Source organism: Barbus barbus (assembly GCF_936440315.1).
Source record: "Barbus barbus genome assembly, chromosome: 25".
In the NCBI taxonomy this organism is placed as follows: domain Eukaryota; kingdom Metazoa; phylum Chordata; class Actinopteri; order Cypriniformes; family Cyprinidae; genus Barbus; species Barbus barbus.
In genome coordinates, this window is record NC_136753.1 from 10,001,046 (window position 1) to 10,145,224 (window position 144,179).

The 144,179-nt window shown below is 37.0% G+C and overlaps 6 protein-coding genes across 10 annotated transcripts in view; 2 read left to right on the forward strand and 4 right to left on the reverse strand.

Annotated features, from left to right (window-relative positions):
* Window positions 1–10,535: 10,535 nt before the first annotated feature.
* On the reverse strand, window positions 10,536–50,692 carry LOC306845194 (histone-lysine N-methyltransferase SETD5-like). 2 transcript variants are annotated; one of them, XM_079377845.1, is made up of 25 exons: window positions 50,617–50,689; window positions 50,251–50,504; window positions 32,876–33,111; window positions 29,671–29,773; window positions 28,770–29,023; window positions 28,214–28,272; window positions 27,152–27,339; window positions 26,915–26,953; window positions 26,516–26,761; window positions 25,632–25,780; window positions 25,341–25,458; window positions 25,108–25,217; window positions 24,766–25,006; window positions 24,568–24,648; window positions 23,813–24,028; window positions 23,379–23,714; window positions 18,420–18,665; window positions 18,061–18,184; window positions 17,708–17,970; window positions 17,523–17,579; window positions 16,367–16,858; window positions 14,684–14,943; window positions 13,804–13,949; window positions 13,638–13,720; window positions 10,536–13,142 (listed from the first exon to the last, which is right to left on the reverse strand). In XM_079377845.1, the coding sequence occupies exons 3-25, from the start codon at window positions 32,944–32,946 to the stop codon at window positions 12,603–12,605; spliced, it is 4,422 nt and encodes a 1,473-aa protein (XP_079233971.1). In that variant the 5' UTR covers window positions 32,947–33,111; window positions 50,251–50,504; window positions 50,617–50,689; the 3' UTR covers window positions 10,536–12,602. The 2 variants fall into 2 exon arrangements, with proteins under 2 accessions (XP_079233971.1, XP_079233972.1); XM_079377846.1 differs by having other exon boundaries at window positions 10,542–13,139; window positions 50,251–50,692.
* A 3,919-nt stretch (window positions 50,693–54,611) lies between these two features.
* On the reverse strand, window positions 54,612–60,759 carry LOC306845198 (putative peptidyl-tRNA hydrolase 2). 3 transcript variants are annotated; one of them, XM_079377852.1, is made up of 8 exons: window positions 60,523–60,759; window positions 60,026–60,108; window positions 59,697–59,768; window positions 59,198–59,272; window positions 56,872–56,969; window positions 56,604–56,718; window positions 55,995–56,123; window positions 54,612–55,018 (listed from the first exon to the last, which is right to left on the reverse strand). In XM_079377852.1, the coding sequence occupies exons 2-7, from the start codon at window positions 60,104–60,106 to the stop codon at window positions 56,037–56,039; spliced, it is 528 nt and encodes a 175-aa protein (XP_079233978.1). In that variant the 5' UTR covers window positions 60,107–60,108; window positions 60,523–60,759; the 3' UTR covers window positions 54,612–55,018; window positions 55,995–56,036. The 3 variants fall into 3 exon arrangements, with proteins under 3 accessions (XP_079233978.1, XP_079233979.1, XP_079233980.1); XM_079377853.1 differs by having other exon boundaries at window positions 55,999–56,123; window positions 60,523–60,756; XM_079377854.1 differs by having other exon boundaries at window positions 54,612–56,123; window positions 56,872–56,957; window positions 60,523–60,756.
* Window positions 60,760–63,020: 2,261 nt separating this feature from the next.
* On the reverse strand, window positions 63,021–120,045 carry LOC306845193 (plexin-B1-like). The gene is made up of 38 exons (XM_079377844.1): window positions 119,722–120,045; window positions 102,482–102,551; window positions 101,075–102,221; window positions 99,512–99,694; window positions 98,161–98,289; window positions 96,804–96,904; window positions 96,590–96,725; window positions 96,178–96,334; window positions 90,603–90,711; window positions 90,308–90,416; window positions 88,565–89,461; window positions 88,139–88,273; window positions 87,929–88,051; window positions 86,585–86,675; window positions 86,291–86,448; window positions 85,566–85,717; window positions 85,200–85,305; window positions 84,165–84,301; window positions 83,886–84,062; window positions 83,553–83,688; window positions 82,673–82,915; window positions 82,237–82,419; window positions 81,926–82,074; window positions 81,514–81,614; window positions 80,881–81,098; window positions 77,372–77,550; window positions 77,216–77,282; window positions 76,735–76,881; window positions 72,076–72,241; window positions 71,826–71,929; window positions 71,362–71,446; window positions 70,165–70,331; window positions 69,331–69,491; window positions 68,722–68,869; window positions 68,565–68,629; window positions 68,403–68,478; window positions 68,169–68,243; window positions 63,021–64,552 (listed from the first exon to the last, which is right to left on the reverse strand). Exons 3-38 carry the CDS (start codon window positions 102,209–102,211, stop codon window positions 64,448–64,450), a joined length of 6,612 nt encoding a protein of 2,203 aa, XP_079233970.1. The 5' UTR covers window positions 102,212–102,221; window positions 102,482–102,551; window positions 119,722–120,045; the 3' UTR covers window positions 63,021–64,447.
* A 2,695-nt stretch (window positions 120,046–122,740) lies between these two features.
* LOC306845196 (tRNA (guanine(6)-N(2))-methyltransferase THUMP3-like) lies at window positions 122,741–131,473 on the forward strand. Of its 2 annotated transcripts, none has more exons than XM_079377850.1 (10): window positions 122,741–122,772; window positions 123,022–123,200; window positions 124,657–124,734; window positions 124,879–125,319; window positions 127,130–127,260; window positions 128,484–128,553; window positions 128,640–128,755; window positions 130,551–130,655; window positions 130,795–130,918; window positions 131,139–131,473. In XM_079377850.1, the coding sequence occupies exons 2-10, from the start codon at window positions 123,039–123,041 to the stop codon at window positions 131,325–131,327; spliced, it is 1,416 nt and encodes a 471-aa protein (XP_079233976.1). In that variant the 5' UTR covers window positions 122,741–122,772; window positions 123,022–123,038; the 3' UTR covers window positions 131,328–131,473. The 2 variants fall into 2 exon arrangements, with proteins under 2 accessions (XP_079233976.1, XP_079233975.1); XM_079377849.1 differs by lacking the exon at window positions 122,741–122,772 and adding an exon at window positions 122,776–122,905.
* A 1,393-nt stretch (window positions 131,474–132,866) lies between these two features.
* On the forward strand, window positions 132,867–140,831 carry LOC306845437 (zinc finger protein ZXDC-like). The gene is made up of 9 exons (XM_079378237.1): window positions 132,867–134,730; window positions 134,836–134,988; window positions 135,069–135,147; window positions 135,337–135,467; window positions 136,722–136,892; window positions 137,319–138,184; window positions 138,320–138,574; window positions 138,655–138,756; window positions 140,104–140,831. Exons 1-9 carry the CDS (start codon window positions 132,873–132,875, stop codon window positions 140,188–140,190), a joined length of 3,702 nt encoding a protein of 1,233 aa, XP_079234363.1. The 5' UTR covers window positions 132,867–132,872; the 3' UTR covers window positions 140,191–140,831.
* A 189-nt stretch (window positions 140,832–141,020) lies between these two features.
* LOC306844788 (cilia- and flagella-associated protein 100-like) overlaps window positions 141,021–144,179 on the reverse strand; it is a gene marked incomplete at both ends in the record, with an annotated part of 5,571 nt that continues 2,412 nt past the window's right edge. Inside the window, 3 exon segments of the mRNA XM_079377166.1 lie at window positions 141,021–141,134; window positions 142,622–142,715; window positions 143,398–143,510. Of these exon segments, the coding sequence (XP_079233292.1) occupies window positions 141,021–141,134; window positions 142,622–142,715; window positions 143,398–143,510 (321 nt within the window).

Consider the following 144,179-nt stretch of genomic DNA (forward strand, 5'->3'; position numbering starts at 1 on the left):
TGTACAGTTCATTAAAGCTTCTAGCTGAGCAGCAGTGAGGTGTCTGTTCCTCAAACTAGAGACGGGTTGTGCATCTGGGCTGTCCTCTTCTCTCCGTGTGGTAGTTACATCCAGTTTACCTTCTTGAAAAACAGACTGATGTTTCTTAAAAAAAAAAAGTATGTGTGTTTTTTTAAACCTGGTAATTACCTGCAGTGTCAAAATTATTTGTGCTAATAATAAAAAGGTTTCTTGAGTACAAAACATGTGCATTCAAAGGAAGACTGTATAACAAAAGGTTTTTTAATAGACTGGAGCAATAGCTTCTGAAAATAGCACTTTGTCATCACTGCTAAAATTTCATTTTAAATTGTACAAAAATAGAAACCAGTTTTTTCAAACAGTAATAATAATTTCATTTTGTTTTGATTAATTAAATGCTTAATGCATATGCATATGCTTAATGCAACATAAAAATGTCTTGGTTTTGCCAAACTTGGTAGTGTATTTCTGTATCTATCATTCATCATTCACATTTCATACTGTACAGTACATCATACATTTAAAGAAATTCATAGCCCGTAAAACTACGAACAAAAATGTATTTAATAGTAATTTCAAGCTGGGTGCACTGTGCTGGTCAGCCTTTATTTGACAGGAAAAACACAAAGCATTACACAAAGAGTACCCCCAATGGCAACTAGTTATTTCTGAAAATTTGGCCACCTCAGGGGCAGTGTATTTCTGCAGTACTGAATATAATTTCTTCTCAAAGCTGTTTAAATTATTTTTCCAAATGCCTGTAGCCTGCACTGAGCAATTGTTACGGCATAGCAACTTTAATTTATTTGAAATAATATGTTGCAATTCCAGACCATCCACCTTGCACTATATATGATGGGTTGTTAAAATCCATCAAACATTGCCATAACCATTGCCCAGATGTTTTTTAAAAATGAACTGATTAACATTTTCATCTTGACACAGTGTAGATGTAGAAAGAAACTTTTGAGAGAAATGTACTGGACTGCCAGTACAGTATTCGGATCATAGTGTAAAACTAATTTGATATTTACGTGTTGGTCTTAGCTGTTATCTTCATTACCACACAACATCCATCCAGTTAATCTCATGTGAAACAACACTGTCATCCAACATCCAGTCATTAACATTTCAATTTAAAAACAAGCCTTGATAGGCCCATGTTGCTGAAGGCTTAGTAGTGTTTATTTTTAAATGTTATTTTCTCTTCTATCTTGCAACTTTTTTTATTGATCTACCATTTAAAAATTGTAGATCTTGTTTAAAAATATAAATTAAAAAAAGAAAAACGTGCCAAAATTAAAGAACGAGACTACTGTGGAAAGATATGACATGGTTGATTTCTGAAGTTCACATTGTCTTTTCTTGTGCTTCACGTGTTTAATGCCTCTCTTTTGAAGATTATTGCTTTTTGCTCTAGTTGTAAATGTTTTTCCCCCCTCTGATCTTTCTGGAATGCTGTAATCTCTAAATTAAACAAACATGTATACAAATATTTCTGCAAGTCTTAGGGGAGTGCAACATAACTGACATCTTCACCATCACTGAAACATTGTTGGTGTTGTTGTTTAAAATATTAAAAAAACAAAAAATATCGAGTACCATGTTATGGGTTTATTTTGGGGGAAGGCACAAATTTTACTCAGGTATACAAAAACTTAATAAAAAAAAATGGTGCCAAGCAAAGTAGACAAGCATGATATGCATGCTTTTGGAAACTGGAAATATTCCTGATCAGTGCTTCTGAGCAGAAAAAGAAAAAAGAATATCGTTATCTCAAATTCATGCCTGAACAACATAACATACAACCTCCCAAAAATATTTTGTGGGTAAAATGGTCATCTAAAATCCACACAAATAATAACACAGTAACGTCCCATTCAAGAAAAAAAAAAATGAAATGCTCACACACCTCATTTAATTGTTTTGATTCAGTTTGAATTTGAGTGTGTGTTGTGTGCTATATTTAGCTGTATCTGAGCAAGAAAAATATGCTGTAAGCCTGCTTGCACATTACATAACAATTATGAAAAAAAAAAATAGTCTGTGTGTCCAGTCTGGCAATTGTCGGCAGAAAGCCATTTCCTGTAGCGCTGGTTAACAGCACCAGGAGAATGAAGGGCTAGATCAAAAGAGCGAGGATGATGAAAGAAAAAGGCTGGGCACTGGCCAACACAGACAGGATGGGCCATGGCCAGAATAGGTGCCAACATATCAGCAGGCATTAAACGGCATCTTTGCTACTGCCAGGTGCAGCAAGCTGTGCTACAGAAAGAAACACCTCCACCCTGGGAGTAATTACAAGTTGGCTGCACCGGAAATCCAAAAATGTGATGCTGGGTCACAAAATGATACATATTGTGTTCCTGTATACCAAGTATTGCTATATGTTTCCTGTGTTTGCTATTTTTAATTTGTCATACATTAAACAATTTGTCATACATCAATTGCAAATTGTATAATTCACATGAAGCTATTTACAAAAACATATTTTGATCAAAATAATTTAATGAAATATAAACCAAAATGAAACTGCTACTTTAACTTTTTTTTTTTTCTAAATTCCACTAACTAAACTCATAAGACTCATTACTGATGTGAAATATGTCAAAACTAGGTTTTACTCATAATAAATATAATGGGCCTAATGCTAATTGTTTATTATAAATGTTCAATATTGTGATGAAAGAATTTTGAAACAATACACTGTGATATTCTTGTTCTAACTTTGACAATTGTGGCTGTTGTAAATTAAAATGCTATTACTAATATAAGAAAGCAAGCAATTAATTAAAAGCTCAACCACAGAGTGGAGGGGGTGGTCATCAAACCAACAAGATTTTTGTCAATTCTGATGTCACATGTTAATTAGAAAAACACTGGTTCTTTACAAGTTCTCCACTCATATTAATAGAACCATATCCTTCTCCTTTTCTGTTGAAATGGTTCTTGTTCTGTTTGTGTGTGGTTTTTTTTGTGTGTTTGTTTGGTTTTTGTTTTGTTTTTTCAAGGGGGGGGGTCTTTCAAAGCCACCTCACACTTGACTCCTGGCAGCTCAGCCATCCTGTCAACAAACTCTTCACAAGACAGGTAGCTACACTTGATAGTCTTATTTTATGCCTTTACATTTTTTAATTGTCATTCATTTAATTTAGAATAATAATTTTAAATAATACCAGGGTTCATCTTGTACCAATATTCTTATTTTTATAGCACAATTAAAGTTGTAAAGCACTTTCAAAGCATTGTTCTTGATGGAACTTGTAAAAAGCATTCTATACCAGCATAAAGTGTTGCTGTTCTTCCTATGGCTATTTACTAGAAATACCCTGAGAGTTTAGGTAATATTAATCTTCGAAATGAATAAAATTTTACATGTCTGCCTGCAACATATTTCTGTTGTTATTTTTGTTTTTACATTAAGTGAACCGCAACAATGTGCACAGTAACATAGGCCTATTCTCTATCCTGAGCTGTGATGACAGACGGAAATATGTGTCCATTTTAAGCCAATCTGTCACTGGAAAAACACATTACATCTATAGTATAATGAAGTATATAGTGATAAATATGTGGCTTGCAAAAAAAAAAAAACCTCGGAATGCATGCCTACTTTCAAAAATCATGACTCAATTTCAATTTTTTTTTTTTTTTTTTCTTAAGAATGGTGTAGATCTACCAGCAGGGGTTAATTGAGCCATGATAACCACCAAAACTTTGACACCTTGGTCCAGAGACCACTGCAAGTTGGCACATAGGTGGCACTGTGATATTTGTTACTGATTTAAATAAGATTAAAATCTCAGAGTGGAGTAGGCTGCATATGCTGCTCCGGATTGTCACAGAAAAAAAAATCAGTTTCCCAAAAAATAAGAATAAAAAAAAGCTTAATTTCCCCCCATATAAGTAAATGGGTAACAACCAGGATTTGATTCCTTCCACAGCTCCACCGTATGACATGTGTTTCTTCAAATTTGGACATTTGGACTAGTTTGAACATACTCTACAGTGAATAACGCCAAGAACCTCTGCAAAAATGTTGTTTGCAGATCAGTAGGTAACAAGGTTCTTACATTTTGTCGTGTTTATTGTGTTCTTTGGTCATTTACCTGCAGGGCTAGTTGTCACACCTTACATTTCACATGTTTATATCTGTAGGTTTATTTCTGAAAGTCTTTGTCATTGCCTTGTAAAAAGATACCATAATTTGAAAATAAGTTTGTTGTGGAGCCTATTATAGACTTTTCAGCAAAATATATGACAAAATGAAACAAATATAAATAAAATAAACAAACATGTAAAAGGTTGCATACATAAGCATCAAATCAGTGTTATGGCCATGTGTGTGTGTGTTTATTTAAAACATTTAACAGACAACTTGTCCTTATCTGACATTTAGACATTAAAAAAAAAAAAAAACCTTTCATTTGCCCGTAGTTGTGTTTGCCGCATTATAGCCAGTGTGGATTTACTGTGTTCACGTTAACCCCAAATTGTATTTTCAAAAAAATAAAAGTTATTTTTATTTGACTTGAAGACCATTTTGAGATTTACAGTTATGCATTGAGGACACACTTCTATCAAAAGTGACTTACAAAAGAGAAAAAGGGGTGGTTAAGTGCTTGTGGAATAAGTGTTTTCAGCTGTTTCTTAAAAGTTGTGATGGTCTCAGCAATTCGGGTGGAGATTGGCAACAGAGACGAAAATGAGAACAGAGAAGGTGAAGGGTTTGGAGAGTGACTTCCTCTTTTTAAAGCAGCAGCATGAATGCAAAAGTTTGAAACAAAAATGAAACCAACAAAAAGACTGACTGCATATACCCCTCCATCTTTATACAAGCGCAGCCATTTGGAGGTTAATGATGTCACAGAATTTACCAGTATTTTGGATGGATGTGTGAATGGTGCTTTTCCAGAAAAAGAATGTCGTTGCCTGTGTGAACAGCGCATTTTTGAATTTACCAGTAAAGTCGTTCCGGAAATTTTACGGAAATTTACTGGTATTACTCTGTGAAAGGGATAATTGAGTGAAGTGAGCTGGCAGGAGGGAGCGTAAATATGAAGTAGTGAATTGAGTCCTGAAAGCCAGCATCAAATCCTTCAATTTGATTTTGTCCATAACTAGTAGCTGCGCTGCAGATTCTGACAGGAAGGGTTTAAGAAAAAGGTGAGTGCCATGCTTCTCCAATGAGTTTGACCCCATTATCTTGGATCACCCAGCTGGCAGAGCTGTTAGAGATGCCATCAATATACAGCATTTTACTTAAAATTTGGTAATAGAACATTGACATGCCAAATACATTTGTGCTATTGTTAGAAAGGACATACAATGTCTCATTACCAATTATAACATTGCATGATAAATAATAAGCATATGGATTACGTATAGTTTTTATGAATACCTACAGTATATAATTCACTTACCCATGAGCATTACAGTGATCCTCTTGAACATCAGAGAAGAAATTGTATTGATTCTTTTATTGATAATTTGACTAAATTCCTCACATTTTCCTAATGCTGTACACTGCACATACTCATGGACTAATCAAACTCAGATCCAGGTTCAGAGAGGTTTTGTAGCTTGTGTTGTGGTACATCTTAAGGAAATCAGGATCTTGACAATGATTTGGCCAGCTATGCTTTGGAAATCTGTGATATCAGATGAAAGCATCTCAATGGCATTTAAAATTGTGGGTACTAAAAATGAGTCACTAATCACTGTGGAGCTCAAGAAGAATGACAATCGCAATGTTTATTGGCTGATGACAACACGACTATCCTGTGCTGTGACAGGAAAGCAGACATGAAAAAAGTATTGCACTTTTTATTCACACTCATTCATTGACATTCAGGCTAATTTGGATCGTTTGCCAATGGAGAGAGATACCTTTTGAGTCCAAGATGGCGTAGTTATGACATCTATCAGCAAGAGGCCATGATAGTCCTTTGCTGGGACCGGAAGAGGCCAGAGTAGTACTTTGCGACTGTTAAGAAAAGTGTGCTCTATATACACAGACCAAAATTATAAACGCAACACTTTTGTTTTTGCCCCCATTTTTCATGAGCTGAACTCAGAGATCTAAGACTTTTTCTATGGGATACAGTGAAAGGCCTATTTCGCTCAAATATTGTTCACAAATCTGTCTAAATCTGTGTTAGTGAGCACTTCTCCTTTGCCGAGATAATCCATCCACCTCACAGGTGTGGCATATCAAGATGCTGATTAGACAGCATGATTATTGCACAGGTGTGCCTTAGGCTGGCCACAATAAAAGTTGTTGGATATTGGCAGGAACATGCTGTCGTATATGCCGATCCAGAGCATCTCAAACATGCTCAATGGGTGACATGTCCGGTGAGTATGCTGGCCATGCAAGAACTGTGATGTTTTCAGCTTCCAGGAATTGTGTACAGATCCTTGCAACATGGGGCCGTGCATTATCATGCTGCAACATGAGGTGATGGTCGTGGATGAACGGCACAACAATGGGCCTCAGGATCTTGTCACGGTATCTCTGTGCATTCAAAATGCCATCAATAAAATGCACCTGTGTTCGTTGTCCATAACATACGCCACTCGATCCACAACGTTGACATCAGCAAACCGCTCACCCACACAACGCCATACACGCTGTCTGCTATTTGCCCTGTACAGTGAAAACTGGGATTCATCCATGAAGAGAACACCTCTCCAAAGTGCCAGATGCCATCGAATGCTCACATTCGATGGCATCTGGCACTTTGGAGAGGGGTTCTCTCCAAAGTGCCAGATGCCATCGAATGTGAGCATTTGCCCACTCAAGTCGGTTACAACGACGAACTGCAGTCAGGTCGAGACCCCGTTGAGGACGACGCGCATGCAGATGAGCTTCCCTGAGACGATTTCTGACCATTTGTGCAGAAATTCTTTGGTTATGCAAACCGATTGTTGCAGCATCTGTCCGGGTGGCTGGTCTCAGACGATCTTGGAGGTGAAGATGCTGGATGTGGAGGTCCTGGGCTGGTGTGGTTACACGTGGTCTGCGGTTGTGAGACCGGTTGGATGTACTGCCAAATTCTCTGAAACACCTTTGGAGATGGCTTATTGTAGAGAAATTAACATTCAATTTACGGGCAACAGCTCAGGTGGACATTCCTGCAGTCAGCATGCCAATTTGCACGCTCCCTCAAAACTTGCGACATCTGTGGCATTGTGCTGTGTGATAAAACTGCACATTTTAGAGTGGCCTTTTATTGTGGCCAGCCTAAGGCACACCTGTAAAATAATCATGCTGTCTAATCAGCATCTTGATATGCCACACCTGTGAGGTGGATGGATTATCTCAGCAAAGAAGAAGTGCTCACTTTTAGACAGATTTGTGAACAATATTTGAGAGAAATAGACCTTTTGTGTACAAAGTCTTAGAACTTTGAGTTCAGCTCATGAAAAATGGGGGCAAAAACAAAAGTGATGTTTATAATTTTGGTCAGTGTATTATAAATGTGTGTAGTACAAATGTAATCTGAATATACCATGTGCCACGATGTCCGTGTCATGTGACCTATCAACATCAGTTGAGTCACTTAACTACCTTTTACAAATCCTCTTCAAGAGCCTTATGAGACAGTAAAGTGTCCATCAAATGCACACTTCAGAATCTCACAGGAAGTATTAAGTCATTTTATTAAGTACTTTTCGCCTGCTGTTTTATGAATACTGTGAATTTGGAAATACTCCTCTTATCACTTACTGTTTTTCACCTATGATAAACACCCAAACCCATATTTGCAGTCTTTACCACTTGAGAGTGCATGCACATCACATGTAAGTGTGCAAGACTATCCAAAGTAGGAAAAAAAGCCCAAAAAATCTCAGTACCCTTAACTAGGGTAAATCACCCTAAATCCACATTATTATACAGAGTAAGAGACAGGGTTTCTGAAGGATTTTTAAGCTCAAATTTTAGACTTTTTAAGACTTTAAGACCTGCACAAATAAAACTAATACCATATAAGGTTGGATAGGGCAATGTCTATAGCACCATATTAAACTGTAAAACAGCTGCCAAAAGCATTCACATACAAGTTTTCCCAAATACAAAACGCTTTATAAAATGATAAACTTTACATTTCAGCCTTTAAACCATTTTTAAGAAAATGTCAAAAGTATTAATTATATAAATTTATCAATTATTATCAATAAATTATATAAATTAAATAACATGAATTAGGGGGGTGCGAAATTGACAAAAAAATTATATCTTGATATTTTCTAGGATTTTATCGATAACGATAATTAGACGATACTTTGCTGAGTGTGTTATTGTACTGGTATCTTAAAGATTACCGTGGACAGCCGACTCCTGAATTTTTTTGATATTCTTCATATTCTGTGTGGTCAGTTCACAGCAGTGATAGAAATTAATCTTTTCCAATCAGTTTTATGGGCATTTTTACCTTTAAGCTATTTTTTCTAAAAGTGTGCATCATCTTTTGAGTCAAATTCTTGCATTTGGGCAGTTACCAAGCAAATGAAATCAATATCAACAAAATGCATCTGAAATCTGATGTGGCATTTAGATGTATTTACACACTGTTTAATGCAGCTCAGAGGGACATAGAATGCTAACTTGCAGTTACAAATGCATAAATAATGTTTTGATATTTGAAACCTAAAACATTGAAAACTGATGTTTGAAATTATTTTTTAAAAATGAAGATACTTTAAATGTGAAATTAAAACCGCCAGCAGGTGGCAGCGAGTCACTGTTAATAAGGGAGTCATTGCGATTGAACCGAATCATTTAAAAGGTTGATTCATTCAGGAACGAATCACCGACATGTTGCTCAGAGACAAAAAACAGTGCTGTGACTGTGTTTGGAATTATTTTTGTTGGAGAAATAGAGCAAAAGCAGGAAATATGGTGTTTAAAACAAGTCTCTTAATATTAACTTCTTGTTTATAGAACTGTTGCATAAAATCAATATCACATTTGTAACCATGCTGATTTTTGGAGAAAAGACTCTTCGTGTGATATTATCTATATGAAATGATATAAATAGGCTATACATTTTCTATCTTAAATGATGTGATCATTCTAAATGTATTTTAATAGACTGAATGGTGCAGTGAAACTCCTACGTGCACTAGTTTAACCTGTTAACTGATTCATTCTCTGCCAGCAGGTGTCACGTTTGGCAGAAATATTACGGTTTTCCCGGTAAAGACAGTAGGCTACACAAAGCAGCGCAGCACCGGACTTTGAACGTGCAGCGCTCATGTTTATTTAATGAAATCATATAGCTTTCTGAAATTCAGTCGTCACATTCAGCCGTATCGCAATTCTGGACTTTCCGTCTCCAAATTTAAGACCTCTTGATCATAATTAAGACTTCCTTGTACAATTTAAGACGTTTTAAGGCCTTAAATTTGATACAACTGAATTGAAGACATTTTAAGATCCCGCGGAATCCCTGAAGAGAGGTATTTCAGGCTAAGCGTATCCAATCATTCACCATGTTCTGGAACTCACATCTGCTGAGATCTTTAGATTCCAAAGAAAACTTCCCAGTACGTTAATTAGATATTAGTTAGATATTCCATATCATTTGGTAGCAAAACAATGTTGTATATTTTATTGGTGCAGAGTATGTGCATTTTGTAAAACATTTGCAACTGTTTTATCACAAGTTTATTTTAAAGTGCAAAGTATTGAGAACTAAAATGTGTAAAAGTCATGTAAAAAGTTTACTTGCATCTTTACAACACTGTTTTAAGTGCGGTAATCCAAAGTTCTACACACACTTACGGCCTTCACGTCCACTCAAGACAAACAGAAAATATGACAACTAAGTGGTCAAGTGCAGAGGCTGCAAGTGTGGGTATAACAAGCCCTTGACTCCTTGGTAGGTGTCATTACCACCTTTGCTCTGTGTGTATCCCTTCAGCTTTGTGACAGTGCCTTCCAAAGGTCGCAAATCAAAATACGTATATAAGCTTTTGTATTTGAGCTCAATAACGAATCCTGAATTAGATTGCATTACCCGTGTCTGTTAAGGTCAATCTAAAATGTCAAGACCTGTTAGTAGCATGCATCTCAGTCAGTTATTTCAGCAAACGACCTGTATTCAACTTCAGATATGCATGAACTGTCAATGCATGTTGATGATAAACATACTGAATTATTTCTGTGAAGTCTTGTGTATGTATGTAGGCCATACGCTTCTCTAGTTTTTTTCAACTGAACAGTTAAATCTGCATGTAACCAACCAGTTTTTGCCTCTGTTTTAAGTGAGTAGGTGGCTGCTGTCCAAACACATTTGACTACATAAGCATCTATACTATGATTGCCATGTGGTCACATGCGTTTTCTACCACCCTCAAAAGAAAGTAGACAAACTGACTATTCTGGACCAATTTTTAGACATGTATTAAGCATTGCACACTTGTGATAGGATAGCCCAAACTCACATCTTAATAGCCGGTTTAAAAAGGGTAATGAGTACAATGAGGCCGATTTTTTCAATTTTTTTAAAAAGCCCACCATGGACCTTTTTTTTTTTGTAACTACTCCATAGGGTGTGTTTTTTAAATGTTACATTATAAAATGAAACAAACCATTGTTATCACTCACTTTCCATGCAACCAATGTTCAGCAAATGCTAAAACTAGTTTTAAAAATGTTCACAAACATTTTACTTAAAAAGCAAAATGTGATGCATCTTATGTCATGAAAAGGGGAAGGGTTCAAATTAGGTATAAAAAAATTTAAATACAACAAAAAATATGTCTATGGATACTAGAAAAGTGCCAAATGTTTGTGGAGTTAAGAAGAGGTGAGTCTCAACCAAAACCTTATCCCATAAACCCAACCCTAGACTCTTACAATGACACAAAAGAAATATCATGCAGCAAATTTGGTGTACTATATTTCTCTGAGAACAGAATGACACTTCACCCAAGTACACATGATCATGTAGTTAAGGTGCTGGTAAATTTCAGATCACATGGTGTTTTTTTTCCTTTTCAAGAGACATTCATATAAACCAGTGAGCTAAGGCTGGCAACATTAACCCATCATCATTTCAAGATCACACTAGGCCAAAACAAAAACTTAATCTTTTCTATTGTTGGACCACGCTAGAATAATCCACCAAGCAGATAACTTTGATTCTCTAAATGCAACAAGGGGCATCGGTTTTGTTTGAGGTGGGGTTCAAATATCCCACTACTGTGGTCATCATGGCACATAACTTGGTAACCTTACTGTTTAAGAAAGGTATCATTCAAGGGAGGTACAGCACTATGCCTATTCTGTTAAAAAGGGTGTCCTGTGAGCAGCTTCTTGTAATTAAAAAAGGGGGGAAACACTTACATTTAAGAGACCACAGCAGCAGCACACTTGCTTTGTCTTATTTACTGATCAAACCATTTGGCCATAGCATTTCTTTCCTCTCTTCCTTTCTAAAATGGTGGCTGGAATGCAAGGACTGGTCAAGGAGAGAAAATCAAATGAAGAGAGAGAAATGAAGTATACACTTAGGATTAAAGGGCTTGGGAGGGTACACATATTTTTAACGGCGCATAAACAAAAACATTTATGCAAATTCTTTTCGGCAAAGTTCTGCGCTTTGCGAGTCACAGAGAGGGTCTTTAACAATCATTGGAAACAAGTTAAAAAAAAACAAAGTTTGTACTGACAATTGCATGTTTTTACCTTAAGAGGCAACCGTGATCACACTGGGAAACAAAATAAACAATTCAACTGGACCAACTGAAGCACCATAAGATCTGCTTGTCAAGTATTATATATCAAGTGAATAGTGATTTTATGACACTAACAGAGGCTAGAGGCCCGTCGGACCCTAACGACAGCTAGACACTGGAATGATTCAGAGTGAGGAAATAACTCACTGTTCAATAAGAATTGCTTTCATGTGCATTCAAAAACACTTTGCTTTCCAAGCGTGCCATCCATGAACACACTACACAACTGTTCTGATGACGACTACTGATAAAACTGAAAACAGGAGAGTGCACTCCGAGTCAAGCGTGCAGAGCATCTTAAAAGTAAGAGTGCCATTTCATACGGTCATGATATCGTTCATTAGACATGAAAGTTGAAAACTCATCTAAGATCAGCATGATCACTTTTACTCTTAGATAAGTCTTAAACATGAGAACCGGTTTTGTTTCACCACTGGTGCTCAACTCAGTAATTTTCCTCTTACTCTTAAATACTTGCATTTCAGTGTGAACACATCATTGTAGCATTTGGGTGAATTTTCAAAATACATTTAAATCTGGCTATATACTCCAAACTAGTTACTTGAATGTTCCATTGATTTGATTGTTATGAAGTCCACACTAAGTTACAAGTAACTGCAGAAATTCAGTTTTTGGAAAAAGATAAAAGGAACTGGGGAAAGTAAAGACAAAAATAGACCATCCATACAGAACTCAATACATCAATTCCTTCTAACAACGCATAGCTTCTCCACAGGTAAAAGTGAGGAGGATGTCACTTCTCTTTCTGACACATACACGCACGCACGCACACGCACACACACACACAACCATATTCACGCACACTGTGGGTCCTAAAAGGTCCCCGACTGTGTCCATACCCCTGAACCCTGTAAATTTCGTTGTGGATAGTGCTGTGCTCCAGAAGCTGTGAGATGTCTTGAGTTAGCCTGACTGGGTCTGTCTGTTCTCTGGCTGTGCACTCTTGACGACTGAGCCAATCTGGAGCCATGAGCACCTTGTGTGTGTGGTACTGAAGCGCTGTCCATTTTAAGGTGGCCTCTGGTGGGGAGAGAGAGAGCAGCAGACAGGGAGCTGTCCAAAAGTTTAGCTTTAAGGCTTGAGGTGTCCATTGCACCTCCACTGCTGCTGTGAGGATGTGGCGCACACATTGTTGAGTCCACTGAGGAGATAGATACTGTAGAAGAGGACGGGCTTTCTTGGGTGAGCGGGCTGTGTGTGGGCAGCTTTGAAGGATAGTATCCCGGCCCCCCAGAGCTGCAGCGGGGAGGGGAGGGGCTTACAGACGGACAGAATGGAGAGGAGGAGCTCTGCTGGTCGTAGGCTGGGCTTTCCAAATGCTGATGGGATTCTGGATGGAGAGGCAGCATCTGCTGGATGTTCATTAAAAGACAGATTTAGTCTACAGTTTCCATAAAACTATTAAAGAGGACAACAATTTTCAGAATTCATAATAATAATAATAATAGTTTTTTGAGCACCAGATCAGCATATTGGAATGTTTCTGAAGAACTGTGTGATACTACAGCCTGGAGAAATGGCTGCTGAAAATTCAGCTTTACAATTTCACGAATAAAGTACATTTTAAATAGATCAATAAATAAATTGTATATATTACACACACATAGTATATATTTAAATTGTAATAATATTTCATGACATTACTGTTTTTTCTTTGTTTTTTTGATTGAATACTTGAGAAGCTTGATCTTGGTAAGCATAAGAGACATCTTTCAAAACAAAAAAAAACAATCTTAATTATTTAATGTGTATTTCAAACTTTTGACTGGTAGAGTATGAATTCCATGACATTTTCTAAAATACGTTAAATCTTTTTTTCCCTCTGTTGTGCATCGTGAACATTCTACCTGATGTGGGTGAAGAGAAGGACTTTTTAAGGGAGAAGCCAGAGATGAGCTTTGAAGATCAAACCTGTCCATTTCAACAGCATCTGACAAGACACAGAATTAGTCAAACTCTGCTGCTAAAAGCATACTTGACAGTTATTAAATTAAAAAAATAAATAAATCATACCACAGCTCTTGTCACGACTGCTGATTTGGTCATTAATTCCGGCATCTCCTCTTTTAAGGGCACGCTCTATGTTAAGATTACCCCTCAGAACACGCTCCAGAGCACCCTGTCCCTCCCTCAACCGCTCAACTGATGTAGGGACAATCCTGATATACACACACAGCAAGTCACAGCAGGTTACATTCATGATGACCGTTCATTAGCAATCTGTGAGAATGTGTATGAAGAGCTAGCATTTAACAGGAGCAGGTTTATTATTGTTAACTAAAACTTATTAAACTTATTTGAAATAAAGATAAAACAAAACAAAATATAAATATTTGATAAAAAAAAAAAACTGAAGTCCTGAATAACTAGAAATAAATAACTGAAACTGAAATAAAAATATATTAAACAAATAAAACAAAAAATAAAAACATGAATAGAAATGAAAAATGCACATAAAATTGACCAAAAAACAAAAACTTCAATGTGAACAACAGCACCAAACACCGAGGTTTATGCAATCACATTTCTCTAGAGCGTAGGCCCAAAACGTTAGATCATAGTAAAAATGCACAAAAAGCCTGTACACAATGTCCTTCAAGAAAAATTCTTCAGAAGTCTTTATTTAGAGGCCAGAAAAATACAAAAAGACTTAGTACATAATACAAAACAACAAAAGGTTTTGTCTTTGCACTGTGCACTTTTTATATTTATGGCCTCTATGAATAAAGACTTTAAGATTTTTTTTTCTTGAAGGATAGTGTGTGTGGGCTTTCATGTTTTTATTTAGAATAAAATGAAAATATTAAATTAAAGACTAATTCAAAATCATAGCAAAAACTACAACAGTGTGAAAATAATAAAATAACACTGAGCAGAACTGTTCTTTCCTCACCAGTGGTTGGACTCTGGTCCGCCCAGCACTGTGGTCTGTGTGTGGTTTACAGACCTGATGCCAGGAGGACTGACCTCCTCTATCTGTGGGAAAGCTTGGGGTTCTGGAGAGAACGAATTGTGCGGAGAGACTGGAGGAGGAAAATGCGTGTGCGGCTGTCCTGGAGACTCTGTGCGAGGGCAAATGGAGCTGAGGTTTGTGACGTGAGGTGCTGGGTCCCGTGGCCCTTTCTTTCTTTCCCTGTACTCCAGCAGAGAGACCTACATGGAAAGAAAGTATATAAGCATGACTAAAAGATGCACATGGATGACGAATAGGCATGCAGTTCTGCCCTTCAGTATAATTTCTTAGAACACGCATGCATCGTAACATTCACGTTCACAAAGCAACTCATGCATGATCAATCGATGCAGAATGATATCATCTATAACTTCAATGGGTATGACAAAGACACAGCATGCATTATTACCCAAACGCTGCTATTCAGAGAAACAACATTAAATGCCTGTATTAACCCAATCAAAAGCTGTTTAATAAAAAATTTAAAACGTGTTTTCTTTCAGCTAGAACAACTTGCAAAACTACCATCAGACCATGAGAAAAGTTTTTAAAACTTCATAACGGCAAAGAAAAATCCACACAAACATACAGACATATTCACCATGAAAATTGTTTTTAGATTAGGCAATGAAAGCATTGGTGTCTTTGAATGAATACAACCGGCTCTGCAGCAGTTTTTTTTTTTTTTTTGCTCAATTTGTTCAAGGAAGGAGCAAAGGAAGGAGTACATCATCTGGAGATGCAAATGTTATGGACATGCACACTTCTAGATGGAGGCCACTCATATGATATTCACCATGTTCTGCCCTGGCTTGAACTGGCCTCTTACAGCTAATGCCTGGTACCCAGACAAGCCAGCCAGCTGACTACCAGCACTCACCATGACCCTCTACCTTGAAAAAAGGGTGGAAAGAAAGATTTTGCAAGAGTTGTAAGAGCGAAGAGGAGAAAGAGAGAAACAGGGAGCAAATCAAAGACAGAGCAAGAGTTTCATGCGAGATAGAGGACCACCCTTCACAATTTAAATGTATATAGGAGAAAAAGGAATTAAACCGCCTAGGTTTTTCTAAGCTTTTAGAATAGTTCTTTTGGAATAAGCTGCTTCAGTTTATAGTCCAGCAGTTATTACTTTACATTCCACCAAGTCAAGAAATATCCTCTGTTAATAACTTTTGTAAAGATGGGATGATGCTAAGGGAGAAGCACATTGGCAGGGTAACAGAGTAAGAAGTCCCCACAAATAATTAAACTGAACATCAATATTTATTTCAGCTGAATAGTTTTGAAGTATAAGAGTCAAATTTATTGTCATTGGATAACAGTGATGTGGGAATTTATTATATGTTGGACGTTGATTTATTAAGTTTTATTCTGAAGTGACAAGTTAAAAATACACCCTTGGATGAAGATGCCCCAGTTAGGATAAGTGTACCCATGGGGGTCATCTTACCCCTGTAGTGGGGCAAGATGGTCCCCTTTTGTCTATGCGTTATAAGAACTAAATAAACAAATTATTTTTATTTCCACAATTATATATTAGATGAAACATTATCATCATCCTGCACATACTAAAGGAAAAACAAACAACTTTAATGGAGAAACTGATGTGGCCGTAGGACTTGCCTTCTTCTTCTGTGGTTGATTGCTAGGGTGGGGGGATGTGCTGCGCTCTGAATATCCACCTCCAAACTGTGTGTCCAGATACATTGAGAGAGAGCCAGAGCTAGACCCCGATTCCATCAGCAGCCCCTGGCTGCACATTGTGCTTAAGTTGGAGTCAGCCGTGGACAAGCCTCCATCTGATTGTGGGAAGTGTCTGTCACTTACAGGACCAGTGGGTAGATTAGCATTGAGGGGAGAGCAGGTGTAAATGAGGTTAAATTCTGTCCTCAAGGCCTGTTCTCTGGCCTGTGCCTCACTGGCATGTGAAACCAAGGAAGAATCACATAGACTGGACACAACAGCTGAGCTGCGGGGAGTCCCACCACCAGATCCATTCAGAGAGTCTGGAGCAGCAAGTGAGAAGTCATCTGACATAGGAGCTGGGCTTCCCCGGCTTGTGGAAAAGTCAGGGAAGGCAGTGACCCGTGAAGTGAAGTCTGGTCGCAAACAGGGCTGAACAGAAAAAAAAAGAAAAAAGTGTGATCATTAAAACAGAATGAACAACTTTCCTGATGAACACTCAAAGTATTTTGATGGATAGCACTTTACAATAAGGTCACATTCGATATGATTAGTTAATACATTTATTAATATTACCCAACAATGACCAACACATTTGTTACAGTTTTTATTAATCATGTTAGCTCAGGTCCATCAAATAATATTAACAAATGCTTATTGGCACACTGTTTTTTAATCTACAAAATTTAACTAAGCAGTTATCTTAATTTTAGTCAAACTACATCATCTTCCAATCCAAACCATGCTACACTACAAAAAAAGGCTTATCTTACTTAGTATTTTTGTCTTGTTTCTAGTCATGGATTTACTTGGCAAGCAAAACAACATAAGATATTTAGTCTTGTTTCTAGGGGGGAACAAGTAAATTAAGTATATTTTCTGCTATTTTGCTTAAAACAAGTTAAATTATCTGCCAGTGGGGGAAGTGGGGTAAATATCTCAAGTCAATTTGCTTATCTAGTAAATGCATCTTAATTTATGAATTTTTCGATATTTTGACTAGAAGCAAGACAAAAATACTAAGTACGAATTGCCTTTTTTTGCCGTGTACATGACAAACTAGCAATAACACTTTCACATGAGATCTTAAACTTACTTCTGGAGTCAGAGATTCTGATCTGTGCACAGGAGAGGCTTCAGGAGAAGATATGTTCTATGAAAAAGAACCAAGTCAAATATAAAGCTTTTATGCATTTCTTCTGCTATAGCAAATCTCTACAAGCTGCTTATATATCGAGAGAGAACTCCATTTTGTGTTTGTGTGTGTGTTCATTTGTTCACCTCAAACTGTAGAGGCGTATTGCAGCGGCTGGCAGGCCGGGATGTGAGAGGAGAGTAAGAAAGCATGGTAGCATTCAACTTCTCCACTTCCCCACCTAAATAAAGCGAGCAGGGAGTCATGAGCGAATGAAGGGGTGTCATGGGAAGTTCAGAGGGCAGAGGTGGGGTGATGGGGGACAATGGTCGTAACAAGAGTTCAGAAGGTGGAGCTGCTGTTTCTGGTGAACACTTCAATTTCCTCTTCTTAAATGGTCCTGTCAGCTCTGAACAAAGGGCAACATCAAAAAACACTAGTTAAAACCCCAAATCTATGATATCAAGGCTTGTAATTCAAGGCTTGTAAGAGCCATTACCAGGTTTGAACGGTTGAGAGCTGCTAGTGCTGCTGGTGTTACTTTTGTGGGAAGAATTGGACTCTGTTCCATCTTCCAATAGGCCAGAGAACATGCTCTCATCCAGCGCTTGTTTCATCCACCTCTGCTCAGACAGACATACACAAAGCCATGCTATGTAGCAACAATAACAAATATGAGCCCCAATACAAACTTAAGGTCAAACAACCAAGTCTTTAAGCAATTCAGCTACAATTTAATCGATATATTTAAAAAAACAATAAATAAATCTACGCAAGAGAAATCAAAAAATGTTCTGGGGAAATTTGAATGCCACTGTAGAGCAGTGTATTTAAGTTAATTCAGTAACTCATTCTAACCTTCTTGCAAGAACCATATGCAGGGTCAATCACACAGGGCCGCCGGCGTCTTTCTGGGTTAAAGGGTGAACCAAAACGAACATAGTGTTTGGGGGTAGTACAGATGAGAGGTGAATGAGATAGTCCTGGCAGCATGTTGAGGGTGGTGGCCAGGACTGTAGGGTCAGTGGTGATGCGTAAAGGGCGTTCCACAGACTCCTCCACCCGCTCTGGAACCTTGTCATTTAACCACTCCGTCACCAGGTACTATAAAGAGAATAAATACATAATACATTACTACATTTACAGCTCTGAAACATAGCCGACCACAGTCAAGTCACCTTATATTTTATATATATATATATATATATATATATATATATATAGTGCTTTATCTCTCTGAGAAATGAGATTTATACAGTACAGATTGCGCCAAAGCAGATTTACAGTGTTAGACAAGAATAATATAAAGAGTATAAATGAATATTCTCTTAAAAGTCACCACAAAATAAAAGAGGAATATTTTTTTTAAATGGAATATTTGAGTGTTAATTATAAATTATTTATCCATGCACATAATTTTTAATTTATGTATCATTTTTCATAAAGTGCCCTCCTCATCGCAATAATATCTCTGATGAAGTATGCACTTGGCTCAATACTGGGCTACAATCCCTGTCTTCAAGAAACGTACCACTCAAATGACACCCCAGCACTTAGCAAATGACAACCCAACCATCCAATCAATTTCTATTGGACAAAATGGTAGTCGCACTTCACTTGGATATACAGTACATCACAACAGGGGGGAAAAGACAACTTCCATTTTTATGCCGATTTTAAAGTGCATATTGCAGGTTAAAAAAAAACAATTCGGATGAATATATAACGTTTTAGGCGGTTTTGTCATGCGGTGTGTTTATAAGGCTTTGGAAGACGGGAGTGTGAAGATCTGAGGCAGTGGAGGCCTGCTGTTATGAACCACCTCTACTGGACTGCAGCTTCCACTCCTAATGGAGATGCAGATGTGATGGAGGCCAAGTGGAAAAGCATGGTCAGCAGTGAATGTGATCTAAACTCGTGTTTGCTTCTCCCAGCATATGCCGTCTGACAGATGAATACTGCAGGTCACCACAGGCTCTACGAGAATGCAGCACCGTCTTGTCTTCCACTACACCTGCTCCTCTTTCCAGATCCCTCCAGAGGATCAACAAGATGAGGCTGCTGGTGTGTATCTAACACAGCATTCACGATTTAAAACACTTTAACAACACATTAGTGTGATACCCAGACTGAAAGATCTTTTGTTTTTAAATGGGTCAGATGGTATATTTTTCTTTCGGTAGTATATGTTTGGTGAATCTATCTATCTATCTATCTATCTATCTATCTATCTATCTATCTATCTATCTATCTATCTATCTACTCACCTAAAGGATTATTAGGAACACCTGTTCAATTTCTCATTAATGCAATTATCTAATCAACCAATCACATGGCAGTTGCTTCAATATTTAGGGGTGTGGTCCTGGTCAAGACAATCTCCTGAACTCCAAACTGAATGTCAGAATGGGAAAGAAAGGTGATTTAAGCAATTTTGAGCGTGGCATGGTTGTTGGTGCCAGACGGGCCGGTCTGAGTATTTCACAATCTGCTCAGTTACTAGGATTTTCACGCACAATTATTTCTAGGGTTTACAAAGAATGGTGTGAAAAGGGAAAAACATCCAGTATGCGGCAGTCCTGTGGGCGAAAATGCCTTGTTGATGCTAGAGGTCAGAGGAGAATGGGCCGACTGATTCAAGCTGATAGAAGAGCAACTTTGACTGAAATAACCACTCGTAACAACCGAGGTATGCAGCAAAGCATTTGTGAAGCCACAACACGCACAACCTTGAGGCGGATGGGCTACAACAGCAGAAGACCCCACCGGGTACCACTCATCTCCACTACAAATAGGAAAAAGAGGCTACAATTTGCACGAGCTCACCAAAATTGGACGGTTGAAGACTGGAAAAATGTTGCCTGGTCTGATGAGTCTCGATTTCTGTTGAGACATTCAGATGGTAGACAGTCAGAATTTGCCGTAAACAGAATGAGAACATGGATCCATCATGCCTTGTTACCACTGTGCAGGCTGGTGGTGGTGGTGTAATGGTGTGGGGGATGTTTTCTTGGCACACTTTAGGCCCCTTAGTGCCAATTGGGCATCGTTTAAATGCCACGGCCTACATGAGCATTGTTTCTGACCATGTCCATCCCTTTATGACCACCATGTACCCATCCTCTGATGGCTACTTCCAGCAGGATAATGCACCATGTCACAAAGCTCGAATCATTTAAAATTGGTTTCTTGAACATGACAATGAGTTCACTGTACTAAAATGGCCCCCACAGTCACCAGATCTCAACCCAATAGAGCATCTTTGGGATGTGGTGGAACGGGAGCTTCGTGCCCTGGATGTGCATCCCACAAATCTCCATCAACTGCAAGATGCTATCCTATCAATATGGGCCAACATTTCTAAAGAATGCTTTCAGCACCTTGTTGAATCAATGCCACGTAGAATTTAGGCAGTTCTGAAGGCGAAAGGGGGTCAAACACAGTATTAGTATGGTGTTCCTAATAATCCTTTAGGTGAGTATGTATATATATATATATATATATATATATATATATATATATATATATATATATATATATATATATATATATATATATATATATATATATATATATATATATATATATATATATATATATATATATATATATATATACACACACACACACACACACACATATACAATTTGTTAACATTTGCAATGTTGTGTTTTGAGTTTTGATTTAGTGCTGTAGAAATAAAACTGAATTGAATTAACCAAATGCAGATCTGCTTGATATCTAATGTAAACTTCATAAACATTTTTTAATACAGTAAGACAATTTGTGATTGTGGTTATTTTTTTTTATTGATTGTCAACAAAATGGGGTCATTCAAAACCTTTATAAAGTCCTCCTTCCTCTGTAAACTGTCTTCTAATGTCTGACACAAACACATGCAGGTAAAGGCTGCTCAGAACACCATAGGCCCAGCGGACAACTTGTCTGTATGCTGTCAATATTGATTGTCTTCTACCAATGGCATCAAAAAGTGTGACTTACAGGTAGTTGTGACCTACCTAAATATAGGCAACTTGTAATTGAAAAAGATATATATATATATATTCAGATGATTTTAAAATGGTTTTCAAATCTTTAATATAATATGTATTTATACTTACAAGTATTTAGCTTAGAGCAGTGCTTCCCAAACCTGTCCTGGAGGACCCCCTGCCCTGCATATTTTGTACGTCTCCCTAATCAGACCCTAATGTGGATTTATTAGCAATGTTGAAAACCTGATACTTTTTTCAGGATTCTTAGATGAAATGTTAAATAAGAACAGCATTTATTTAAAATATAACTTTTGTAACAATATACACTACTGTACAAAAGCTTGATGTCAGTATTTTTATTTGCTTATTTAATTTTAAGAAATTAGTTTTTATTCAGCAAGGATTTGTTAAATTGATAGAAACAGTGATAGTAAAGATTGATATTGTTAGAAAACATCTCTATTTTGAATAAATGCTGTTCTTTTTAACTTTTTATATATCAATGAACCCCAAAAAAGTATCATAGGTTCCAATAAATAAATAAAATAAAAATAAATTAAGCAGCACAACTGTTTCCAACATTGATAATAAATCAGCATATTAGAATGATTTCTGAAGGACCATGCATTGAAGAATGGAGTAATGATGCTGAAAATTCAGCTTTGAATCACATAAATAGAAAAACATTATTTTAATGTTTTAATGGCTACATTCTTTTCTGTATTTTTGATCAAATAAATGCAGGCTTGATGAGCATAAGACACTTTCATAATGCTGCATTATCATCAAAAATGGTAATATAATAAAGTCCTTTCACGTCACTATTTCTCCAGCCTACACTTCACACAATAGGCCTGTAGGCGGCACTTGGGCTTCATTAACTATAATAGCTTCCTTAAATAGTAAACGGTGTATATCACACATAAATATAAGTGAATTGAATAGCCTACTGATTACCATTATTGCGACTTTTGACGCTGCACGGGTTTGTGCAGTGCTTTTGTAGTCATTTAGCATGCATTTTCCCAGCGATGTAATTTGATTTATAAAATGAGACAAACCGCAGATCCAGATCGCTCCACAAATAAACTCGTCAGTCCCATGTCATTTTCAACCGAATTATGAATAAGAACGGAATAACCGCTCCACTTCACATATTGTCCAATGAAATTTGAACTTGTTATGCCAGATCATGATTGGTTGGTGTATTATAACTGCATGACTAATGGGCATTGATGAATTAGGCTATGTAATATTCTAAAATATGCAATATATGGGGTTTTAAATAAAACGACACACCAGCGTTGATTATTGATAAAAAAAAATTAAAATATTGTTTGGTTAATTTTTTCCTTCCGTCGACCCATAGGCACTCACTGAAAGAACCATATATGGTTTCCGAACAGACTGTGAATATCAGTCAGTCCAGCAAAACGCACACAACCCATAGCTACATATTATTATTAGTTATATTGACACATGTAAAAAAATAAATAAACATAAATTTCCCGACTTTTGAGCAATTAGTTACTTTTTGTACAAATTGTCATGTTAATTAGAATTAAAATTTATTTGTTTTATTGACCACAATATCATTGCTATTTGTCTGAAAGGGGCACATTTGAATAATCTTGAAAAAGGGCAGGGGCTCAAGCCCCCAAAGTCCCCCTTCTGCACGTGCCTGCTACAACCCTACACAGAACATGCATTTGGAGAACAGACAGAATTAATGGATTGTATTAAGCATACGACACTGCAGTTCTCCTCATGACAAGAACAACATGACAATTACCCTGTGTAGGATTTGTGTAGGACAACTCACCTTTTTGGTTTTTGGGTATCTGACATTAGTCTTGTTACCCATCCCTGAAGAGGCAGCTCCACATAGTTCTCCATCCTGGAGATTCCCACAGTTTGGAGCTCCCTCTCCCTGGCCCTGCTCCCTAAGGCCTGCCCCTGCACTGCCTTCTTCACCGCTCACCAAAACTCCTTCTTGCTGAGGAAGAGTCTGCCGCTGTCTTCGAGCACGCTGGGCTGAACTGGAGCGATACCTGGAGATGCGACTCTTAGGACGTGGTTTGGAACTCCGGGCAGGTTGCGCTTTAGGGGCAGGACTGGGTGTAGCAGGGGGCTTTTCAGAGTCAATAATTGTTGTTTCCTAATGAAGAGACAGTAAAGGTGTGTAAAAACACACATCCACTATGTGACACAACCAAGTTAAAGTTGAGAAAAAGGAGAGAGAAAAAAATTAACTACCACAGCAGCAAAGGAGGTTCGCCTTGTACTGATTCCTCCACCTGCTCCTGTATTTGGAACACAGTTTCCTGCAGTAAGTGAGGGGACCTCTGCCTCCCCTGCTTCCAGTTTGATTTCTTCAGGTGTAGCCTGCGCTGTGCCCTGACCACGTTTCTTTCTCCTATCAAGGTTCTCAAACATGTGCATTATGGCCTCTGCCTTGCGTTCTTCACGAGACTAAGGGGGACAAAAGGAATAAGGGGTTAATATAGGGCCCTGTAAAATCCATATAGTTTTTTTCCCCCAAATTCCATTTTATTTTTTCACAAATTCATTTTTTCCATTTTAATTTTTCTGGATTCTTCTTTTTTGCATTTTAATATTTATGAATTCTATTTTAATGGCTAAATTAAATTTTAGCACTCAAAAACCATGATGCTTAATTCATTGAAATCATGAAACTTATAATAAATGTAAAAAAAAAATTAACAATTAAACTATTAATCAAAAAGCACGTCTAATCCATCATTTATTAAAATTTTTACAGTAATAGGGCCCTATGAAATGTTTGATTTTTTCAGAAATTCTGTTGTCTATTAATCCAGAATTATAAATAATTAATCAAAAACAGAAGTAATCAAATGAGGGCATAAAACATTAACAACTTAATGTTTTAAAGTGTAATCAAGTCACAAATCTAACAATTCCTGTTCTTTTTTTAATAAATTAAACAGCATTTATTGATTCATCACTGTTCTCCTCTAATTAAAGCTTACACGTCTGTTTGGTATTAGTGCTCCATTCTCGTCTAACTCCTCCTCTCCATTCTCCAACTTCACTCTGTCCATAAGAGCATCCTGTAGCACAAAACAAGATCAGCTTCATCATCATGTGAGAATCATCATATCATTACATGGCAAAGCAGCTACAAAAAGCAAGTAAGCATTTACCATTGTTCTTCCATGGACACATACCTCTGTATCGCTAACTCCCTGTGCCTCATCTTCCAGCAGGTGGTTGCTCTCATCAGATACACCAGTTACGAGCCTGTCCCCTTCCATTTCTCTGCGTTGGGCTCGTCTCCTCCGGGTTTCTGCTCCAGGCAGGGCAAAGTTTGAAGACTGGGGGGATAGCAGTTGAAGGGGGCGGAGATTGTGTCTCTGCACAGGACAGTCCTGATTGCCCTTATGGCATGCACAATCCACTTTATAATTACTGTTGGGAAAATTGGAGAAAAAGTGTCAATACACATCATATCACAGTTTATTTAGAATTAATAATAGATGTCAAGAATTAATCATATTTGAGTGACTAACCAGCAACTAAACTCATAGTCAAAGCCGATTGTGACTTCAGAATCTTTTGAAATTTGAGCAACAGCGTAGATGCACAAGTGAATCATCCCCTCTGCTATCATGTGCCGCACCTGTGAGTTAGTGTGTACAGGACAAAAGTGATATAATATGAATCAAAGGCTGGAACTGACCAAAGAATCTATGAAGTGAAGCAACCCTACGTTAACAGTTAGCATTAAACAAATTAGTCTCACCTCAGCATTGGGTGTGCATGATCTTCTGATAAACCGTGCATCATTGCCAAATGTTCGGGCATCCACACACATCTCCACTTCGTTGAACTTGGAGTAGAACAGGACAAATGGATATGGCCTGGAGTGGAGTCAACGGAAGGAATTAGGCAAGACTCTCAATTTGCAATATGTTTTACAAATAACGTACATGTGACTAATTTTACAAAATTGACCACTATTCAAATCTAATTAAGATACGATCAACTAGATGTTCAACAACATACACAGATGCAATCACACATACACACTTACTTTTTGAAAAAATGTCCATTGACTTCAAACTGCTGTCTGAGCATGACTTTGCCTCTATACTCAATGATGAGTGTTTCAGGGTCCAAATTCCGTGCAGCTCTGAGAATCTTCCTATGTTTCTGCACACGTGTTACACGACCCAGCTGTAACTACACACATTAAATCCTTGTTGGTAATTGTAGTAAATAAAAATAATTAAATGAAAACAGCACACTACGTGTGATCAACCCTGATTTTCAACACTGAAAATCATTATACAGTGTTTTATTCCATTTTTAAAGTCAATAAAATGAATACTGTGAATACATCTAAACAAATGATCACTGATTATTTTCAAAGATCATCACAGAATAACAGGCAGCCACATGTTTAACCACATCAGTAAAACGGTGTTATATTTGCAAATTTAAAAAAAGTTTCATGGAAGATTAATATTTCATTATAAAATATGACATCTTATCTCTACAATGACAAGTTCTGCTTCTTGAATTTGATTGGCCGAGTGACATTCCAGCAGTGCTGATATAACAGTCCAACAGCATTGGTACTTTTAATTGTTTGTGTTCCAGATAAGCTTTCAGTCTGTATGTTAGTCGTGGTCATGTTTCACTGACCCTTTCTGCAGGTTACATTGTCACACCATTAGGTGGTGACAACCTGTCTTTAAAAGCAAATCACTGACTCGGATTACAGATCCTTTCAGGAACAAAACCACTAATGCTTTGGCTTTGTTTGGAATCATTTTCACTGGTGTACCCCCCGCCCCCCCAGCACAATAATTAAAAAGTTTCATGGCGTTTATGAAAAAATCTATGACATTTAAAACATGATACAGTCTAAAAGTAAATTTAAGGACTTTGAAGACCTGTGAAACCCATCTATACCTGCATTTGCGAGCCCAACACAGTGTTGTTGCAAGCTAGTTCTGTTCTGTTAATGGTGTCCATGGCGACAGTAGATGGGGTGGGGGACGAGTTGCCATTGGCACAGTAGTGTTTGAGGAGGTTCAGCACGTCAGCACTGTACTGGTTAGACAGAGCTTCCTCATACTGGTCCGTCCACTGCCGAATTCGAGTTTCCCATCCTTCTGTTGTATTTTCATCCAGAACACTAGCCTCAGATGCAGAATTCTGCAATAATCAGAGGGTGTGTCTGATTAAATATTCATCTGGTTGATTTTCATCTTTGGTAATGAATAGTACTAAAGCTTATTTCCTAAGAAGAAGAGGAGGATCTTTTTTTTTTTTTTTTAATTAGGTAATGTGGCATTTGTGTGTCCATACCTTCATTCTCATGGATTTTCTGGAACCCTCTCTGTAAGCCTGTAATGAAAATATATTTTATTATACTATAATACAGAGATGATGGGAAATGTGAGAAGTGAGACCGAGTGACATGAACATGATTCAAACTGCCATGCCAAAGCTCTGACAGAAGGGGCAATTCAGTTACAATTCAGGCGTTTCACATTCATTGTCTTTGTCATGTAAACAGGATTGTGCATGTGTGTGTTGTTATACCTTAACCTTCTTGGCTTTAGGAGTTGTGCGTGTTTTCTCCGTGCTCTTCTTTCTCTTCTTGACTTTGTTGTGTTTGACTCTTTTGACAGTGAGAGTGATGCTAGTGGGTGTGTGTTGAGTCGCCGTGTACGACACAGCAGAAGCTGACATGTCCTCATCTCCACTCTCTGTAGCGCTGCTCTCGCCCACTGTAAAGGCAGATATAAATCAAGACCCAGCATGATTAACCATCAGCACATGAGAGAACACTGACACTGGTAAGGTTGAGACAAAAGCATAATTTCTCCCTCACTGTGATAATTTTACAGATTAAAAAAAAAATACCCAGAAAAACTCTTTTAAACTTCATTTCTCTTTTTTCAAAACTGTCAGAAAACACAACAAATGAAATACAGGTATTACTGGGAAGAAAAGTAACACATGAAATCAGTCAGTGTTGAGTAGAAATGGACAGATGTTATCTGGATTGTGTATGGTTGAGAAGTCTTTCCATTCCAATTTGTTTTTGCTTAGAGGTTCAAACAGCACCTCAATTATATTTAACTTTTACAATGCGTTTATCTTTCAACTGTCACCAAACTGTTTTAAACTTTGAGACAAGGCTTTGTCAAGCCAACATGAAAGTTTATCATGACAAAGCTTCCCTATAAGCTTGTAACCGAACTGAGTCAACATCAAACTGACTCTAGCTGAATAAAGACATATTGTCTTCTGTACAGCTGCTTGTAGCTGAATTGAACTTTCAAAGTTTCATAATTGATTAACTTTAATTAAACAAACGCTGAAATGACTTGAGCGGAATAATGACATTGTGTTGTTAGTGCTGCTTTCCAGCAGAATAAAATTTGGATTTCACTCATATTTGATGCATGTATCACTGATTTTGTTATTTTCCTGTTTATTACTGTGAAGCTGCTTTAAAGAAATCTGAATTGTATAAAGTGCTTTGTTGACTACATCGTTTTATTGCCATTTACTAGTACCTTATTTATTTGAAACTAAATCTGAAAATCAAAGTGATTCAGAGAAGTTCATGTTGATTATCATCTAAGAGAATTTTACCTGAAACATTCTCTGCTTTCCTGCGCTGCCCATCCAGCCCTTTTTTCTTCTCCAGACCCCTGCAACAAGAATTCTCCTTGAGTACATATTTTATCCATTACAGCAATAACTAACTGCCATAACTCGGAATAAAGCTATTGGTTCTTATAAGGTGAACCACTGCTCATAAGCCGCTGCTTCTTTTAGTCCTTGGCCATTTATTTGTTTGACAGGTGAAAAATAAAAGCTTCACCAGCCAATAAGATATAAGCTTGGGGGAACATGTTGACATTTCTTGTAATCATTGGTTATATTTCAGTGATGGACTGTATTTGGCAATAAATCAAGTGATATAATCAAAAGATTTTCTGATATTAAAGTATATTAAAGCATTAAAGGGGTTAAAGCATATAAATCACCAGAGTGTATTTTACTTTTCTTCGGGTATGCAAACTGTTCCCGACAAAACCGTGTCATTCTTAGGGTGAATAGTTTTGATGAAAAACTGCTAGTGATTTAGATACAACTAAAGCACAGCACAATCTGAAATTAGATATTTGAGATACAATTCACCCACCTGCAGCTCTCACACTTAATGAAGAATCCATCTTGCATTAGACGGCATTGACACCAAGAAGGTGGAATTGCGCCTTCCACCACCTCCTCCTCCTCCGATGAGCTCTCACTGTCAGCAGAGTTGTCTGGTTCATTGGTGGGAAAACAGGGTCGCGATCGTCCCAGAGTGCCATTGCGTTCCGAATGGGAGAAAACGGTCTGGGAGAGTGGGGAGGCAGGAGGGGTGGGAGGGGGTGGAGCTCCATAGTTATGATCCTGACAACACACAACGGAAGACTGTTGCATCTTCAAACAAAGGTGTTCAGGCACAACAAAAGGGAAAAGGAAAGAGAGAGAGAGGGGGAAGAGAATGAAAGGTGGGGAGCAGGGAAAAGGGGCAGGAAGAAAGAAGAGGCGGGAATGAAAAACTAAAAAACGTGGCATTCAAAAGTAAACAATATTTAATGTAGCTAAAAATGTTTTGGCTGAAGTATCTTAATTAAACTACAAGCATAAATCTACATAAACTTAATTTAAGTAAACATTGTTTAAAAAATGAGAAACAGTACCACATAAGACAAATTGCTTATGAAGTTCCTCATTTTAAAGGTGCATTGGATAATAGCATCTACTAAATGATTAAATGCAAATGTAACATATGTCCAGGTTGATTTGCAGTTCTGTTGAAGTCAGGTTTTGACTTTGTGGTTTTGGGTGTTACAATAAACTCAACTTAGTTCATGATAAATTCACTTCAATTTTATACTATGCACAAAGGCTAGTGGAACTGCAATTACAAATGTATCACCATGCACACGTTTATATAATATGATTCAGCACCATGCATTATTTAGATGCTATTATCTTATAAATTCGTAAAATATAAATTTGTAAAAAATAAAAACAAGAATAAAACAACTTACAGCATAGGGAAGTCCACCATATCCATGACTCCGTGTGTTCCCACAGCTGCGACTTGAGTAATTTTTCTCATTTACTGCTGGGCTCGCTTCAACTGACTCAGGACTGAGAGAAAGAAAGATATTTGAGAAGCTTGCAAATAAAATGCTAATTATATATGTAGATGTGGTTCTGTAAACTCCAGATGACTCCCAGAGGCAGTGCTAAACAGTAGTGGATCATCACAGAGCCAGTCAGGTTAGATAGACTGAGAGAATATATCAACAACAAACGTCACAAAATAACCTCTGAGAATTATGAGAACTATGATGATCATCTGGAATGCACAGAGCAGAACTCACATACTGAAACACAAAAACTAAAATTATGCACAGTCCACTAAAGAAACTCCATGCAAAAGTAACCCAAGATGAGGAGGCAGCTCTAGTGGAATAACAAGTGATTCCACCAGGCTATGAGCCACTGCGCCCTTTCTGTAGGCAAGAGTGATGACCTCCACAATCCAATAAATGGCCTCTGCTTTAACATGGGAGGACCTTTAAACACATTGTAACAAACAAACATCTGATCTGTCCGAGACTGGTGGCATCTGGAGAACAATTTCCAACCTGAAGTATAGCGTAAACATGTAAGGTATCCCTAGTGCTAGCAATGGTGTGAACAACAGCAGGTTTACAATCCACTAGAACAGTGGCTCTCAAATTTGACCTGGGTCAATTGGTGGGAGCTCCAGGAAAAGGGTTGAGAACCACTGTACTAGAAGAAGGTGGGACCCAAGGGCGAAACTCAAGTTGTTGGGAAAAAAAAAACAGCTGTCCATTTAAATTTCTGTGGTGAAATTACCACTTATTACCCGGTAAAAGACTGAGGAATAAGGGTAACTATGGATCAGCAGGCCATCAAGGTGCCACAGAGTACTCTGTGCTTGTGCAGAAAGATACGGTGTAATTTAAAAGTGGGATGGGGTTAGCAGAGTAGGAAGTTAAGTCATTCAAGAAACAGTAAATTCTGCCTCAGCTGGCTAGACTCCTTTGCCATCGCAAACCGCAAGCAACACTGAGTGGTCACTTTGGATGCGAAGATCCACATCTGCCTCAGTGAACCTCTGCACTGCATGAGTAAAACATCCATTCTCCTGTTTGAAACTGATTTCTGCTACCTGATTGCCTGACACTAGCTGTCAGAAATTTCAACTGTTGCAACTATCAATGCACAAATCCAATCCTGCTCCTTTGCATTCTTTCAAATCAGTTAAGAGATCCCCCAGTGACATAGCAATCTTCTCTTGGTCAAATGTCATCATGTGACATGAATTCTCAGGGCAGAGTTCACCAAACATGATCTTGCATTTCTGGGCTCCCGCATTCGCTTGCAAAAATAAAAGAATGAACACAAACAAGTGTTGGTGTTGCAGCAGCCTGAGGTGGAGCAGGCCATGCAGAATCACTGAAAAGGCAGTAGTCAGTATCCCTATAACCTGTAGAAGTATTCTGTGCTGCAAAATCAGCCAGAATTGAGCAAGGAGCTGCAAAATGCTGGTTGCCAAAGCAATTTAACAGGGTGCGAGACATAGGCCCAATCCTAATTCTAGCCCCTTACCCTACCCCTCCAATTCACACGTTCATGTGACGGGGTAGGGGTGTCTCCATTCTCTTTTGGTTGGAGGTGTAAGGGTAGAGGAAAGGGCCAGATATCCCTTGAAACTAAGATTTTTCAGGACCACACTTCAAATGAAGGAGTATGAGAATTTTCAGTACAAAACAGCTACACCGGCAACATGGCTGACAAAGCGAATAAAAAGACACATAAATGTAAGCATTTTTGCCATTAATAAAGATTTTAATGAAAAGTAATCATTTGTTATATTTAACATTCATTCGTGTGTTCATATTTATGGTCATGTTATTCAAAGAAATGTTTGCAAAAAAAACCCTAAAGTTTGTTAACGTCATATTACTGCACAATAGTGCCACGACATATTTTCATGTCTGATCAACCACCATAAACATTGAGGGGGGCTAGCCCCCGCAATAGTTAGTAAACTGATATTTCCTACTGACACACTACAGCAAGAGATAGAAATAACTGATTTAAAACCATTTTTTAGCAAGTGAAAATATGGCGTTCTAATAATTTTGGCCACCACTGTAAGATTTTGGCCATATCACCCACCACAGTTAAATAGTAATTATGTGACGTCAATATTGATCACAATATTTGTGCACAGCCTCATCTCCATTAGACACATGATAAACAACTTCAAAAAGCTGCAGTATGAAACATCTCAGAAGGCATGAAAGCAAAGGAGGCTGAGTTCTGAGCTACTGCAGCTTATAATCTTCGGCTTGTCACTAGGGCTGTGCAAATAACCAAATGCGATGATCATGCGCACAAGCTACACAATACCGCATTCATTTTTGGCAATTTATCACCTGCGATAATGAACACGATATTGCGTAGCTTGTCAGTGAACTAAATGCTGCTCCATCTGAAAGCACGTGATGGAGATTTACTACTAATCACAGAAACGGCTTGTGAAATTATAAAAAATGTGTGCTCCAAAATAAATATAGTGTGGGGGAACATTAGCCAAACATTCTAAGACTTTCAGCAAAAAATATATATGTATAAAGGTTGTAAAAAATAAAAATAAATAAAAAGGTATGGAAAAGCTTGAGCAACCTTTTAACAGAAAAGAATGGGGTGACATTTTTTTTATGTATTAACAGTAAACCAAAAGAAATCAAATCTTGAGTCTGAACTGGCATCTGTGAATTTGTAGCACTGATTGATTGATTGGCCATTTAGTGTCAACAAATGATTCAGTATATATTTTTTTAAATAAATTAGGTATACCCAGCTATGCTGTTTACATTTGCCTTGTAACTTTTACATTTCTCTCTGTAACAGATACTTTTAACCATGGAAAAAAAAAATGCACAAAATAAACAACTCTGGTGCCAGACCCCATTCTTGGCCAGTGCTCAGCCGGGTGGATTAAAGCCTGTTTCAAACTGACTCTGCGTTTCCACGGACTTGACATAACAGGTTTTGTTGCAGTGTGTTATGTGACTATAGTCCAAAGTAAACTAATTTGAAACTAATTTTCTGCTGTGGAAACCCATGACTTGGGTTAAGAATAGGCACCAACCAGGAACTTGCAAAGGCACCATGTTGATGGAAAAAAGGCTCAGAACAGAAACTTACTCTGATCCAGCGGCCATATCGGTGTAAGGTGTCCCAGGTGTGGTGACTCCCAGTGTGATTACTATGCTCATGACGTCAAGCGCAGCAACGCAGGGAAGGGGATGGGGGGGTGGGGAGGGGGTGAGGGGAGGGAGAGGGAGAGGGGAGGGAAGAGGAGAATCAAGGGCTCCTAATGGCAGCAGTGAAGCACTCCTCAGATGGGGCGCTGCTATACCACATCACGCACATCAGGAGTCCTGAAACCATAGACCACAAAAAAGACAGGGAGAGAGGATTAGGTATATATAATGTGTAAACGCAGCCTTAAAAACATGCAAAATTGGTAGCACCCACAAAAACATTATTTTGTTGCTTGGTGCATGCAATGTTCAGCTGGTACTTCTTTACTCTGCTAACTGAAGAAGATCAGCAAGAGAAGAGAAAGAATAATATAATGGGAAAGGTCTTTCAAACTAAAAGTCTCAAAGTATAGTTCATTGTTTTCTTCATTCCATACATTTTTTGAACATTGTGTAATATGTGTAAGTTAAAGTGGGCCAGCTGAATTACAGAAATTCATGTCAACCTCAATTTACTAAAAAGCAGTGCTGTAGAAGTGAATATAGAATTTTTTTATGCACACACAGAACAAAAAAGGCGAGACCTAGACCTAATAAAACCAATGTTCAAACCTCACAAAACATCAGTCTTTTGCTCATCCTGAATTATACGGGTTTAGATTCAGAGATCAACAATTGTACAGTAAGCTACATAGGCTGATATTCCTCAGCAAATACAAAATCACTAATCATGTAAGGAAACATTTTAGTTAAACTGCATGTTCTAAAACAATAGTTGTCAAATGTTATTCAATTTTTTTTTACAAACAAAACAGAAAAAAAGTTGCACCTTCAGGCCAAAAAGTGTTATTCATGTTCCGAAGAAGAACAAAGCCTTGACGGATTTGGAATGACATGGGGGTAAGTGATTGACAAAATTTTCATTTTGGTGTGGAGTAACCCTTTAATGTATAAGGGAAAGTGCGTATAAAAAGGAAAACAATAGCATCATGCATCAGGCTTATAATGCATAAGCTTCAATACACTGTGATCATTTGGATTGTAAAGGATTGTATAAAAAATTTAAAAAATAAAAATTTCATCATTATTTGCACTCTTATACCATTTCTAAACGTATGGATTTCTTTCTTCTGTGAAATACACACAAAAAAGATATTTTAAAGAACATGTGGATCCAAGTAACATTGGACCCCATGGACTTTCATTGTATTGACTCGCTTTTCTACTTTTGAAGAATTGTCAAATGTGCCATTTACCCGTCATTTAAACAGGTTTTTGAATACATACTACAGATTTCAGCTAATCAAGTTATTAGTTCTTTTAAAATATGCATTATAATCAACATAAATGTGTCCATTCTGTATGTATCCAACTTATGAATGTCCAGAATCAAGAAAAAGTTGCTATCAAACGTCCATCAAAAAACCCTGGGTGAAAGGAAAATTTCACATTTGTAATTCGAAAGCAGTGTAACAGAACTGCTGATCATATAGACAAATATGGAGTACAGTTGAATTTGATCCTTAGCATCATTCATTCATCAATAATCAATCATACGGTGCATTCAGAAAGTACTCAAACCCCTTTACTTTTCTGACTTCTTTTAATGTTGCAGCTTATGCTAAAGCACTTCTGAGGTAACAACGGTTTAATGATCTACAACAAAACTTTGTTAGTGTACATTTGATTACTACAATACTATTTTCATACTAGAAATAACAACAAAATTGAAAAAGTTATTTAAATCATTTTTTCAATTTCACAAAATCATATAAAAACCTACATTTACACAATGACCACCAACTGCAACTTTCAGATGCTATTTTTAATTAAACTGTCACAGAATTAAACACACAGGATAGTGGGATTTCAAAACTTGTTGTCACGATGGATTTATTAAAACGTTAACGGTGCATGGTATTTCATATGAGCTGGGGTGTTGCATGTTGTTATCCACATTAGGGATGCACGATATGAAACATTTTAACCGATACCGATAACCGATAATTAAGTCCTTCTTAAGGCTTTCCTGTAGCTCAAATAGTAGAGCATGGCGCTAGCAATGGGTTCGATTCCCAGGGAAAAGCAAGAGCTGATAAAATGTAAAAACTGTAACTTGAATTCAATGTAAGTCGCTTTGGATAAAAGCGTCTGCTAAATGCATAAAAATTAAAAAAAAATGTAAAAATTCTCATGGCCGATACCGATAAATTCATATTTTTATATTATAATTTTCATATAATCTGCAGTTTGTGCACCCACGAGAATACAAAATCTAAGATTCACTGATTAAACTGATATTTTAGTAGCTCTGGCCTAACTATAGCAAACATCAGTCCTGAATCTTCAAATGTTTTTTATTTTTTGTGTAAGGCACCATAATACTTAATAAAACAGAAATGGTTTAACAGAATTATGACAGAACTATGGTTTATCTGCAATTAACAACAAGTTTATATTCAAATATTTCATGCATAAAGAAATGCATCTATTCAACGTTTTTAGTGCACGAGGATGAGAAAGTTATATAGTCTTTAAGCAGTGTTGGGAGTAAGGCGTTACAAAAGTAATGCATTACAGTAACATTACTTTTTGCTGTAATGCAGTAGTGTAAGGCATTACTAATCAATTTTCAGTAATATTTTACTCTGTACATGTTCAGTAACGCTTGCATTACAACACACTTTTAGCCCCCAATTGTTATGATTTTTTTTTTATTTAAAGTCGAGCTCCTACTTTATGTCCCTAGGGCCAGGCTTCGGTCCAATATTCACGTCATAGTTCAGACGCGGGCCGAGCCTCGGGCCTGTTTTAGGCTTCTCCTTATCTTTATATTTTAGACATCCATCAATTATTGATGAAAAAAATTGCCGCGCTGGTGGAAACAACATGAGTCCGTGCTGCCGCGACTGTCAAGAGCGACTTGACGGTGTTTAGTGTCCCGCAGCAGCAGTGAGCCGTTAGCGCAGATGAAGAGTTCTGCTTCAAATACACACAATAAAGAAAAAGCCCCAGCAAAAGTAATTACGATGTGTCCGGGGGAAATAGTAAAGATTCGCCATCTCCTCGTTAGACGCGCCTTTAAACGGAAGTGAATCTTCACGGATAACGATTGCATTAAATAGTTTTTGTTTTCGTTTTTATTTATTTCGTTAAGTAGCAATTTAAAACTTTTAGATATATTTATCATGTCTGTGAGGCATGTATTTCGGTTCATTTTTGTGAAGCGCTCCTGTTCAAGATAAAAGGAAGTTTTGTTGATATTGTGAGTGCACACAAATAAAAGTAGACCCTTTACAGTTCAGAATAATGTATTACTCTTACCTTTATGATCAAAAATTATGGCGTAAGTTGTTTCCATTGAACAAAAAATTGCAATTGATTGCGCTGGTGCCTCCATGTCCTGCGCTTTAGCTTCCAGTCTCCGCACAAACTACTGGATGCAGCGCACATTTATCTAGGTTTAACGTTTAAACATTGTTATATGCTTGACCTGTTTTATTATATCTATAGATTTTATTTTAGGCAAGTCATGATGATTTGAGAGGGCTAAATCGATCAAACATAAGCTATGATCAGCCTGCCGGTCTGCCGCTGGCCGCTTGGTCGTTGCTTTAAGAAAGAAAAAACTTATTTAATGAACAAAAAATGCTCCAAACGTTTTTTCTAAATGATCTTAATAAAAAGCCAGAACGAAATATAAACACTTTGCCATTAGGGCAGGGCTCTAGTACATTTTTTCATTTTAGTATGTTAAGTTCTACTTCTGTAGTTATTTTGGTGAAAGTAACTCAAAAGTAATACAGGAGTCATGTAACGCATTACAATTCTGAGACAGTAATATTGTAAAGTAAGGAATTACTTTTAAATAACAGCAACAAGTAATCTGTAATGTATTACAGTTTGGAAGTAACTTGCACAACACTGTCTTTAAGTCACGTGTTTTCAAATACATTATAAAAAAAATGCATTGACATTTGTCAGCCTCGAAAAAAATGAAAAACAAAAGTGCATGCTCAACAAAAATAAAGTGCATCCTCATACCAAGGTTGTTAAGTCGCTACACCGGTTATCACTTGCCCACCGCAGCACCGTCCCTCACTGTCATTTTGATTTTTTTAATAGTAATAAAAATCATTTAGTTCAGTTAGAGAACAGACACTACAATTAAAACTGAACGCAGCTGCTCAATGCAGCACACCAAACGAACGACAGTCGCGCATCACAGATCAGATTTCATTGATCACCTGAGGAGAGAGTCGAGCTGACTGACAAGAGTGAGGTGAAAAAGACAAGACGATGGCAGAAGAGTTTCAAAACGAAATGTAAAAGCGCCTGTTTTAAAAATATTTTTGGATTTTGAAAAGCCTGTTGACCTGCCATTTATCTAAGGTTATATTGGAAGGTCTATTTATTTATTTTTTAAACATTCGTTTCTCATTTAGTCTATTTGATTCCACAGTATTTGCTGATTTTTATTTCATTTAAACTGTGATATTTTTCCCATTATTTTACATCAAGGTGTATGCAGTCCGTGCCTCAAAACTTTCCATCTCACTAATAATATAATAATTTTATAATTATTTGTTCCTCAGTCTTTACTGATTTTCAGTTTTGTATAGGCCTACCATGCATATTTAAAATTTGTAAGTTATCTGTTATTTTATATTAGGCATATAGCATGGTGCATTTTTATTCGTTTTGTTAATAAAAGTTAGTTATATGTTCTATGTTGTATTTTGTTGTTGTTTGATACCGTTCATTTCAAAGTGAAAATAAAATACGCACGGTGCTTTTACAAGCTATTTAAGCAAAGGAAAGTGAGAAAACTCAAGCGAACTAAAAACAAACAACTGCTTGACGCCGAATTGCCACTAATTTAAAAGTGAAAATAAAACGCGCACAGAGCTTACAAGCTATTTAAAACCGAAGGAAAGCGAGGAAAAGAGAGAAGACTCAAACGACGTCCACCCCCCCATCCACCGAGGTGATACCGGTAAGGTGCTGACACACGTCGATTAACCAGTGGGAAGATTCCCTCACTGTCACAACCCTACTTGATGCCTTTTTACCTCCTTTCGGAATCCTTGCTGTACATGCGTTGGAAATAGCAATGGCATTGTCCTCCTCTGCCACCAAGAAAAACTTCCAGACCAGTGAAGACATGTTCGCAAATGATGACGTAATGAGCACAACTCATGCTGACAGTCACTGCAGTTTAAAGCTGCAATCACTTGCACTCGGAAAGAAGATGAATCTCAGATAAATCAGACTGATTTACCAGCAAGCATACTTTATTGGACTTAATTTATCGAACCAATAAAAATGACGTAATTTTCTCTCATATCGGTCGATAATTTATCTGTCCGATAAATATTGTGAATCCCTAATCCACATCATTTTCTTCCTGGGTCAAAAACGGTCCTGGGTAGTAATTTACACACAAGTGTATGAATAACGGCCTGATTATTGACAAAAGAGACAAAAGAATATGTCTCAAGAGTTTCTAATAACAATGCTATATTACAATATGCTTTTCAGTAAAGCTGCATTAAAACAGGTTTATTTAAAAAAAAAAAAAAAAAAAAAAGGTAATAGAAATAAATGTAACATTTTGTCTTGAAATTGAAGGGGGGCACCTTAATAGAATACAAAGTATATGCTACAATATTGAATTCATACCACACATCTGCATACTTTGAGTCAAGAAGAAATTAGCTTATTGAATTCAGTACTCTGATGGCACAAGAATTTGGACAATGACTGTCATGTGAACAGCCAGCGAGTCCGTAAGTTGAATAATGCCTCACAAAGCTTAAAGGGGTCATCAGATGCCCATTTTCCACAAGCTCATATGATTCTTTAGGGTCTTAATGAAAAGTCTGTAACATACTTTGGTTAAAATTTCTCAGTGGTAGTGTAAAAAACACATTTTTTACCATGTCAAAATCAGCTCTGTTTTCAGCAAGCCGTTTTTAGTCCATGTTGCTTAAAATGCTAATGAGCTCTGCTGACCCTTCCCCTCTCTTCCGTGGGGTGACGAGCAGTACTGTTTACGTTAGCCGCGAAACTGGCTAACTAGTACATTATTAGGAAATATCACGAATGACTCACGCTAACATAGACGCATTTAGGCAGATTGGGGATCGGAGCATTCACTTCACAGCGAAAGTAACGTTAATCCTCTGCGTCTTCAGATGTCGGGAGTAACTGACGACTGCTATATTCATTATTACATCCAACAACAAAACACCTCAATCGCTTAATCGGAGACATCTTGTCTTCCCCTGCACCGGAGTCGACACAATGGTGGTCGGACTGTTTACAGTTCACTCAGGGCTGGTAAGACGGCCTTGTCAATCAACACATTTATGTTCAAACAACTTGTAAAGTGAATTTAGCATCCGTTGACCCCTTTAAGTACATGAGGCGAAGTAGTGGTTCTCTGTTTGTCTTGAGTCCGATACAGACAAATACATTTTTCTTAGTGTAGCGTCATATTCAATCTTTGACAGGGATGAAAATGAGGCTGTGAGGGATAGAAGTACAGTGCATTCAATGGTTTACATTGTTTAACAACAAGCCAACTGTTCAGCTGATGTTCAGTTTTAAAAATTGTGAGTTTTGAAGATGACGTGATATAGGACCTTTATACAATGCATGCCATTATAAAGAGTAAGTCTATCCCTCACAGTCTTGTTTTTATCTGTGTAAAATTTAACTTAGCATTCACATTGATTTTAGGTCTATAGCTTCCATGGGTTCTAATTGATTTCGACTAAAATATGCATAACATTGAGAATTCAGAGTCAGACCATTTTGCCTGATTGTTTCAACCCAGAGGATGCACAACAAACAATCATTATCTGTCTTTAGATGTCTTTTACATAATCCATTAAAGAATATTAAAAAAAAACATATCATTTACTGATGAATGTGAATTAGGATAAATGTTTTAATTCTATAACAAAACATTCAGTATCAAATTTAAATTATTGTCTTCTACAAATTAAACAATATCTCATGAATTCAACTGGACGTCACTTGGTTGAAATCTTTAATTTATCTTCCCAAATCCTCACTTTTCCTCATTTTTCATTTTTATGTGGTCTTTATTCATATGAACTTTTTTCATTTAAACACAATAGATCAGAAACCTTCTCATACTGGTTTTGCATTAAGTGGATATGATCCCCATAAATGTGTTGCTAAGCTGTTTGACAAGCTAGTTATTAAAATGAGTTAGTAAAAGCACTATAAGACATGAAAGAAATCTCAATTTGGTAATCGCATTCTCACACACTCGAAAGAAATGTACGTTAGGCTCAACATAGGGTGTGTGCCTAAATGATCAAATGTCACAATGCCATATTGGTAGTATTTAGGTAAATGCAATCAGTTGCATCTTAAGGAGTAAGAAATCAGCTGCGATAAAATTTATTAGATCGCAGTGTCACAGCAGATGGTATATTACACTGCTGTCACCTTATGTTGTTCATTTTAGGCTAATCAAACAACAAAAGAAAAATATGGCTAGGTACCATCTGATCCACTGATCATTATCGCGAATATCTAAATCAGACACTAAAGCTCACACAGAGCATCAGAATAGGGAAGGAAGGTGATGTGACTTTGAACATGGCATGGTTGTTGGTGCCAGAGGGGCTGGTAAGAGTATTTCAGGAACTGCTGATCAACTGGGATTTTCACACACAACCATCTGTTGGGTTTACAGGGAATGGTAAAAAAAAAAAAGGAAAATATGAGTCATCGGTAGTTCTGTGGGTGAAAATTAATTGATGCTAGGGGTCAGAGGAGAATGGCCAGACTAGTCAAGCTGATAGAAAGGCAAGAGTACCTCAAACAACCACTCGTTACAACCGAGGTATGCAGAAAAGCACTCCTGTCCGCTAAGAACAGGAAACTGAGACTACAATTCACACAGGTTCACCAAAATTGGACAATAGAACATTGGAAAAAGGTTACCTGGTCCTATGAGTCTCGATTTCTGCTGAGACATTCAGATGGAAGGGTCAGAATTTGCCATAAACAACACAAAAGCATGGATACATCCTGCCTTGTTCAGGCTGGTGGCGGTGGTGTGGGGGATATTTTCATGGCACATTTTGGGCCCCTGAGTACCAACTGAGCACAGCCTACCTGAGTATTGTTGCTGACCATGTCCATCCCTTTATGACCACAGTGTACCCATCTTGCTTACTTTTCTAATGTACCGCGGCCCCCCAAAGTGTACATGTGATCGCAAAAGTAAGTTATTACAAACACTCGATGGTTGTTTAAAGTGAGTTCTGAGTAAAAGGGTACTATTAATCTCATAAATTGTCTTATGTAGCATGACGCTAATGTTAGCTCTAATGCAAGTAAATCCTAGTATTTTAAATTTGCGATTAATCGTGATTAATCACAGTCTTGGACTGTGATTAACGCAGGAAGGTGCGGTCAGGGTAGGCAGTGCCTCACCAATGTTGACATTACATTTATTAATTCCAAGAGCTTTATTGATTCACCACAAACCACATTATTAATTACATTTATTTTATTCCAAATATAAATTTTTGTAACAAAAATTCAGGAATACACATATAATATACTCATTTTGCCATTGTTTGCTCCTAAAAACCATTGTTTCATGCAGGAAATTCAAGGCCATGGCCATTGAGGCATATGTTAGCAGGGCCTCTTTGGTCCATAGAACGTAGTTTACGTAGATTTGCGCATGCGCAGTCAGTTCTCATGCTGTCTTTATCACCACGAGTTTGCTTCATGTCACGTGATCCACTCGCTCTCACTCAATCCGCGCTTCCCGATACTTTGCATCTAGCGGCGCCTAGCGTTGGCTGTCAACCTAGTTCGACGGCTGTGAACCGTTGGATATTTGGATATTATGGATATTTATTACTTAAAAAGATTTTCAACATTGTCCTATGAAGAAAAAAGAGCTTTTTTGAAATTGAGAAATACAGCCAACAAAGAGGACTTTTACAACAAAGTAATTGACATCTTTGTCCAGAGGGATAGACTCATGGACTTCGTCTACAAATAAAAGTAAGCACCCCCTTTAAAACGAAAACTATTAATTTATTTATTATTTTTAAAACCCTTATATTCGCTTGTGTGTGTTGTCTGATGGTGGGCTATAGGCTGCTGTGCGCTGACACCAAAATGTTCTCTCTTCCATACCCTGGTGCGCCGTCACCTCTGCCACATTTGTACTGTATGTCTATCTGTGCGATTATGGTGCATTTCGTAAGGGTTAAAATGCTGTTTTGTAGTTCTCTTTTTTAAATCCTGGTGCGCCGTCGCCAGATGCTCATTGCGTGTCGGTGTGTGCGCCTAGCGCAGTTTGTAGGAGCGAATAAGCTGTTTTTGTACTTTAAAGCTGACACAATGTTTTCTGACTGTAGCCTATTCAAATCCTGGTGCGCCGTCACCAGACCAATAGTGTGTGTCTGGCTGTCTGTGCGCGTTTGCGCATTTTGAAGGAGTGACTAGGATGCTATTCGCTGACACCGCGCCGCCTCCCTCTCTTACTGTGTCCCGCACAAAACATTTGTTTGTTGTAGAAGTCATCATAAGATAGATGTGTCCATTAATTTGATTATTAGATTTGATTGTGCATTAGCCTCACATATGACTGACTTTGCTGTATGCAGGCAGCGATGTGATGATGCCTGATATGAACTTGGGTTGCTACATTAACTGAATGAATATATGAACATATATGCCACATTGATAGGTCACAGCCTACCCATGACAAGATTTCATCGCACGTTACTGGATTAACGCGATTAAATTTTTTAATTGATTGACAGCACTAATACATATATATATATATATATATATATATATATATATATAATATTTTAACTTGCCATGGCGTCTTTGTAGTGCTAACAGTTATCGTTTACTGCACTTCATTCTTATTTCCATATATACACACACACACACACACACTCACAACCCGAATTCAGGAAATGTTGGGACATTTTTTTTATTTGAATAAAATGAAAACAAAGACTTTCAAATCACACGAGCCAAATATCTTATTCACAATAGAACATAGAGAACATAAATGTTTAAATGGAGAAATTTTACACTTTTATCCACAAAATGAGCTCATTTCAAATTTGATGCCTGCTACAGGTCTCAAAAAAGTTGGCACGGGGACAACAAAGGGCTGAAAATGCAAGACATTTTGAAAAGATTCAACTGGGAGAACATCTAGCAACTAATTGAGTTAATTGACATCAGGTCTGTAACATGATTAGCTATAAAAGGGATGTCTTCGAGAGGCAGAGTCTCTCAAAAGTAAAGATGGGCAAAGGCTCTCCAATCTGTGAAAAGGGGCGTGTCTGTCATGTCCTGTGGGCCAAGGCTCATTTAAAATGGAATGTTTCAAAGTGTTCTATGGTCAGACGAGTCCAAATTTGACATTCTTGTTGGAAATCACAGACGACGTGTCCTCTGGGCTAAAGAGGAGGGAGACCTTCCAGTGTGTTATCAGCGTTCAGTTCAAAAGCCAGCATCTCTGATGGTATCAGGGTGCATAAGTGCATATGCTATGGGCAGCTTGCATGTTTTGGAAGGCACTATGAATGCTGAAAGTGCAAAACCACATACTGCAGCTATTACAACATCATGGCTTCGTAGTAGAGGAGTCCGGGTGCTGAATTGGCCTGCCTGCAGATCTTTCACCTATAGAGAACATTTGGTGCATCATTAAACAAAAAATACGTCAAAGACTACCACAAACTCTTCAGCAGCTGGAAACCTATATCAGGCAAGAATGAGACCAAATTCCAACACAAAAACTCCAGAAACTCATAACCTCGATGACCAGACGTCTTCAAACTGTTTGAAAAGAAGAGGAGATTTACATTTAGTCATTTGGCAGACGCTTTTATCCAAAGCGACTTACAAATGGGGAATAGAAGAAGCGATTCATCTTGAAGAGGCAATCAGACAGAGGAAGTGCTCGTAACACCAAGTCTCAGTCATTGTTCAAATAAGTAAAAGCTAGCAAGGGAAGGAGAGAAAGATAGAGGGAAAGATTAAGTTTTTTTTTTTTTGAGTTTAGGATGAAGTCAAGTAGTGCCGAAAGAGATGAGTTTTCAGTTGTTGCTTGAAGATTGCCAGGGATCCAGCATTCCGGATAGGGGTGGGAAGATTATTCCACCAGCCAGGAATGGTGAACGAGAATGTTCTGGAGAGTGATTTTGAGCCTCTCTGTGATGGTACCACAAGGCATCGCTCACTAGCAGATCTCAAACTTCTGGAGAGGATGTAGATTCGTAATAGTGAGTGGAAGTAGGAGGGTGCTGAGGAGATGCTACACCATGGTAAACATGCCCCCGTCCAAATTATTTTGAGACCTGTAGCAGGCATATTTGAAATGAGCTCATTTTGTGCATAAAATTGTAAAATTTCTCAGTTTAAACATTTATGTTATCTATGTTCTATTGTGAATAAAATATTGGCTCATGTGATTTGAAATTCTTTTAGTTTTCATTTTATTCAAATAATAAAAATTCCTACCAAAATAACATGGTAGCAGTCAATGCTGTTATATGCAGTTATATTATTAAATCTTGTGGACTACAAAGCCTTCTAACTCTATCATTAATGGTATAATGTTTATACCATTTTCCCTGTCAATGCTGCAAAGAATGTCAGCGTTTCAAAAATCAGAGACATCTGGCTTTTCTAGCAGAGAATTCTGCATCGAATTCAAACTTCTGTGTGGTCTTTGGGGCCAAAATAGTGCGGTTCAAACAAGTGCTGCTAGCCTGTTTTGTCCTTTGTTTCTCCGAAACGAACGTAAGAAGCATCATCACCGGCACCGCACATGAAAAATAATTTCCCAACTAAGAAAATGCACGTGAACTCAAGTTGGAAAGCTCTAATAATACAAGTCCAACAAATCTTTGTAGTAACACGAGTGTGCCGTTTTCACATTACGACTTAAAAGCACAACTCGGGAAATGAGAGCATCCAAGGAGCGTGTGAATGCAGAAGTTACACTTGCTCTGACGGCAGCAGGTAGCCTTCCATTAACTAGCTAAGCTAAACATGCTTAAATTAAAATGCCTAAACCTAAAATTCTCTTGTATTCACGTTTTTAAACCTGTTGTCCAACAAAAGAGAACATTAGAACCTTTTTAGTCCACAACACCAGTTAAATGCTTCCTTTTGTGATCTGATGTAGCTTCTTGACACAGAATGGGGCAGAAAATATGTCCCTTATGCTGCAAATACATCGATTAGCAATGGATTATAAATATACTTAATTATGAAAATACCAGAGATGGCTTGAATAACACAGATAAACTATATATTGTCGTAATGAGTGTTTATTGCATTTGTTTTATCATTCAAAACGTTTATATCTTCTGTTTACTCAGTTACAGTGATAGCTTTTGTCCATATTGGGGATTTCCTGGAGCTTCATGAGTTCCGCTACTTCTGTGACTGGATATGTGGATTTTTTTGTGCGAGGGTGCCATACAGTATGAATGAAAAAGACATGTGTTTAGTGCTAATGGCCAATCCAATTATTAATTGTTCTTTTTTTTTTTTATAAGTATCGGTTCAGGCACCGTTTAAGCACCGGTACTGTTTTAAAAGTATCGACTTGGCACCGGTATAAAAAAAAAAAACAAACGATACCCAGCCCTACCAAGCAGACAAGTTCTCTTGTTCGGCACTCATTCAGTTAAGTCTATGAAATTTAACAAAGGCTCGATTGCTGTCAGGACGAGCCTTTATGCAAAATGAAAATAATTGCATGAATTTTTAACATTAACACCAAGGATACAAAATAGCAATGCACCAATACCACTTTTTCAAAATACAAGTACAACACCCATACTTCTCCTTTTGTTACTTGCAGATACGGATACCTGCATTTTTATTGCAGTTGTAATTTTTTTTTTTTAAATATTGGGTTTAGAAACAAAAAGACTATGAATCATTAATTAGCTTAATTTGTTTTGCAAACAGATGTTTCCTTTAGTTATTTTTACACTTATGCCAGTTAAAATGTATTCCTTTCAATGTTCATTCTATCACTCATATTTTATCCGATTTTATTCCTCATTTAATAGCACAGCACACATTTAGAGCAGCACAGGAGCAGCAGCACAGTAATCACATTATCTTTCCCTGTAATAATTTAGAGAACCACAGGTTATACATAAATCACGTAACAGCTAATGTTTTTTCTTACATATATAAATACGTTTTAATTCAAATTAAGTGTGCTAAGTGAGCAATCAGCACTGAAAAGAATTCAACAGAAATGCACACTTCTCTCTCTCCTTCTCTTTAACATCAAGTAATGTTAGTAATATGCGCATTCTTTCGCTTTTTCTTATTGACATTTGACCAAACTACAAATTTTTCAGCAATGCCTGTGAGAAAAGGACATGTCTGTCTCAGCTTGCTCATCTACTCAAGTGTTGCTTGACTTATCAGCTCACACACTGCAGCTACACATGATGCATGAATATTGTGTTTAATATTCTATTAATTAAATATATTTACTTAATAGACATCCTTAATCTGATATATCCATTCTTCTCTTTGTTTGTGCTGTTGTATGTGTTTCTTTGTCTAGACACAAACACTGTACACACACCGTGCATGATACTGATACCAGTAATTTGTATAGATGGATCCCTTACACAAGTGTAAAATGTAAGTTATGCGCTGAGAAAAAAAAAAAAAGACCACACTTGTGTCATATTTAATTTTTTAAAACTGTGCTTGTTACATTTTAGGAAAATTCAATTTTGCTATTTGTGAAAACTCAATTTCACGTTCTTTGACAGCACAAAGTCTAGCTCACCTGGAAGATAATATTGGCTCTTACATCCATTGACCGCTTGTCAGTTGCTTTGTAATTACAGGAAAACAAAAGCAAGAGAGCCCATATGAATTCACAAAACCAGACATGAGAGCATGACTAAATTTGGCATCTAGGCTAAAAACTTTTAATGCAGGAAATACCCTGATATCAGAATACTGGAAATATTCCACCCCATGACATCATGTTTAGGCATACATACAGACTTGTTCCAATGCAATAGGATGATTTTTTTAAGCCACATGTACCCAACAAAGTAATAGGGATAATTTTTTCAATGATTCAATAAGAAAAACATTTAACAAATCTATTAACAGTTTCATTGTGATAGTATCACCAGAGACAACTGTAAATGGTATTTTAACTACATTCTCTCTGCCAGCTTGTTTTCTAGATGACTGACCCACCCTTTCCAAATACCTGGGGAAAAAAAAAACAACAACAACAACTGTATAGGAGCTAAAATGGCTGCACAGGGCTCACAGAAACGAGGCAAAAGAACCTTGACTGGCAAAGTGTGTACGGATACCACATTATATTCAGCTGCCTTTCAGTAAGAAAACATTGTTTATGCTACTAAAAGCCGTTTTAAGATTGTGCTTCTAGATGTTCCAAAGCACTGGTTAGGGAGGGTGGAATGAGAGAGAGAGAGAGAGAGAAAGAGAGAGAGAGAGAGAGAGAGAGAGAGAGACAGACAGACCTACAACACTCAAATGCATCTGATTGGCTGAGGGTCTCTGAAACCACCCAATCAGGAAACAGAAGAGGAGCAGGCATCTCAGCAACTGTTTTTTAGTCTCAGTACATATAACAGAAGAGCTAAAGGCCCCAGAAAAGCAAACGGTATTTTCTCTGTATTTTCTACATTTAGAAAAAAAAAATTATAAAAAAAAATCAATACACAGAAAGAAATATTTTCCTTTTAAAATGCATTGATCACAATGAGCTCCAATGTATTGCATGGGTTCAGGAATAGAAACCACCTCTAAAATGAAGCACGACAGAGCTTATGTATAAAATAAATTTCTAATGAACTAAAACTACAAATTACAAACCTTTGGCCAAAGCATATTGATTCTATGTTGTAAAAAAAAAAAAAAAAAAGCATCACAACAGTAGATTGCATAATATCTTTTAAAAGCAATGCAGGTCATAAAAACATTAGAACTGTTGCTGTCATCTTCACGATCAAAAAGTATTCAATACAGACATTTTAAGTCACAATTTTTAAATACTTTGGCAAAAAAAGATTTATACACTGGTTATATGTATATATACATAAACAGTTGTGATAAAAAAATGCTTGCATATTTGCCATTGTGTCTTGATTTGTGGTACAGTTTCGCTGAATTAACATTCAGTTAAAGCTCCACCGCTTTCTACATTTTGATACTAAAATGCTTCAGTGCATTTAATCTATTTTCATATATGCTAAACTTAAACAAAAGTTTAGACTTTCTAAGCTTGTTCTTTGTCTCTGGACAAAGACACAAGTTGACTTTAGATAACCAGTTGGGTGAGTCACAGAAAGATCAGGTTTCACATAGTTCAAGGCGGACGAAAATAAAACCTGAAAACATACAAGGAAAATGTCGGACAGGCCAAATCATTTGCTTGCAGTTGCCAGCAAGCCCTTCAAGAACTACAAAAAAAAGACATTTCCTTTCTACAGATCCAAACACACACACACAGCTGTTTGACTGTTTTTAAGAATAGAAATGTTTATGTACATGGCCAGTCATAATTTTTACTGAAGCTGTCAGGCTTCCATTAGACCAGCATTTACAACAATATAAGACATGTTTTTCCACAAACATTATTCTTATACAAATAGTTTAACAGTTTCATTTACACTACAGTAATAGATTATCTGACCCAGTCCATGCAAATACCGGGTGGATACCATTTCAAGAATGTGTGAATTCTATCAGGCACTGTTATGGCCAGTCTTTGTTTCGGGTCCTGCTGATATCAAATTTATCAACGAACAGACAGACAGAACAGTATGCTGCCAGAGGACCTCTAAAATAATGTAATGCGTGTAAACGTAAAAGTAACCCTAAGTATGGGGCGGCCTTGCAACAACAGCAGGCGTTTCCTCACGGTTCATTTTGCACGAACAAGAAATGTTACTTCACAGCGTTTCGAAAACTGTCATATATACATAGACACACACACATACATATATATATATATATATATATATATATATATGTGTGTGTTAACGTGAGCAAATCATGTCGAGTTCCACTCGCTCTCTGTTGTCTTCTCTTCCTTGTCGTTTCCAATCACTTGTTGTTGAAATAAAAATGGAGGCTAAAAAAGGAAAGGCGAGTTCCCCTTAGAAATACCACCCATTTCTCATGGATGGAGTTGGGGGTTGGTTGATGGGGGAGGCGGAGGTGAAGAATGAGAAAAGCAAGTCACGGTTCTCGGGGTTCGCATTATTTTCGCTTCCAAAAGAAAACAGACCAGATTAAGAAATTATAAGCAAATCATAAAGTTTTAGCACAGTCAACAAGATGAAAGCAGTCTATATAAAAAACAGAGACATACATATCAAAGCAGAAAGCACTGCTCAACAGGATATCTGCTTATCCCGACAAACTATCCTCTTTTAGAGCAGACAAAAAATGCACTTTGTAAGTCCAACAAAGTGCCTACATGAAAGTTAAACGAAGCCAAGCCATAAAGTTAAGCGCCTTCATACACCATTCCCTGTTCTCTGAAAATGCAGTTGATAAAATTAGATTTTGACAAGCACGGATGTTGTAAATACAAACTCTGCCATGTCTGTTTTCACATAGAAACTTGATTAACACAAGTGAACTAACACTAAAATACCCTGAGTCACAGTTTCTGCCACAAAACACTTATCAGTTGATTCTCCTCTTATTTTCAAATTAAGATTACTGGCCAATAATGATTTTTAACATTTTAATGCATTACTTTAACCCGTACCAGCTTTTAAGACAACCTCTCTCGGCTAAGCTAACGGCTAACTAAAATGATACCTTTGCTCACTTTGATAATTTATGTTGTTGAGTGGCACGAATGCTATGAATGTGATAAATGTGCAAACTATAAGACAGACAGCATAACAGTAGGCCGATCGCTGAATGTTTACAGCGGAGAAAAAAACAGTTCTTAGCACGAGGTTCTTGGCAAAGTGTGATTGTGGTTATGGCTACATCAAGCTAACATGCAGATCAACCAACACACGGCGTTACAGCAAAATATTTTGATTTGATTCATTAACGTGACAGCAGAAACAATCAACCAAGAACAGTTGAAACATAAAAGCTACAATGCGTGTTGATAAACAAGAGCTGATGAACTGAGCTCCCAACTTCTGCATCAACTTTACCTAGTTGATAAAAAACATAAGATATCGCCATCAAAACCTTCGTGGAAATAATAAAATGCCTTACCTATAGCGTCCTTCCAGCGTAATTGAAATTCAAAAGCCTATTAAAGGTATTTACTGTTCTTAAAAAATCCAACATCGATGCGAGGCAGAACAGCAGGCCTTCTCTTGCAACCTCGGTGTTTCCTGTGAACTGTAACCCGCGAGGCTCTCAGGCTGTCTTCCAAACTTCTCAGTGTCCCTTACGCAAGAGTTGAAAGTTTCACATTTTCTCCCATTTAAGACACTGTGCGGTCTTCAAATGTTCACGTTGAGTTGCTAAAGAATACATCAATATACAATGTTATTTTACAAAATTATAGTCGATATTTATATGGGTATGTACAGCACTTGGTGATTCAAGACTGTGATTCAATCTCATGTCCTTTACATTTGCAGTATTGCCCATCCCCCTCTCTACACCGGCACCGACCGCGGCTCCCAGCGAAGCTACACACAACCATAACACAGGGTTTCCTCCACAGCGGAGCAGGGGTTCGTTACGAGGGCGGAGTCCAGCCCCAGCCCGCGCCCGCTGCTATACTATAGGATAGAAATGTGTCAATCGCTGTAACAAACAGAAACGCGCACATGCCGTTGGATCAACTGTTGTCGTAGACAGAAAAGAGGCAGAGCCTTGTTTTTTTTGGAGGTGGCTCACTCCTCTAATCAGCAGTTTGCAGCGTGAGATGGCGTTGAGAGGCTGCAGTTGTAAATTTGGAAGACTAACAGCTAGTTAAAATGGATAATCTCAAAACAAGGGAACGAGGATTTGTGGAAAGATGTTGTGTTACTAAATACACACGCCGTGGAGCTCAATGGTCTTATAAGGAATATTTTGTTCTTGTATCCGTGTAAACGGGAGTAAGAGTGTTGCGTTATACAGCACGGGGTCTCCGGGGCGCGATCGCAGGGAGCGTCAACAATACTGAGAGGAATATATGAGGGATCCAGGATTGGACTGAACGCTTGATTTGGTGCAGGATTTCATTCTATACAAAAATATTAACGCAGTTGGCGAACTGTGGTTCTTGAATTTAAAAAGAGGAAGACAAGGGAGACCAAACATGGGCCAAAATTATAAACCACGCTTAGAAGACCAACAAACCATATTAAATCACTTTTACAGTTAAGGTTTTAAATGCGACGTTTCGTTGCATTTTTAAGTCTGATGATAAATCGTTTGTTTTAAGAACAATTGCCGAAGGATTATTGGAAAATGAATGTACACTTGAAGCGGTAATGCCAATATAGTATATTCTAGAAGTAACAAAGGAAGCCGTTCCTGTTTGGTTATTGAACAGAGAAAGCGTGATACCTGCACGCCCTCGGCGACTCCACAAAAGCGTACTTGCATTACTCATTAATGTAACTTTTCAATAGCAAACCCCACGGCTGACCAGATCATTTATTCGTAGTTTTTGCTCATTTCAGGGCCGCCGTGTTTCAATAACTATAAATGGCCAGCTCACTAACGTTACGCCGTCGGCTTCACCGAGTTGTGCGTTTTCTGATTACCAGAATTCGCAAAATGAAAACGTGTTGTGAGAATCACAAAGTACATTTACTTTTATATGACTGGCAAATTTTTCTTTAAATATATATATTATGGATGGAAAATGTAATTTAACCCTCTAAGCGCCAAAGTCGCAAAATTGCGACAAGACGTCATACTTCATGAAATGGGCTGTAGTTCCTAATCTGGTGTAATGGCTCATTTGTATTCCCTTCCACTAGATGGCAGACATGTAGTACTTCGATTCTAGACCAAAATTGTTCGAGGAAATAGCAGCGTAAGTGAGCTATCGTGTCATTGATGCGGAAGCAATTCAGTTCATAGCGTCTGAGTAAATTGTGAGATTTGTGAGAGAAAATCGCCAAACGGCTAATAAAAAGTTGTACTGTGAGGATGTGTTGCAAATGTTATTGGCCGATTCCGACTCTGAAGGGGAATATTTGCCTTTTGGAAATGACGATCGGCCGTCTAATGATCGCGCTTCTCCCGGTACACCTTTTCTGCGCAATGGTGCCGCGCGCAAGGCGCGATCGTTCACAAAGCACAAACAAGTGATCATTTCAACACTTTGCCCAACGGGGATGGGGGTGGCAGGGGTGGACGTGGTCTTAGTGTCCATAGGAGAGCTGTTTCTCTCTGATGATCGGCCAGATTGCGCTGTTTGTTCTGATCGCGCGCGCTCAAAGTGCCGCCGGCAGACAGTACAGGTGCGGTGTGTGGGGTCGGTCTGTGCGCTGTGCCATACAATGACTCATGAGAGGAGAGGTACCATACTCTCAAGAACTATAAACTGTCACATAGATACCTGATTGGGCAGATAGCTGGTCAACTGATAAAAAAATAGGCACATGTATTTTACTATGGCACAGTAATATAGTAATAATTTACTACTTTCTCCTGTTTTACTGTTGATTTCCTCTTTTCCTGATCATTTGGAATGAGGATAAAAAGACAAAAAACAACAACAACATGCAAATAAGTTCAAACATCCATTCAATATCTATTATTTCCTGAATATTACTGATGAACTGATCAAAAAGTAGGCTACTGTTCACATGCGTTTTACTACTATATAGTATAGTAATATAGTAATAATTTAGTACTTTCTCCTGTTTTATTGTTGGTTTCCTCTTTTCTGATCATTTGGAATGAGGAGAAAAAGACAAAAAAACAAACAAAAAAATCAAACATCAATTCAATATCTACTATTTCCTAAATATTATGAAATTCAAGAGGGCCGCCCCTGATGACGTCATAATATGCAAATTAGATGAGTATATTTACACCCCACATAAACTTTCGGTCATGCCCAACATTTTTTTAATTTACAGTAGATCTCTATCTTTAAGCCCTTTCAAGCCACAAGCTTTTGAAATCTTGATGTCAAAATCCAGCATTTTTTCCAAAAAACCCTGGCGCCTAAAGGGTTAACTGCATGTGCCCCCGGCTGAATTATGCGGCTGCGCGCGCAACTGAAGAGCGCGGTCATCCGTTGTTATTCAGAATGTAAAATACATTTGTTAATATCGTAAATGTTGTATAATTGTATTCGTATATACATATGAATATTCATTATGTACATGCTCAAAACTTAATTAAATATGTTTTTTTATTAGTACCCTGGGTTTGAAATACTTATATATTTATTTGATAGAACGTAGGAACTCAAAAAATATCTAAAAGTGCAAATCAGTACAATAATACAAGACAACTTCATAACATCAACTGACATGCATCTGTCTTTTAATTTTTTACTTTTAGTAAAAAAAAACATCTGTATATTTAGTAGTTTAACCCCCATGTCTGTCTGGGACAGAGACGCTATTGTTTAATAAATGTTTCTCAGTACATTTTGTTGTAACTTATATTTTAATAAAGCAATTAACCATTATTATATATTTGAAGCTATTAAAATAAAATTAGCAAATATATTTAAGGTATTAAATGTCAAGCTTGTCTATGTACAAGAGTTTCAATAAACAAAATTTTGAAAGGTTGCATATTATTGAAAACAATTAAATCATTATTTTGAATAAGCAGAAAATGATTGTTTTATATTTTGAGCCATTTTAAAAGTTTAAGCAATGCATACATTTACACAATTGTGATCATTTTGAATTGCCAGTAGTATAAAAGACTGAGCAGATGTCATAGGCTACAAGTTTTTGTTGCCACTAGTTCTTTCTATTACTGTTGCTGCATTGTAGTTTAGTTTTTTGTCTAAATAATAAATGTTACGTAACAGTTACATATTATGGTTAGCTGAGTGTATTAGTGCGGATACAGTTTCCTGTGTTTATGAATGTCTGTGTGCAAATAGACTTGCTTGATATGCCAAACGCCTCACCTTGAATGTAGATGAGAGTAGGCAGCTGCAGTCCATGGAGGAATAATACAAATTTTAAAAAGCTGTCAATCTGGACAACATTTCTCATAGTAGACTAACATTTTATATAATCCAAGGAAATTGTAGTAGCATTCTTTTTTTAAATGGATGCATTTAAAATATAGACGAATCATCACAGTGGTATGTGCATTAAGTGGTGGCAGACAGCCAGGTTAATTTTGCTGTTCTATAAAAGAGAATTTCTGTAATATGAATAAGGTCACATAACACCATCATGGAGGGAGTGTTCAGGATGAGGAGTGACGAATGAGTTTGGAATTTGGCCTTTGTGCTACTACATATTTAAACCATATAATGTGACAGAAAGTCACTTCCTGTGTCTGAATATGCCTACCTCCCTGCAGTACAAACAAGTAATTTGTCCAAACGTACTACTTCCACAGAGATTCTGAAGAGGGGTATAAAATGAACACCTCAATATTCCATGAGGTCAAATGACAGGAATTGTAAATGACAAGGAAGTGAAGCTACAAACTGATTTTATCATCACAAAGGGATTGGGTACATTTAATTGTAAACAATAAAAAATATTCCCACAATAAAAAAGAAACATGTTATACATTATACTTTGACAATGGCTATTTGACTTCACAATCATCAAAACATTGGGTTCTACAGGCACATTAAGTATAACACTTGCATGTGATTATAATTCATTATACATTTTTACACACTGCTATTTAATTTAATTTTTTTTTTTAGCTCTATAGAAATTTAGGGACCGGTTGATAATATCAATTAGTTGTATTCTCATGTAACTTAAGAGCTTTAAAATGCAATTATTTAAACATACCTGTTGTGTTAAACTACTGTATGTAGGTGTTTTTTTTTCCACAGGTTCACTCAGTAATTTCTTCCTTCATTAAAAAGCTGTACAAAATAAATTAAATGTAATATTTAAAAGAAAAGTACACAAAGTAAATCACATACACTTATATGACATGACAGTAATTTCAGTGGCTTAATAAAAGTCACCTCACGTGGGTTGCATTAAGTCAAATTCTACTCATTTTATCTTAGTAATTCACCTTCTACCCCCATTTTGATTGAGTAATAAATACATCATGATGGTATTGATAGGGATATGCGATACAAGCAAAAATGTAACAATATTATCGAGACCAATATACAACACAATATACAGTTTATGAAAATTAAGAATCTTTATGAATCCAATTTCCAAGCAATGGTAGATCTAAAATTGAGATTATCATTAATACTGCAACAAAACTTAAAATAGTGTTTTATTGATTACATCATCTTTGTCTTGTTTTTACTGCAAGCAATGAATGAACAATACAAGGTAAGTATGTTTAGTATGATGACCTTTTTTTCGTTCTAAAGCCTCTTCTCCATTTTACATGTCAGATAACCTTCCATGACAACACTGAAAACCTTTTAGTGACTACATAAAATGTAGTGTATTGTTTGTAAATCGGAATATTCTGCGTTGTTGGTTTTGCGTTTTGTGTGCTGCTCGCAATGATAGCTAAATAGAAAGACCGTTATTTTGTGATACACTGCCTTTTCTCATCGCATTCAATTCAAATTACAAACCCGCGTTCACAACTGGAGTATACTATGGTTTCTTTTGTTGTGGTGCTGGAGTTTACAAATAATACAATATAGACAGTTATACTGATTAACAAAATTATAATGGTATATAACCCACCCCTAGGTATCAGGAAATGTTTGCTTTTGCGTAAAGATGCATCCACGTTGTTAGGTGTCAGTGTAAATCATCACAACTTTAACCAAAAATTACTGAGTGCACCATTATAGTGAGGAAAACCATGCTACTGTGGGGAAATACTGACCCCTGTTCTTTCTGTCGTACATCACAAACCTACACTTTTGAAGAGTTTTCCTCAGCATGACGGTAGTTTCCTCAAAGCAGTTTCAGACTGCCTGTGACATTATTCACCATCTCCTCTTCTCCTATGATGGCAAGCACGGTGCACGAACCTGGCTCCACCTGCATACACAAACACAGTCCAAAATTAATTTCCAGGCTTAATCACACCTCTTTAAAACATCTTAAGCTGATGATACACAGTGCAACTTTTTCAGCAACTTTGCCAGGCAACTGTTTTTGAGCAATGTTCATTCCCATTGAGAATGGGTAACAATTTTCTATATGGATACTTTAGATCAGTCGTGGGTCCTGTGTCTCCCCCGGTTGCCCTTTGACGACAACAATGCCCAAAAAGTTGCCCAATGTATCATCAGCCTTACTCTCCTTAAATTTTAAATTTTGCGTCAAATATGTATAATACATTAGCATATACAACTATAAACCGTTAACTTATATAATGTCTCTGATTTTTTATATGCTATTTTAGGTCAATTGTAAACATGAAACCTATAAAATAGTACAATCTTCCCACCATTGGCCATATTAAAACAATTACTGCAATGCCATGCTAAAGCATCTTTGCACAGATGTGCCGCTAACCTGTGTGTGTCCAGCATCCTGTACCAGCTTTGTAGGAAGACTGAGGCTCATAGCAAGAGCCTGCAACTCCAAAAGGTGTGCCATGTTAGTGCCTTGTAACACAATCTTCTTCGCTCTAAACAGGCGCACACATACACACACACAAATGTCTTAGATTAATATACTGCTTATATTTTGATTCAGTAGTGATTCTTTTTTTATATACACGTGTTGTTTAATATTTATTTAAAAAACAATAGAAGAATGAGGCCCTAGTGATATCACTTACCCAGCATGGTCCCATCTCCAGGCCATTTCCCTCCAACTGTTTTTCTCCTGCAAGGCCTGATACAAACCCACTGCAGCATGACCCACCTGCGCTGCCACCTACAGGGACACACTGCTCATCTCAAATCTATTGAAATCTGGGGACTATACACAAGACATTGTTCTCTAACAAATAAAATTTGCTGAAATGCAAAAGTTGTGCTAGACTGACAGTATGATAAAGTATGGAAGCCCATTTCTACAACAACTGAGTAAACAATGTGATTATGCAAGTCATAATGAGAAACTCTCTCATAATAATTATATCGTTTCTGATTATTTTTACAGTTGTTCCCCATGATTATGGCTTATTGCATGCATTCACATTGCAACAGATTAAAAAGTAGAGTTAAGAGACAATTTCAAATCGACTGAACTAATTGCTCAAGAAAATGATTCTGTACTGAAAATTCCTCACGCTGGCGACATCCGCTGGTCAAAGCCATGTAAATGCTACAAGAACAAAGTAAGGCACTTTGTATAGACGCCTTTATTCACAACCTTTTAGCTTTTATATGCTCAAAACAAGAACGCACACATTGCATGGAAAAATAAGTGCCATTACACCTAAACTTAATCAATGCATGTTACTTAATTGGTCATTTTGTTAGATTTATTAGCATAAGCAGGCACCATTGTTTGTCACCATGGCAACCTCTTGGGCTAGCGAACACTTCACACTTGTATGTAAAAGCACCTGTACAGATAAGAGCTCAATTATACTGAAAGATCTGGAAAACTGTTTATACAGCATCTTTTTTTTCTTTGCGCATATATTCATGTTTGCTTGTTAGGCACAACAAGCTTGCGTTTCTCATTAGGAGATCTTAAATCATTATGAGAAATAGTGTCACTACGAGATAGGATTTTTTTCCCTAATTAGACATTTTAGTCCATATTTAGTCCATACTTACAGGATGAAAGTTTATAACTGTGGCAAAAACAAGCATCAATTATAAACGAACAACAACTAAAATATCTGCTTTAAAACTTAATTAAACTGCATTCACTAAACAAAATGGAAAAGTGTTGATGTTTATAGGTGGATTGTATTTATTAATCACTGAAGAGAAATTGAATGGTAATAAAACCCTAAAATACACTTTGTTAAAGCATAGACCAGTGGTTTTCAAACCTGTCCTGGAGGCACCCCTGCCCTGCACATTTTGCATGTTTCCTTCATCTAACACACCTGATTCAAATCATCAGCTCATTAGTAGAGACTGCAAGACAGGGATGTCAAACTCACCCTGCGCTCCATTCAGAAGGGCACATCCCTATGCCCTAATCCCTTCAAAGGGTTTACATTTACATTTATTCATTTAGGTTATCCAAAGCGACTTACAATTGCTATACATGTCAGAGGTCGCACGCCTCTGGAGCAACTAGGGGTTAAGTGTCTTGCTCAGGGACACATTGGTGTCTCACAGTGGATTCGAACCCGGGTCTCTCACACCAAAGGCATGGGTCTTATCCACTGCGCCATCACCACCCCCTTTTACCCTCCAGAGTGAGAGCTTCGAAGGGTTGAAGGGTGTAGGGGACCAAACAACTGTTTCTTGAAGTATCTTGAAGAATCAGCGCAAAGGATCGTGTCCATCAGTTGTACCCTTCAAAATCCTTCATTCCGAAGGGCCCTTTGAAGTGGCTAATTTTGAGCACTTCAGTTTGGAACAACACTTCAATATGGCGGCCATGATTATTTTCACTCCGAAGTGCCCTTCGGAGGGCGATATATCCCGTTTGGAACGCACCGTCAGTTCCTGGAGGGCCACAACCCTGCACAGTTTACATGCAACCCTAATTCAAAACACCTGATCCAGCTAATCAAGTCATTAAGGCTTATTTGAAAACTACATGGTATGTGAGTTGGAGCAGGGTTGGAATTAAACTCTGGAAGTGAGTTTGACACCCCTGCTCCAAGACCTGATTTGGGTGTGTCTAAGCGAGACATACAAAATGTGCAGGACAGGGGTGCCTCCAGGACAGGTTTGAAAAACACTGGCATAGACCTATTCTTAAGTTACTGCTCAAAACAATTATATCACATGATATTTTGAATAGAAAGGTGAAAGATTTATTAGTATTATTTTCATTATTTCAGAATGTGACATGATAGAGTAAACAATTGTTATTGGTTTCACATTATTCATGAGAGGGAACACCTTTTGACTGATGATCAGTGATGCATCAGATATCACATAATGGTCTTTTGTTCATCTTTCTGTATCAATTGCTTCTATATTGAGTACATTGTAAATCTGGGAATCGTAATAAATAATATCTACCTTCCCCACACCCATGGACAGCTCCATATTTACAACAAACACCATTTTGAACATCATGTCCTCATCACACTCTTCCTGCAAAAAAAAATAAAAAATTGATCATGGCTGCCTCAATTACACAATTCTATTTCTGTTGAGTCAAAATTTTCCTATTACAATACAATGGCACAAATAAATCAGTCACTGCTCTGGCAAGCTTTGCTCAGGACTTCAACATTTTGTTCAGCACAAGCTGAGAGTTGTGCACCCTTTTTTTCAATGCTATCATTAAAACCAACAAAGTACAGACAATGTAAATAAGAGATTTATGGTGTAGGGTAGACAGCTTCATTGATTATTAACAGGAGTTTTCATGAGAGCACAGAACAAATGAGTAATGGCTTCAGTGACTAATCTATTCACTATTTAAATAAAAGTAAATCAGTGGTTTTTCATATCCATTGAGCCAAATTGAATACAAAGCTGTATTCAATGTAGCATTAAACTACTCGAAATATACCTCATTCTCGAGTTTGTTGAAGTAATACATTGCAGCCTCCTCCGCAGACACATTCTGTGTGTGCAAAAGTGCCTGTAAAAGACCAATAAAAGCATCTCACTCCAAAAACCATGACATAACGTTAAGTGCTTTTATGCATGTCAGAATCTGTTACATAACTAAATTAAACTCATTAAGTCATATCCAGTATACAAACAGTTCTGGTTCTCAAAATGGGTGCACTATATTTTGATATCTACTATGAGAAACAATCACTGTGTAGAGTCAAACAAAACTGCACATAATTAATTGTAATCAGGTTTGCTGTATTTTGTGAGGTGCCTGTGTACCTGTTTGGCTGCCTCCTCAGGTATGTCCAACTCTCTGAGCTGCTGCAGGAATACAGGGTTCACTTCCTGCTGGGACTCCATTTCTGCAATATAGAAATGCACGTTATACATCCTTTATTAACATAATGCATTCTATAGACTGTAAGTGATGTACTGTAGCGTTTTAATCGAAGATAACAGCTTATTCGAATTACATTGTTCGAATTATAAGAGGGCTCACTGACGCTCTGTTATATAAACAGGCTCTAGATTGGATCACACTTAAGTTTGAATGCAAATGAACGCATTGTATTTCACTGCGACACCTCTAAATGCGTACAGCATCAACAGAATGTGGGTTAATGGGTTAATATCTCCATGCCACCCAAAGTTCGTAGCCGCTTGTGCTGCTAATGCCAACATTGCCACAAATTCTGGAATTTTTAAATAGTCTAACTAAAAGCAGCTCAAGACAATCGTATCTTATAGTTTAGGGTGTTCTGGATATTGGCTCTTACCTGCTTTACTGCACTACTGCACGAGCGATTATCACCCAAATGAGACTGTGAGCTTCTTAACGAGTGATTGTTTCGTCTTTTCACTCCCAAATTGGCATAAAGTCATTTGTGATATGCGATTATTTTTAACCTGTTATTTCCATTAAATGCTGCTTTTAGTTTAAATAATTTGTTGCAACAATAGCTCTCGGCGCAAACGTGAACTACACGTTACCGTATACACAGAGTTCAAGTGTCATGTCGGTTACAGTTCCGGGTCATCTGCGCTGCAAAGCTCCTTGTTTAAACCGAAATGTAAAATAAGTTTTGAAGCGTTCGAACGAATATATTTAATTTAATAACGCTATAGCCACTTATGCACCGCAGCTAAGACAGCCCACGCGTTTAGACATTCAATATTCCTACATAGTGGATTGCACAAACAAATAAAGAAAAAACTACAAACATGGCGGACATGCTTGAGGTACCGATGGTACGTCATTTTAACCGCTTAAATGCCAGGGGTGTATTTTCAATGAAACTGGTTTGATTGCTCCAGTAGTGGTAAAACAAAAATACCACCCTGGTTACAAGATCAGATACTGAAGGTGACTTAAAGCTATGAGAAGATTAAGGAAACGGGGGATGGGATTAATTTAAAAGCATATAGATTATAGAGTTTGCAGTTAGGAAGGCTGGAAGAATAACAGATAGTACATTTGTGTATACAGCAGAGAGAGGTGATAGCAATCCTAATGGCACTAGCCTGGGTTTATGAAGTAAGAACAGATAAAATAGTAATATGTTCTGACTCAACGGCAGTTCTTATGAGTTTGCAATCATTGCAAACAAATCAAAGTGACATTTTATTCAAAATCATGATTACATTATATAGTATAAAATAGATAGGAATAACAACTCATTTATGTGGGTACCAGGACATGTAGGAATTCAGGGAGTGAGAAGGTAGACAAATGACCAAAGAATCCTTTGAAGCATGCAATATGAAATGGCAGACATATTGGAACAGATCGGCACAAAGGAGCAGAAAAGTAAAATCATTCATAACATAAGCAGAAGGGAAGACGACAAGTCATTTTCAAATCCTTACCATACATTACACATTATAGGGAAACATAATACAGGTTAATGTGATGTTTAATAGAGATGACAGTATAGCATGTTTTGATATAGCCTACTGCATTAAAAAGAGAATGAAAGAGTCTTAAAGTAGAATAACAGTCTTTAGGAAATGAAGAATTCACAATAAGTAATATACTAAATGATGGTCCAAGTGTATGAAAACAAATGGATGTAATCATGAGATTTATTAAGAATATTAAGGATGGTGTAATGTTAGGAGTATAGAAATCTTTCTCTTCAGAACGTGGTGGTATGCATCTATTAAGTTGGTCCACAGTTCGCCATAAAACATGTTTAAATGTTTGTACAGCATGATTTTTGTTTCTTGAATTAAAAAAACCCAAAGGAATAGTTAATGCAAAAAGTCATCATTTCCTCACCCTCTGTCCAATTGCATTCCAAGCAAGAGTTTCTTCTGCAGAACACAGTATATTTTGAAGAACGTTAGGATCCACACAACACTGGACCCCATTGACTTTCATTTTCTGGAAGAAAAAACAAACAAACATACAAACAAAAATGTTCAAAATACCATCTTTTGTGTTCCGCAGAAGAAAGAAATGTATACAGGGTTAAAAATGCATTTAAATGATAAGTTTCCACCAGTTTTCAACCAGCTTTGCATTGTTACAGTGTAGTGTATGTAAAGTAGAGGTGCCCAAATGTTTTAACTTACTATGAAGGGATAGAATTTTCACGTTAACCTGTACTCCACGATTAGCTGGATTATGTGCATTTGATTGTGGTTGGAGCTGAAATCTGCAGGATTAAGGTATGGTATCCCTTTCTTATAACGTTTCCCCTATGTAGGGTCACGGAAGTACATTCCAGTGTCTCAGGCCGAAGGCAGGGAAACATCCTTGACAGGTAACCAGTCCATCACAGAGCGAACATACAAAGATACACATTCACATAGAAGGGCAATTCATATTCTCCAATTCACATAACCTGCTTGACTTTGGATTGTGGAACCTGAACAACTCTCAAATGTTATACAGAAAGGAGTCCTCGCTCAACCTGGGGCCTAAATTGGGGACCTTTTTGCTGTGAGCCAATAGAATTTTAATACAATTAAATGCACAATTGTAGTTTTTAAATCACATGTACATGCATAAAATTGAAATGTTCACACATGAAATGTTCTTTCTAAAATAAGCTACGCCAAACAAAATTGGCAGTATAAGTCATTCCTAAACAAAGGAAGGATGCATTCAGTGGGCAGTGGTGTCAGTCTTACAAAGTGTCATTCTTAAAAGGTAACCGCTTAAAAGACAATACTGGAAATTACATTAGACTGTGAGTTCCAGCATACCTAGTACTAATAAACATTATTGATACCAAATGAGTTTTAAGAACCAAGAAGAACAGAGACTGGCAGAGCTCTCCAAATGTAAACTTTATTTAACCTAATTATTAAACCGATGCCATCAAGTTCACCTTGAACGCCCAATACAATACGCCAATGGAAAAGACACCAGATCAAGTGATCTTTCATTTGCATTCCCATAATTCGCATACATTCAGAACCAAAAACCTATAGAACAGCTTAACATTAAACTTGTAAGCTTATTGTTAAATCTCTCTTTTAAAGAAAGTGTTCATAAGTTTGATAATAATTTACTCTTTCTGAACTTGCTAAGAAGCTACGTAACAATTCAGTCATTATTTACAATATTATACTACACTAAAAATATTAGTAAATATGACACAGTCACATCTTTTCTATCCTTAATTGTTTTGTTGTTCAGTGTTTGAGAACAGTCTTTGAGCAAAAGAAATTAATTGCAAGTGAGTGGCGTATTTACCTTTACAGTGGACCAGCACTAATATATCTGAGCACAACTTTTCATACAATACAGATCATATTTTCTCACATGAAGGCTAAAGATTTAAACATACCTACATAAAAGTATCAGTCTTTAAAATTCCTTATTGATGAAATGTTAGAGGATGTGGTAAGAGATGATTAATTCCTTCAATCCTATGTTGGCACCTCAAATAAAAAAAGCTTCAAACATGCCAACAGATTAACATTAATCCAAAAAAAAATTGGCTAAACATTATTTGACCTGACTGGTTGAAACAGTGACACTACATGTTACAGGTCTGCTAGACTTGGTCTTACTACTCAAAATTTATGCATTTTAAAAAGTTAACAAAACAGACTCGTTCATACAGTATTTTCCAGTGACACTTACTTAACATTATGACAATTTACAATATCCTAATAACATGAAAATATTCTACAACATTTTACTACAGTGTCAGTCATGGTACGTTTTTGCAACTTTGCAAATGCTGAATCACATTTAAAATGTTACCAACAGTGAACAACTGGTAGATACAAAGCGAGGAGGTAGACAAACACAGAACATCTAATAGTGTTCTGCTGGAAGGCCATGACCAAGCAAGAGCTTGAACACGTGTGTTTTTCATAATCCTGCAGAAAAAAACCCTCCAGTGTGAGTGAAATGTATTCATACACTCAAAAAGGCATCCAAGCTTTTAAAAATAAAAAGGGGAAATGGGAATAACCCTATTCCATATATTAAAAAAAAATTAAATCCAAGACCATATTCAAGTTAAAGGCTACACCCTTTAGAAACCAACACATCACAGTACACTGTGGGTTTTAAATTTATCTTCATTAGTAGATTCCAATTTAATACAGCTAAATGGAACAGGATGTTTGTGTACGCCTGCTAAACATGGTAGCTTTGCAATTGATGCTGTACCTAAAGTACCTGTACCATGTGTTCATATAGCCACTCATCAGTGTCTTCACACATTACTTTGTCCATGATCACAAGTCTGTCACTTTATTTTCTACAGCTGCAGCGATCTGTTGAAGCCGGTAGCCGAGCTGCATCTTCTGAGCGGTGGTGTCTTCCTCTAAGGCAGTGATAATCTAACATAAACATACAGGAAAGAGGAATTAAATTAGAGCACAGATACGTACATTTTTAATAGCAGCAGAAGCATAGTCTTTAAAAAAAAGTATTGTTCTACTAAAAGTGGTAACATGGTCACTCTTTATTTAGCTATTAGCAAACCATTAACTACGACATTTGCCTCAAACTCCTAATTTGTTGCTTATTAACAGTTAGTAAGGTAGTTAAGTTTAGGTGTTGGGTGGTATTAGGGACGTAGAATATGGTCATGCAGAATATGTGCTTTTTTGTGCTTTAGTACTAATAAACAGCCAATATAACAATAGGCGTGCTAATAAACAGCTAGTTAATAGGGAGAATTGGTCCCTATACTAAAATCGGTAACGCTTTACAATGTCTCATTTGTAATGCATTAGCTAACAGGAACAAATAAGTAATATACAACATCTTATAAAAAATTTTAGATTTTTTTTTTTTGTTTAAAGGAGTCATGTGACGTTGCTAAAAAGAACATTATTTTGTGTATTTTGTATTATTTATGTATTTATGCAGTTTAAGGTTAAAAAAACAACATTATTTTCCACATACTGTACATTATTGTCGTTCCTCTATGCTCCGCCTTTCTGAAACATGTCAATTTTTACAAAGCTCATTGTTCTGAGAAGCGAGGCGTGCTCTGATTGGCCAGCTATCCAGTGCGTTGTGATTGGCCGAATACCTCAAGCATGAGACGGAAATGTTACGCCCCTTACCGTATTGTGATGCCGTGTCCCGGCGCGATGACATAAAAACATTAAAACCCATTATAAACGAGGCATTTGTTGCATCCAGTGGGGACCCAGTGGGGACATAATTACTGAATATAAATGACTTATACTGTCTGCATTTGTGATCGGAGAAACGACAAACAACAAGCACTACTCTACACTGCTCAAAACTTTGAATCGTAAGTGGCAAATTCTTTAAATAAGAAAACGTACTTACAGGCTGTGAGTCAGAAGCTTGCAAAGTTGCAATTGCCCCACTTTATAGAAACAGCCTTTGTGCATAGCTGGCAGGCTACTCTCAGGTTCAGGAAAATGAAGTCCTCCGTAAAATCCGTAAAATGCGCTGCACCCACTCTAATATTTGGGTTGAACTGTTCTGGAACAGTGTTGTAAATACAATTTAACCATTGATTTCTAGTTGTGTCCTCTTTTGGAAGCCCAAACAAAGTACTTTCGCTTTCACAACGAAACACAGCGTCTCCAAGACATATAGTGCTGGTGTAGTGCTGTATTCTGACCCCCGCCAGATTATTACCCCCTAGTATTGGTAGGTTTAGGGTTAGGTTTGGGGGAGGGGTTAGGATTAGGGGTGGGGTTAGGATTAGTTACCTGGCAGGGGAGACACCATAATCAAGAAGGCGGTTCACCCAGAACGAGGCTTGCCTTTTAAGGGGAAGTCGTGGCCTAATGGTTAGAGAGTCGGACTCGTAATCGAAAGGTTGCGGGTTCGAGTCCCCGGCCGGCAGGGATTGTAGGTGGGGGGAGTGTATGTCCAGCGCTCTCTCCACCCTCAATACCACGACTGAGGTGCCCTTGAGCAAGGCACCGAACCCCCAACTGCTCCCCGGGCGCTGCAGCATGGCTGCCCACTGCTCCGGGTGTGTGTTCACGGTGTGTGTATTTGTTCACTACTCACTGCTGTGTGTGTGTGCACTTGGATGGGTTAAACGCAGAGCACCAATTTCGAGTATGGGTCACCATACTTGACAATACGTCACGACTTTTATTAGGCAATCAGGTAGCAATTTCAACAAGGGGGGTAATAATTTGGCAGGGAGTCGAAAATGGCAGCAACAATAGTACAGCGAGAATAATAGTTCCGCCTCCTTTCATTGAGTATACATTTGGGCGGTGTTTTGCAAATCTTCCCACACCGTGACGTAGACATGACGGGGGGGTCATGTTTAAATGAGCCATATTAGAGGAGTCTTAACTTTTATAAAGAATATCTCTTTGGTTTTGAGACTGTAGTCTTCGCAACTTCAGGAATCTTATCTATGCACAAACAGCTTGTAACACTCCAAAGAGAAAGGAAAACTTGAAATCGCATCATATGACCCCTTTAAGATATTATTAATTCTCTTATCCTCACCCAGCATGGAATTATTTGATCAAAAACGTATTAAACCAGTAAAATTGTAAAATATAATTTAAAATAACTATTTTAATGTAAATTTAAATGCTAATATTTAGATTTCAATTTTATTATTTAAAAATGTAAAGATGTTTTTTTCCTGGCATGGCAAAGCTTTGAGTACTATATTATCCTTCATAAATCATTCTAATATCCCAATCTAGTGCAATAAATATGTACAATTATTACTAATGTTGAAAACAGTTGCGCTGCTTAATATTTTTTTGTGGAAACCATGGTACATTTTTTACAGTATTCCTTGATGAAGATAAAAGTTCAACAGAACAGGTTTGAAATGTGTTTTTTTTTTAATAACAAGTTTTTACAATCACTCTATTTAATGAATCCTTGCTGAATTAACGTATTAATTTCTTTAAAGAAAATCTTACTGACCCTAAACTTGAGAACAGTAGCTAGTGTATATTTTTAAAGCATACTTTAGTTTAGGGACCGATTCTCACTATTAACTAGTTACTTATTTGTATTCATATTACTAGCATATTGGCTGCTTATTAGTTGTCATGAATCTGGTCCATGCATTTCCGGTTAATCACCACCAGAGGTCACCCACTCACCGCATGGACTCTTGCACTTCACTACAATCCCCATCATTCATTGCACTGACGACACACAGCTGTTTTCACCGATTACACAGCTGATCACACTAATCACTCAGGCTTTATAAACCATGGACTTCCTCTTGCTAGATGCCGAGTATTGTTTAGCACATATCCTAGCGATAGCTACTCTACAGAGCGCACTCAGTTGTTCTAGTCTTGCCTGCCTGCTTCCTTGTGTTTTGATATTTACCCGTGTTTCCTGGATTAACCCTTTGCTTTACCGTTCGGACTCTGTTTGCACCTCGTTTGGATTATTGCTTGTGTACCTGGATTATCTCTCTGCCTTGCCCTATTGGATATTGTTCGCCAATCGTGGACTCACGCTTGCCCTAGGATCACTCTTGTGTCTTGCCCGTGCCATATCTGTTTGCCGTTGTTTGACCCTGCCTGTGTATGGACTATGTTTATAAATAAAAGCTTGCACATGGATCCGCACGCCTCACATCTTGTTCGCCCCGTTACATTAGTACTTATAAAGCACATATTAATGTTTTATTCTGCATGACTATATTTTCAATCCCCTAATCCTACCCCATACCTAAAATTAACAACAACATTACTATTAATAAGCAGCAAATTAAGTTTACTGAGGCAAAAGTCATAGTTATTAGTTGGTTAAAGAGTGAGAATTGATCCACAAACTAAAGTGTGACTCAATATATTAGTAAATGTTGAAATTACCATTAAGATTAATGAATGCTGTAAAGTACATGGTTAGTTCATGTTCATTTATAGTAGTTAACTGATGTTAACAAACAGAATCTTTTTGTAAAGTATTAGCCTAAGAGCTTATACAATGTCTTACAATATATCTTAGCCTGTCATGACTCACCTGATCGTAGTATTTGTTGATGTACTTATAGAGCTCATGCAGGGCCACCAGGTAATTTAATTCTCCAGAGTAATTCTGACAGTCAAAACAAATGTGGAGTGCAAATCTTTTAACAATATTTGCATGTGCTACAAAACACTATTAATAACCCCCCATCTCTAACCCATAACAAATTTACTTCAGTCAGTATGACTTTTTCAAACCTGAAAGAAGGTAAACTGGTGACAGACATACCCTGGAGAGCTCAGCAAGAGCGGAGTTCATCTCCTGATCGCTGGCAGAGATGGTCTGCTTGATGTCTGCATAATATCTGTGTAACAAAAATAGTGAGATTCAGAACAAGATGACTTTCCAATATGGCCTTTAGAGAAGTAAAGCAGTCCAAGGTAATGTTACCGTTCAACCATCTGTTTATAGCGAGGGATATCTCTGGCATACAGCAACTTATTAATAGGTGAATCCTGGATAATTAAAAGGAATAAAAATTAAAATTTCAGCCACGTCAGTATTCCACTCTATTGGCTTCCTGTTCCTTTATCTGTTTGTCTCTTACCCTGCCAAGTTTATGCTCTGTGGTAGTGCAAGAGTCCATGAATGTTTGAGCAATAACTGACAGAACCGCGTCCACATTATCTGACACCTGCACATCGAAGATGAACTGAGGGTTCTTTACAATGTTTATCCAGAACCGCAGAGGCAAACTAGAACCAAGAGACAACCAAATCAGATCATCAAGAAAATTTTAAACTATTACTTTACTCCTTGGTGGATACTTGATTGTTTAAACCCAGTTAGGGCTTTCAATATCTAATTCTATCATCAAGTACCTCCAAATTATACTTAGGATGAAGCTATAGTTGACAAAACAGAAACTTTTGTTCATCTTCGGGACACAAATAAAGATATTAATTCTCTTAACATTTTTCTCCATCCATTCAAAGTCCAAACAACTATTTTATGCAGAAAATGAACAAAAGTCTTAGTTTGGAACCACATGAGTGCAAGTAAATGACAGAATTTTAATTTTTAAGACCAAAGAAAAAAGATGAAAATGAATGACAGTTATTTTTGTGGACATGCATTAACCTACAAGTTACACCATCATTCCAGATTGTCTTTTAGCATTTTCAATGGTTAAATCTTTTACGAAGTTAATTTGTACCTGTTAGTCTTCCAGATGTGAATAGTTTCAGAGTCTAAAATGCCATGGCGCACTGCCTGATCATCTAGCAAGTCAAAGAAATATTTGATTGCCAGAGGAACCGGCTGACTAGTGCTTAGAATAACAGTGAACAGATCATCCACAAACTTCTGCAGTGTACCCTACAGAATGACAAAGACACAACATGTAAAACGGTGCATGTATTCAGCCATACCTAGTCAAGTCACCTTTATTTATATAGCGCTTTTAACAATACAGATTGTGTCAAAGCACTTAACAGTATCAAACTGGAGGATAGAGTGTCAGTAATGTATAATAAGATTAAACATTCAATTTTCAGTTAAAGGCATTTCATTATTGAATTCAGAGATGTCATTGTCTAGCTCAGTTTAGTTTAAATAGTATCTGTGATTGTGATTGATAATCGCTAGAAATTAAGTGTCCCCAACTGAGCAAGCCAGAGGCGACAGCGGCAAGGAACCAAAACTCCCTCTGTGACAGAATGGAGAAAAAAAACCTTGGGAGAAACCAGACTCAGTCGGGGGGGGGGCAGTTCTCCTCTGGCCAGGATATTATTGTTTATTTATTGTTTGCTTATTGTTTTAATTAAAATTTTAAATGTATAAATGTATTATATTTCTATTTTTATATTGTTGCAATTCCTAACAATAATAGTATTATGTAGTTCTGTATTTTATTATATTTTTAGTTATTTGTTTTATTTTAAGTTTTATTGTATTTGATACCAAATGGAAAGAGTTGTGGTATGAGTTTGGCTTCTCCTTTATGCTTTTATCAATATCTTTAGGGTGTGTAAACACACGTTTAAGCTACCTTCATTGACAGTAACCGTGTGAGATAGATCTCTGGTATTGTCTTGGCTCTTTCCCGTTCTTTTAAACTGCCTCGTCTGTGTTTGGGTAACTCTGGCTCCTCACTGGCTTTCACTAGATGCCACATTCTCACTCCTCCCTCATCTGCATCCTCTAGCATGGGCGTCTCTGTGTAGGGAGAATAAAAGACAATAAAATAAAGCAATATATTCAGGTGTCGAAAAGAGAACACAAAGCCTCATTCATTTTTAATTTTCTTAAACAATACTGTATTGTTTCAAGATTAGTCTAAAAAAATAATGAAAAACAGCCCTGTGTGTTGCATGTCTGTGTGTACAGTGGGAAAAAAATTATTTGATCCCCTGCTGATTTTGTACGTTTGCCACTGACAAATTAATGATCAGTCTATAAATTTAATGGTAGGTTTATTTGAACAGTGAGAGACAGTATAACAACAAAAAATCCAGAAAAACGCTTTTCAAAAAAGTTATAAATTGATTTGCAGTCAAATAAGTATTTGATCCCCTATCAATCAGCAAGATTTCTGGCTCCCAGGTGTCTTTTATACAGGTAAGAAATATACAGGTAAGAAACTTACCTGTATAAAAGACAACCTGTCCACAGAAGCAATCAATCAATCAGATTCCAAACTCTCCACCATGGCCAAGACCAAAGAGCTGTCCAAGTATGTCAGGGACAAGATTATAGACCTACACAAGGCTGGAATGGGCTACAAGACCACCACCAAGCAGCTTGGTGAAAAGGTGACAACAGTTGGTGCGATTATTCGCAAATGGAAGAAACACAAAATAACTCTGTCAATCTCCCTCAGTCTGGGGCTCCATGCAAGATCTCACCTCGTGGAGTTTCAATGGTGGCCAACTACAAGAAACGTCTGACCTCTGTGATTGTCAACAAGGGTTTTGCCACCAAGTATTAAGTCATGTTTTGCAAAGGGGTCAAATACTTATTTATACGATTTATAAATTTTTGAAAAACGTTTCTGGATTTTTTGTTGTTATTCTGTCTCTCACTCAAATAAACCTACCATTAAAATTATAGACCAATCATTTCTTTGTCTGTGGTCAAACGTACAAAATCAGCAGGGGATAAAATAATTTATCAAATAATTTTTTTCCCACTGTATCTTTGAACATTTGAACACTTTGCATAGCCACATGCAATATACTGTACTCACTCTCTCCTGCAATGTAATCATGGATATCATGGTGAATGTGTTTGCTATTGCGCGGCACCAAAGCTACAGTTGCTCCATCTGGAACCTGAAATCCCAAAAATGCATGAGGAATAGAAGTTAAAAATGTTACCTATACTTTATGTCATGTTACTACGGAATATTTGACATGTGTACATTAATTTAAATATGTGCCACTCAAATGAGGATAGTCCCAATTCGGTCCTCCACTTTCAAACAGAAATATGCTGTTGATCAAAGTCGCATGACCACCTTGAATCCAATGCAAAAACATGCATTGGAAATTTTAATCCTCATGCAAATTCCAAATGACTTCTATTGAAATAAGTGGATTTTGCACAGAAAATGTGATTCAAGAGGATTTGTAAGGCATTGTTTTTTTTTTTTTGTAAAGCACTTCAGTTGAATGGTATACAGCAATTTGTGTTTTAAAGATTGCATTGTACCTTATAATGCTGGAGCGTGTTGAGGCGTTTCCAGTTGCCCTGAACCACAGATGTTAGATCTTCATCTGAGAGGATTAGGTGACCTGCTACACCAGACCGCCATTCTGGGAATGCCCAAGGAACAACGAAAACCAGATGTAATGTCAAAGACATATAAATTTCGAAAAGAACTAAAGAATGAATGAATATGACATAGAAAGGACACAGCTGATATGTTTGAGAGAGTGCAGACATGTATAAACGTTCTCACCTAGGTCCACAGAGTCAGCGTGTGGTCTATGAGAGTATGAGGTGCCCTTGTACGCCTGGTCTAGTATCTTCTCCTTCACCTGGGTTATAGTGTCACAGTCTAAAACCTTAGCAGCAACTGGCTGAGTCTCATTCACACCTATTCCCTGCATTAAGACATTCACTGTCTAAAGTGAAAAAAGAATTAAAAAAAAGAATCAAGTATTTTTTTTTTATTAAATCACATTTCCATTATCTACATTTTATACAAGAACAACAACAAAAATCCACCTATGTTTCTGTAATACATTTTTAAACTGATTTTCTCTTCAAGACCATGGGTTCTGGTTAATAATGATCTGTTTAAATTGCACATCTTTCACATCTATGATAAAACCAGCAAAAAGTTTATCAGAACCAGAGAACTGGATCTAAACTAGGCAATTACAATCATCCTTCAATTATTCTCATAAGGCAGAAACCCAGGGTTAAAAAACTTACTGTGAGAACAATGTTAATTCTATATTAATACACTAATGAGCCAAAACATTACGACCACCACCTGTCTAACATGCCGTTAGCCCTCATTGTGCTGCCGAAACAGCACTCACGCATCAAGTCATGGTGCCAGATACCACTACCTTCAAGGAGTCCAAGACATTATCGGTAGGTTGGTTGAGCCACCATGGATTGAACTGGTTGGTCCAGCACATGCCACAAATGCTCAGTCAGATTAACATAAAAAGAAATTGGAGATCAGGACAACACTCGAACTCTTCATTACCCTTCTTTAAACCACTCCTGAACAATGTGTCCACCGTATCAAGGCGCAATATCCTACTGAACCATCAGGGAATGCCACAGTCATGAAAGGTTTACCTGGACTGCAATGAGGTTTATGTTGGTGGTATGTGGCGTGTAAACATTAATTGCAAAAAACAAGGTTTCCCAGCAGAACATTGCCCAGAACTTCACAGACCCTCAAGCAGCTTGTCAACTTCTTGTAGTGCATCCAGGGGCCCATACTTCGTACATCGCTTATTACATCTGAGATGATTTGAAAGATGCCAGATCTTCCAATCCTGATAACGGACCTCTGGCTAATTTGGTTCTTCAAACGAATTTGCGTATTTGATTACAATATCTGGATTAAGTTGTCTAAAATTACTGCGATTACTAAGATTACTCTTGTCCCCCGAAAAGGGCAGATGTATCGATACTCGAAACACGATCAGCAATACAGCGATTGGTTGGCGGCAAGACAGCAATGTAATGAAATCATATAATTTTTAAAAAAGACACCTGACTAAAAAAATTGACATATTTCTGGACCTTGATAAGGAAACAGTCAAGCAAACAAAACTACATAACTGTTATAACAGATAAATGAAATATGCATGGTTTTTCATTTATTTGTATTTTTTTACATGATTCCCAATTATTATATTTCTAGTATTTGTACAGGCGTTACATTTTTTTTTCAATGTTGTAATTACCAATTCATTTTTATGTTTGAAGCAGTTTTGTTATGTGACAGCATTAATTCTTAAGTTTCTTATGGGTCAAGATCATGTTATCTGCATCTCCTGCACTCCATCAAGCCTCTCCCATAATATCTGTCACCACTCAAATTAATGCACAGCTCAGATTAACTGTATAGCATGTGTGTAATACTCCAAATACAATTATAAACTAATTATTACATTACTAATAAATCTTTCGATGAGTAAAACTAGCGGTGTCTATAGTATTATAGACTATACAACATCATTATATTATTTTCAAATTAATTTTTTAATTATTATTATTTTAAATTATTGTCCCTGGACCAGTAGGGTAATCTTGTAATAAAGTAGCAGTTACATGAAATAAGCCTGCTCCCGAGCAGGTTTAAGCTTATGGACCTGTTGCTATGACAGCAACTCCAGGATAAGCTTCGAAGAACCAAATGATCCAAGATCAAGTGAAATAGTCAACAATCAAATAACCGAGTTAGCAACGTACGAAGAACGGGCCCCTGGTGTCAATAAATCCCTAAATAAATGTGATGCAAAAGAAAACAGGGCTCATTAGACCAGAATACTTCCACTGCCCCAATGTCAGTTCTCTTGTTCGTGTACCCATTCTAAGGGGTTTTGGCTATGGACAGGAGTCCTCATGGGCACTCTGACCAGTCTACATCTACACAGAACCATCATTAAAATTGTAGACACATGGACCTTCTACCATCAAAGAGCCCTGGACGCCCAACAAGCTGTCACCAGTTTGAAGTTTGACCCTTCTCAGACCATTGTTGGTAGGTTCTCAAAAATGCTGCTCAGGAGCACCCTACAAGCATTGCTGTTCCAACAATTCGGCCCTTGTCAGATTGCACTCAGATCTTTATTCTTGCCCATCTCTCCTGCACTAATACATTGATTAAATGAACTGATTGTTCATTTACAATATAAATTACCAGACTTTCACATGTGTTAGATGATGATTAAAAAATATTCACTTCACCTATGAGTGGTCATAATGTTTTGGCTCATCAGTGCATGTAAAAACAGTAAGACTTTATTTTACAGTATCCTTTGTTATACATGTTACATGTACTTACTACAGTAATAACAGTAAATTGGTCATAATTACAAGCAAATAACACCATACCAAACTCTAATCTTAATCCTATACACCTTAGTCAGGTTAGATGCCATGTTAAATTGAATGCAGATGAAAAACAAGGCTGTAAGGGATAGGCTTGACTCTTTACAATGACACACACTGTACAAAAGATTCTAGATCACAATTTTCCCAACTGACAACTTTCAAAACTGTTTTATGGAGTTTTTGGACTTTTTTTTATCAGCTGAACAATCAATATGTTGTTAAACAACAGCAGAATCCATTAAACACACTGTACTTCTATCCCTCACAGCTTCGTTTTCATTCCTGTCCAAAATTAAATATGGTGCTACCTTCACTAAGGTCTATATAATAGGGCTGCAACTAACGATTATTTTGATAATCGATTAGTTGGCCGATTATTCTTTCGATTAATCGATTAAAAAAAATATTGACCAAAAAAAACACTATTCCACATTCTGCCCAATGTCCTTCAAACAAACGTGACAACTGAATGCTATGAAAACATACAGTGCTTAATTTATTAGACCACTTATAATAAAGAGAAAACATATTTTAGAAATTTGTCAAAAATTTGTTTAAATTTAAAAATGTTATTGTCATTTATTGGACATAATAAAAAATGTCCTCATAACAGCTTGCATTCTTGCTGGTATTGTTTATGTGATTTTTGACTGCAATTGGGTATCGCGAAAAAAAATACTCAAATAAAAAATACAAAAAAAAAAAAAGTGCTCTGGTTTTCTTTCATAGATAACAGCAATAATGATATTATAGCATTAAAAATAGCCTACTACTGTTACTAAAGAGCTTACATATATTGGAGTACTAACCAGTACAGAAAGCCGAAAAATGATTTTGGTTATCACCAATACTGTTACTTTAGAGCAGCAGTGGCACAAACCTTACATAAACACATTGTTAAAAAACTTACATAAATTTGTTAAGCATTGTAAAAATTGAATATAGTTTAAACCTCTATTAAAAATTAAAATAATAAAGATAATAATAAAGACGAATAAAAACACAAACTCAGTGTTAACCAACAGGTAAGAGTAATGTTCTGCAGGAACTACTTTGATCACAGTCACCTCGTCATTTCTTTATCCTGTAAAAGGCCGTTATGGAGCGTCTCATGTTTATATTCAGACAGACAATTACACGCTGTTTTCCCTTTAAAGTTCCTACTCTCATAAAATATTTTAATTTATTTTAAACCTTAAATTAACTTTCAACAACAGATAATTCAGCACAATGGATATGTTTGCGCTGAAAAGCCTATTAATTGTCTCCCTCTCTACTGTGTTCTGTCCGTCTGACGCGCGTGCGCGCGCCCGCCGCTCATTCGGTATTTTAAACTTAATACAGACTGTCAGGACGGACCTTTATGCAAAAATGGAAATGCTCGCGTGAATTTGTGGCATTTATAGATAAGGATATGACCGTAAACTGAACGTTTTTGCGCTGAGGACGCACACGCATCTGTCAAAGCGCCTGACAGGACAAGCCATTACTCTTATGCATTAACTTAAAGCTTAAAATAAAGAATTATCATGTTTTGGGCAGCTTGGATCACGTGCTTCTCCGGCAGAATCTCATTCTGTTTCCTCCACTATTTTTAGATGCATTTTGTCCATAGAAATGCATTATTCAGTGCCGTAATTTGACTAACCAGCTGAAGTTGGACGTGCACTGTGGGCAGACCCGATTAATCGATAATGAGAATCGTTGTCGATGATTTTCATAATCGATAATAATCGATTTTATCGATTAGTTGTTGCAGCCCTACTATATAATACATTTTGTTTGTTACTATTACTCAGTACTTACTAGTGTAATTACACTAACAATGACACCTTAAAATAAAGCGTAACCAAACATTGTGACAGTTTGTGTGTGGACACAATCTGTGAGCTAAAATGGAGAATTTCAGTCATGCTATAGAAACTATTTTTTTACAAAAGGTTTTTGGCAGAAACAAACCAGACTAATGCACTAAAATGCACTGTGCAATACAAAGATTCAGTTCATGATAAAGAAATTTAAAAATTCTAACCAGGGTGTGGTATTCCAGATCCTCTCTTAGCAAGCGGTTATCATTTAAGGTGTATTTGGCTTTGCCAGTCACTGCATCCACAGGTCCTTTATCCACCTGGTGTTTAATTGCTCTGAAGAGCATGTAGAGAGGCTCACCAGCTGAATGCTGAACACAAGGAGCAGAAATACAATCATTTACACAATACAACATGGGTAATCTACTCAAAAACACAAAGAAATTCTTTCAAAATTCTATCAATTGTCATCAGATCTTCAAGGGCCTGAATGTTAAACTATCCTGCAATCTTAATTAGGACATTCTCAGGTTTTAGGAGGCTAATTACATTCTTGGACAATTGTTTTTCATTGTTAACAATCTAATCATATTTTTCAGAACTGCAAAAATAATTAGTAAGTGTCTCGCCTATAATGCATCTCATTTTATCCGATGTAAATTTATGTATTAAAAACCAAACAAGCCTACTAATTTTCATACGCACCCTTAAGAAAGAATAGAGGCAGATGGATATCCAGTTTGTCAGAAGCTTTTCAACTACCGTCTCAGTTCTGAGAAGATTAAAGTCTCAGTCATACAAACACTTTTTTTCAGAACAGTGAATATTATTAAATTAGTACTTCAAATGTCTGTTACTTACCTCCGGAGCATGAGTTTAGGGTTCTTGGCAATATACTGTTCCACCAGATCATTCAACAATGTTTTGAGTATGTCAGTGAAGTACTCTAGTTTACTGTGAAGAGCCACAGTGAGCAAAGAGGCCACATATCCTCTGTCTCTAGGTGAAAATGTCCTCTGGCTCTCAAGAGTGTGAATAAACTGTAGGAAAGAAACATGCAAGAATGAATATAAAAAGATGGAAAGAGTTATCCTTTAGTGCAGGGGTGCCCAATCCAGTTCCTGGAGATCTACCTACCTGCAAAGTTGAAATCCAACCTTGAATCAACACACCTGTCTCTAATTATCAAGTGCTCCAGAAAATCTTAATAAGCTGCTTCACTTGTGTTTGGGTTAAGGGTTAAACTAAAGCTGAACTTTACAGGAAGGTAGATCTCCAGGGACAGGACTGGGCACCCCTAATTTAGCGTATCCATTCACAACTTTTATAAAAACTGCAAACATTCAGTGATGCTCAAGGCGGCAAAATGATGCATTAAAGAGAACTGAAATTGATGGAGTGTAAATTTTTCTATCTTTTTCTTTTGTTTAAAGGTCTTGTTTAACTTAGTACTGAGTACTCAAAAGCTATAAAAGTTATTTACATGTTTCCCAGAGGACAAAAAAAAAGTACAATTTACCCTGATCATCAGGTTTAAAAAGAAACCAGCTTAATGCATGTTGCATGTTCATCTGAATGAGATGAACACTGATTAGTGACACTGTTACTGTTGAAAAGGGTTTCAAATATACAGAAGACTATCACAAAACATAAAAAGAGCCATGGATCATCTAGGTAATTACAGAGATTAAGAACAATAAAAGAGTATGTAAATTTGAATGGGGTCATTTTTGTAAATTTGTTTATTATTTTGTCACATGGACTATATGAAATCATCTGTTATGTGAAATAGCTGATGCATTTTATTTTAAGGTGCCACTTTTACAGTGTAATTACAAAAATAAGTACTGATTAATATCAATCAACAACATGTACTTACTATATGGTTATGGTTGGGGTTTGCATTAGGGTTAGTTCCTTTAATTATGCATGGCATGTGAGTGGCGGCCGGGGCTGAGACTTTGGTCCTTGTGCCCTGCAGCTCCTCTCCTAGATGGCTCGTCCTGGGCCTAAACTATGCCTTGCCCACGGAGGGCCCAGAGGCAGCCTTACAATATCTTACTCTTTTTAGCTTTATTATTATTATTATTATTATTATAATAATTATTTTCTCTCTATTATTAATATTATTATTATTTCGTTATTAATACTATGATTACTACTATTATTATTAGTATTATTATTATTATTATCATTACTATTCTGTCCTCTTTCTAATCCTCCAACTTTCCCCACATTTATTTATTTATTTTTTAATTAATTACTATCCTCTAATTTTTGTTATTAATGTTACTATTATTATTACTGTTATCATTACTGTTGTACTTTTTTTTTTTTTTTTTTTTTTTGATTAATTTATGAAATTTTTTGATTATTTTGTTTAGTATACTTCCAAACCCAACACCCAGTCACACACACACACACACACTCATACTCACACCAACCATGTTGGCTGTCATGTATGTTTTGTTGACCCTGGTTACTCTGTATCTGATTTGTCACCTGTAAATAGCATGTTTGTTTGCATAATAAAAAAAAAAAAAAAAAGAGACAGATCGCAAAAAAAAAAAAAAAAAAAAAATATATATTATGCATAATTTACTGTTGCAGTACATTTAACATGTAACAAGGACGCTGTAAAATAACATGCTAACTGTCAAAGTGCTGATGTAAAAAAATCCTAGTTTTTCATTCCATGTCTCAGAATGTGATTTTTTTTGTTTGTAAATCGACCTCTGTAACACCATAACATATTACTCAAGTCAGAACCACCGCTGCTCTTTCTAATGAACATGTCAAATCTGCCAGTGTACTTCTAAGTGTTTGGAAAACTGTGCTAAAGAGAATCTGAGGAGAAGTGAGCTGGGGGGGCAAAATCCATAGCCAGAAACTTGGTTTAAGTTGGGGACAGCAATCATTTTTATTAAATGTGCTCTTTTAACACGGACAGCAGGATGGATTTTTTTTTCTTCAAGTAATAGACGAGTCAAATTATATTTATATTGTCTTGCTATGAATGTGTAAAACATGTTCTTAATTTTCTTTTAAAACATTTTAAAGCAGTTAAGCAAAAACAAATAAATAAACAAAAATTATCAGTAGGGGATCGCGGATTGACAAAGATGGCTGTTGGGTGTTAAGAGTGTTTGGTCATCTTCAAAAACATTTCCCAAAACATTCCCTGTTTGTTATAATCAGGGTTTCTGCAGGATTTTTAAGCTCAAATTTAAGACCTGCACAAATAAAATGAATACCATATAAGGGGGGATAGGGCAATGTCTATAGCACCATATTAAACTGTAAAACAGCTGCCAAAAGCATTCACATACAAGTTTTCACAAATACAAAACGTTTTATAAAATGATAAACTTTACATTTCAGCCTTTAAACCATTTTTAAGAAAATGTCAAAAGTATTAATTATATTGATTTTAACAATTATCATCAATAAATTATTATATAAATTAAATAACATGAATTAGGGGGGTGTGAAATTGACTAAAAATGATATCTTGATATTTTCTGGGATTTTATCGATAACGATAATTAGACGATATTTTGCTGAGTGTGTTATTGTGCTGGTATCTTAAAGATTACCGTGGACAGCCGACCCCGACATGTTGCTCAGAGACACAAAACAGTGCTGTGACTGTGTTTGGAATTATTTTTGTTGGAGAAATAGAGCAAAAGCAGGAAATATGGTGTCTAAAACAAGTCTCTTAATATTAACTTCTTGTTTATAGAACTGTTGTATAAAATCAATATCACATTTGTAACCATGCTGATTTTTGGAGAAAAGTCTCTTCGTGTGATATTAACTATATGAAAAGATATAAGTATAGGCTATACATTTTCTGCCCCCATATCTTAAATTATGTGATCATTCTAAATGTATTTTAATAGACTGAATGGTGCAGTGAAACTCGTACGTGCACTAGTTTAACCTGTTAACTGATTCATTCTCTGCCAGCAGGTGTCACGTTTGGCAGAAATATTCTATGTATTCTAATATATTCTTTCCCCGGTAAAGACAGTAGGCTACACAAAGCAGCGCAGCACCGGACTTTGAACGTGCAGAGCTCATGTTTATTTACTGAAATCATAGCTTTCTGAAATTCAGTCTTCACATTCAGCCTTATCGCAATTCTGGACTTTCCGTCTCCAAATTTAAGACCTCTTGATCATAATTAAGACTTCCTTGTACAATTTAAGACTTTTTAAGGCCTTAAATTTGATACAACTGAATTTAAGACATTTTAATGCTTTTTAAGACCCCGTGGAAACCCTGATAATGTAATGGGTAATTCTCTGAGAAAACTGTCAAAGGAAAAAAAAAAAAAGTCTAAGTGAGGAAAAAATGATTTTAGCTACCTTTGTGAGGAAGAGTTTGCTGTTTAGGAGATTAGATAACTGAATGAGTCCTTGCTCCACTGTGGCCCGTCGACACTCCTGCACATCCAGGTCTCTGCGAAGTGGGGACTCGCGGTGTCCAGGGAAAAAGATGCGTTCAGCATACATACCGTACTCCAAGAAAGGAATCCCTGATCCAACCAGATCACTCGTCACATCCATCATTTCAGTCATCAGATCTGTGGAGGTTTAAGAGTCAAATCTATGATTATTAAAGGTCAGATTTTCATGAGAAATGGTTTGGGAAACTTTGGCTGAAATACTGCACTGGATAATTTGCAATTTGTTTAAACATTTTTAGAAGGGTTACATAATGTTTCTAATGACTATTAGTTCCAAATGGTATAATTTTACTGATTATCATTTTATCACTTTGATTGAATGATAGAATACATTTTGGCCTTGCTCACAGCTTTTCTTAGACTTAAAGGGTTAGTTCCCCCCAAAAATGAAAATTCGTTCATTTACTCACCCTCATGTCATTTCAAATATAGTAATTTCAAAAGAGTAAGTTAATGATGCCAATTTTCATTTCTTTGTGAGCCATCCCATATAAAATCATTAAAATTGATCCTAAATGTAGCCATAAATTACCTGTAAACTCTTTTTTGCAGCGGTCTCTCACACTTGTCTCTAGATTCTCCAGCTGGATCTGAACTTTCTTATAATCTCTCAGAGCCTGTTTACTCTTTCTCCTAAGTGGAAGAGATATCAGGGCACAAAATATCAGTTACGTTCATATACCAGTCTAGAAATGTTTCAATATTGATTTATTGCATTACTCACTAGTAGCAGGTAAGCATTAAACATGAAATGGGCATTCTGCTTTCTGATTTACACTCGGCAATTTATTCTAAAATGTGCATCTAAGAGTCATTTGTTAAATTATATTGCTATTTATCATTAATATTACTTTCATTAACAAGCTATACTCTTCATAGGGGAACTAACTTTTCCACAGCACTGTATTTAGCACAATCTCTCACATTACACATTACGTACACACCTGTATATAAACACGATGATAAGCACAATAAGAGCAACAAGAGAAGCAACTGTTCCAACCCCAATCTGTGCCACCAGTGGAAAGATGGAATGACTAGGAGAATCATACTGTATTTGTCCCAGTGAAAAGTTCAGGTTTCCCATATGCACCTGGAAACAGACACACACACACACACACACACACACACACCCTATTATACACCCCTATTCATGCAATATAATATCTGCTACAAAAAAAAAAGCACACAAAAAAAAATTACAGCTCCTTCATAACAGAAGATGTAAGTGAGAGGGTGTTGGTTTCATGCTTACTATAAATTCTGGAAAGGCCTCAGCTCCCTCTCGCTTGCGCCCGTGCCTGAGGGAAAGTGGGGGCTGCTGGGGTGGTGGCTCACAATAAAGGTCGTTATGTGTCAACGTTTTAACAGTACAAACTCCTTCACCAATCAGAGCTACTACTTCCTCTTTAAGGATGGCCAAGTCTAAATTCTTACCCTGTAGAAAGAAATGAAAAGGGGTCTAAGAAAAATAAGAATCATAAGATTAAGTTCCTAAACATGACAATAATGGTGGACTATATTAAGAATTATCAATCCATGCTGTGACTGGGCAATTAGACTCAACAATTCCAGTAAAAAGGTGCCTTAGAACTAATCAGTATTGACAGTCAGAAAAATACAAGAACTAACAAACAAACACATACATATAAAAAAAAAAAAAAAAACACAATGGCAAAAGTCCCACTAACCTCCACTGATATAACTGATCCAGGTTTGTAACGATATGGTTTTGTGGAATCACGGTGGTTCAGGGGGTGCAGGGTTGGGTTGGGTTCATAGGTAAAAGGTGTTTGGCTAACAGAGTTAAAGTCAAAGTGCAAGTTATCCAACAGAAACTCAACCAGCATATGACCACCAACTACCTGAGCATCTACACCAGGACTCCGACACAACAACAGAGAAGAGGTTTTCACCTCGCAATCCTCCTCAAACTACAGAGAAACCGAAAACAAGAGAGAAAAAGTGGACAAACACTGTGTAAGTGGACAAAGTCACTAAAATATTTTACACAAAATGATGCATAACTACGCAAACTGTTCACCAACACCTTCATGATGAAAAAATGTCTTTATTTGATCAATCTTAAAATTGTTGTGAATCAAAACAGATTTACTTTAGAACATAAGTATTTCTGAATCTCACTTGAAGATCACTCTGAATAAAATAGTCGCTAAAAGAATAAATGTGTGATAGTCAATAAAATTAACATCAGAACCATAAAAGTAACAATCGGCAATCAATGCACTTACCATAATCATATCAGATATTAAATTAGATGGTTCGTAATGTATAATCCAATGAATAATCTAATCTCAACCAGTTGTTTATGTGAATTTATGAATGAAGCATTGGGCAAAAGTTAAAAAATTGATAAAATGGGCTTCAAATTTGTGGATACAGATTTTGGAATATAGTTTACTAATCTGTAAATATATTTTTTAGATTTTTTAACAGAGTACAAAACTAGGAACACAATAAATTCAGTGTATGAGTTTGTTAGGTCAGGTTAAAATGTTAAAAATGAAAAAATACCTGAATGATAGAACAGTGTTCTGTTCAGTCTATTACCTGCATTTCCTTATCTGCTACACTCCTTTTTCTCCTTCTTCTGCGTCTCAAGTCTGAGAGGACCACTGTCACTCGCATCTGAGGCTTCTGGACCACATCCAAGTTCTGGCCGAAAACGTTAATTACACGCCCTCCACTATATAAATGTGTAAAGGAAGAAATATTAAAGATTTTCAAGAAAAACAAAAAAACTAAATGAAAGTTTTGAAAGAAAAATTCATAGATACAGGCTTGTTTTAATGCAGGTCTATAAGAATGTTTTTTGCACATTTTAAGGTCAGCCAGGCAAATATCTTAAAGTCTTAGAGAAAGTACTCAAACCCAAACACACACCCGATAAAGCTCTTAGAGGGCATGGCATGTGTAATGTTGGGGTCAGGGGTATAGTAGTAGCCCTCGCCATGGAGATGTCGCTCAGTGTTTCCATACCGCACAGTCACTCTGTGTTCTCCTGTCCCGTTACTAGCACCAGTCAGGCACTTGATAGTTTCCTCCTGAACACTTGATATTCTGCAGAGGAAAAGAAGGACATAAAGAACTTCCTAATCAAACAATACTCATATTACACCAGTCTACAGCAGACAGTTTTCCACAGTGATACATAGAACTTACAATGAACAAGGCACATTCCCTAGTAGGACACTGATATCAGTAACACGACCAGTCAAAAGTTTTCTGCCTGTGATTGTCAGAGTTGTTCCTCCTGCCTGTGGTCCTCTCTGAGGAGAAACTTCTATCAGCTTCGGGTCCTTAAAGGATGCAAGGTTGAGAGATATAATCAGAAGAAATTCTGCATTCAAGAACTAAAGAACTACACTTTTTTTCTTCTGCAATCATCAAGCCAGAAGGAATTCCACATCAACCATTTTCAAATAACAACAATGCGCGCCAATGCACATAATTATCTGATGAAAAAACAGGAAATGGAGGGATATGGCATATGGAGGAGGGGGTTGTACAACACGACGTTAGTCATTCACAATGTGTTAGAATGTGGTGCAACCTTAAACCATAGAGTCACGCTTTTATGTTGCGTCAATGCACAATATGCCATAGTCATGTTTTGTATAGAGTGTATCATTACACACTGAAATTGAATCTTAACTGTGTTGTCTTCAAAAGTCTCATCTTTAATGCACAGGGGCAAGTTTTTAAACAACTCTAAAGGCGATTTTGTCAGTATTTTGGTTTTTTTTGCACACTCAGATTCCAGATTTTCAAATACAGCAATGGAAAGCTTATTTATTCAGCTTTCAGATGATTTAGAAATCTCAATTTCAAAAAATTTACCCTTTATGACTAAGATTTGTGGTCCAGGGTCACATATACTGTAGGTAATGGAGTGTTCATTTTCAAAAAAAAACACAAAAGCACAATACAAATATTATATAAACTGGATAAAAGTAGTCCAACCAATTCATGCACTATATTCAAAGTCTTCTGAAGCCATAATGATGGTCATTGTTATTGATTGCTCGCACAAAGCTATTTTATGACTTCAAAAAATGTATAGGAAACACTTTTATGACATATTTGGGTTCTGTGGCCAGATTATTCCCCTTGTGTGTCCAATGGAAGATGGGCCAATACATTTTTTTGGAAAGACATGATAATAATATTGCTAGTTAATGGTAAATACTAGTTAACCTCGTAGCTGAATCTCTGACTTGACAGGCCGAAGCCTCCACCAGAAACTTTGACTGAGACATGACCAGATTTCTCCTCTCCACTTGCAGTAGTTGTACATATAATTCTAAAAGAGAGAGTGAGCATAAACAAATGTGTGAGATAGAAACAAAGCAAAAGGGCAAGTACTTAAAATGCTTTAATTAGTGTAATAAGTGAACTGCAAATACTGTATATCGTAAAGAACAATGCTCTTCAGGTGGTTCTATACTATACTCCTGAAGCAGTGTGCTTTAGGGACAAGTTGAGGCACTCACATCAAAACCTGCAGTCATCTAGTCAATGAGAGTATTTAAACTAGTTTGCACACAATGTGTGGGTGTTTACCTGGAGGATATTTCATATAGATGTGGTATAACAGTGCAGGGCACGCCTGCAACAGTCACAGACTGAAGGATATCTTGAGCTTTCTGTCCCAAGTTAGACCCAGAAACAGTTAAAGTAATGCCTCCTTCCACCAATCCTGACAAAGGCTCCACCTATGGACAGAAAACCAGTCTTTATGATGGTACAGATTTACATTTAAACTTAGGAGGATTTTATCCAAGGTGACTTAAAGTGCTTTCAAGTTATACATTTAATCTGTCCATGCATTCCCTGGGAATCAAAACCACAACCCTGCCATTGCTAATGCTTACTGCATGATCTCAATTTAAAGATATCTACTGTAGAACCAATTTAGGATGATTAATTTTCCTGTGTAATTCTGCATTTAATAAATTTTTTTGAATATAATGTCATTTGAAGGTACTGATTGGTACAGCATTATGTATTTTTAGTCAAACACACTGGCACGCAAACAGGTTCCATTCCCTTAGACTTTATGTGTGTGTTAGCTGAAGAGTCAGAATGTTTCTCTTAGAGAGGGAAATAAAAGAAAGAAGAAATTAAAGAATAGAGGTCCCATTAACCCAATCACAAACGGTCATTGTTATACTATGCCAAAGCAAAATTAATTTTAGGCTTAAGCATTAAAAAGTTTGAAAAAGTTACAAACTGCATATGCACTAAAGAATTTGGCATTTAGTTAAGTCTGAAACTGTTTAACAAACCAAATGAATGAGAGGAGCAGGACAGTTCTTTTCGATGTGTTTGGAACAGGACTCTCTGTAGACACAACTGGCTCCACACCACACACAGTTGTACTTCTGATCTGCAGTATGACAGCGGCTACAGTCCAAGTGCCCAACTGAACAGTTATATAACGTCACTGAAATAGTTAGAACATAGTTACAATACAGAAATGTATATACAGTAATGGGTTCATTCGACAATAAAATATTCTATATTTGCGTGTATTTTGCACAAACACAGCTCATCATGAACATCAAAAGAATTATACTCACCATAAAGGTCAGTGCTGTCAATATGAAAAGTGTCTTTTCTCTTCACATACACCATGGCATTATACTCCCTAACTGGGTCTGCATAGGAATACTACAGAAAAGAACATCTGAGTTGAGTATCAATGATATCAGCAAACTGCAGTCTTTCCTCACAGAACACACATGCATTTAAAACTACTACATAGATATTTTCCTCTTTAATTATTGTTGTGGGCTTTTGTCTTTACTTAGACAGGATTGTAGAGAAGTGACAGGAAACTAAAGTGAGTAACGGAGACGACACACATTTTGGATCATGTGCTCCCTGGCAAACTTGTATATACTAGAGCAATGCTTCTCAGTCCTGTTCTAGTGACCCACACCCCATATTTTGGATGTCTTCCTCATGGGCCACACACAATTAAAGGCTAAATCTACAACTGTCATTTAAAAACACTCTTCGTCCACACCAGCATTTTCAAGTAGTTTCCAAACATTTCTCATCCACACTGAAATGTCAGAAAACACTGAAATCATCTCAGATATAAAACACCATAAAAGCTAACTGAGATGATACTGAGAGACCAAACATCCAAGTTCTCACACTTATGTTTCTGCCACAATTATTTTATTAGCAAAACATTGGTAACACTTCACTTAAAGCCTTTATAATGCATTAATTAAGCCTTGTAATCTGCATAAATATATTGCATTACATGACATTAACTAAGGGCTTGATTTTTACCGTACATTTCTGCCATATGGACATCAACTTGAGATAAACTGATAAGCTATTACTAAATATAACTTTAATTTTCTGTAAAGCTGCTTCGTGAAAAGCATTGTGAAAAGCGCTATACAAATAAACTTGAATTGACTGTAACCACAGTTATAATACATTATAATACTTATGTATTCATTGTTACACCTTTAGAAAGTTATGTTGAATTAAAACATATTACAGTGCCTTTTAAGTTTGGTTACAATTATTTCGGAAAAGTTATAATGCTTTACAACGTACGTTATCAAGACCTCCGTTTTCACAGTCCACACTACAATGCCAACACTACAAATTTATCTACTTGGAAGAGCTTCATCAAAAATCTTGCAGGACAAAACGCCTTCTCAGTGTGGATGGAAGGCCGAAATGTAGAGATGCTTTTTCAAATTTATCTGGATTAGTGTAGGCATAGCCCAAGTCTTGCAGTCTCTACTAATGAGATGAGTTGAATTAGGTGTGATAGTTGAGGAAGGCATTCAAAATGTGCACTCGGTTTTGTACTAGAGTATGTATTTTGTGTATTATAATATGAGGGTGTCATAACATGCTCAGAAATCATGTTTTGTATTATGTTGTTGTGGTACCTGGTGAGAATGACAGGTGATGTCAAACAGCAAAGAGTTTGCCTCATTCAGCATCACATCTGCATCAACCACCACAGTTTGCCCCTCGATCACCAATACACACTCGTACGCCAGCTCTTTATCCTAGGCACATGTGTGTGTTTAAACAGTTTTTTAAATGCAGATGTATTTTTTTTTTTAAATCAGAAGTGGATGTTTATTTATTTTTACCTGATAGAGATGCAAGTTGCGAGCCAGCAAAGAGATTTTTCTCTGAGTTAGGACAGGAAGCATAGAGGATCCTTGAATCTTTTCCACACATGGGCAGGCAGATGCCCCCCAATTGACAAATGTGCCTTCATCAGCCTGATTTAAAAAAAAAAAAAAAAAAAACACACGCACGTATGAGAGTGTACAAATGTTATCGTATGGTCACATCATTCAGTGAAAAAGAGTAGGAGAAAGGAATTTAGGGGATAAAGAATTTACAAGACCAAAAATAAATTGAAGTAGAAAAATCAATTCTACATTTCTTTCAGGATTATAATTTGATTTATCATTAGGCCAAATGGCCAAATGAAGAAATGTGTATTATCTGAATCAATTAATTGAATTTAATAATATTACTTGGTATCAATTCTAGATGTTTGGACTCACCGGTAAATCTACTGAGTCATACTGGTAATCAGCATCTATGTCTGTACTTCCCAAATGGAAGTATACTGGGGGATCACCGTCGGATTCTCCATCCCCTGATAAGACTGTAGCTGCAGAAAATGTTACGTTGTCATTTTCTAATTGATCCACCTCCTCAGTTTCCTCTGGAGCTAAATGAGCCACTTCACCGTCAGTGATGATCCTATTCTCTGAAGGCACGGCAGGTGACACTCTCTCAGACAAAGGCAAAAAGTCATTGGTTTCAGAATCAGACATGTTTGGTTCTAAATTTGAAGGTACAACTGTAGTTTGGGTTTCATTTATCAAATTCAATGTTTCTGCCAAATTGTGAGGGGTGCTGGTAAGCAAACTATCGTGTGTGACTGGCTCCATAAGAGGTGGCAATTCTGTTTCAGCTGATGATGACGGCAGTGATATCCTTTGCTCCTCAGCAGCTTCAATCACTGATGGAAACTCAGTTTTTACAACCACTTCCAAACTTGCAAGAGTAACCACATCAGTGTCTGTCTCCCTCAAAGCCACTGATTCAACGTCTGTAACAAGAAGCTCTTTTTCTGAGAGGATCTCATCTAGCAGAGAGAGTGTGGAGGCTGGCTGTACTGTGGTCTCAGCTGTGGAAGAGGGGAGAAAGGTACTCGTGGGCGCAATAGGCGGCTTGAAAGTGGAAGAAATCTTAGTTGATGGTGTTGGTTTCACAGGTGCAGGAGTGGTTAATGATTCCAGTATAGAAGTTATAGTTTCAGTTATTGTGGTGGCAGTAGTCGGAGGTTTAGTATGAGCCATGGTTTCAGGAACTTTGTGTGTTGTGACTGGTGAGGTCATGAAGGCAGCTCTAGAGGCTTTGGTTGCAGGAGGTAGGTTGGGAAGAGATTTCCACTAAGAGTGAGAAGTGCAGAGAAAACCAAGAGAGACACAATAGTAAAATAGATAAAGAGAGATGGTTATAAAAGGAATTATTACAAATTGCCTTGGTATTCAGATAAAAAAAATAATTTCATAACCATATTTTTACACTGCAAAAACTATTTAGTTATGATTTTGACTTATGAAAAATGACTCTGAATTCTCAAGCTTTGATATTCCTAGCAGAATGCTGCAATGGTGGGCCACCTAATTACGAATGCAGTGCATGTTAGCCTTACCAAGCAGAAATTTGTATTTTATTTGTTTTTATTACTCAATTATCAATTAATTTTGATACTTGAGCATTTTAGTCAATTAAATTGTTAATGTTCCAAAACATGACAAATTACTATGAATAAAGAAAATAATATATAAACAGCTTATCTTCTAGTGATTTTCTACAGTTCTTAAGATATAAATTCTAAATAAATATAAAATATTCTCAAAATATCCTCAGAAATATTCTCAGAAATTCTCGAATGTCAGACTGTGTTGTCTGATTGTATACTATCCTGCTCAAGAGCTTTCCTTATCTAATAAAACAAAATCAAAACTTTACACTTGTAAATCTTAATATATTTGTCTGTCTATGAACCTATTTTTAAAGAAGCAAGCACTTCATAGGTGAGAAGAAAAAATGATAAGAACATTTTAAGAATGTTTTGTGAATCGACCTCTCGGTTCTTTGAATAAACTGGTAAAGTGTTTTTTTTTTACCAATTATTCACAGAAGTTTGAGACATGTAATTTTCACCATACAAAAAAAAAACTAAAAAATAAAACAAGGGAGAAGGCACTGCTGATGATGTAATGACTTACATTTTCATTATAGATTATCAGTCCCTCATCGCACACAGCCTTGTGGGTACACATATGCTGGTTCACACACCAGTTGCATCCCCAGCGGCTCTGCACACAACCATGGCAGCTGCAAAAGAAAGAAAGTTAATCCAGAATCATTACCTAAATGTAGTGTAAATAGACAAAGATATAAATCTTACTTTTAAATGTTAAAACCAAGTTAATAAAACTTTATTTTAAAACTTATCCATGCATCACTGGGTTTTATAATGAAACATAGGCTTTAATAAGTGTAGAATTTTTTGCAACTCACGGCATGCTTCCCGCAAGCTGTTTGACTGCTGTGCAATCATAAAAGGTGAATTCCCGAGATGTCACAACAACATCATGGAACCGTAGAGACAGAATGACTGTAAAAAAATCTGATTCAGATAGAACAAGAGATTAGCAAGAAGAGACTCCTCTAGAGTCATGATCGTTATAAAGCCGTGACTGTGCTTCTCACTTTCATCTTCTCATGTGTCTCACTGGTTCATCTTTGATACACATACTACCAGCTAGGTTTGAACTTGTTGGGATTTCATCTAGCAGATGTGGGGATTTAACTGATTTTAGCTGAAAATATTTGTGGTGGTTTATGAAATGGGATGAGAAGTGTCACCCTCACATTTTTTCATACTTTTATGACTTTTGTTCTACTGTGGAACACAAAAAAATATTTTTAAAGAACACTGTGGTCCAAAACAGAAGCACATTTGTGACCATGGACCACAAAACCAGTCTTAAGTCGCTGGGGTATATTTGTAGTAATTACCAAAAATACATTGCATGGGTCAAAATGATTTTTCTTTTATGCCAAAAATCATTAGGATATTAAGTAAAGATCATGTTCAATGAATATATTTTGTAAATTTCCTACTATAAATATCAAAATTTAATTTATGATTAGTAATATGCATTGCTAAGAACTTCATTTGGACAACTTTAAAAGGCGATTTTCTCAATATTTAGATTTTTTTGCACCCTCAGATTCCAGATTTTCAAATAGTTGTATCTCAGCCAAATATTGTCCTATCATAACAAACATACTCGGTTACTATCATAACCTTGGTTCCCTGAGATACGGGAACGAGTACTGCGTCGTACGATGCGTGTATGGGAAAAACTCTTTTTTCCTCTTCAACTGTAGCCTTTTCAATCACGCAGTGACACTGCGTGTCCATTGGTTCGTGCAGTGTTATGAAATCGAACCAATGGCTCGGCGGCAGCACTGAGCGAGCCTATGGCTATGCAGCCCGCCAGAATGGGCGGGGCCTCTGGCTATATAATCGCCCGCTTCACCGCCGCATCTCAGATTTCTTCGAATGAAGCGACTGAGGCGTGCAGGTCACAGCACGGCCAGGAACGCAGTACTCGTTCCCATATCTCAGGGAACCGAGGTTACGATAGTAACGGAGTACATTCCCTTTCGATATTCCACACGTCCTGCGTTGTAAGACGCTTCTATGGGAACCAGTCCAATCACGCTGTGCTATTATGGGGAACGACTCAAACCATGACTCACGTGGGAATAAGACCCAGGGGAGTTAATAAAATACACCAAGCACAGGCTGAGCCATCAGGGTCATCCGTGGCCTGGGTGTCGTCCCATAAGGTTGATACTTGGTGTCTATATAATATGGACAATGCCCAAATGAAGGAGGGACAATGTTGGTCAAGTGCACTCTTGAGACTGCTTAACTTTCCGGAGGTGGCGAACTAAGCAGAAAGGACTCTGGCCTGCAAGACAGGGACATCCAGGTTGTAAAACCTTACAAATGTGGATGGCAAGGACCAGCCGGCCGCCTCACAAATTTCCGAAATGGACACCCCACTGGACCATGCCCAGGAAGAACCAATGCCTCTGGTGGAATGGGTTCTGACTCCAATGGGGCACTGCAAGCCCAAGGAGGAGTATGCTAAGGCGATAGCATCCACTAACCACCTTGAAATTCTTTGCTTCGTAACAGGGCGACCTTTAGCGCGGTTACCGAAGCTGACAAAAAGCTGTTCTGATCTCCTGTATGAGGCAGGACGCTCGATGTATACCCTCAGGGCCCAGACGGGGCCAGCCTTGGTTTCAGGACAACCTTTTGAGTCGTTAGGCCCGAATTCCAGGCAAGCAGGGTTGAGAATTCCAGGCAAGCAGGGTTGATGGAAAGGGCCTGTAGGTCTCCTACTCGCTTAACCGATGCCAGTGCTAACAGCGGGGTGGTTTTAAACGAGAGCGATCTGAGACTCTGATTGCAATAGTTCAAACAGGGGGCCCATCAAGGCCCTCAGTCAGGTTTGTTAAGTCCCAAGGTGGAACTGTACGAGGACGCGAGGTTAATTCTCCTGGTGCCTCGTAAAAACTGGACCACAGCACTATTCCTGCCCATCGATCGGTCAGCAATAGGGGCATGAAAAGCCGCTATGGTTGCTGCGTAAACTTCGATGGTGGATGAAACGCCGTTTATCCAGCAGCTCTTGCAGAAACGAAGAACCACTGATACATCGGAGGTAACTGGATCTAAGTCGCGGTCTTGGCACCAAGCCGAGAAATTAGACCATTTCAGAGCATAGAGGCTTCTGGTAGACGTGGCTCTAGCTTCTGACATAGCGTTTAAGACACGCTCTGGGAGGTCAAAAAGCTTGTGAGCGGCCACACATGCAGGGCCCATAACTCGGGCCGTGGATGCCACAGCGTGCCATTCACTTGAGAGAGGAGGTTCCGTCTCAAGGGAATGGGCCACAGCACTTCTTCGAGCAGCTGGAGTAACTCCGACACCCACGGCTGGTTCCTCCAGAGGGGGGCTATTAGGAGAAGCCTGTGCCATTGTTCACTGACTCGTCTGAGTACCTGCGGTAGCATTGGAGGGAACGCGTAAAGAGGTTGGCCGGGCCACTCGTGGGCCAGGGCATCCATGCTCTTTGTAAAATAGATTGGGCAATGAGTTGTCTTCGGAGGCAAAGAGGTCTACTCGAGCTCTGCCAAAGACTTCCCAGATTTTCTGAACCGCGAGCGGGTGGAGTGTCCACTCTTCAGAGGAGACGTTGTCCCTTGACAACCTGTCTGCTCCTTGGTTAATTTTGCTCAGCACATGTCCTCGCACAGTGTTCCCAAACCATTGTTGGAAGCGTCTGTCGCGACAACCTTCCTTCTGTGCGCCATGTCTAAAATCACACCCTGCTCTAGCCAGAGGGGGTCTTTCCAACGGGTCAGGGCTGATACACAGGCCCGAGACACAGTTATGCGATGGCGACCGTGACGCCAAGTCGCAGATGGAATCCTCTGCTTCAGCCAGAACTGGATGGGCCGCATGTGAAGCAAGCCCACTGAAGTACTGGCGAAGCTCCTGCCCTAAGCCTTGAGCGGGTGGATAGTCTCTTCCTTAAAGGAGGCCGTGCGACGCTGAATAGGCCATAGCCTGTTCCGCTGAGATAGTTGCTGTCAATAGCTGTCCCCAGGGGCGACACTCGTCGGCTGGGTGACAATATGCTCTTGGCAAAGTTGACCCTGAGCCCCAGGCAATCTAAGTGGCTGAGGAGGAGGGTTTTGTGCAATGTTGAAACTGCCTCTGACTGGGCCAGAATGGGCCAGTCGTCGAGGTAGTTGAGGATGCGAATTCCCATCTGTCACAGAGGGGAAAGAGCCGCATCCATGCATCGCGTAAAAGTGAGGTGAGCCAGGGACAGCCCAGACGGGAGGACCTTGTACTGATATGCCACCCCTTCGAATGCGAATCTCAAGAATCGTCTGTGATGGGGGGCTACTTGGATGTGAAAGTATGCGTCTTTCAGATCCCGTGACATGAACCAGTCCCCTGGGCATATTTGCGAGAGGGTCTGTTCAATGTGATCATCCTGAATGACCTTTTTACCAGGGCGCGATTCAGGAGTCTAAGATCAGGCCACCGTCTTTTTTGGGGACGAGGAAGTAGCGGCTGTAGAAGCCTGACTCGCTCTGGGCTGGAGGAACGATTTCTATGGCTCCTTTTACCAGCAGATTCATCACCTCTTCATACAGGACTTGAGCGTCCTCGCTGCGCACTGTGGTGGAGACCACACCACGGAAGCGTAGTCTTCGAGCGAATTGGAGTGAATAACCTCGTCTTATCGTAGCCATTACCCACTCTGACACACTGACCTGACAGTCCTCGGCCCGCGTGGCAAGAGGTTGAATCGGCTCTAAAGACTGGCTGCATAAGGGCAGGACGCTTATGGTAGGCAGAAGAGAATATTTGCTCTCTTTTTGAAAATGTCTGTTTTAGGACGCCCGGGTGCTAGGTGCTACACTTTCCTCTGCACCCAGCGCTGAGCGGGGTGACAAGGGGCACATTAGAGGCTGCTTGAGGGGTGGTCCAGCTGTAGCGAGACTCGGGCCCCTCCTCTTTCTGCATGGATAATCAGGACGACTTTGAAGCACCGGATCCAAGTCGATCTTGGGCCGGGGTCATTGGCGCTTCGGGAAGGAGTAGCGTCTTGCTGAGCGGGAACGTTCTCTAACCGGGGGGGGGGGGGGGGGGGGCTTGCTGGCGTCCCGGGAGAAACCACTCGTCCAGCCTGCTGCAAGATGGCTCCTCAGACGGAGACCACTCGAGCCCAAGCTCACTGGCAGCCTGTGTCATCATACGGACAAGCTCCTCGTCCATTCTGGGTCTGGCGCTGCGTGAAGAGGACGGCGGCAAGAGGGCGGGGTCAGTCACCGAGCCCCGCTGTTTCTTCCTCTCAGGTCCCTGGGAGGAAGAGGACGGGAGGGCGTGAGGGGAGGAGTCGCTTTCTGAAAAGAAAGCTATCCGTGAGTGCAGAGAGGTGAGACTGAAACTCTCGCAATGAGAGCAGTCAGCCGCGTTGAGCACAGCGTCAGCGTGGGATTTCCCCAAGCATGACTCACACTCAGCGCGACAGACATCAGTGTGCAGGCGACTCCTGCATGTCTTACAATGACGGCCCGGCATTTGCAACAAAGCCATGCTAGAATTTGCTCTTTTTGCGAGGCTCTTTTAGATCGTCGCCGGATGGCGGCAGGGGATAGACCAGGAACTGTGAGCTGAGCGCTGCAATCTCGGCGTCAACGAAGAGTCAGTGAGGAAGAATCTTCGTCGCTGAAAAGAAATCTGAGATGCAGCAGCGAAGCGGGCGATTATATAGCCAGAGGCCCCGCCCATTCTGGCAGGCTATGGTGGGCTGCATAGACATAGGCTCGCTCAGCGTCGCCGCCGAGCCATTGGTTCGATTTTATAGCACTGCACAAACCAATGGACGTGCAGTTTCACTGCGTGATTGAAAAGGAAAAAAAGTTGAAGAGGGAAAAAAAAAGAGTTTTTCCCATACAAGCGTCTTACGACGCAGTACGAGTGGAATATCGAAAGGGAACCATACATCAATGGAAAGCTTATTTTTTCAGCTTTCAGATGATTGACCCTTAAAAATTTACCCTTATGACTGGTTTTGTGGCCCAGGGTCACATTTTTCAAAATATCTTTTGTAAAGCAAGAAGCAAGAAGTGCAAAGAGGTATGAAACAGTGTGAGGGTAAATGCACTTTAATTTTTAGGTATTATTAAACCAATTGTATGACCTCAAGCAATGTAATTCTAAAACTTCTCCCATTTGTCTAGAAGTATTCCTCTTTCAGACTGGTTACATTATCAATACCATGCACAAAACTGAGTACTGAATCAGATGTTTCTGTGTCAAAAGTAGGACCCTCTTTTAGTGGCTCGTGAAACACTAAAAATCATGTTTATTTGTATTAGGTTTTTGATGTTTCTACTATTATGTTTTATTGGCCAGGCCTCCTGAGTCAAAACAAATGTGTTAAACATAAGTAAACAAATGTGACAATTTAGCTGGCAATATTCTCACCTTGACCAGGTGGCACAGATGGCAATGTATATACGTGTGGAGAAGAGCAGGTGACACCAGACTCTGTGATTACAGCTAAACTTGACCAGTCCTGGAAGACACAAGAGTAATGCTCTCCTCTTTCCAGACTGGGAAGACCAGGGATGGATAAAGAGATCTAAAAGGAGCAAAATAAATTTCGAGAGACAGAATAAAAGACAAAGCCAATTTGGATTTGTAAGGATTGAAATTATGCTTTTTAGGATAAGGCAGAGAGTTGGTTATGGTTGTTTGTGTGCTCAATAATGGTCACTGTGAACTAAGCTTATATAAATATATGCATCTCGTATTTTATTGTGATGTAACGTGCACTACTGAATTAACTTTTTAAACTGGATTTTTAAAAAATGTGTTAAAAATATGTGAAACACACATTTCTCCTCTCCTCTCGGCTGATGTTGGATGGATTGATAAACGTCACACTGCACAGGCATTGTTGCTCTATGTCAAAGCTCCAAAGCCACTGATCTTTCTGATCCCCACGCACACACTCGCTACGAAGCCCACACCTGATGCACAAAGACACAGTGTTCAAGTTCAAGTACCAGCTATTCAAAATTTTAGGTTCTTTTCAAACATGAACTTACTTCCCCTCCAGAACACACCAGCCACAATATGGATCATGAGCCAACAGACAGGACTGACAATCCAAATGCTTTTCACACTCTGCTACAGGCCTCTTCTCTAGCTGTGTGAGCACAGTAATAAAAATAATAATTAATGAATAAAAACAGCAAGGAAATACGAATAAAGATTAAATAATATACTACATATAAGCTCACCAAGGCTGCATTTATTTGATGAATGATATATGAAGGATTATTTAAAGTAGTAATGGCTTCTGAAAATTCATCTTTGCCATCACAGGAATAAATTACATTTTGAAATATATAAAATATAAAACAGTTATTTTAAATTGTAATGATAGTTCACATTAGTACAATAGTCTTGCAATAGTTTTAAACAAGTAAATGCTGTATTAGTGAGCATAAGATGCTGTTTTCAAAAAAAAAAAAATCTTAATTATTCCAAACATTTGGCCAGTAATGTATACACATACAGAGACATTTAATTCCATTATATTACCAAATATTTGTTACTACTATAATACCAATATTACCTAATTTGTCAATTTGTAATTTCTGGTCACAACACATGTTTTATCATAGGCACTGTTTGACAGTGAACCTGATCACTTGTTTATGGAATGAAACAGACGGGAGTTTTTCATTCAGTTTTTTTCCCTCCAGAAATTCAAGCATCTTCATATATAATGTTGCTTTTCTGGTTGCTGGATTGTACGGCTTGGAAAATATGGCCAAAATCCATCTCTTATTGGTCAGTCAGTTTTTCTGTCTATGGGGTTTTGATTACATTTCATTACTCTGAGAGACCAACTCTATTTTCCTTATAGTCTCTGCACCAAACTCTGTATCCTTTTAATATATTTGTGTACTTTACAAGCTTGATTAAAGTACGAAAGCCTTAGAGAATAGCTCTGATCATAGCCTGCTAATTCTTAAATTAGTCTTGGGAATTTCTGCAGCAACGATGCAAACGATGCATTAAAGACTAAACTTTACAGACAAATCAAAATTAAACCCTTTTAATGCAATATCACGTAATTGTACAAACTCATTCAACAAAATGTTAGTTAATAGGAACCAAAACTGTTTGGCTACCAACATTCTTCAAAATATCTTTTGTGATCCACAGAATGAAGAAAGTCAAGTTTGGAATGACATGAGGGTAAATGATGACAATTTGGCATTTTCATTTTTGGGTGAACTATCCCTTTAATATTAAGGTTTTTGTTCTGTTATGTTTAGTTCAGGTTTAACGATAAGATGAAAGTAATTATGCATGACCTTCAAGAATTACTTTAACAAAAATTAACAATATTGGCACTACCAATTCCACTTCAGTAATCTGTCTGATAGTTACCATGTTACTTGTTAAGATGTACAGATGCTTCTCTTGATGGTCAAGCCTGAGCTCTCTGCTTATTGGTGCACTGGGATGGATAGAGATTACTGCATATTCTTCCACCTCACCTTTTGGGCCAAGAAACACCTGGAAAAAAACACAAACAACGCACACCTTCTGACCAAAACTGAGGAATTAAAATGTAATAAATTAAGAGCATTAAATTAAAACTTCACAAGTTCTCTATATTTCATAGGGTTACATCCAGAGATGTGGACTACATTAGTGTAGTCTTCTTGTAGGGATAAAACATCAAGCAAACATGCAACATACCATGATAGAGCATTTGGGAGGGCTGAAAACCAGTTACTTTGTAAAAATTTACAATCACAAATAACCATGTTCATAATACATATTCATCAACAAAACAACCTACTTAAGAGCCAACTTCCAGCTTTTAAATTAAAGCTAACCATATTCAAAATACCTTTAATATCCAGAGGTAACTTATTCCACACTTGTGCCCCTAAATATCTAAAAGACCCATGACCATACATAGATTTTAAAACAACATATTGTAATTTCCATAAGACTTTGCCTATTTTATTACAATGTTGCTCATTTACCCTAGAGAAAAGTGCATTAAAATATGAAGGTGCTATATTATTGATAATCTTATGTAACATTTTCAATCAAATTAGACAAGCATCATTTTGGCTATAGACCACTAGGGTGGCATAACAGGAGCCCAAATATGGGCTTTAACAAAACGGGGATCACACATCCCATACTGAGATACCTCGTTCATGTTACTGTATCAGGAAATTGTTTTCTTTGTGAATTCATCATACTTCACCACTACTCAGCTGCACCAAACACGACCTTTGGGCTACAAGTCCGACTCTCTAACCATTAGGCAACAGCTGCCCTAGTTTAGGTTTTCACTTACATTTTTAAGACATTTAGCCTACATTAATATACACAACAACATTAGTGCAACACTGCTCTTAGCAAACTGTCACTCAGTTCAGTATATTGACATACAGTATAAGTATATTGCGAATGCATAAAATACTGATGACCATTTAAGCCTCAGGTTCTGTATGTTATTGAAATGGGAATCAAATGCACCTGTGAAAGACCATTTGTAATGATGCACTTAACGCCAGATGGTGGGTTTCTCATAAAAAAATAAATAAATAAAAAACTAACATTACTTGATAATCTCATATTTCTATAGGTTCTTGTGATTCTGAAATACCGTATTTTTACCTCAGAAAAGAACTTAGAATAATGGAAGAATTGCATGCAATTAAATTACTATAAAAATTGTGGGAAAACACCTCATGCCTTGAAAAAGTTTCTATACCTTGTGTAAATTTCCTTGGGAGTCTCCTAGAAAGGCAATAGTGTGTTCCTGCCTTACACTAACAGCAACAGCAGTGAGACGGACAGATGGACTGTCAAATATTGTCTCAGCTTCCACAAGCATCCGGCTTGCCATTGGACTAGGAGTGTGATCAGAGCCACATGGGTAAGCATCCAAAGTGTTCTGTAGAGAGACATAAGTGAAAGATTAAAACAAATAATAACTGATATATTGTTCTAAAACTGAGAAATTTAACTGTCATGTCAAGTATCCTTTAAGGTATAATGTCAACATAATACATTATAGAAATTACCATAAAATTTCACTATTTCTTTTTTTGTTGTTGTTGTTTTTCTTGAAATAAATAAATACTTTTATACAGCAACAATGCATTAAATTGATCAAAAATGTTAGTAAAGACATTCACAATTTCTTTTATTTAAAACAAATGCTTTTTTCTCAGAGAATCCTAAAAAAAAAGATGGCATTGGAATTTCTGCATTTCATTAAGCAGCACAACCTTTTTTACAGATACTTTTCTGAGTACGAAATCAGCAAAATAGAAAGATTTCATGTACAACTGAGGACTGGAGTAACGGCTGCTAAAATTGTAAACTGTAAAATTTAATTCATCACTGTGATGAGTGGGACGGGGCCGAGAGCTGTGGGAGAGGAGCGAAGCTGGTGGAATGTAATGATAATGAGAGACGCCTGCGTCACTCACAGGTCTCAAGTCCCAGGGAGGAGCTCCGGAAGCATAAAAGGAGGAGTGATGACAGTGCAAGACCAGAGAGGACCAACACTTTTTTTGTTGTGCTTTTTATTATGTTTTATGCGTTAGTTGAACGTTGAGGGGCTGCTGCTTTACTTTCGTTTTGTGTTTATTTATTTATTAAATTGTTCGAATGTTCTTTTTTGCCGTATCTACGAACTTTGCTACAATCACATTAAATATAATTAAATGTATACGAAATAAATATATCCCAAACTTTCATAAACTGATACCAAACTTTTGAACAGTAGCGTGCAAGTAAAGGTTCTTTGACCTTTTAAACCTTACTGCCATTTTTCTTTTGTTCCTTTTATCTTGCTGCCTTTATGACTTTTCTTTTATCACGGTGTTCTAACTCTGATCTTTTTAATAACTGTCTGTTAGCTACCCTCTCCAGACCAGTTTAGCATATTTATATATAGCTACACAACTGGGGTGGTGGAATTTGATGTCATCATAGAATGAAGCCAGTTTCAATTATAGTTTTGCTTCCCCTAAAGAGGTTAACTGCTATGTTCAGGGGCACAATGGTGATACATTCAGGATCACACCTTGGAGGATCTGAAACTGCAACCTCATTTACCAACATAATTTAACCTCATAGTTATGGGGAGGGTAAGGTCTCTGATTTTGAGACTGTGTTTGTTCAACCTGATAAAGAGAACTTTATCACACCAGGTCAATGACTATATACATAGCTCTAAATGCTTTGGATTTTGTAACAGTGGGACTTCAAATCTGTTCACACTTGTCTGAAGCAGTAAACTTAGTAGTCCAGTTTTCACACTCACCTCTGGAAGATTAGCACAGTTTGATTTGACTTCATACTCAATGTATGCAACCTCCTTTCCATCTGCACGACCCATTTCAGTGTAGCACAGATCTCTTGTAGCATTGATATGTTTATCCACTTCCTCAAGTGAAAACACACATACTGCAGACTCTTCGTTTGGCCGACTGGAGGAGGCAAAATGGCTCGAAAACACCCCCAACAAGACCTCTTGTTCCGTAGCAGTTGGGCTTTCTATTCCCATAGCCTTACCTAACTTTGGTAGGCCTACATGTAGAGCTTGTAGAAGGTTATAATTCTTTCCTCCAGCTGAACGGCAACTTAACGGAACTTCTACATATGAATAATACGCAGCATCATCCAAACACATACGGGAAACATATGTGCGATATTCTCTCGACGGTGACTGTAAGTCTCTCCGATAGAACATGAAGTAGACATACGAGCGATGGGTAAATGATGTTACAAAATGGTGGTCATACTCAGAAAGCCTCCCAGCCACCGCTAACTTTGAAGTTTCTTCATATGAGAAAACAGGCTCCATAACTAAGTTCCGAGTAGATATTGGGGGTTGGCTGTTGGTGTAACCCCGCCCCACAAACAGTACTGGCTGTTGTTTCCCACGGCCTCTTGTGAGCGCCACAAGTCCTACTGTAGAGACATTGGGGTCATTAGCCGCCACATACTGCGTATCTACAGGCCTCTCTGCAGAGAAAAGCACTTTCCCCACTGCATCCAAACTTCGTTTCTGACATATTCCTTGATAAACACTTCCACAACTGATGAGCTCCTGACTATAAGGATCCACGAGTAGTAGCTTGTTGTGGTTATTGGTCCATTTTGCCTGTGGGCAGTTTGTGTCACTAATTGGGGGCAGGCAGTCACGGCTGTCTATCACAGGCCCCGTCTCTTCCTCTGCCTCAAGCTGAAGATCAGAAGAAAGCTGGTAAAGCCGATCACGGGCGCCTAAATAGACCCGACCCAATTTAGGGTCAGGATGCAAAGCCAGGTGCTCGAAGTAGGTGTCATTGCGCAAGAAAATAGGGTGATGGTTAGACGAAGCAGAGCTCTGGGTGACCATGCAGCAACACAGTATAGAGAAAAGAGAAGAGAACACACACACCATCCCAGGTGGCATGTCAACTATTCTGAGAGCAAAGAGAGAAAGAAGAAAAATAAATCAACAAAAACAGTAAAAATTTACATTATAATAAAAAACCCAATTATTTAAACATCAGTGTAAATATCATAATTGTTATTAAAACAACATAATATCCCAATAACACAAACCAAGAAATGATGCCACATGTGTCATGTTACAGCATGTCACAATATAAAAATTACAAATGAACTTTTCATTTACTGTAATCAGAGAAAGAGCAAAACAGAGAAACTTAAATTTTCTTACCAAGGTTTGATCTGCATGGGCGACATGCATACACACAAAACAGTCAAATACACATCCCCATCGGCTAAATCTATGACACAAACAGAAAGAGAGAGAATTGTTTACAAATTACAGGAATACAGACATTCAGTATCACCTTCACAAAATGATACAAGCTAATACGGTTTACTTGAAATAAGCCTGTACCCCAGCAGGTTTGAGTTTATGGACCTGTTGTTATGGCAGCAAATTTGAGATAAGCTTCAAAAATGTATCAATCCTGGATCATGTTAAATCACCAACAATAAAATCCAGCTAACGGAGTAATCCACATACGATGAACAGGTCCCGGCAGTGAAATATATCTGTAAGCAAAGTCACGTATTCCCCATGAGCTTGCAATCTCAGACAATACTGATAGCACATCCAACTCTCTACACTGTTGAAATTCATCAACAGCAAAAAAAAAAGATGTTCAAATACTTGCAAATATCTAATAAATTCCTTAAATCCAATGTGTGTGGGATCAAGCAACAAATGATAGAAATGTATTCTTTAGTTTCAATTTTATATTTTTTTGATACAGCTGGCTGTTTACAACAAACTGTCCATTGCTCGTTCCTGTAATCATTGGTTTACTTGTGTACATTTCCTTATACATTCACTTGTGTATAAGAAATAGCATAGCAAAATAGCAAAAATACGGTACATATATATTGATTATTATTAATCTGTTTCAGTTACAATTTTGCTTATATGCCATATTTATGACAGTCAATGGGGCAAAGTAATAGAGGTGAATAGAAAAAACATTCATAGAGATACCAAGAAAAAATGTTGATTATTGGATTTGATGCAAACCTCCATTTTTACAGGTCTCAAGTTAGCACGGAACAAAATCAGCACTAAAATCCCAAAAGTTACCAGAACAACTTTTACAGAAACTTTCCAGAATCTGTGTAAAAGGGGCATTAGATAAGTAAATAACATAATTTATATAACCAAGTCTGACAAAGCCAATAAAAGCAGCATTTAACTAAATATTTTGCATATTAACACAAAAAAAGGAACTTTTTGTGAAAAAGAGAACTGAAAATGGGAAACTGATCTGAAAAACAATCAACAATCATTTGACTTGTAGTGGCAGGTGTATTAAAAAAAAAAAAAACTATGTTGCTACAACAACAAGGCTACATTCAAAATGCACACCGTAAAACCGAACAGTGAAATAAATTAAATTAAATAAGTTAATTTCACTCAAACATTAATGAAAGTTCACTGGACTTAATTGAAATAAGTACTGTAAACTCAAAATGTCGTTGTAGTAAGGTGAACTTAAAATTATTGTATTTTCTAGTTCCCAGCATGCTTTGCATCAGACAACAAGGAAAATAAATGTAGAAATGAAGTGTTATTTTGTGTGTTTTTGCACAAGATTAACAGAGAGACATAAGTTAGTACTTAAATGTTGTGTTATGTTAGGATTTTCATAGGTTTCTGTTATGTTGGTTTTGTAGTATTACCGTTGTGGTGAAGAGTAGAGCCTGTGGTTAGGTTGAGGATGGTCAGCAAAACTTCAAGACTATATATACTGCATGTTTTTGGACTATTTACATGCAAGTGTTGTCGTGAGTCTACTTTAGCATGTGCCAGTCTGCAGTTGCTAACTAGTACTAAACTATAAAGAGCTGAATGAATGTGCTGTTGATGGAAGCAAGTTGTATATAATTATCATTGTGATAAGTGGGGTAGGATTATGAAGCAAGGCTTGGCTTGGCTCCCATTGCTCTCAGCCCAGTCCCACTTGTCATAAAAATTAAGCTCTACTAACTTAACAAAATTGAGTTTGTTTACTCATGTTTTGAGGAAATAAGTTTCCTCAAATGTTTTGAGTATTCTGAACTTCAGGTTTTATAGTGCAGAAAAATGTGGCCCAGTTTTTGTTCATATGTGACTCTGAACATTTTTTTCCCCCCTTGACAATGCGAACAGAACAAATCACATGGAATCTGATCTTTTTGATACTAGGGCCTCATATATACAAATTAGAGAGATGATCGTAAGATCAAATTTAGGATGGTTTCTGCGCAACATTTTATAAATGAGGCGCCACATTTGGGCTACTTCCATATGTGGTCCTAAATCCAATTCAGATCAGATGTTTTGCAATTCGACCTCAGTCTGAACGGTCATATTCATGTGTCTTTTACGTCACTCTAGATTGAAATTCACCATAATTCTGCGCTGAAGGGCAGTCACTCAAATTTATACTCCGGTAGTTCTTTGATCACTCTGTGTATATGACAGAAAGTTACAGATGCAGTGGAGAGAGGTGTTTACAGAATATTACAGTGACAGCGCTACACAAGCTAAACTTAAGGGTTTGTACCATAAATATTTAAAAGCTATCTTCATAATCCTTGTCACCTGCTCACGAGTTCACTGGTGTCTGCAGTAAATCACCTTATAAATGAATGTGTGAACGCTTACTTCAGTGCCCTCCATGTTTACTTCTGTATGACAGCATGCCTCACACCATCTTGTTAACATTCTGTTTATGCATACGGGTCAGTTCAGGACCATCATTCATTCACAATGGAATCTGATATTGGCCACATTTTAAAATAATCTGAACAGCCATACAAAAAAATCTGATCTGATCCATAAATTGGAATGGAGCACTAATGTCTGCAGGGCAAACAAACATAGCCCAATATAGACCTGCAGCAGTCCATTCAAATAGTGGCACAGCAGCCTCTATAAAAAGCTGTATAAATAAAAGTCTTTGAAGATTCAATTCAATGTGCTATTGAATTGACAGTGAATGAACAGTCCATGAGGCTACTTTCAGCACAGTAACGCAGCAAAGCTAGGAGTTCTGTAAACACAACATGTCTAAACCTGAGTATTCCGTCTTAAATCTTTAGGAAATATCTGCTAGACTCGGTGTAGGACAAGTGTAATAGTTATATCTTTTCCTGCCAGCTAAACGTTTCTTAAAGGTCAACATGAAATGGTGTTCACAACACATTTTACTTCCCAATGTGACATATTCCAGACTAAAACAAGAAATACAACAAGAGAATAATAAATATACTGCAAACTTAAATTTGAGTGGCCAAGCCTCAAAATAGCAAAGAGTCCTTATATATTTTTTGAGGACTGAAACTAATTCTTGGATAAGAGGTATTAAAATGTACTAGAAAAGCAAAACATATTGATTTTATGTTCAGTCTAAAAAGAAAAAGAACAAGGCATGGGAAAGAGAACAGCCCAGTCATCTAATACTAAGAGCAGCTCAAACACAAATTATTTGATCCTCTAGCCAAAAACATGCACACACTTGCCCGACACACCTCTAGGGTGACATACACGCTCAAGTCCTTCAACCAAATCCTCAATTTAACATTGATGTCCCATATCCTAAAATATCTACTTCAAGAATTCATTAAAGACTGTGTGGTACTGGTGACAGTAAATGTTAACACTATTTTGACTAATAAACTGGTAAATTAAATACAAATGTATCCTAAAATAAATACCATCTTGTGCAAGCATGCTAATGTTTATTAAGCCTTACATAATTTGTCAACAAAAAAAGACAAGGCTATGATATTAATTTAATGGAGGCTGTGAGCAAAGACTTTACATATAATATGTTATAATAGAGTTTCTAAAGCTTAAATAAAAGCTCAAAAAATGAAATAGCTCAAATAATACAATGTCATCTGAATAAGGCTGACATCAAGAAATTGGTAATAATTTCAGCCATTAAAATCCTGAACTATGGAATCTATCAGGAATATTAAACGAAGCCATGTGAGGTTTGTGTATGTACTTTTTTTTACATCTCACAGATGGGGAATCTGAAAAAGTGGAACACGCACACATACACACACACACACTTATTTAATTAGCTATCCAAATGGGGTTATTACATAGATTTCTATTGTTTTTTTGTTATTTTTTTTACAGTTAGTTATAAATAATGTAACCTAACCCACACCCTAACCATAACAGAAAACATTCGCCATTCTACAATCAATCAATACTTTTTTATTATTATTATTATTATTACTGTATTATTGATTTTAGCATACATTATTATTATTATTATTATTTTACAAACAAGGACATCCTTAAAAAATAGGTTTTGTCAGCTTTAGCTCACTTGGTTCAAATTTGTCCCCATATGGTTAAGTACACAAACAAACACACACACACACACACACACACACACACACGCGTACATGATCCTAGCTAAATATTAACACAGACAAAGGCCAGACCAATGTGTGTGCACCTCTGAACCTGAAACACTGAACTCCTGGCTAATGTTGTTGTTATATGAAGAAATAAATCTAACAAAACTATTGTAAAATTAAGAAGACTTGGAAAGTAGTGCACAGGTTTAATGGACTGACTTTACGATGCTTCTTTGAGCTTTACAAACCTGATCACTATGACCTGTCACTGTACAGTAAAGAGAACAGGAACATTATTAAAAACTTCCCTTTTGTGTTTCACAGAGAGAATAATATCATACAGGTTTGAAACAAATGATATAGTCTCTCCACTGAGACTCAACTCCACTGATGGACTTTGATAATGTTGAACTACAAGCTCTGCAAATACTTTACATTATATACAATTCTTTATCCAAACTGAAACAAGTGTTTTTTAGGCTAAATTCAGCCCAACTAACAGCCTGATGAGACAATGAATTGCAACAACAACAACAACAAAAAAGGTATAAATAAGCTTGGGGGAAAACAGTCAGAAGATCTGAATATGCCCTTATTCATTCTCAATACCATGATTACCATCTCTTACTACTAACAACTTTCCCACCACATTAAAACAGGCAACAAAAACACACTTTTTCCTATGTTTGGAAACATATGCTTTTGACTTCGAGACCAGAGTCAACTGCTAAATCAAGGAAGCATCAAAACTGACAGAGCAAATGTCCATCCCACCTCAGAGCAAAAAGGTTTGTCACCTCCATAAGACAAGGGGGAAGGTGAGCGTGAAGGCAGCAGCTTCCTCAAGTCAATGGCTGAAGCTGAGGTAAAGCGTACCTTTCTGGGCCAACAAGACAATCAGAAACAGATCCATTGCAGCAAGCTAAAGAACTACCTCATCTTGCTGTGGCTCAAATGTTTCTCTGCAACATGTGTTCCTTCAGTGAAAGCATTTAGTGCCAGGGACACATCCTTTCACCTCACCGTTCAAAGCTTGTAAACATGCTTACATTTTTTGCATTCAGTTCAAATATAACAGTCCAAAAGATGTTCTGATTCTTTATTATTGTTCTTTAGTTGTATTCTTTTAAAATATATTTTAAAAAGGACTATGCCAGATTTTTTATTTGTAAGTTTTACAAATAATCAAATATTTTAGTGAAAAAGTATAAGATTTATAAGAATAAATAACTGTTCATAAGTGAAATGTTAACACTTATTTTTTTAATATTCCCGGTGGGCCGCTGTACAATGTGGCCCAGCTCTTTGCGTAATATATATATAAAAAAATGGATTAGTAGTAAATGTACATATTACATTAGGCCACGGGGAAGTCGTGGCCTAATGGTTAGAGAGTTGGACTCGTGATCCAAAGGTTGCGGGTTCGAGTCTCCGGCCGGCAGGAATTGTAGGTGGGGGGAGTGAATGTCCAGCGCTCTCTCCACCCTCAATACCACGACTGAGGTGCCCTTGAGCAAGGCACCGAACCCCCAACTGCTCCCCGGGCACCGCAGCATAAATGGCTGCCCACTGCTCCGGGTGTGTGTTCACGGTGTGTGTGTGTTCACTGCTGTGTGTGTGCACGATGGATGGGTTAAATGCAGAGCACGAATTCCGAGTATGGGTCACCATACTTGGCTGAATGTCACTTCACTTCACTTCACTTCACATATATCCTTCCATCGGCCCAGACGAATGGCCCACACAGCCCACTTCATTCAAATATTCTAATTAATATAGCGTGCTCCGGCTCAGTACAGCGGCTCAAAAGCACTCACCAGTATCAAAATGTTTGAAATAGCCAATCAAAGTGTAGAAGCCGTTTTACTGTTCACAGACGCTGAGCTGCGCGTGACTTGAAAGCGAGCTGAGGTAAGATATAAGCAGCTAAACATGACGAGAGACAATTCAGCAATATTTGCCAACCGTTTTTATATACACACTGGTGGTTAAAAGTTTGAAATAATTATACTTTTTAATTATTTATTTATTTGAAAGAAGATTGAATTTATTTGATCAAAAATACAGTAAAACAATAGCCTAATATTATGAAATATTACACCTAAAATAGTGGTTTTCTATTTAAGATGTTTTAAAATGCAATTTATTTCTGTGATCAAAGCTGAATTCTCAGCATCATTACTCCAGTCTTCAGTGTCCCTTCAGAAATCATTCTAATGCTGCTTAATTTGCTGCTTTTATTATCAGTTATTTGTGATCAATTATTAATAATGGTTTTATTATTGGTATAATGGTTCTCAGTTAAAGAACAGCATTTATTTTAAATAGAAGTATTTTTTTAATAAGTGTAAATATCTTTACTGTCACTTAAATCAATTTAATCAAAGTCCCTTTGAAAAATATTAATTTATATTTTTTAATCTTACCCAAGACTGAATGGTATCACATTTTCCACAAATATATGAAGCAGCACAACAGTTTTCAACATTCATAATAATCAGAAATGTTTATTAAGCAGCAAATCAGCATATTAGAGTGGTTTCTGAAGGATCATGTGACACTGAAGACTGGAGTAATGATGCTGAAAATACAGCTTTGATCACAGCAATCAATTATATATTTTACTATATATTCGCATAGAAGACACCTATTTTAAATTGTAACATTATACATTTCACAGTACTGTTTACTGTATTTTTCATCAAAATCATTTGTATACTCTTTTCCACAGTTGGAGCTCTATTCCTTAAAATGACAGATGTCAAGCTCCTGCAAAAGGACAAATACTGTATATGATGACCACTAGAAAGGACCCATAAAAACAGTCCACATTCTGCACTATTCCAGTCTTATAGACAATACCTGAGCATCGTGTCATATGGACTGATAATATTGGTATTTAACTTTAGTGATATTAAACTGTCCCTCGTAAAAATTCTTTAACATTATTTACTATTTGTTATATACACCAGAAAAGACAAATTATAACGTCAATGATATGCCACTCATTTATGGTGTGGGGTGTTGCGGACCGGGTTTGGTGGGCCGCTCTGTTCTAAAAAGTCGAGGGCCACTTTTTGGCCCCAGTCCACCCCTGGTTAAAGCTCAATCACACTAACTATAAACCAACCTAAATGTAAAAGAATAGCACTGTCCACACCACAACTAAAATGCCACAGAGGAACAAGGAACAATTTTTAGAATCACAACAATTTGACGAATAAAACATTGACGTCCAATCAGAATCCAGTCTGCTGATTTAAAGAGCTCCAATACTTATAATAATAAACAGAACATCGTTGTGTGTTTTTTTTGGTAACGTAATTCAATAACTGTGATAATACCGTATACGAAGATAAAAGGTTAAAAAAAAATTGTGATATGGAAATTTGACAGTCCCATTTAAATGGGAATAAGTTTATGTTCATTGCCACTGGGGCTAGCAGAAAAAATGCAGACCGAGGGCTATGTGTGTCAACAAGACCATTCGGGCTCGTAACCAGAACAGCGAGTTCCACCGACTGGTACAGGACCCACAGCTGATTGAACTCTAGTTTCGATGTTCTTTTGGGCTACAAAGGACTCGGTTTGATTATAGAAGCCTTCTAAAAATCTCTGCGATCACACACTCTCAAAATCAGACACCGATTTAGGTCTCTTAATTAAAAGTATTTCGTGGTTATGACCACAATGAGCAATGTTCGCTGTTACTTATAACCAAACTAACACCTTAAATATTCAGGATTCACAACTACATTTTGGTGAACCAATGCTATGTGAACATACTGTACAACATAAACCACAACAGACAACTATTATTTTGTCATGTTGTTGTACATAACCATGTAGACTGCTTCACTTAATTTTAGGATATCCAGCAATCATAAATGGTAGAAAGGAGAATTGTGTGGTCTGAGAGAGAGACTAAACTATTATCAAAGGGTCAAAAGTTTACAAGTTGAGTCAAGTTGTTCACACCACAGATTTGGCTCAAAGCTCAAGAAATGTGCAAAGAAAGCTGTGGAAAGGTGGGAGGAAAGAGGGAGGGAATCAAGCACAACAACCCACAACACAAAGACCAAAAGCACTCATTACTGTGATTAATGAAGATTAAAATGGGAGTGGAGACAAAGACAAAGGAGCTGGGGCACTTTGCTGTATCACTCATTGGACAAACGCATAACATTTAACAGACAATAAAACAGTTCGTAAATTGGATAATTGGGTCAGATGAGAGAATGAAGTCGCTTACAGCCCTCAGAACAACCATAAAAACAGGACTGGGACATGTGACATATTTAGAGAGATTTATGAATAAATGCCTTTGGTGCCAAAATAGCTCATCACTATCTAATCTTAAAAGAATAAATCCCAAATGGCTACCTTATCATAAGAGCCATATAGCCATAAACAAACTCAATTATTGATAAAGTATGTTTTAACATTTCAGTACTTACTAAGCTTCAAGGAGGAAAAACATTTTTTAAAGCCCACCTTCTTCACAATATTTTAATCACTTTTAACAGCATTACAGCCTCTGAACAAATCACATCTTCTGTACATTCTTCAGTTTTCATCTTTACATTGTTTGTATTTGAATAAGCCATTGTTGTTGCATTTATGATCATGTATTATGCTGCTGTTATTTCATAAATAGGCCTCCAGTTCAATTAGAAAAATAGTGTGTGTGAATAAATGGTGCTGGTTCATGTTTAAAGCACTAGAATACAGCCTATCCAGAGAAAGCATACAACATACTAGTTAGGAATGCTTTACTTACATTTTTATAGATGATACCATTTTCTTTGTAGATTTTAATTTATTTTTGAGTGATTTTATTTTCTAATCACCTAATTTACTAGTATGTGTTAAACAGTTAAAACTTCACATAACTTAAAGGCTTGTGACTGTCTCGTTGACTTCCAAGTAAATACCAATTCTATACCAAGTTCTGTGTCAGCCACACCACACAGATACGGACACGCAGTATTCATTCAAATCAAAGCGTAAAGAACGTAGAAGACGTATCCGTGTGGCGCAGCTGACACAGAACAGCGTACTCTGTTTGCGTTCAGCGAATATTCTCCAAATGGTGCTACGGTGACACAGATGAGACGAATTGTTGAATAAAGTCGTTATTTTTATTTTCTTTGCATACAAAGAGTATTCTCGTAGCTTCATAACGTTAAGGTTAAACCACTGATGGCAGATGGACTATTTTGGCGATGCCTTGGCTTTGACAGTGTTATTTACTTGGCAGTCAATGGGACAGCCACAAGCCTCCCAGTTTTCATCCAAAATATCTTAAATTGTATTCCGAAGATGAACAAATCTTTTACGGGTTTGGAACCGCATGGGGGTAAGCGATTAATACAATTTTAATTTTGAGGTGGAGTAACCCTTTAACCCTCTTAACTTTCTGTGTGAGGCTCTTCAATGTTTTCCAATTGCTTTCAATAAAGGATAAATGTGACATCAAAACTGTATGTACAACATCCACAGGATTCTTTTAAATTGTTTGTGTTGGTTATAGTTTCTATGTCCACACATGCTTGGACTCTTATTATTGCTGCATGCAGCTGTATTTCACTTTATTGTGCTCAATTGTTGCACGCCCTGTTTACCCATGGCACACCCTAAGCCTTGTCCATGGCTATCTTCCAGCTTTTTATGATGCGTTTTTTTTTTTTTTTTTTTTTTTTTTTTGAAGATTAGCAATCTGTGATTACTGTATGCTCTCTATAATATAAAAAGAGCAATGTGAACTTTTTAAAATGTTAACCTTTTTTGCAGAATGAATAATGGTGAGGAAATGATGAAAGAATTCACATTTTAAAGCAAATTATTCCTTTAGGACTCCTATAAACGTATCTTCTCTAATCACTTCATAAGAAATTAATGATATCATAATCCAAAGGAAAGGGCGAATATAAGTAAAGTGGGACAACTGGATCAATCATTGTGCATATTCTTCCATTACTAGAAATTAACTTTAAGTAAATCCTAAAATATTATTTTTTGACATTGATATAAACATTTGTATCAAGTTTTTGTATCAAAAAGCAGCAAATTATTATGCACTCCAACAGGTCTCTCTAACTCTTATGCATTTCTCAATATAGTTTTTCTCTATGCAGTTTGGCAGCAGTAGAGAAGTGCTTGGCTTTCCTTTGTTTATGCCATTCCTTAACCAGGATTTTGGCAGGGAATGTTTGATGACATAATCAAATACTATAGATAATGTGCTTTGAACAAATGAGACAAAAGTTGAACAGTTTATTTATAAAACTAAAAATTGCCTTTGGCTAAAAGGAGATGCAAACAGTGCAGCAGGAATGGAAGCATTATGGTTTGAAGCCAGACAGGCCCTGAGGAAATTATAGACTCAACCAAGCATTCCACAATGTACCAAAGTATTTGAGAATATAAGGCCATCTAAGAGGATCTTGTACAAACACTGAAACAAGTCCACAAAAGAATGTCTAAAACATGGTAATTTCATAACCCTCCAAAAGCAAGGCCCACTTTTGAAATACAGACAATTCCATAGGTCAACATTTAGGCCTGCGCAGTCTGCAGGTTTGTGTTATATGCAACAAATGTATCCTTATGTAACAGCTATGTTCTGAGAGAGAGAGAGAGACATAGTGTAGAGGTGGGTGGGGGTTTGTTCCCACTAATTCAGCAAGGGGGAAAAAAAAGAAAAGCGGCGTAGTTCCCAGGACAACCAGAAACCCACCAGAGCTTTCCAACAAGAGGCAAATGATTGCCAAGAGACTCCACTAACTGTAAGAAGTTCTTCACATATATCCCTAAACGTATGCTTGCTTACACCATCAGTATACATTAACTCTTTTCTACCCTAAGTAAACATTAAATATGGAATGCATCTTATATCGTTTTTGCATCCATATCATTTAAGGGACTATTGTTATATGGATCTACATATATTCCCAACAAAAAAAGAAAGAAATGTCATATCTGCAATGACAAGGAGCCAACAAAACGGTTGCACTTTTAACAGATCAAGAAGGCTTTTACTAGTAGTGCTGCATCAGGGAATAAAAAAGGAGAACAATCTTTATTAAAGCCCTAAAAGGCAAGAAGGTCTGGTCCAACATTCATGTTCTCTTCACCATGGCAACTCCTTTTCCCAGGATAGAGACAATCTCAAGGGTAGGAATGTTTATGAGTGTCCCAGGAAGAGTTTTGAGGAGTTCTGTGTGACTGCATCAGTAAGACAAAGGAAGAGAAACAGAGCGCAGAAAAGATTGAAATTACCTATTGGTTTAGAGTTAGGTTAATCTTTCTGAATCACTGCTATTAAAATGGTTAGTATTTGTAAGAGTTAGTATTTGAATTTAGAAATGTACAGATGATTGATGTATACAAATTAGTAAATCCATGCAATACACAGAAGTTTAAAATGTAAAAGACATTGATAAAACAATAGTTTTTTTAACTACGGTCTCCCTGCAATACATACTGAATGATAAATTATACTACATTAATTTGCTAACTCTCAAGTAACAAGGAATGCATTACACGCTAAATAAAATGTCAATTAATATCTATATCAAATTTATTTAGGTTTTTATTGAAATACTTACGCACACCTTACAAACTCCGGCGTGTCCATGCACTCATTCACATATTCAACAGTTACTCACTCACCCCTCCCCTCCATCTGCAACTCTCCCTCATTCTCCAATTCCCCCTCTTTTCACTGACCTTTTAAATCTCCATTCCAACAAAAGAGACAAAGGGAGCTGGACGGCTTTCTCTCTTTCCCCCCTGCTGAAGGGGAACAAACACACACACAAGACTACAGCCCATCGTTCCACAGACACAGGCCCGAAAGTACATGTACAGATCTGCACCACTATATCACTTATATATTTTTTTATCATCTATGCTATTAGTAAGAGTCTGTTTCTCATCATTTAGGTGCCCTAGGCAAGATCCCTATAAAATATGAAAACTTCAACATGCTTTATTAAAACACTTAGCCCAACTCTAAGTCTATATTAAATTACAAAATAATTTTGTAATCATTGTCATACATATGAGTGATACATATGAGTGCGTCTCTTCAGAAGACTTGAATTAAACCACTCAAATCTTAGGGATTACTTTCACAATGTCAATGTACTTGAAGCTTAAAAATGTAACAGACTTTCAATGGATGGAAAAAAAGATGTAGAGAAAAATATCTTAATTTGTTTTGCTAAATGACTGGCAGGCAGAAGGCACATCAAAAGCTGTTTGATTGGTTAAAGAAAGAAGTGGACTGTGACCACTTTTTATTTAACTATTTACAGAGACTTGGGCTGCCACAGAGATGGTGTTATATCTCTTGACATTTATATCCATGTTATGTTTTAAGGAAGTAGGATAATATTGTACTCCATAAAGACTTAGCAACACTAACAAGACCTAGTAATTGGCCAGAACATTCTGGTAACCAGCTAGAACCCCCAGTGATGCTCAGCACCTAGCCAAAACAACCTACACTGTAAAACATGGCCTTGATTTTAACGGTATAAAACTGTGAAAAATGCTACAGTAAAAACCTGTTAAATGGTTAACAGTAAGTTCCTGTAAAATTTACAGGGAAAAACCATGAACTGATGTTCCCAGAATTCCCTGCGTTGCAGTTTTTTCTTTGAAATAATGTTTCTTCTTAGTTTTTTTTGTCAGTTGTGTTTATCAGGGTTGTATGTTACATCTAATGTTGTTAAATTAATGTTTATTGCATATTTCAGTTTAATGAGTCTCACCATGATGGTGTTTAGTGCTTGTGTGAATGACACTGTGCACCTTCTATACATGTTATTATTTAAAACCTGCTTGTGATGGGCTTTGGTTCATCATGTGATTTTCTCATCACCACCTGCATTTGATGGTTATCAATGTATTTCAAAGGTACAAAACAGATTTTAGTACTTCAATAGGTTGGTATATTAACATTATATCAGTTAATGAAATTACCGTATTTAACTGTAAATTTAAGTTAAAACCCGTAAAACCTAAAATGTTGTTACCGTATTTTTTTATGGTAGAATTCCAGCAACCACAGCTCCCGTTTTGGAATTTTTCTTACAGTGTAGCAAATAACACCCTGAAAACCAAATAGCAAAACACTTCAACCATATTTCAGAAAAAAATTATGCATGTTTTTTTCATCCAATGCCATCTCAATATATGAAGATACTCTACAAGAAATGAATCTCCATAGATGCTCTGAAAGTTGACTTCACAATCATTTCACTATTTCATTTGATTAAAAAAACATTAAACAGAAACAAAGGTCTTCAAGACATCCCATCAAAACGTTTTATTCACTTGAAGACATTTTGACTTTTTCAGTTGAATGTACTTCTCAATGTATAATCAGTGTTGGGTAAAGTTACTTTTAAAAGTAATGCATTACAATATTGCGTTACTCTCTAAAAAAGTAACTAATTACGTTACTTAGCTACTTTATATGGAAAGTAATGCGTTACGTTACTTTTGCGTTACTTTTTAAATATGAGCAAGGCTTGATTGTTTTTAATACAAGAAATTACATTAATTCAAATGTAAAAGCCCTGTATCTTGTGAAGGAAAAGTAAATTCACGTCTGTAAAGTAAAACTCAGGATAAGAAGGTTTAACACTCTTCGGCAATGAAAAAAATAATGAAGTACAATTGTTAGTTTATCTAAAGTCATTTTTGCTTATTAGTATGGTTGAACTGGATCATCAAAGGTCAGCAGCAAAGACATTGGTTAATAAAATGAGATTAGATACATTGGTGTTGTTTAACATATTTAATTATTGCAGTTTGCGTCATATTCTGAGTTTGCATTTCACTGTTTTAATTCATTTTGATGAATACTAAATCTGTTTTTTGCGAGTGGGATGAATTCATGCACATTCACATTTAGATCTATAGTAACAGCAAGCTCACACAGCGCACTGTCAGTCAATACATAGGGAAAAAGTAACTGGCGGTACTTTTTTGAAAAAGTAACTCAGATATTTTCTTGTAAATTAAAAAGTAATGCGTTACTTTACTAGTTATTTGAAAAAAGTAATATTATGTAACTCGCGTTACTTGTAATGCGCTACCCCCAACACTGTGTATAATTATAATAAAAATAGCAATAATGAAATTATAATTAGTTTAATAAAATTCATTTGTATCTTTTTTTTCAATAAATTTGTATTCAATCATAAATCCAGAAAGTTATTGTAAAAGACTATTGTGAAAATACTAATAAATTGTGTTTCATTAATTAAATCGATTAGAACTGCTTTTTGATCATTCAATTCAATTAAACCATTAAATGGGAATCCAGAAAATTTTAAACAGAAATCACTGTATTTGGGAAAAATAAAACAGAATTTGGGGGGGGGGGGGGGGGGGGGGGCCTAAATATGTGATTTTTGTTCAATTTTAAATAAGCTGTTGTTAAATTGCATGTTTCATCATTTCAATTAATTAGACATGCTGTCATACTAAAATTTCAATTTAACCATTAAAATGGAATTCAGAAAAGTCTTTCAAGACCCCATCCTATGCACCACAATTTCAGAAAAATACAGACAAGCTCTTTTGGCTTGGAACAGTTGTAAGGATAGTATGCGTATGGGGAATGTCAAAAAAATGTCAAATTAAAAGTCCTGTATAAACAGTATGGAACTACCGAGAATATGAATGCTTAGAATGTGCTCAGATGGGAAACAATGTTGCTAATCTCACTACTCACAGGCCACAACAACCTTACTTTTGAATGTGTATAAAATGCCTTTGAGCCGCTCTGCATTGAAGCCTGTCATACTGTTTTTGTAATGAAAGATAATTAAAGCTACACTATGTAACTTTTCTGTTTGAAATTAACAATTTAAATAACACACAAGTAGGAATTGTTGGGATGGATTTCATGGGAATCTGCATACTATGTGTTTAACGTCATATATCGCTTCTTTTTAATTCTTTATTTAAATCGAAGTGTACATCCAATCCAGTCAAGAGAGTATGCGATTACTTTTGATGAAATTTGCCATTAGATCCACCCACACAGAACAGCAGAGGCAAAGCACAATTCACATAATGACTAAAACAATGTTCCTCCTGTGGCTTTAATATTTTTCCTATATAATTGTTTTATTGGATGTATCGTATCATGTCTGTTGTCCTAGTAAATAACACCTTGTTCATAGAGTATATATTTTAGTAGTAATATCTGTATTAAAAAGTAACCTGTTACAATATAATTAATTTTGTTACATTAAATATCATTTATGTAATATTTTATGTATTCTATGTTTTATCTTCATTTATAATGAAGCAGCGTGTAGTTAGCAAGTTAATAAGGTAAAGATATTCTGAACTGGATAAAACATTATGGATCAGTATCAGCAGACACTCAAGGTAGCAATACGTGTATCATACATGAAAAAGTTTTAATCGAGCCATGTTTTGTTACTTTTTTTAACTAAAGCTACACAAATCTCTACATTCTAAGTATCATTTGTCAAAGTCGATATGAAACAGAAGTGATATCTTTCATATTTTAACTTACTTTGTTTAACACAATACACTAAGGCGTACACCTCACGTGAGAACTCTGTCATTTTCACTGAAAGACTAGGTTTGACATTTTGGTTAAACATTATGAGGTTAAATACATACATGGATGAATTATTCACGTTCATTTCAAGATCAATAACATGATTTTAGAAATTTGACAAAGTGGATTTTCATCATTCATTTTATATTGTCTTTATTACTATGATATAAAGTTTATCGTTCTCTGTTTTGGTATATATCTACACCCCGCCACAAAACCGCACATGCAAGGACGTTCATTTTGTCATTTGTACACCCTCATGTTGTTCCAAAACTATAAGAGTTTCTCTTCTAGGGAACAAATTATGGTAATATTTTATAATAAAAGTGAAATGGCACTAGGTCTGTCAAAAATTCCATAAAAACACAATAAAGACATCATAAAAGTGCTCCACATTACTCATGCCCAATATTACAAGACTTTTGATAGATTTGTGTAACAAACAGACTTAAATTTCAATCATTATTCACAGAAATGTTCCCTGGTTACAACCTGTTTGGGGTCACAATAAACAAAACAATGAAAGAAAATTTGGAGTCTGTTTAAACCTGTATTTAACAGATGAATATTAATGCCAAATGTAAAGCCCCTGTGGTTAGAAGAAGAGTTATGACACCAGCTGGATGTAGAGAAGTGCTATCATCAATTCAAGCTTTCCCAAGCAAGACAAAACAATTCCTTTTTTTGTTTTTGTTCTGCCAATTGTCAAAACAAATGTGTAGCAGCAAATATGTCCAGACACTACAAAAATAACTCCCTATTGTCCTGATAAAAAGAACTTCAAAAATAAATTCTGCCATAAGACAATTTCCCCCCAGGTGAGAATAGGTGCATAGAAGTGCATTGTTTTGATGAAAATGTTTGTTTGTTTTTAACTTGTGATAAATATTTTCATTTGTTGGTAGATATGCCTCATCTTAAATGCTAGTGCAAATAAAATAAATGCATTTAAAATAAATTAACTTTAGATTACGCATAGCCTATTTCCAACAACCCAAATATATTCTTCATTTACATAAAATATTATATATATATATCTTTGTATAACACTTCAAATCAAAATCGCATCTTCAAGAACAACAGTGTTTAGCTAGAAGAAAAATAGTTTTTATTGTAACCTGTGGTAAATGCATAGACTTCCTTCAATCCATTTGAAGAAGAGGACAACATACTATACTTTTAATCCACGATTCGTGTAATCACAAGGCAAATCATCTACGATTTAAAGTCCTTGAAAAGTCTCATGGGTTTTGGGTCCCATTAGACCGTAACGTTACTTTGTTTAAAGCCCACTCACAACCGGAACGAGTAACTCGAAAACAAATTACCTTGAACATGAATATAACAACACGATGTACGAATTTCTACAGTAATTTATAGTGTAAAACATTTACGTAACAATTATCACAGCGCATGCACACATGTGTTGGGACACTTACCTCCTATCCACGTTACTCTGCTTTTGTGTTTGGAAAAAGTTTATCCAACTTGAACGATTTTTGAACAACGCAAATTCGCACGCTGACCACAATGTCCACTGCGTGATTTACTCGGTTTAAGGTACAAAAAATAATTATAAAAAAATAAAAACATAATATCGACGATTAAGAAATTCCGATTATTTTTTATTGCAAAGGTCGGTCGCTTGGTTTGTAGTTAAAACTTATGTCCATTTAAAAAATGAGTGCTTTGCAATTTACTGGTCCTTTTCACAGTCGGCATATCGCGCTGCAACAGCTTTTCAAAGGGAAAAGGTTTCGTATAAAGAAATGAATCATTAGAATGGAAACTAGCGAAAGCGTCGGTTCCATGAGAGGCGACCCGGAAGTAGTTTCTAATTGGTCAGCTACGTTGAGGACGCCATTCTTTTTATTTCTTCATTTAAATCTTTTTTTTAAGTCTATGATTTAAATAGATCGCCCAAGAAAATATGCTGTCATTTTTTTGTGCAATTTTTGCGCAAATCCTTCAAAAAGATCAATCCGAAATAGAACTCAGATCTCTTTACCTGCTTCTATAAGTTTTTGAAATAGTAAAAAATGAACATAAAATGGAAATAATTTTTTTTTAAACTTATTTTGGGTAACAAAATATTTTAAAAGAATTTGTTGTTGTTGATTGTTACCCATGAACTATAAGCTTTGCCCAACTGCATATTTAATTTCGTATTAAACTTAGATTAAATCACATTTTATGTCAGAACTCTTCCTATACAGATGTATAAAGTTAATTTTTACACATGTAAGGTTAATTATTTAGAGTCAGGAATTTTCCTGCTTATTGAAAGCACTCATCTTCATTACGGCATAAAACAGATCAGTTGTCTAGAAGGACCACTATCCTTCAGAATTTAGCTTCATCCCTAATGAAACACATCTGCCTGGAACTGTCAAGAAATTCTGAAAACTGGTTTGATTTTTCATGCGTGTTTGATTAGGGATTTAACTAAACTTTGCAGAACAAACCAGGAAGACCTACACACTTGTGAATACCACAAGTGTGTAGAACTTTATTATAAGATCAGTAGTAATAACAGACCACAACATTTAGTAATTGTAGTGCTTCTAATTAAGTGATAAAAGCAGTTGTAACATTTGACAAAAATATACTAATCTCTGCACCAATAAAACTACCAGTGTATATGTGATGTCTAATTAATTTATCTCATACTAGAATTTTTCCCTGAAATGTCACATTTTTATTTAAATTAATTTGTACACCTAAGTGCATAGGAAATTTTTTTTCACAACTTCATGTGAAGAGAAGAGACAGGGAAAGAAACAATTAACATTAAAAAACCTTTTTAATCCAGCAATGGTAAGTACATTCAAATACACTGGGCATCTCGTTCCTATCATTTGTTCAGGTCGGCATGCAAGTCAAAGGGTGGAGGAATTATGAATATGTAACAATGACTGATGATAATTCAGTTCCATTTCTCATTTTTATGCCCTTCCCTCATCAACTTCTACTTTTCTTTTGTTGCAAATTAATCACTTAATGCTAATTTGCCCAACCACTGGGAGACCACATACGGTCGTAGTATGATTTTTCATTCAATAGCATTTACATTCGTTCATTTCAAATACTACGGTTATAATTATACATATTATAGCATTACTGTTATGATGGCAGTAATGGAGAAATAAGGAAAATATTACAGTTACACTGTAATTGCACCACAATCATACGGGTTTACTAGACTGTCTCCTTCTAAAATGCAGTGTTGAGAAGCGGTCTAGCTGGGAAACCTCAGGCCGAATGTTGGGGGGTCTTCAGGAACATTGTCCCAACCAATGGACCACTAATCATTGCTAAAGTTGCATGAGTGCCCACTACTGGTGGAACCCATGCAATGATTTTAAAAAGAACGCCCTTGGATTTTCACTCCTGTTCCTGGAGATCTACCTTCCTGCAAAGTTCAGCTCCAACCCTTGTCAAATACACCTGAACCAGCTCATTAAGATCTTCAGGACCTCTTGATAATTATAGACAGATGTGTTGAGCAGGTTTGGAATTGAACTCTGCAGGAAAGTACAGCTGCAGGAACAGGATTGAGCACCTTTGCTTTTGCAACCTATATGGAGCTGATTTATTATTTGCTATTATTTGTTACCTGCTTTTTTTTTTTTTTAGTTGTATGCATCATTGAAGTGTAGGTTAAGTGCAACTGAGTTGCCACAATCAAGCTGTATTCTGGGAGCTGACTAAAGCATTTGAGTCAAGTCAAGTCACCTTTATATAATACCGATTGTGTCAAAGCAGCTTTACAGTGTCAACAGGAAAATAGTTTGTCTAAAGTCTACTAAAGTCAATTCATTGATGATTCAGTGATGTCATCATCCAGTTTAATTCCAGGTTGAAACACAAGTCAGGTTAAGCAGAGGACTCGTCTGGTTTCCGTGGTCTTGTGCTGATGGTCATCGAGGTGACGAGGTCTTTGCTGGAGATCTGGGGCTCACCTAGGTGACATGGTCTCCACTGACATTCATGGATGTAGAGGTCATGGTGCTGTTCCACCAGCTGATCTGGATTGGCCTACAGACTGGATCTGGGTAGCCACGGTGACCTCGGAATAGAAATAAAGTTGTTTAATGAGTTTAGGTTTGCTCTCCGGTAAAAAATCAAAGGGTTGACGGTCCATCAGCCAAATCTTCTCTCGCCCTTTAAATGAAGAGGAACACATTTTAATACTATGTACCTGATAAGATCCTCCTAAAGGTATTGAGTGACTCGCCTGATGTAGTATGTCATTTGCATCTGATCATTTGAGATGTAGTGTTTAAGATTTAAAGTGGTCATTTGTAGCAACTTCTATATTTGTAATTTTGACAGTATTGTATTGGATTCATATTGATTTATTTTTGTTACAGTTTATGCAACCACATCATGATTAAATATGATCTTTGGTACAAGTTAGCAGTAGGTGGCGGTAATGCATTATGTCAGTTTGCGATCCGCTGTTTTAACGAAACAAGAAGAAAGAAGAGGTAACTTCTCTTGCGTATTTTTTCCTGGGTTTAGCAATATTGCTGGTGTACTGTTACTGTACGAATGACTGAGTTATTAATACTTCGGCCCTTAAATGCTCACATAGCTTGAAAGCAGGCAAACTGAGAACAAGTTCGATTTTTTTTATTATTATTATTAAACGTCGATGTCTAAAGTACTTTAGGCTTAAGTCATATTATCAGGAAAAAGTCTACCCGGTGTATTTTTATTTATTTCCTCTATTGCAGTTTATCTGGGGCTGATAATGCAGGAGCTTGATCAGACTGTCACAATCGGAGCGACTGTTCCGACGGGATTCGAGCACACTGCAGCGGAGGAGGTCCAGGAGAAGCTTCAGGCCACTGCTAGAGTCAGCAAAAACAGAGGAAGAATTTATTTTGATATAACAACAGATAAGCTTCATAAGGTCAGTCATACTCTCGTTTGTTTCACGTAACCTGGCGTTTTGTAACGACAACGAGGCTCTGATGCTCAAATGTCTGTTTAACATTACTGGCATGGCATATACCTACAGAAGCACATCCGGTTTTCAGTACCTAACACGTGCCACTAAAAGCTGTGGCATGCCGCATAGTGTGAAGCTTTTTGTGAGTGACACATGACGCTATATTTTTTCAGCAAGCCCGGAAAAAAACTTCCAATAAAGCTATTCGTGCATTTTCATTTTTTTCCCAAAGGGATTAAAAACTAAAAAAAGTAATGAGATATGAACAAACCAACCAGCTACGACGTAAATCACAATTTTACAAACATTTATTTCAAGTAAAAAAAATAAAATGCACAGAAACTCAAAAGTACAGAGTCGGTATACTTACCATTTTTACAGAAGGAATGAATACAATCCCATTGCAAGCCATATATACATTAATGATCTAAAACCAAGCAGAGCTCTAATTACATGTTGAGTCACTGATAACATCGAGTTCATGGTAGATCTGTCCATTCCACTGTGGAGAAAATGATTAGGATTTTTATGTCTGGAACCTGACTGCCTTGATCTTTTAACTAGACGTACAAATGTGGTGCTCATCTTTAGACACATGAACCAAAAAACACATGAAACATGTCTCAACGATAAATGGCATCAATCTTGCTCGCATTTACGTTGTTCGAAAAAATTAGCAAAAATTGTACTTTGAGGTGTACAGTAGCTTGTCACCTTAAAAGAGACAACTTTGTACCTTAACCACATATCATTACCTTAATTTAGTTATTTTTGCAGGTTAACACATTATGGAGTCCTTATTACTCATGTTACATGTACTTACTATTATAATAACAATTCATTAAAGTAACTCAAAGCCTAACCCTAAACATTTAGTAAGTACATGTAGTTAATTAATATGACTCAGTACTTAAATGTATAATTACACTGTAACAAGGACACCTTAAAATAAAGTGTAACCTTTTGCGGTTTTTTTTTTCTTTTCTTTTCTTTTTATGAGAGTGATAAACAACACAACATCTGGAAGTAGTGGTTTTTTTTGAGGGGGGGGTTAATTCTCGCCCTAGATTGTTTTTTTAGTAATTACTTTTTTTTTTTTTTTTGCACTAGGGAGGAAGTTCTGAGTTCCGAAACTTACAGTGTGGTTTTATTAGACAATGCACTCTTGTGTCAAAAGACATTTGATACTTTCATGGTGCTTATGCATTTTTTTAAACTTAAAAGCCTCAGACAATATTCTTAAATTGCTTTGAAATAAATGACCAGTTAAATAAATAAATGTACAGTTCTTGAAAATTTCTACTTTTGTGTTTCACGGAAAAAGACATATTGGTTTGAAACGAGTGAATAAAGCAGCGCTGTCTGTTTGCCTTCGAATTTTCATGTGCTTTTTATATTCATTAATTTATATCCAAAGGTACATCAGCTGAAGTCTCTAGACAATCTGTTTGTTGTGATAAAAGAATATGACGACTACCCATTCAAAACCACAAAGGTATGTTCAATATTTTAGTAGTTATTTTAAAAACTATACGCATTTCTCATTGATGTGCTTCCCACCAAACTCCACCATTTTCAATATTTGTTTATTGGATTATTTAGTACTGGAAATCATTTATGTTTAATGCTTATTTAACAGGAGGAAGTGGAATTGGATTGGCTAGAGCTGGCCACCAAATTGCCTTGGACCAATGCCTTAGAAGTCTGGAAGTTGAACAATTCTATAAAAAAGAAGAAAGGACGTCGGAAAAGAACTAACCCCACAAAATCAGATCAGTGCGGCAATGTTGGCACCAAATCTACTGATACTGTCCCATCAGATCCAGAAGAGCTCTGGGAAGATCTCGAGGCTCTAGAAGTGAAGGGAAACCAACAAGATGTTTCTTCTCAGCCAGAAAATGATTCTGAGGAAGAAAAACAGGATCAGGAGTCAGGGGGGACACCTCTTAAATTTCGAGTAACATGCAACAGAGCCGGAGACAAGCACTGCTTCACCTCAAATGATGCTGCACGAGACTTTGGAGGAGCTGTGCAAGAATTCTTTCAGTGGAAAGCAGATATGACTAAATTTGATGTCGAGGTAAAGTTTAGGGGCCGTGTTCACAAAACATTGTCTTATCACTGGGTTCTCCTAAAAAGCGATAAAAGTTCTTAAGAGTTTCATCTTGAAACCTATTCACAAAGTTGCTGAGACCAACTTTTACTAAGGAATGGTGGGAAACCTAAGCTAAGAGAAAGTGTGGGGTTGGCCTCGTTGCTATGGATAATGTCAACAAGCTTAAAGCGATTGGTTACTAGCGGATAGGTTCTCTAACAGTGATTTAATCATAGAAATATTGTAGAACAAGGTATCATGTTGCCATATTCAAATAAAGATTTTAAAACAAAAATATTGGCACATTCAAATACATTTTTTAAATTGTCAATTTTTAAAAAGTGTCACTAAACAAGTATACGTTCAGTGAATTGTCAGCCACTTACATGTCTGTCTTTCATAAACAATAAGCAAATGTGCATATAAGCAGCCTTTTATTTAACAGAAAGGAATAATCATGGCTGATAGTAAGATATTGTGCAAAAGAAAACTAAAGTTGATGCAAGAACACCTGTTGTCTCTTGCCCAGCTTGTACATGAAGGACAGGATAATTAAATTAAAGGGAAATTATTGTGAAATCTTTCTAAAATGTTAATGTTCCAAGGCAGATTTCCTACAGCAAACATTTTAGGATTGTTTGTGATTTGGTCTTAGTGAGTTAGGAGTCCTCTTGACCAGCTGGTTGTAGAACCAAAGTGCTTTGTGAAATACTCTTAGACCCAAATTTTAAGAGTCCTAAAATTATGACTAACACACCCATTATTTTTAAGAGTTTCTCCAAAATCAAGTTAGGACCTACTTTTAGCCTTAAGATTTTTTAGCCTATATCTATATTAATGTGTGTGTGTGTGTGTGTGTGTATGTATGTGTGTGTGTGTGTGTGTGTGTGTGTGTGTGTGTGTGTGTGTGTGTGTGTGTGTATATATATATATATATATATATGTACAGTGCTGCTTGAAAGTTTGTGAACCCCTTGCAGAAAATGTGAGTAATTTTAACAAATTAAGAGAGATCATACAAAATGCATGTTTTTTATTTAGTACTGTCCTGAGTAAGATATTTTACATATAAGATGTTTACATTTAGTGCACAAGACAAAAACATAGCTGAAATTATTAATCCACATTCAAAAGTTTGGGAACCCTTGGTTCTTAATACTGTGTGTGGTTACCTGGATGATGTCGGTTGTTCATGAGTCCCTTGTTTGTTCTGAACTGTTAAACTGAGCACTGTTCTTCAGAAAAATCCTCCATGTCCTGCGGAATCTTCAGTTTTCCAGCATCTTTTGCATATTGAACCCTTTCCTGCAGTGACAGTATGATTTTGAGATCCATCTTTTCACACTGAGGACAATTGAGGGACTCAAACACAACTACTAAAAGATGCTGGAAAACTGAAGATTCCTCAGGACATGGAGGATTTTTCTGAAGAACAGTGCTCACAAAACAAAAAAACAGTTGTAGATCATCCAGGTAACCACACACAGTATTAAGAACCAAGGGTTCCCAAACTTTTGAATGGGGTTATTTTAATAATTTCAGCTATTTTTTTGTTTTGTGAACTAAATGTAAACATCTTTTATGTAAAATATCTTACTCAGGGCAGTATTAAATAAAAAATAACATGAATTTTGTATGATCTCTTTCAAACTTTCAAGCAGCACTGTATGTATATTATGTATATATATGTATGTATCGAGTGTATTTCAGTCCAGTGTGGTGTTGTGTAAAGTCATAATAGAGGTTCAGTAAAACAAAGTGATTGTAACAAATGTGTTTCTCTCTTATTTACTAGGTGCTGTTGAATATCCACAATAATGAAGTTGTTGTTGGTATTGCTCTCACAGTGGAGAGTCTACATAGGAGAAACATCACTCACTTTGGCCCGACCACTCTACGTTCTACGCTGGCTTATGGCATGCTTAGGTAAGCAACATTGATGTAAAGTATTGCTTGCAATCGTTTCAATAAGGTTGTCACAATGTCATAATTTTACCTCATGGTACTATACTAGATAAAGTTCCACAATACCACTCCTATTGTTTGGAAGTGTCATTATTGCAGGAGCTGCTCTGTTGTATTATTATTTTTAGTTTTTTACAGTTTATACCAGGGGTGCCCAACCCTGTTCCTGGCGTTCGACTGTCCTGCAAAGTTTAGCTCCAACTGTACTCAAACACACCTGCCTTTAATTTTCACGCAATCCTGAAGACCTTAATTAGTTGCTTCAGGTGTGTTTGATTAGAGTTGGAGCTAAGTTTTGCAGGACAGTCGATCGCCAGGAACAGGGTTGGGCACCCCTGGTTTATAGAATGATATTATTATTATTAATATAGCGAATATTAAAATATAATACAAAAATAATATTATTATGAAAGTACACTAGTGGTCAGAAGTTAACTATTTTGAAAGAAGTCTCTTATGCTCATCAAGGCTGCATGTATTTAATCATAAATAGAGTAAAACAGTAAAAGAACTGTTTTATATTTGAATGTATTTTAAATTTATCCCTGAGATTTCAAAGATGAATTTTCAGCAGCTATTACACCAGACATCTGTGTTACATGATCCTTTAAACAGTAAAGTATAGCATTTATTTTAAAATATGAATCTTTTACAATATTTTATATATATTTTGATCAATTTAATGCATCCTTGTTAAAAAAATAAAGTTTTTAGTGATTAAAACCCCAAACTTTTGAATGGTTGTGTGTGACAGTTTCCACAAAAATATTAAGCAGCACAACTATTTTCACCTTGGATAATAAGAAATGTTTCTTCAGCAACAAATCGGCATATTAGAATGATTTTTGAACGATCGTGTGACACTGAAGACTGGAATACTATTACTTAAAATTAGGACATTGTACAATTTGCATATATACAAATCTACTAAGGGAAGCTACTAAGCACCATGGCTGTTATCACCACAAATAATGAGAAAACAGATTCTTCTCCAAGATGAACAAGATTCGTTCACATGGCGAACTGAATGTACATACCCCTAAATATAGACTCTTGTAGTGATAGTTGTATATTTATGATATGTGAGCCTGTGTATTTGTAATGCTTATAGATTGAAGGAAATGCAAGAAAGAAAACAATTGTGTCTCTGACTGTATTGATTGTTTTGTTTTTTGTTTTTTCAGACTTTGCAAGCCACAGGTGTCAGATGTGATTTTAGATCCCATGTGTGGAACTGGAGCAATACCTTTAGAGGTTTGTAAAATTAATTAAACTGCTAAATTTTCGGTCTGTATATTTCTCTTTCATAAGAGGTGAATTATTAACTTCTTTTTAAACAGGGAGTTATGGAGTGGCAGAATTCATTCTTTTTAGCGGGAGACAACAATGGCACAGCAGTCAGTCGATCGGTCAATAATATCAAGCACATTCTAAAGAGAACACAGGATGGAGGAAGGTAAGGAAGCTTGTGTCCCGTCAACCTTTTACTATTACTTATTACTATTTATATACTATAGTTGTATTTATATTTAGAATTAGGTTATTTTAATTATATATATTTATTTAGCTATTTATTATTACAATTACTTACATTTCACTGCTGGTTATACTTTCATCACAAGATATTAATAATGAGCGTGTGTGTGTGTGTATATATCTATATACACTCACCTAAAGGATTATTAGGAACACCTGTTCAATTTCTCATTAATGCAATTATCTAATCAACCAATCACATGGCAGTTGCTTCAATGCATTTAGGGGTGTGGTCCTGGTCAAGACAATCTCCTGAACTCCAAACTGAATGTCAGAATGGGAAAGAAAGGTGATTTAAGCAATTTTGAGCGTGGCATGGTTGTTGGTGCCAGACGGGCCGGTCTGAGTATTTCACAATCTGCTCAGTTACTGGGATTTTCACGCACAACCATTTCTAGGGTTTACAAAGAATGGTGTGAAAAGGGAAAAACATCCAGTATGCGGCAGTCCTGTGGGCGAAAATGCCTTGTTGATGCTAGAGGTCAGAGGAGAATGGGCCGACTGATTCAAGCTGATAGAAGAGCAACTCGTTACAACCGAGGTATGCAGCAAAGCATTTGTGAAGCCACAACACGCACAACCTTGAGGTGAAGTGACATTCAGCCAAGTATGGTGACCCATACTCGGAATTCGTGCTCTGCATTTAACCCATCCAACGTGCACACACACAGCAGTGGACACACACACACTGTGAACACACACCCGGGCAGCCATTTTATGCTGCAGCGCCCGGGGAGCAGTTGGGGGTTCGGTGCCTTGCTCAAGGGCACCTCAGTCGTGGTATTGAGAGCGCTGGACATTCACTCCCCCCACCTACAATTCCTTCCGGCCAGAGACTCGAACCCGCAACCTTAGGATTACAAGTCTGACTCTCTAACCATTAGGCCACGACTTCCCTTGAGGCGGATGGGCTACAACAGCAGAAGACCCCACCGGGTACCACTCATCTCCACTACAAATAGGAAAAAGAGGCTACAATTTGCACGAGCTCACCAAAATTGGATGGTTGAAGACTGGAAAAATGTTGCCTGGTCTGATGAGTCTCGATTTCTGTTGAGACATTCAGATGGTAGAGTCAGAATTTGCCGTAAACAGAATGAGAACATGGATCCATCATGCCTTGTTACCACTGTGCAGGCTGGTGGTGGTGGTGTAATGGTGTGGGGGATGTTTTCTTGGCACACTTCAGGCCCCTTAGTGCCAGATTGGGCATCGTTTAAATGCCACGGCCTACCTGACCATGTCCATCCCTTTATGACCACCATGTGCCCATCCTCTGATGGCTACTTCCAGCAGGATAATGCACCATGTCACAAAGCTCGAATCATTTCAAATTGGTTTTTTGAACATGACAATGAGTTCACTGTACTAAAATGGCCCCCACAGTCACCAGATCTCAACCCAATAGAGCTTCTTTGGGATGTGGTGGAACGGGAGCTTCGTGCCCTGGATGTGCATCCCACAAATATCCATCAACTGCAAAATGCTATCCTATCAATATGGGCCAACATTTCTAAAGAATGCTTTCAGCACCTTGTTGAATCAATGCCACGTAGAATTTAGGCAGTTCTGAAGGCAAAAGGGGGTCAAACACAGTATTAGTATGGTGTTCCTAATAATCCTTTAGGTGAGTGTATATTTTATATATATATATATATATATACTTTTTTTTTTGCTTCCTGTCTATATATTCTCATTGTTTCATGTATTTGTAGCTCTTCAGGCTTACCCTTAGACATAGTTCAGTGGGACTTGTGCAATCTACCCATGAGAAGCAGTTCAGTGGATATCATCATTACTGACATGCCTTTTGGAAAAAGGTACTGACCGATATCTGGAGCTATGCAATTTTAGAATTATTCCAGTTTATTATTGCAATTAATAACCCTATTACAGTGTAATTATATATATAAATTTTTTATTGTATTTTAAACTGTTTGTGGGGGGTGTGTGTTAAAGAATGGGATCCAAGAAGAAGAACTGGGAATTATACCCATTATGTCTTCGAGAAATGGCTCGAGTTTGTAAACCTGGTACAGGAAAAGCTGTTCTGCTGACCCAGGATAAAAAATGTTTCTTGAAGGTATGGTTCATAATGTGGTTCATAATGTGGTTCATTAAATTTGTAGTGAAAATACAATGATTATTAATGGGTTTTCATGGGACCCGGATCTTTCTTTTTTTTTTTTAAGTTTAATATATTGAAATATATATGAATTTTATCTAGGTCCTTGTCATGTATAATGCAGAAAGTCCATTTCTCCCTATAATGGCCTACATAATATTTTAACCATCTTTTGCAGGCATTGTCGCAGATGGAGGGGCTGTGGCGGAAATTGCACACTGTTTGGGTGAATGTGGGAGGACTGCATGCTGGCGTTTTTGTTCTGAAAAGAACGGCAGTAGTTTTTGGCACCACTTCTGAAGATGGAATGGAGCCTCATACAGCAACAGGATCACAAAAAGAGAATATGAAGGATGCTAGTCAGTGAGAAGCCAGACAGACAAATCCGTTGTGTTCCTCCTTTTTGTTAAGTTAATATGCCAAAGTTAGTCTTTCTGTCTTTTTTTGATTATTTCACTCGAGACATAATCTATCATGAGTCCAAGATAATAAAATGTTCATATGTTTACGTTCAATTCAAGGTGTGATTTATTTCTTTGTGAAAAGAAAATGACTAAGTACAACTGCAAATAATTTGTTCACTCTGCATTGGACTTGCCATATTTGTCTTTATTGCTTTAAATGCAAAGTGATGTTTTAGATTATATATTTTAGTAGGGGTGTGCACAGGGTGACTTGAACCGAAATAGTCATCCAATACATCATACGCATACACATGCTTCAGTGAGCATAAGTCTTATTTCGGAGTCTAACAGTGACATAAGTCCAAGCAATAGAACCATAAAGACACTTTATTGCAGTTTTTCAGAACTGCTAAATCACAAAAAAAGCTCTTCATCTAGCTTTCTACAGTTCTGCATGCATGCAGGATTTGATGCTTTTTCTAAATGAACGTCTTGCAACAAAATAGCTAGCAGTAATGCACATTAACATGTTAATTATGCTAACTTTAATTACCATACAGTGTGTAACATATGATGTATTGATATCGTCACTGTTAGGGTTAGGTTGGTTTTCCAGCCTGGTCAGGCCAGAAAACCAAATTAAGCCAGCAAACCAGTTTAGGCTAGGGTTTTCCAGCGGTGTTCTTCACCTACTCTTCTTTAATCTAAGCACAAGCCTTACTTAAATCCAAAACAGAAACTCTTCTAAATTCTAAAACTCAATAAAACATCAAACACTAACATGTCCCTTATTTTCATCTTGCTCAAAACACATAAACTAACCCTTAATGCTGTTTTCAGTTATTGCCAATGAGATCATTATTCATGTTATCCCAATGGATAAAGTAAAGTCTATTTTCATCGCACTCAATGAAATAACTGATTTGTTAGCTCCTTTCCACGTGAAAAAATACTATAGTAATTTATAATAAATACTAGTGTTTTTGAACCATACTATAGTAAAGTACTTGAATTAATTTGTGGCAGTTCTATAGTTGCTGTGGTAATATAACTATAGTATTATAAACAAATGAGTTCACCCAATACTGTACTAAGTTTTCTACAACTAAAGGGTATATTATACTACAACACACTACAGTTTACTATAGTAAAAACTAAAGCACACTACGGTATTTATTACAGTTTATCAGTTCACTATAGTTAATACTACAGTATGCTGTAGCATTCATTAAGTGTTATAAGTACTATAATATGTAATACACTATAGTATGGGTCAAAGACACTGCTATAAATTACTACAGTATTTTTTCATGTAGATTTTAATTAAATAAATGGAACCAAAAATTGTTAATCATCAATGGTTTCCTTTTTTTTCGTCTTTTTCTGAATTTAATCGACGATCTTGAAATATGTGTTTGTTATGACGTAATATATATACCGGCCTATCAGGATCGGGCTCATATGTGAAGGGCGGAGCTTTCATGAGCTGCTGCTACAGGGACACCAAGATGGAAATCCAGGGGCTTACTGACACAAAAAACACTCAGTACCAACATGGCGTCCCGCTCCACACGACATTCTCTCAGCAAACAACAGCTTCTGCGATTCATGCGAGAACACGTCTGACTGAAAATGCGATCTCAGGTCTTTCGGGATCGCTGGGCTTAGAAAGCGACGCCAACAACAACCGGGCCAGAGCCTCACCGCTTCGAGTTGCGGAAAATGGCAGCGGCAGCGCTCTGTCTCTTCAAAACAACCATGGTAAGAAATATGGATATTATGTTCAGTCAGGAGATGCAGAACTCGGTGACGTGAATGCGTCCAAACAAAAGGTGTTTAATGAATTAGACTTACTGCCTTCTGAGTTTGAGAGGGCAGTTGAACACGATGACAACGATCTGCAAATGGCGCTACCCCTTCTGGACACCGACAGCTTTGAACAAAGATTCACGACAGAGAGGATTCTCAGCAACACCTCTACAAACAAGAGCCCACAGGAACTATACGTGGTTTTTAACATAGTGCACAAAGAAGATGACAGTAAGGAACGACAAATGAGCTTTCAACACAAAGCTGAAGAGAATGGATCATCATCACCCAAGTCAAAGCCTCTCAGTTCCCCAGTAGATTTAGATGAAAACTTCAACAGAACATCCAAATCGGGACATTTGTCAAGCCTCAGTCATTTAAATTCCAGATCTGAGACAACTGACCAAAATGTTAGACATGAGATGTGTCTTTTGGCAGAGAATAGAGATCCAATATTGTCAGAAGGCTACGCTGGGGGCAGTCAAACGCCAAACGTCTGTACTGTAGAAATGCTCAGCAATAATTTAGTTGAACATTCAACAGAAGAACTGATGCAGTGCATCACAAAACATAACAGCCCTGCGTTTGTTCCAGAGAACAGGATTGCACCTGATATGAATATCATGGATTATACAAATCAAGAGACCAGCAGTAATGGGGACTGTGGTCCTGATGGGACTCCAATACCTGTGCATGAAACGTTCTCTGGGACCATCATGATTAACAATCAAAGTATTATTGTAACTATTGAAAATGGAATCTTGACCCTAGCCACTCCACCAGAGGGCTACGCTTACAAAGAGGATGGTATGATAAGCTTAAAAGAACATTTGGGAATGAAAGACAATGAAGATCTTGTGCTGCTCAATTATGATGGGGGAAGTAAATCCATTGGGAAAATTAGCAATGTTAACTCAAGTCTACAAAATGAGCCTAAAGCCAGATTCGCCGGCAGTGATTCAGAGTTGACTCTAGCTGATGACTGTTCTCTATCAGAAATGGGTGTTACTCTGGACTCTTGCTCATCAATTAAGCAAGAGGAAGGAACCGTTTGTGCTATAGAAGATGATAGTAGTATTTGCCAAAATTCAAAAAGCAAACCAATTACTTGTGAAGAACTACAGCCAATAAACCTATTAACTGTATCAGGTTTGACCAAAAAAGGTTCAATAGTAAAGTATAGATGTCCCCAGCCGGGCTGTTCCAGCACCTTTGATACCAGGCAAAATCTCAAGATCCACTTGGTTCTACACACAGGGGACCAGCGTCCCTTCAAGTGCACAGTGGAGGGCTGTGATTGGTCCTTCACAACATCATACAAGCTGAAACGCCACCTGCAGTCTCATGACAAAGTGCGTCCTTATAAATGTGAATGGGAAAATTGTGGTCGCCGCTTCACCACAGTTTACAATCTAAAGGCTCATGTTAAAGCACATGATCAGGAAAATGCATTTATCTGTGAAGTATGCAATGAGAAGTTTCGCACTGCCACGAGACTCACTAATCATCAAAGAACACACTTTGAACCAGAAAGACCACATAAGTGTGAGTTCCCAGGTGAGTTGAATTGATATCTTGACCAGTTTCTAAGCCAAAATTGACAATAAGCAATATTACAGGTAGTAATACCAACTTGATCTTGGTGTTTCTGTGCCTCCTCAGGATGTGAGAAGACCTTCATCACTTTCAGTGCCCTGTTCTCCCACAACAGGACCCACTTCCGAGAAATGGCTCAGTTCACTTGTACCTATCCTGGCTGTGACAAGCGATATGACAAAGCTTGTCGGCTCAAAATACACCTCCGCAGTCACACGGGTGAACAAATAAGCAGATGCTTGGAATAAAGTAATTTTCCTTCAGTTTTCTAACATCCCTCTCTAACTTTTCGTTCCAAGGTGAAAGACCATTTGTTTGTGATTCTGACTCCTGTGGTTGGACTTTCACAAGCATGTCCAAATTGCTCCGGCACAAACGGTGAGGCACATAAGTTTGACCCTCTTATACCCATACATGCATCCACATGTTCACTGAATATCCTCTCTCTCTACTGTTCTCTCAAAATAAAGGCAAAAAAGCCTAAAAATATAACTTAATTTCAAAATAGAGTACGTATTGTTCAGCATGCTACTGAGTGATTCATTAGGTGTTGCTCTTCATTCACAGGAAGCATGATGATGACAGACGGTTTGCATGTCCAGAGGAAGGCTGTGGGAAATCCTTTACACGGGCCGAGCACTTGAAGGGGCATAGTATCACACACCTGGGTACCAAGCCATTTGAATGTCCTGTAGAAGGTCAGCATTTATGTTGTACAAGAACAACTAATAATGCGTGTTAATAGAATAGAGAAAATAATATTGATGAGAACAAAGCCTCTCTGGCAATTTTTTTGGAATCAAAGCCCTTGAAAACACCGGCTTTAGAGTTCCACTTGCATCTTCAATGCTTCTTCTGAATCTGCTGGTGGTCAATGGCATGTGCCAAACTGCTTTTGGTGTTAGTTTTTTAATTAAGGTCTATTTATGGCAACCAAAAAGATCTGGGCTTAGGTTTTCATTGACATCTTTTGTATTTGGTTTGTGCTGAATATTCATGCTTGGTGCAAAAGAGCCTTAACAGCTACAGGCCAGTTTAGCTGTATTTAATCAGCTAACAATGTTGTTCTGTATTGTACAGTGTGTTTGAGTCTTGGATGTTGTTTTTTTTTAAGATTCTCTATCACTTTTCATATGAAATGTCTGACATTTTTCTTGTGGTGACTACCATAAATCAGGGCTTGACATTAACACTTGTCCGGGACAAGTGAATGTTTTGGTCAGGCAAGTGAAAGAGAAATGTACTTGCCCAATCGGACAAGTAACTTAAAGTCAATACCAAAAACAATAATAACTGCCTTTATGATATAGCCATTGTTATAGGGGTGTGCAATATATATCGTTTGAGATAATTTCGTAATTGTTGTTTTATCGAGTGTACTGCAAGAATCAAAACAGAGTGCAAGCATACATTACGTAAAGTTGTCTAGGTTAGACTACCTCACGTGCGATTGAATGATAAGAAAATTTCAAGATATGGGAGAAGAAAATGTATATATTTATATAATTTCATATAGTTTCACACGAAGATCGAGCGCCTTTTTTTTCTTTTTTTCTCTATCATGTATGTATATATATATATATATAAGCATTTTATTTTCAAGTTTAATATAAAATGATTGTATTTGTAATTAATACTCCCTTTTTATTTTAAAATATAACAGTATTATCACACTTTAATTTTTTCATTATTTTATTTAAAAAGAAAAATCTAAATAAACTAAATGTTTTGTATAGCCACAATCAATAATTATATTTATAACTCAATTAAAAAAAAAAAAAATTCTATCCGGGCAAGTAACTTTTATACTCGGACAAGTAAATGACAAATTTACTTGTCCGAAGGACTACTACATTAGAATGCTTAATGTCAAGCCCTGATAAATGTATTTATCACAGTGCTATTTTAGATTGAAGTTTGTAATTGTTATCATTTTGTATGTCAATATTTAGGTTGTAATGCAAAGTTTTCCGCTCGGAGTAGTCTCTACATTCATTCCAAGAAGCACAAGCAGGATGGAGTCAGTCTGAGGAGTCGCTGTCCTGTTACCGGTTGCACCAAACACTTCTCATCACGCAGCAGTCTCAAGACACACATGCTTAAACACCACAATCTCAGCCCAGGTACGCCCATATACACAACTTCAGAGATGTATATTATGTAGCAAGACATTAGGCTTTAGTACATCTAAAATGAAAATTGTGACCCCTTACTCTCTTGTCCTTCAAAACACATATTTCTTTGGAACATAAAAGATTAGCCATGCTGCTCATTTACATAGAACAAAGCAAAAATGTCTGCACACTTATTGTATAGAAATGAGCAGAATGGGTATTGCAGAACCTCTTTTTTTTGTTTCGTAGAACAAAATCAGGCTAGTATGTCTTTAATTTTGAGGGAAGAAGATAGTATTTAGCTTACTAGGAAAAGTCAGATTCTGGTAATTTCTCTTGACAATAACCATAAACCTAGTGCTGGGTTTTAATTTCGTATATTTTAGCAGCACACTGTCATGTCATTCTGATTATGCTCTGTTCCTCTTTCTGCAGATGTGTTAAGTCATTTGGACGACACAACCACTCTCACCCCCAGCAGTGAGCTGACAAGTACTTCACAGGCTGTCAGTGCCCCATCAGGACCTGTAGGAGCTGAACTCAGCAGTCTGGACTTGTCTTCTCTCTTCTCCAGCATCCCTGCATGTCCTGGGACCACCGCTGTAGGCAGTGAAGGCAGTACTGGGGCAGGATCCTTCTCCATGGACATTCCTCTGGTTAACACCGGAATCCTCACAATAGATCCAGCATCAGTCGGCTCGGCCCTTAACGGGGCAAAAACTGTGGATCCTCTCATTTTAGCAGCTGGGCAAGATATGGGCGTACATGTATTAGACACAGGATTGGGCACTGGAGGAGGTGGAGGGGTTTTGCCCCATGCCACATTGCATTTGGATGATGTGCAAACAGTCAACCCAGAAGAGCTGGGAACTCTGACTGCTCTGGCTATTCAAAGTACTGCATCTTCAGAACAGCTCCACACTCTGAATTCCTGCAATCCCTTGACTGTAGAATCACCATCTTCTCTAACGCCAAATCTTTCTTCATCACTCACTCAATCTCTTTCCTCACTGACGTCGGCTCTTCCTCCAGCACTCAGTTCCTCTCTTGTTCCTTCTCTCTCCACCCCGCTCTCCTCCATGGCTCTGGTGGCAACCCCTGTACCAGAATTAATCTCTCCGCAGGCAAAGGCTGACCTGCCTGGCAGTGATACAGCCGTTGGGCCCTTGTTAAGCAGGGTGGAGGTCATGGCTCAGGCAGATGGCAGTAAGGGGATGTGTCAGTTTGTGTTTCCCAGCCACAGTGGATCCTACAGTGGACAGAAAATAACAGAGTTGCCCTCGGTCACCTGCCCTGTTATGGTTAGTAATAAAGAGTTGATCTTGAACTTTCTGAAAATACATTTAATTTAATTATTTGGTTAAATGTTCGTTCTTCAGTAATTTTAAAACAAGGTAACCCAAAAGACTAAATGCGTTCTGTTGTCCATCCATTAGGAGAGCAGTGGATCAGCACGCACAGACTACAGGGCCATTCAGCTTGCCAAGAGGAGAAAACAGAAAGGTCCAGGCTCTTCAACATGTTCCTCGGAGACTGGCCAAAGAAAGACTAAAGGATCAAAGGGCACCAGCCCTGCTCCACCGACTAATTCATGTGCTCATTTTGGAGAAGGAGCTGCTAATGGAAATAGTGAGCTACCCATCCGGGATCCTGTGGCAGGCGCACAATTTGTACAGATTCAGCTGCTGCAGGTGAGATGATTGGGGGGGGGGGGGGGTTGATAGCATTCTCACTTCAGTTCTGTATATTGATTTGAGTGTGTTTGTTGTAGGATGACCCAGCTGCTGATGGAGACCTGGCTTTCCAGTTGAGTTCACAGACCTCGTGTTCACACTCTCAGCTCACTGTGGATCTGCCTGTCAACATCCTACAGGTTCATACAACTACTAAGCCTCATAATCAGTGCACTGCTTTTTATCCTTTGTTTTGTTTTTAGTGGAGTTATTTTATTGTTCAAGATTTATTTTTGGTGAAATTTAATAAATAGATATGACAGTAGATGGATTGAACAGGAGACAACTCTGCATTCCCTGCTGGTTGGCATTTTAACTGCTCATTGCCTTGTATAGTTTATAAAAATGACATTAAACAGATGTTATTGACATTAATGCTTCTTTGCTGAAGGTTATATGGGTCATTCTACAGAATTAGTGCAAACTGCTGTCCCGCAACCTAAAACACATTTAAAAAGCGTTTAAGCAGTATCTATTGAAAAAATATTAGTAAGCTTAATATATATAAGATCATCATTTATTGGGTACTTTCAGTTGGTAGGTGGCTGTCCTGAACCCTAACCCCTAAATTTCAAATAATATTGAAATCATTTTTATTTTTATTTTTTTGCATTGTTGTTTGTAAAAGTATCTTTTTGAAGTTAAAAAAATATATTTTATTTTATTTGTAAATTATGAAACTTGTAAACTTTGTAAATTATGAAAAAAAAAAAATCCCATAAAATTGTCACTACCAAAACAGTCACGACCGAAAAATGTCATCATTGTTTCGGCAGTGACAAAGGGGAACACACAATCCTCATATTTGGGGGAAATAAGCTAAATTTTAGTACAGTTACGCTAATTTTGTATTTTAGTATGCAAGTTAAAATTCTGTAATGTGATGTGGTCATTACCAAAATATTGCTGTCACTACCAAAAATGTGCAGTCACTAACAAAACGTGTATATGCAAACTAACAAATACTTAACTTTGAAATCAGTATGATCAACGTTTGCCTTTTTACAAAGAAAAATTGGATGCAATATACAACAAGTCTCATAAATTACACTTGAAGTATTGGTAAAAATGTAATTATTGATTTACCTCTGGAAAGATTTCCTAAATGGAAAAAAATTTTTATTTACAAAGTAGATGTAAGCAGAATCTTAATGGCTCAATATAACCCTTCTAATTAACTTATTGCTGTGTGCTTCAGTAATGACAAATTTGGGGAGAGGACAAATATTCCAAAACTTTCTGAAAATACGATGAGAATTAACTACACAATTATTAGAAATGTGTACCTTGGATACTATACAATTTGCGTACATAAAGTAAAATTTAATCATCAAAAAAAGACCTGACTTTGCATCAATGCTGTAGAATGGCCCATATATATCCATTGCGATTGTGCCATAAAATTGTCCCATTGTGTTTTGAAATTTGGTTATTGTTACTCTGTTACACAGTATCCTACAAACTAACCTAAATATTATCTGTTGTAGGAACCTACAGTCATGGCTGAAGATGAAAATGGATCTGATAACTCCCAATTCACTGGGAGCACCATCAACTTACAAGACTTGGAGTGATGGTGGAAACAGAAGGTGCTTCTAAAAGACCATCTATGTCAGGCTGTCTCTCTCATTCTCTTTCTCAGATGATCTTGTAACTTTCCTCAGTGCCTCCACTGGTTTTTCTCTTTATCTAATTTAAGGAAATCATTGCATTCGTGTTTAATACATGAAGTCAGAATAGTACTGCGTTCCATAAAGATAGCTAATTTGACCAAAAACAACGCACATTTAGTTTTGTTTAATTTTGATCATGTGACTTGCTTGATAAATGCTTGATTTTTCAAAAGTTCATATTTCAGTGTAATGATTTGTGAGCGCACAAACGATAAATGGCAGTGAACAACATCACTGATCTGCCTCATAACCAGAATAAATACTATTGATCTATGAAAACTTAACTGTTTGTCATGAACTGTTTATATCTAGTCTGATTTGACCTTAACTTATTTGCCTGATTCACCACTATAAAACAGTTGTTTTGATGCCTATTTTTGTATGGCTTTGTAAAGTGCGGATATAGTTATGTTTCATGTTTGTGGAAAAAAAAAAAAAGTTCTACTTTTTATAAAATAATGCAGTTAAAATGTATTTATTAGGTTTGGTTTACTTCAGAACAGGTTAATAAAATTTTACATTTAAATCAAACTTCTGACTCTAGTTTGTGTCCGCAAATATTTATTTTATGAGATTTCACATGTTCATGATTCATACATTCATTAATGTTAATATCCTTTTAAAAACATTTAAACCTTGCAAAAACAAGGATTGAAAATATACTTGATTTCACCTACTATCTACAGAAATACATTTGTATTCATATTCAAGCAAGTATCAACATGTTTATTTTAACTAAAGAAAAACAGGAACTCTTCATTCTCCCGTTCTGTAGCTTCAGTGTTTCTGTTTGTCTGATGTTTGCGGACTGGAGGCTGAGAGCGTGGCATCAGCTTCTTGACAGACTAAAAGAAAGCAGAAAGCATTTTCTCACTCCTACTTGTTTCAAAAATAATATCAGTCATTTAAAGATGTTATAAAAAATCATTTGTATTATGTAAACATTCTTTAACCTTCTCCAGTGAAAAAAATACTTGTAATACAAAAATTTATGTACTTGCAATTAGATTATATTTAAAATACTAGCATAATTACACAGAAAGTTTGGAGGCCATACAGCATTTGACCAATGGATTTACAAAAAGAAATTCTCTACATTTCAATATTGCATTAACTACCCAATTCACATTATTTCTTATTTACATGTAATGCAGTCGTTCCCAAACGTTTTTGGCAACTGAACCTCTTTAACCAAAAATATTTGCTTGAAGAACCCCTGAGATTTTAAGGTAATAATTTGATAATTAGGAAACACATTTGCATGTTCATAGTTCTCTGAAGCTGCTTAATGAGTTATTTTAACTTTACATTTAGTCATTTAATGAATTGTTAGCTTTTTATTCAACTTAAAACATCAGTTGATCAGGACATTTGACCACACTGTCCCAAGAGAATGCAGTATCGATACTATTATTCCTAAACACCAAACAAAGTTTTAGATCGTACTGTGATTCTGTCACAATGTAATGGAGGTTTTAGAAAAGTTGTTTCCATCCAAAGTTGCAAATGTAACTTTTTGCACAAAATTAGGTTATCATATTACATTTGTGAATAAAGCACTATTTCCATCCAGCAAGAAAAAAGAGAATAAAATCGTAACTTCCTGATAAACTGGTGCCAAATATCACTAAGAAAAATGTAATTTGCTCTATAGGAGAAGCCACTGTGGGTCTATTTCATATGTAATAAATTACTTGTCTCACAGACATTGGCTCAGGCGTTTCAGAATGACCAAAAAACATTTCAGATGCTGCTCAATGAGAGCGGTCCACTAGTTAGTCCAGTTATGCAATCCCATCATGCAAATTCATGTAACTTTTTTGTTGCGCAACAAGAAATCTATTCGGTTAATGTGTTTACATTGTATTTTATGCACACTTTTTGTTATTGGATAAAATAAATTCTGTCTCAAATGAGCACAAACAGTTTTTTAGAATTTATGGACATCTTAGTTGTTTCCATCCAGCATTTTTTATGCAATATCCCAAAATTAAACGTTAAAATAGGTGGATGGAAATATATAACTAAAGAGGGACTGAAGAATGGGGGTTACAAATTTGGACATGACCTGTAAACTTGCAACTAAAGTAAAGGTTTTTTTTTATACAGGAGAGAGGGTGGTAAACAGCCATAAAGCTGTGGAAAAATGAACATGAACCCTTTTTTAAGTTATATGTATGGGCTTTTTATGCCTTTATTGAGATAGGAGAGTAGAGAACAGATAAATATGACCCTTTTAATAGTGACAAATATTTGCAATATGATTTTACACCAAAGGTAAATTAGACAACATTTGTTGCGGTAAAACTTACGTTTCTTGTCTTTTTCTTACCGTTTTCTTAATCTGAGCCTGAGATCTTTCCAGGGCTTTTTTCTGTCTTTCCTCCTGTTGTTTCATTTGCAAATATATCTTCTCATCACGCAGCCTAAACAGTAAAAAGAAGTTGAAGAACATACTAGATACAGGTGATTCTGTTGCTGGTTTAATGTAGATGTGCACTACTATGCAAAAGTCTTAAGTCACTAGTACTTTTACCAACAACAAAAAAATGGTTTTAAAAAGGGCATGTTATTTCTATCTTTTGCTGTGGTATGTCAGTAGGAAATTTAGTTTCAATAAATTCAGTGGTTTCAATTTACATTTCCAAACAATCCTTTTGCCATTAATTGCAATAATCCAGTGAGATTTTTGTGTGCACAAGGAGACAACAGCCAGTAATTCAAAATGAGACAGATTAAATCCCCAAGAACTGTGGCAACATCTCCAAGATGCTTCAAGAAACCTACAACGCTACAGTACTGTGAAACGTTTTAGGCACTCATGTAAAAATGTTGTAAATTGAGGATCCATTCAAAAATAAATGTCATAAATAGATTGTATGTACCAATTACCTTCTATTAACTAAATTAAATTAACATTTGATGTGACCACCATTTGGGTACACTTGCGCATAATTTTTCAGGTACCTTTGCAGGTATGTTTCTTGAAATTTGATATTTCCTGACACTACAGCAAAAGATAGAAATAACAGACTCGCCATTTTTTGTTGGTGAAAATACTAGTGGCCTAAGACTTTTGCACTGTAGTGTAGATCTGGATGTGGTCACCTCATTCTCCTCTCTTTCTCTTTGGCACGTTCAGCTATACTCATTTGGTCTTTTGGAATCATATCTGCATTTTCCAGAAGCTCCCCCAGTTTTTCCTCAATGGCTGTCAGCATCTGCAAAGTGGCCAGGTTTTTATTGTTGTGATTATTTTTTAATGACTATTTTACATACTTTCATTTAAAGCACTTTGAATTACCACCGTGTATGAAATGTGCTATATAGATAAACTTGCCTTGCCTTTACAATCCAAACACTTTCTGCAACTTATTATGTATCAGATCAGATCTAAACAGGCTGCCAGAGTTACCATGTTAACGTGTGAGATTAATTAAATATTAAATGTGACCCTGGACCACAAAACCAGTCTCAAGTCACACAGGTATATTTGTAGCAATAGCCAAAAATACATTGTATGGGTCAAAATGATAAATTTTTCTTTTATGCCAAAAATCATTAGGATATTAAGTAAAGATCATGTTCCATGAAGATATTTTGTAAATTTCCTACCATAAATATATAAAAACTTAATTTTTGTTTAGTAATATGCACAGCTTTAAAGTCAATTTTCTCAGTACTTTCATTTTTTGCACCCTCAGACTCCAGATTTTCAAATAGTTGTATCTTGGTCAAATATTGTCCTATCATAACAAACCATACATCAATGGAAAGCTTATTTATTCAGCTTTCATATGATGAAAAGTGACAATTTTTGAAAAATTAACACATATGACTGGTTTTGTGGTCCAGGGTCACAAATATGATTTAAAAAAAATGCTTTTCTT

What these genes read in the sequence shown, in the direction of transcription:
- LOC306845194 (XM_079377845.1), bottom strand. Translation starts at nt 32,946, where the DNA reads ATGAGCATAGTAATCACACTGGGAGTCACCACACCTGGGACACCTTAC. An exon ending in CACTAATACCAAACAGACGT is followed by an intron (nt 24,029 to 24,567) that starts GTAAGCTTTAAT and finishes TGTCCCCCTTAG; the next exon opens with TCTCGTGAAGAACGCAAGGC. An exon ending in GGACCAGAGTCCAACCACTG is followed by an intron (nt 13,950 to 14,683) that starts GTGAGGAAAGAA and finishes TGTGTATATCAG; the next exon opens with GATTGTCCCTACATCAGTTG.
- LOC306845198 (XM_079377852.1), bottom strand. Translation starts at nt 60,106, where the DNA reads ATGGAGTCCCAGCAGGAAGTGAACCCTGTATTCCTGCAGCAGCTCAGA. An exon ending in TGGAGATGGGACCATGCTGG is followed by an intron (nt 56,719 to 56,871) that starts GTAAGTGATATC and finishes GCGCCTGTTTAG; the next exon opens with AGCGAAGAAGATTGTGTTAC. An exon ending in AGGATGCTGGACACACACAG is followed by an intron (nt 56,124 to 56,603) that starts GTTAGCGGCACA and finishes TTGTGTATGCAG; the next exon opens with GTGGAGCCAGGTTCGTGCAC.
- LOC306845193 (XM_079377844.1), bottom strand. Translation starts at nt 102,211, where the DNA reads ATGCCACCTGGGATGGTGTGTGTGTTCTCTTCTCTTTTCTCTATACTG. An exon ending in GCCGAGAGGAGAGGAGAAAT is followed by an intron (nt 96,335 to 96,589) that starts GTGTGTTTCACA and finishes TGCTCCTTTTAG; the next exon opens with ATCTCTTTATCCATCCCTGG. An exon ending in ATGACTCAGTAGATTTACCG is followed by an intron (nt 88,274 to 88,564) that starts GTGAGTCCAAAC and finishes TTTTTAAATCAG; the next exon opens with GCTGATGAAGGCACATTTGT.
- LOC306845196 (XM_079377850.1), top strand. Translation starts at nt 123,039, where the DNA reads ATGCAGGAGCTTGATCAGACTGTCACAATCGGAGCGACTGTTCCGACG. An exon ending in TGACTAAATTTGATGTCGAG is followed by an intron (nt 125,320 to 127,129) that starts GTAAAGTTTAGG and finishes CTTATTTACTAG; the next exon opens with GTGCTGTTGAATATCCACAA. An exon ending in ATAAAAAATGTTTCTTGAAG is followed by an intron (nt 130,919 to 131,138) that starts GTATGGTTCATA and finishes CATCTTTTGCAG; the next exon opens with GCATTGTCGCAGATGGAGGG.
- LOC306845437 (XM_079378237.1), top strand. Translation starts at nt 132,873, where the DNA reads ATGGAAATCCAGGGGCTTACTGACACAAAAAACACTCAGTACCAACAT. An exon ending in ACATAAGTGTGAGTTCCCAG is followed by an intron (nt 134,731 to 134,835) that starts GTGAGTTGAATT and finishes GTGCCTCCTCAG; the next exon opens with GATGTGAGAAGACCTTCATC. An exon ending in TACAGATTCAGCTGCTGCAG is followed by an intron (nt 138,575 to 138,654) that starts GTGAGATGATTG and finishes TGTTTGTTGTAG; the next exon opens with GATGACCCAGCTGCTGATGG.